Source organism: Passer montanus, unplaced genomic scaffold, assembly GCF_014805655.1.
Source record: "Passer montanus isolate IOZ18808 unplaced genomic scaffold, ASM1480565v1 scaffold21, whole genome shotgun sequence".
Lineage (NCBI taxonomy): Eukaryota > Metazoa > Chordata > Aves > Passeriformes > Passeridae > Passer > Passer montanus.
In genome coordinates, this window is record NW_024366703.1 from 8,038,796 (window position 1) to 8,166,692 (window position 127,897).

At 42.5% G+C, this 127,897-nt stretch overlaps 3 protein-coding genes across 7 annotated transcripts; 2 read left to right on the top strand and 1 right to left on the bottom strand.

Annotated features, from left to right (window-relative positions):
- The first annotated feature begins 2,469 nt into the window (after nucleotides 1-2,469).
- LOC120502146 (glutathione S-transferase omega-1-like) lies at nucleotides 2,470-8,589 on the top strand. Its single transcript, XM_039709272.1, has 6 exons — nucleotides 2,470-2,612; nucleotides 2,689-2,797; nucleotides 4,232-4,454; nucleotides 5,447-5,548; nucleotides 7,696-7,802; nucleotides 8,067-8,589. Exons 1-6 carry the CDS (start codon nucleotides 2,579-2,581, stop codon nucleotides 8,218-8,220), a joined length of 729 nt encoding a protein of 242 aa, XP_039565206.1. The 5' UTR covers nucleotides 2,470-2,578; the 3' UTR covers nucleotides 8,221-8,589.
- Nucleotides 8,590-15,855: 7,266 nt separating this feature from the next.
- LOC120501957 (inositol 1,4,5-trisphosphate receptor interacting protein) lies at nucleotides 15,856-39,853 on the bottom strand. Of its 5 annotated transcripts, none has more exons than XM_039708836.1 (3): nucleotides 39,339-39,847; nucleotides 34,188-34,294; nucleotides 15,856-22,011 (listed from the first exon to the last, which is right to left on the bottom strand). In XM_039708836.1, exon 3 carries the CDS (start codon nucleotides 21,996-21,998, stop codon nucleotides 20,349-20,351), a length of 1,650 nt encoding a protein of 549 aa, XP_039564770.1. In that variant the 5' UTR covers nucleotides 21,999-22,011; nucleotides 34,188-34,294; nucleotides 39,339-39,847; the 3' UTR covers nucleotides 15,856-20,348. The 5 variants fall into 5 exon arrangements, with proteins under 5 accessions (XP_039564770.1, XP_039564772.1, XP_039564771.1 ...); XM_039708838.1 differs by lacking the exon at nucleotides 39,339-39,847 and adding an exon at nucleotides 39,215-39,331; XM_039708837.1 differs by lacking the exon at nucleotides 39,339-39,847 and adding an exon at nucleotides 34,404-34,538.
- A 7,419-nt stretch (nucleotides 39,854-47,272) lies between these two features.
- On the top strand, nucleotides 47,273-104,730 carry CFAP58 (cilia and flagella associated protein 58). The gene is made up of 18 exons (XM_039709146.1): nucleotides 47,273-47,365; nucleotides 48,740-49,021; nucleotides 53,924-54,060; nucleotides 55,890-56,046; nucleotides 58,067-58,261; nucleotides 60,402-60,539; nucleotides 62,631-62,790; nucleotides 63,024-63,106; nucleotides 64,239-64,430; nucleotides 69,023-69,184; nucleotides 71,995-72,141; nucleotides 75,519-75,659; nucleotides 76,012-76,235; nucleotides 78,251-78,362; nucleotides 80,556-80,660; nucleotides 97,995-98,114; nucleotides 99,594-99,727; nucleotides 103,701-104,730. Exons 1-18 carry the CDS (start codon nucleotides 47,357-47,359, stop codon nucleotides 103,819-103,821), a joined length of 2,619 nt encoding a protein of 872 aa, XP_039565080.1. The 5' UTR covers nucleotides 47,273-47,356; the 3' UTR covers nucleotides 103,822-104,730.
- The last annotated feature ends 23,167 nt before the right edge of the window (nucleotides 104,731-127,897 follow it).

Below are 127,897 nucleotides of genomic sequence, written 5' to 3' on the forward strand. Positions count from 1 at the left end.
GCCCTTTCACCTGAGCAGTCATTGCTGCTGAGTCTAAGAAGCAGGTGCTGAATCAAGTGTAGGAGTGCATCAGCCTTGAGGGAGGGACTGTGGGTTCCATCTCCTGGTCACCCTGCATGTCCCTGCACCTGGGCCAGTGCCATCTTCCCGTCTCTTTGAAGGACAGCTGTACCTATTTTCCCATTGTGTCTTGGAGTCACCATTCCTAAAGGTGCTCAGGACGGATCTGGAGCTGGATGATAGGGTTTAGGGGTGACACTTGGACTTGATGAAAGATCATCAAGTCTTTTCCAACCTTGATGATCCCGTAATTTTACAAGGTACAAAAGTTCTTCTTGGATTGTGTACAATAAAGCTCCTGAAGCTTCAGAGTGAGCTGAGGAGAAGTTTTCCCCAGAAAAAAAGGAGAAAGTACACCTGCAGCCTTTCCCTCTGTACTTGAAGCTTTTAGCCTGGTGACACAGTAAGAACCTCCAAGTATTTAAAGAATAGATTTCCTTTCCTAAGGGAGGATTGTTATTTATCGTGAAGGTGCTCGGGACGTATCTGGAGCTGGGTGATAGGGTTTAGGGGTGACACTTGGACTTGATGAAAGATCATCAAGTCTTTTCCAACCTTGATGATCCTGTAATTTTACAAGGTACAAAATTTCTTCTTTGATTGTGTACAACAAAGTTCCTGAAGCTTCAGAGTGAGCTGAGGAGAAGTTTTCCCCAGAAAAAAAGGAGAAAGTACACCTGCAGCCTTTCCCTCTGTACTTGAAGCTTTTAGCCTGGTGACACAGTAAGAACCTCCAAGTATTTAAAGAATAGATTTCCTTTCCTAAGGGAGGATTGTTATTTATCGTGTCTTGCTGTAACTTCCCTGTACAGTGGCAGTGTGCAGTTGTGCAAGTCTGGTGTGCACTCACAGTGCTAGAGGGCAATGCATGGAGAGTGGCGATTCTATCCCGAGGCAGCAGGACAAGCCCATTCCTTACCTCCTGTCTCCGCAGGCACTCTGCATGCCACGCAACACCAGGAGAGAATGAGGAAGTGGAGTTATTTTCTTTGGTACTTCAGAGGCCCTATTGTAGCATGTGGGTCTTGTGATGCTGGTTTGAGTTCCTACATGCCTGTCTCCAGGCTGTGAGTTAGCAGACTGCCTGTGTATTTCATAATTGCTAGGAGAAGTTTCAAACTAATTTGCTCTATTTTCATCACACAACATTTTGCTGACTCTTTACTAAGGATAGGTACTTAGAGGAATAAGGACTATGTCCTTTAACACAGTTGGGATTTTTTTTATGGTAGGAGAAATTTTTTTGTTGGCAAAGAACACCTTATGTACAGGTTGTGTTTGCCTAGGGCATGGTAGACTTGTGCAATAAATTACCACTCCCTTTCTGTGCTGAGCTGCTTAATATGCACATAATCAAGAAGCAGTGACTCAACAAAAACCATGTTCCTCCATTGCAATGGATAATGGTGTCAAGGTCATGGTTATGTTACTTGTGACCACCTTGGTGTTTATCTGCAGGTGAGATCACCACAGAAAATATTGGTCCTTGTTATCTGGTGCCTGAGGCCCAACTCCAGTGACAAAAACCAAACCAAAACAGGTAGGACTTGTCCCCTGTGCAAGCATGGATCCACTGATGAGGCTGGAGAATGCTCTGTTACCCTTGGGGGTTTGACAGAGAAATATGCATTGCCAGGAAGGCCAGGATTTTCCCTCCCTTTGGCAAGAGCTGTGCCAGCCTACTGGTCCTTACAAATGTGCTGTTTCCTATTAATGTCCAGTGCCAAACTGAAGATTGGTGTGTGGAGCCACAGGAAGGAAATCACTTTACTTCTGTGGTCAGAAATCAACTTGGACACTGTGTGAATATATGAAAATCATTAAGAGGAAAGCAGCTCCATTTCCACTATTATACTTCAAGGAAAGCTGGTACAAGGAAGGCCCAGGTGCCCTAATATCAAGTGAAGAGGGAACAAAGGGATGGAGAAGACATCAATCTGTGCTTTGGTTCTTTCTTTTGCTCTATGCACACTCTGAGGCTCCCACAAAGATGTTTGCAGAAGCAAGCATGAATCCTTCTATAACTGCACTGTAGTAATTAAGTTAGATTTAACTTTTGCCGTGTTGCTGGGTTATTATCTCCTCTCGGGAGTTTTTATCATGAAGCAGAACAGCTGCAGTAGAGATAAACCCTTCATGTTACCCTCAGGGTGGGGTTTTGGAGGGTGGTGGGTGATGCAGGAGGAGGCACTGAGTGGAACCTGGTACTCCAGCAGCTGCTGGAGGCACTGAGTATAGACACACCTGGCCCGTGAGGTGCAGTGGGTGTCCTGTGTCGAGCAGCTGAACAGTGCCTGTCCCAGCCGGGTGGGGAGGGCGGCCAGCTCAGGGAGAGACCACGGGGCAGCTCAGAAGGGCAGCAGCGCTGTCCCGAGGCAAGGAGGCGGGAGGGAGGGAGTGAGGCGGGGCCGCACACCCGTCCCCCGGCGGGCGGTGCCGGCGGCCTGGGCCGGGCGCTGCGCAGGGCCCGTCTCACACCGCAGCCGTTCCAGACCGGAGCCCATCGCGTCGTGTCGGGATGTCGGGCGATCACTCGCGCAGCCTGGGCAAGGGTAAGCGCGGCGGGGCCGGCGCGGCTCACGGGCTGGGGCCGTGCCCGCGGTCTCAGCCGCTCTGCTCTCCCCGCAGGCAGCGCGGCGCCGGGCCCGGTGCCCGCGGGGCTGGTCCGGCTCTACAGCATGCGCTTCTGCCCCTACGCGCAGCGGACGCGCCTGGTTCTCCGCGCCAAGGGCATCAGGTGAGCTCCACCCGCACCCCCGGCCCGCACGGGGCCTGGCTTCCTCTGTTTCCTAAATTAAACATCCCCGAGCGAACTGGTTGGGAAGAGGCTTCTGTGCGTGATTTTCCTCTGAAGCTTGACTGTGTGTATGAAAGCAGCTGCAATAAAGGCCCAAAGTAAAAACCTCAAGCTGATTTTCTTTTGTAGTTTTTGCCCTGAGTAAATGTGAGTAGAGATATAGCATTCACTGTTTGTTTTTGATGAGAGTGGCCGTGAAAATTCTGGAAGCTACGGGTATTCAGTGCTTCTGTTGTGTCACTCCCATTAGTGAGTGAATGACGTTTTTAAAAGAGGAAATGTGCTGTGTTCCTATAACATTGTCTTGTTCTTCTGCTGTAATAGTTAATAAAATTCAGCGCTTGTGTTTTTTTCTTTTTCGAGATAGCCATTTCAGCATTCTTGAATGGGGTCTAATGTCTCCCTCAGGTACAAATTAAAATTAACAGTTTTTCCCATCTTTTTGTGGTTCTGCCAAGTCCAAGGCTTGCCAGTGGTTTGTTAACCAGCACAGGGCTGGGAGATCATGTTGGAATAGGGAATGCTAACAGGTCTCTTGAAAGTAAGATGGGAGTTGAGTTAGTTAATTTTGTTTTTTACATGGGTGTTTTTATTTTGGAAGAGTAGATGTAATAAAACTATTTCATGATTTTGGACTGACGTTAGAGCTGGAAGGTTTGTTGTAGCATAGTGATTTTTGGAGGGTTTTTTTGGATACTTAGATATGATAGTTGCCTTCTGGTAACTTCTTAGTTGTTTGAAGGCTCAGCTGTGTTTAGCAGACCTTTGGGCTTAATTGGAATTTTCTGGGGTCACACTTATAACCCAGCATATAACTTCTGGGTTTTTTTAACATAGACATATTTCCCATGCATTTTTTTTTCAATCAATATCTATTTGCCTTTACCCTAAACACTTGTTCTTTATGAGGCCATAGGTTGGGAAAATAAATAGGAAGGATGCTCTCCTGATTTGCTCTTTGGTGTAAGGGCAGGTTAAGGTTCAGGTGCATTTCTTAATTGAGGTGTAGCTCATTTGCAGTCAAGTGCTTCTTTCTTAGACTGCCCTTGAACTCACATGTGATAAGTGTGCTGAGTTCTAATCTTTGTTTTTAGCCTGGTAGCTGGGTGCTTGTTAAACTAATAAAAGATGTGCATGCAGTGTGCACACCACTCCTTGCAAGTCAGTGCATGCTTTCTCCAGCAAAGCGTGGCAGTACTTCTGTGTCAAAGGATTAGTCCTGCAAACAGCTTCAAAGGAAACAGGGGAGTACAGGGGCTTGAGGGTTGAGCCTCTCGAGTACTGAACTGTTGAGGTGGCTGCATTTCACCATGGTATGGGGTGGACTGGAGCAGAACTGAGCCTGTCTGGGTCTTGTTTCTTTTGCTGTTTTAGCCATGAAGTAATCAACATCAATCTGAAGAACAAACCTGACTGGTACTTTGAGAAGAATCCCTCTGGGCTGGTTCCTGTTCTGGAGACCAGCAAGGGCCAGCTGATCTGGGAGTCCCCAATCACCTGTGAGTACTTGGATGAAGCATTTCCAGGGAAGAAGCTGATGCCTTCAGACCCCTATGAGCGAGCTTGCCAGAAGATGCTCTTGGAGGACTTCTCAAAGGTACTGTGTGGTCAGAGTGGGACTGTTTCTGACTTCACCATTGCACTAAAAGCTGCAGCTCTGTTGCTGATGTTGCTTTCATCCTTGAAGGCAGGTTTTGTGTCTGGGGTGAGCATTTCAGTAAGCAGAGGGGATGTTTGGGGCCTTTTGCTGTGAGCACATACAATCCGCTGTGTCTCTGAATTGGTCCCAGGATTATGTGCAAGGATGGATGCAGGAAGGCATCCAAGGAAATGAAAGTTTGTGTGACTGAGGTAGGGTTTTGAGCATCCTACAGTAGAGCAAAGGTTAGCAGACCAAACCAGCCAAATATGTGAAACCTGGGAAGTGACAATTGCTGTATTTTATTCTGATCCTTTCTGTAGGAAGTACTGTGTGAATGCAGGATGTGGGAAGTGCCTGACTGAGAGAGCCTGGAACCATGGACAGGAGATGGCATGTGGCTGTAAACACGGGGCTTGTGTAGGGAGGCTGGTTTTGGCTCTTATTTGGGGTTGGAGCTGGCTGACTGGGATTAACCTCTCTGTACATTCAAAGCATGTGATTTGAGGAGTCTAGGAAGTGAAAGAAGTCACATGGATATGAGATAGGAGAGAAAGAAACAGAAGATGCAAAGGGATGTGGACAGAGAAGGGGAATAAAAGGGAGAGTGTATTTACAATAGGCTTTTGTAAATAGACTGAATGGAAAGAGGGAGTGTGTTGCAAGAAAGAAAATGTGCAGATAGGAAACACTTTTCACTATTCTCTTCTTATTACCAGACTAATGTTCATTACTGTTTGTATTAATTCTTCCTTTAGGCTTTTGCTTGCCTTTTATGAATTATAGAAGATTTTTATCAATGGACTTTATGTAGCTCTTTAACATCAAATATCTTAAGATTTAATTTGCATTTAATATCTTAACATCTAAGTTAACATTTTAAGTTTTGAGTGACTAACTTGTATTCTTGTAATAGGTGCATTAAAGACTTTGTACTTTCCTTTGTATAGATAACATCCTTGCTTTTCAAGCATGTTTTGGCAGTCAAAGATGGACAGGACACCGCTGCACTGAAAGCAGAGATTGCTGAAAAGTTTGGCAAACTTGAAGAGGTGAGAGTATTTCATGATAATGAGGAGATTGCCAGCCTTTAAATGTTCCCTTTTGTCCTGTCATGCTGTGGCATTTGGAGGTAGATCTCTTATTTAGTTGGTAGTTACAACAAGAAACAATGTCTCAATTTATTAGCCTCAGCCCAGAATGCACAACAGCTCCGTTGGAATAGATTTCAAGGACCAAAACTAGCTAAACTGAGCTTTATCTAATGATAAAGATTGTGTAGACTTCTAGAGATTTTTGAATTCTAGCAGACTGCTGCTGTCTTGGATATCTTTGTTCTGCTCTAAGTGAAGGAGATCTTGCAGCATGTACTAAGAGCAAGGGCTGAAGAGTCTGAGCTGCTGAAAAGCATCTGTGCTGAAACCAACCAGTGCAGATACCTTGGTGATGACATAAAATCTTTTTCATTCTAGAGGTTATCTTCGGGGCTGTGTGGAAGCAGAATGTAATGTGTGCTTTGTAGAAATCCAGCCCTGGACCATGTTCTGCTACTGGTGATGTAATGCAACTTCAGTGGAGCTCTAGAAGTGTCAGGTGGCTTTGATGCTCTGTTAGCCACTTGACAGTCTGTGTCAGTATTGGTTCTTGGCTAGTCTATACAGCTGTTGGACTTGTCTCTGTCATGAACCCATTCCTTCTGTCTTTAGCAGCCACATCCAGTGCTTGGGTGGATCAAAGAGGAAGAGTTCCTCCAGAGTATTTCTGTTCTGGTGCAAAGCTGACAATAACCTTTTAGTATTTTCCTAGTTCTCCTAGCAGTCCGGTGCATTCTGCTTTCCCATCCCCTTGGGCTGCCAAAACACAGTTGTTTCCAGGGTAGTCTTGTCCATCTGGTCAGACTGAGGCTGGGGTAGTGAAGATGACAAGTTCCTGGGGGAAGTTGTGTTTCACTTCCCTACAATACAGATGTATTAAACATTAAGGAAGGATTAACCTTCTTCCTGCTTGATTAATACCGTGAAATAACTTGCTGTTCCTTTGGTGTCTCTATTTTACTATACCCTGAATGATTTTACAGCAACAGCTGATGGTCAGCTGTGAACGAGAGGCTGAAACAGAGCCATGCAAACTTCCCTCAGTCTATTGTAAGAAATATTCCAGAGGGGAAGTACTTTGGATCACTTCTGTATTTCCATTTCTGCTGCCCGACAGAGGGGGCTGTGTTCCCATTGCTGCCCCTGTGCAGCTGCTGGTTGTGTTCTGCCAGACACCTGGGAGCTCAAACAGCTCCATGCTTCCTGAAGGGCTGCTTGAAGATTTCTGCTAGATCATGGGGGTTGTGGACAGGCAGTAAATGCCATGTGAGTTATAGGGGGTGTCTGTTCAAAAAGACCCAAGTTTTTTAAGGTCTTTTGAATTCCACCTTTAAAACAGCAAAGTGTCTGAAAATACAGCCATTAATGAATCTAGAGCCACTAATCTAATGAAAGAAGAGAACAAGCTCTGGAGGGTCCTTAAAGCGTATTAAACTTGGATGACCATGGCACTTAAAAATGCATCAGTGTCATAAATGTAACAGGAGAGCTTGCTGCAGGCTTTGTTGGCCCTGCTTTCTGTGTTGAGCTGTGAGAAGGATCTCTTTCTGGTATGAGTTACACTTGCTTCCTGTTGCCTTTGCACCTGGAATCAAATGCAGTTTGAGATGTAATCTTAGAAATGCTTCCCTGACACCATTTGGCCTCAACTGCCATGAGAAAAGAGTCCCTGCTAAACTGGTGCTCTAATTTAGCAGGATGATTAATTTAGCTGGATTTATTGCTCAAGAAATGCATGTTTTCTGCTGTGTTTGATTAGTCTATGCCATTTATGCTTTATGACAAGCAAGAAATCACAAACATTCTGAACTAAACTCCTCTTTGTTTGTGCACACGCTGCAGCTTGTTAATGGTTCATATTTCATGACAGATTTTGAACCTCTGGAGAAGAGCTGGGCTGAGTTTGTGAAATAGCAGCTGTAGTATTAATCTTAACTATACTGACTCTGCTAATACTGTGTGCACAGGATAAATGTACTGTATCTCCTTCATTTGCTCACTGATCCCTGTAGTGTGCCTGCCTTCCACTATGCATTGAGGTTTTTGTGTAGTGTTCTGCTGCACTTTTCCTTTGGGGGGCAGCTGACACCTCTCACCCTTCCCAGGTTCTGTCCAAACGCAACACGGTGTTTTACGGTGGGGATTCAGTCTCAATGGTTGACTACATGATCTGGCCATGGTTTGAACGTCTGGAACCATTCCAGCTGAAGGAGTGAGTACTTTGCCTGGCTTCTTGTGTGTTCTGAAGTGCCTCAGCATCAATATTCCTGGTGTACCCTGCAGCAATGGGGCAGTCTTGGGGGCTGCTGAAGAAAGCTTGTATTGTCTTGCAGTTTGGGGGAAGCATCCTGCTCTAAACTGGACATTGTACTGGGACAGAGAAAGTAGTAAAATAGAATTTTTCAAGCTGCTTTGTTTCCTTGATGCCCTCCAAATTTTCCATTTGCGTTACTCAATCTCTTCCTTTTTCCTGTAGCTCTTTGAATCACACCCCAAAGCTCCAACGCTGGATGGAGGCCATGAAGGAGGACCCTGCTGTCAAGGCTACAATAACTGATCCACAGATATACAAAAACTACCTCCAGCTGTACCTGAAGAACAGCCCTGAGGCATGTGATTATGGGCTCTGAGGTGCTAGTAGGCAGGTGCTGGCTGAAGTGTTAGTGCTGTTTTTCAGTGTGGGAAGTCAGTGTAATTTGGTGGGTTGCATTCATGATGGGGAATAAATCTGTGCTGAAAAGGCTGAGAAACCTTCTGTGAACTCCAGTCCTTCCTGTTGGGGGGAGGATGTGCTGGCTTCAAGCAGGAGATAGAAAGTCATTGTTGGCCATGAATATTACATAAAGGAAAATGTCTGCACTCAAGAGGTGATGGTCTGTAATCTCTGGGCGCTTTCTAGGCATTGCAGTGGGCAGTCCCTGAACTGATGCTGTTACCTGATTTAAAAATTGTGATACTTGTGTCTTGAAAATGAATAAAAAACAAGCAATGTCTTCAAACAGTTTTTCCTTCCTGTTTCTGGGCAGCTCTTAGTCACTGGACTGGTTCTAGTAAAGGGCTTCTAGTTTTTGTTAGATATGCTAGGGGAGTGTATGGTTATAATCCTTCTCTGCCCTTCTGAAGTACTGGTGTGTTTTTTCTCCTAAAGGCTGGAGAAATGAGTAAAGCCAACAAAAACAATATCCTGAGTAGAAGGGCATTTATTTTCTGTTCTCAGAATTTGAAGCATTGTTTTGCTTGTCAAGGTGTAGATAAAATTAGAGAGCAGAAATAAAAGGAGTTTAGTCAGAACATTATGCTGGTGATGTCTTGCTGCTGATGAAGGAAAGAGTGTTTTCTGTTTCATCAGGTAAGTGGCAGGATCAGAGCTTTTTAGTTGAACATCTTTGAAGCTATCTTGTACATTAATATAGCAGTGTGGGGACAAGATTATTTGAAGCACAAGTAGTCACAGGAAAAACTTCCTCTCCCATTTTTTCCATTTTTCCTGTTGACATCTATGACTCAGTCTTATGTTGCTCAGTTCTGTATGTCTGTCAGAGCACTAGCAACCCAAACTAGCCATAATACCAGGGGATAAGCACACAGAAATAAGGCAAAGCAGAGTGTCCAAGGGCAGGGCTGTGGTTCCTATGGGGATGAGGTGGTTGTGAGAGATCCAAGACTCTTCCTGTCTGCCTCCCATTGCAGTGAGGTATGAGGTAGCATAGCAGAATGTGGTGGTTAATGGATTTCATGGTAATTGAGACACTGGGAGTCTTTGAGCTTTTCTGGAGGAAAAGTAGACTGATCTTTTTCCCGTAACATGTCCTGCCCTGGCACAGTAACTCTGAGGTGGTGCATGCTTGTGTAACTTCAAGTAGGAAAGAGATTTGATGAGGAAAGAAGAATGAGCAGGAACTGGGTCTGTGGCTCTTGGAGGGGGTTGTTTATGCTCTTTACTAGCTTTAATTCAAACTATGCAGCTTTTCCCCTCCTGTTTATCTTTGTGGCTTTTAAACACATCTGGCACCACTTAGAAAAATAATAATTATGCTGCTGTTCCTTTTAGAATGCTGTAGTTTTTAAAAGAGTTTCCAGTTGGGAAGTGATGCTACACATGTTTTGTAGATTGTCAGAGGACCCAGAGGGAGCCAAGAGCTGTGAAGTGTTGTCAGGATGTGGATCTGGGCCCTTTTATTAGATGGGTTTGAGCAGGGTTTGAGCTTTATAAAGCCAATGTCTCTGAAGTAGTGTTGGTGGGATCTCCAATGGCAAACTTCCAGGAATTAACTGCAGAGCATTTTGGTTTTATTAGCAGCTCTGCTTTGTGTAGGGCTTGTTAAAAGCTGTTAGGATAGTGCTAGAAATGTGTTACAGTTTGCTCCAATGTGTTACTTGACTGTAGTGGGAGATGTGACATTAGGGAAATCCAGTAATAGGTTAAGAGCAGAGATCAGCATCCAAAAACTGAACTGGCTCCAGCCAGACCACGGTAACCCAGAGGCTGTGTTATCTGAACAGAAAGAAATGCTCTCCCCATCTTTATTTAGTGGCTGTAGTGTACCATTATAAATGTGCTACTTCAGCAAAAAGAAAAAAAAATAAAATTCTGCCTTATAATTTACTATTAAATATCTGTGTTCTAAATCTCCAAGCAGACAGCTCGGGTCTTGAACTCATTACAGCACAGCAAGAAATACAGGCCTCAGGCAAAGTGTTTTTAATGTGGTAATGAATATGCAATACTGGTCCAGTCTTGAAAGGAGAAGACAAGTTATGGAATGGACTGGCTCTCTCCTTTCAGGGTGAATGGGTGTAAAGGAGACATTTGCAATTTCAGCGTTGGTCAAAGAGAAAGATGGAAGTCTGTAAGGAAAGGATCAAGTAGGTGAACAGCTCTCCCCTTTGGTCAGAGCTCTCCTTAAAACCTTCTGTGGATCTGGTAGTACAGTAATAGGTCTTTATTTGCATTCTGCTCCAAGTTTTTCACTTAAAAATTGCTAGTGCTCTGGCTTTTGAAAAAAGAGGATGCTTGCTTGGTTTTTTACATTTTTTTTATTGTGGCACCAAATATAACTGCTACTAGCACAGGTTAAAAAAGAAATTCAGTGTCAAGCAAACAAGGACAGAGTCTGTCTTATAAAAATAGTGAGTTAAGTAACATGATGGATAATAGATACTTCAGATTAGCAAGGCATTGGGCTTTGTTTGGTCCTGCATTTGTAACGTGTCCCTGTGTCTTTACTGACATCCTTGAGGTGTTTGGTACCCCTATACAAGATGTGTTCCAGTGTTTGTTCATTATAATTTTAGGATCCCTTATATTGAAGCTAAGAGAAAGGTAGAGGGGAGCCAAGACAGGAGGAAGGAATGGGGATCCCAGGTTCCCAGATCTGGGAAGTTTTGCTGAGTTTTGAGTAAGTTGAGTGGGAACCTGGGTGAATGTGACTGCAGCTCTAACAGAAGGCACTTGCATGGGAAATTGTTGAGAAGTTTCTGTCTAGGGAGGTATTAAAAGGGCCAGTGTTTCTTGCACTGAAAGTGGTAGTAACTGGATATACTGGTTTGAAAAGTTTAAAAAATAATGTACTGCAGACACATAGAACACTTGTGTCAACTTCACACAGATGCCTGTGGATTTGTTGCTTTTGCTAGTCAGTCAAAAAGGAAGACAAAAGGAAATCTCAACTTTTTGCTGTGTCATTTAAACTCAGATTCTTGCCATGCTTCATTTAGCAGCTGTCTGTCCTGCTCACCCGGCAGGCCTGGCTGTGAGTGCACGTGTTAGGCATGAAGTGTTGGCACAGTGTTACATGTCTTGGGACTGCTCTCCCCAGTTTTCTACTGTCATGGCATCTCTAATGTTCCCCTGCATTGGCAGGGTTTGAGAACTGGCTGTTTGTTATCCTCTCTCCTGTCTTTACTAGTAGCCTGATTTCTCCACCGTTCCTCAGACATGGATTTCACTTGGGAATGGTTCATGAAAATGCAGTCCCTCTAAAGTCATGACGTCAGGGGCAATTTTACTAAATCACTCCCATTTTCTGTAAGATGGAAACAGTCTTTTCTACTGCTGGTCCAAAGCCAACAGGGATGGCAATTGCTGATTTATCTGAGTGAAGTAATGATGCCACATGATATCATTAGTATTTTTCCCCTTCTACAACACTTTGATTTACTAAAACAGGAGTTTCAAAACTTGTCAGTGAGATGCAACTGTGCTTGGGGTAGAGTGTGGCAGCTGTTTAGCAGTCTGCAATAATAGAGTCCAGGAGGGAGTGAGAATGCAGCTGGTATGAGGGGGCTGATGTGTGGAGCCTGTTCCGTGCCTCTCACGGCATCTTCTGGTGAGCAGGAAGCAGCTTGTGAGAGCTGCAGCACGTGCTGCAGGTTTGTGTCTTAGAACCACCACCCTTGGCAAAGCTGATGGAAAAAGCCATCTCTCCCCAGGGGAAAGGGAGCCAGGAATAGGGGCACCAAACAGCCACAAGCTGGGTAGGGAACAGAGAGTGTTTCCTGTAAGCTGCAAACCATTTGCATGAGTCACCTACGTGACTGCGCAGCAAAAGCATAGGAGGGCTGAGAAAAAAGGAGGAAAAAAGCTGTCAGCTTCAGACTGCCTGAAGAATAAATGGGGACCAATAGAGACATTATGAATTAATACTGTCCTTCCTGCAGCTCTCTGCAGCATTCCTGCTATCCCAAAGTATGCTTTTTTACCTTTCTTTCTGTCACTCAAACCATCCTCAGAAAGGAGCTCTTAACAAGAACATGCTTTGGGCCAATCCACAGGTTGGAGTGTGGGTGTTTTTTTTTCCCCTATACATTCATCACAGAGCTCTCTTCTGTGCCTGTTTAGGCTTGGAAGCAGAGTTTGTCTCCTCTTACATGTAGTAATTAAGGTGTGGCGATTAATCAGCTGTTTGTGGGAAGACAGCTCTGATATAACCTGTGCATTCAAGCCCACAGATTTTGTGCCTCAGTTCATCTCCATATGCCTTATGTGTCTTGGCTGCTCTCTGCTGGTCTATCTCTACTCTGGATCAAACCTTTCACTTCCAAAGCTTTGCCAGGTGTGGCTCTGGCAGGGGAGTCAGTGTGGGGCTCTGGGAGACAGCTGCATGTGGGCAAGCCTTGCTTTTCTCTAGTTTTGGATACAGGAGGTTTGTAACACTGACATGATGTGGTAGCCCTGAAGGTGAACTGGCAGGAGTATCCTGCTGAGAGTGCAGAACACCTCTGTTCTGTGGGAACATCCAGGTGATGGAAGCCAGGAGGGGCTGCTCTGGATCATTGTGCTTACAGGCACAGGAACCATCCAGGGCTGCCCTGCCCTGCCCTACCTGGTGTGAGCAGGCAGGGATGAGATCTGGAACATGTTCACAAGCTACATTCCATCTCCCTGAGGATTTGGGAAATCCCTCTGTGCTGTCTGATTCCCAGTAGAGGGCTAGAGAGCAAGACTGAAGGTTGGGAGGCAGAGAGTGGATTTCTTGGTGCATCTGGGGAGGTGAAGTGACTGATGAGTCAGGCTGTGCACTGTGGTTACTGATCCCAGACCTGCCTAGCTCTGCCCCAAGCTGTATTGCACTGTGTTGGATCCTGAATGTTGGATGGTTTGCACGAAGGTGCCTAATTGGACTTCCAATGGCATTATAAGTGTCATGGCTCTTCTGCCAAGTAGGACAATACAGACAGAAACTTAATCTTGTCTCCGTACATGATTAAATCTTTGAGTTGGGACTGTTAATGGCTGTGGGCCCTCCGGTGGATTTGAAGATGGTTTCACATCTAAAATAGACTAATTTTCCTGCTCAGTGCCTAAGACACCTTTAAGAACTTCATTGGTTTTATTTTTATTTTTGGGCATACTTTTTAACATAGTGCCACAGTCAGACATTTTACGGGCACTCAAATATCTGAACAGGCTGTATTTAAATGTTTCACCTCAGCACTTTCTGTGCTTTCCCCTCAGAACAGATCAATAAAGCTAATACCTTTCTTTTCTCCCTCCTCTAACATTCTGGATGAGCTCTGGTTTTAGCTAGACAGATTTATAATTACTTGTAAACTCAGAGCCTTTATTTGCAGAGGTGCTGCCTTTGAATAATGACTGAGAAGCTTTGTTCTCTGCCTCTGCAGCCGGAGATTTTTCTTCCAGCAGTTGAGGAGTTTCAGATGACACTCTTAAATGCAACATAACTGGAAAATGAAGTTTCTTTTGAAAAACATTGTAACATTAATTGATCCACAGCAGGGGCTTGCTCAGATTTCCATTTTGATACCAGACTAGTCTAATAGATATGATAGGAATAACTGCTTGCATCCATCTTCCCTTAAGGCTCTGCTGCAAAGTTGGGTGGATCATTTTGAGAGCAGCAGAAGCAGTAACACAACTTTGCATTTTCTCACAGCGTATTTCTTCAGGTCAAAGAAGACATGAGACTACCTTTTACTGCACTGGGAACATTTAAAATACCTCTTTTGTGCTTTTGAAGCATTATGAGAGTCTTTGTCTCCTATCCAATATGCCTGCTTGCTTAAAGATTGTCAGAGGTTTTTCTGAGTTCTCTCAAATTGAGTGAAAGTTGTTTGATGGATTCAGAAGCTACTTGGAAGGAGATGAAAGCATAGACCTTCTTTCCCCCTAGCCCAGATGTGTGAACACACAGACTGCTAAAAATAACCTAGTTTATGTAGCCATAAGAAATTTATTATTTCAGAAAAAGACAGGACTGCCTGGAATTTACTTGGAAGGGATGCAACAGTTCATGTGTTTGGTTGAACCCAATGACCCAACACCTTGAGCCATCCTTTTCCCAAACAAATAGAATTCAGTTAAATATAAGTTAAAATCTCACCCTGTGCCAGTGGCACTTGGGGACAGACCTGTGTTAGCTTTTAGTCCTGCAAGCAACAAACCATAATGCAGAGCTGAGCAGAGTGGATGGAACCTGCTCAGTATGTGGGCAAATCCTGAGCAGTATCCCATTCTGAGGCAAGTGTTACCAGTCTGATCCCTGCTGGTACCTCACTGAATTCATGTTAGCATGCTTGTGAGTTGCCATATCCTCTGAGGTTGCTTTGCTATTTTTTTTTTTTTATAGCACAGGTATTTCTGCCTGCTTGAAATAAAGGAAATTGTGTCTTTGCTTACAGCTACCCAATGAGTGATAAAAAGTCATTAGATAAATTTTTAAGCTAAAAACCAATCTCTAGTGGGTGGCTTTCTCTTTCTGCTCTGCTTACTCTATGACAGATAATACTGCAATAATGGTCATGGCATGGTTCAAAAATCTGCCAAATGCCCTTCTGAAGAAGGATTATTTTAGGGAAGTTACCCTTTATGTTCCACAGCAACACTGAAGCAGTAAATTGAGGCAAAGGAAAAAAGTGTTCTAGAAAATCAAGAGCTCAATGGAGAAAATGTTGCTGAGCTAGTCAGATAGCTTTGAAGCAAGATGGGTTTATTTTTGTTTGGTTTGGGTTTTTTGTTTTAACAAAGCCACACCAAACCAAGATTGCTGATGATCCTGGGCTACAGAATTCCCCTTCCAGCAGTGTGTGGTTGACCCTGGGAAATTCTAACTTCTGGCTAAGTAGATTTGGGCTGCAGCTCTCAAGCCAGCTGCTTCTCAGACCTAACAGTGGTGATTCAGCCCCAGTGAGCACTGGAAGGCAGAGTTATTAAAGGCATGCAGGGCATTCTGTGGGGCTGGAAGACATTTTGCTAAGGGAACAGTGGTGCTTTTATTATACAAATTAATATATTAATATATATTATAGCTCTGGGTGTGCTTCCAGAACCAGAGCATATTAGAATATAAACAAGAAGATGCCATTCCCTTAAACCAGGCAAAGGAGTTAAGCTGGATGTGGGTGGTTGCTGAACTTGGCTGTGGATACCCATAAAATAAGCAGGTAAAAGGATTCCTCTGGGTGAAATAGAAATTCAGATTTCTCGTTCAGCCCATAAGGGCAAAATCTATCAGCATTATTTAGGACTTGCCACAAAAGGGTGTTTTTGAGCAGACATATTCAGAATAATTACTTTGATTTCCTGTGGATTCATATCCTCAAGAAGAATGACATCCCTGGCATTATTCTGGAATAGCTGTCCCACTTTATGTTCATGTTGCAGTTTATTCTGGAATCATTTCTCCAGGGATTCTTGCTGCTGGGCTCACTGTGCTGGGATCACACTGGAAACACCCCCACTCCTTCCTTCTGCTCTCTTAGAAACATTTTGCAGGGAGCTGGAAACAAAAGAGACTTCATGCTCATTTAGATTTTGTACAAGACTTCCTTTATTATAAATAAAGCTGCATGAGAAGATCTATACAAATTCAACAGTGTCCTGCTATAGAAGCAGCGGTTTAAGTACAGAATTGTCCATCAAGGAAGACCTTAGTCTGGAGAGTTCTGATGTTACTGCCCATCTTGGCTGCATTGCCAAGATTCATCTCTGTACTAGTTTTGCTTCTGAGCTAACACGTTACACACAGACGCCCCCAATTCTAAAAAAAGACAAGTAATAAATAAAGCTGTTTACCAGGTAGGGTCCTATGAGAGACAACTCCTCCCTGAGCAGCAGCAAAGCTGTTACAGGTGCCTAAAGTCTCATTTCTTCACCACAGAGAAAACACTGCAAAGACATTGCATTAAAAATGGCTGGTGAACAAGCACACAATCCTGCTGCTTGAATACTGGATAAAATTTTAGATCATTTTGCTAAACTACATCTTTATACCCCTGTATATACCTGTATACAGATCAGCTTGGAAAGAGAGAAACTCTTTTCTGTGGCTGCTTAACAGTGAACACCCAACACCGCCCCTTAGAAGACATTCAGCTCCTGCACAGCAATAATAACCTTAGACCAAGACATTTTCTAAGGGCAAATGGCTCCTGAGGCTATGCTGTAGATCAGTGGTTGCTATCAACTCACCACCAATTCCATTGCTTTGACAGAGCCTGTAATAAAATATTAAAACCACAAGCTGAGGGCTCAGGGAGTGGTTGGAAACCAGTGGAAGGCACTTGGAGTTCATGTGTTGAATTCACCTGGTTAGCAAATGGCAAGAACTATATTGAGAGTCCAGGACAGGCTGTTTGCCTTTCCTTAGGATGTCTCACAGAGACACAGGCATTGCCAAAGAGATGTCTGTTACCCAGGTGCCATAAGCAGTTTGGTTTTAAAAGAACATTTTTCACTTTAAACCACAAAATCTCACTTCTACTCCCATCCTTAAAAGCTGCTTCCTATGATTACTCATCCAGATATCAATCAAGGCAGAACTGCCCATGGGCAACATTAAAACATTTTAGGACATTTTTACTGGCTGGCAGCTGATGGAACTGAATTGTCTTATAAACCTTATTTTGTGAAATGTGAGCATGGGCTTTTACTAATAGGCTAGTATTTGATGGGCAAAGATTTGATCCAGAAGAGACAAGGAAGTCCAAGGAATGATGTGCTTCACATCATGGCCTCCTTGTACCATGGCAAATGTGTGGTCCAAAGAAACACTGTGTACCAGCCTCTCCTCTGATGGGACATGTCTGTACCTTTGGTTTTCAAGGAAGATCTCCACTCTGAGGCTGACTGGAGCACAGCTTATAATCACAGATAATATTTCCCCCCAACAGGTATGAGTGAGTCCCCTCACAGCCTAAATGCACAGACCAGATCACTTCAAAAGTGCTCAGGGAAAAATGAGCATATTGCATGTAGGAAAACTAAGCCAAGCAATTTGCTTTCAGTGGAAACAAATCCATAAATTACTTGATTCGGCTCCAGCTTCTGTTCAACTAAACCCCATGGGAATACTTCAGGGTCAGTTTGGGCATAAGAGAGAACAGGCATACAAGGACAGAAAACAAAGAACAAAAGATTCAATCCACTTATCAGTTCAGGTTCCCTTTGAGTCTGAGCAGCAGTGCTTGGGGCTGTGTAAAGGCGAGTTTGGGCACGTTTACAAGCCCTTTGCAACTGGTTTGCAAAGCTTTGTTCTGACATTTCAATAGGGGAGTTACCTTACTCTGTTCAACAGCCTTTTCTTCTCATGGTCCTCCTGCTCAACCTTATATAAAAGTTTTTTTTTTCAACTCTGAATGTCATTTCCTGAGAGACCTGGGTCACAAATTTGTTTCTGTTCTTTGGATAGTCTAAATTTAGACTCCTGACAGGAAATGGCAGAGAAATTCTAATTTCTCTCTGGCTGGGCTGGGAGCACATTTAGAAGCAACTTCAACCACAACTGCTCCAGCGTGACCTGCCTGCCAGCAGTCCAAGTAAAGCTGGGTCTGCTACAGGCACTTTGCAGTAAACCTGGGCAGGTAAAAATGGCAAATCACCTGGGTTTGCACATGACTTACACAGCTTCTGAGGTAGCCTCCAGGCTCCAGTACTGACCCACCCTCCCTGTACCTCTGCTTGTCACTACCTGCTTGCCATGGCCCTTGAGATTGCTCCTGCTCTCTTTCCTCTTGGAGAAAGCATTCTTGGCTGTACTAAGGAAAGCCAGGGATTTACAGCACTCGTTAGCGTCAGCAATTAGTCCTGCTCTGTAGCTCTCCTGGCAGTCTCCCAGAAACTCATCACCAAGGATGCTGAAGCAAGCACTGATGATCCAAGACTTTTTCCTACTGTCACTACCCACCAGCCTCTTCTCCCTCACTCCTACCTACCCTTTCCTTTCTGTTCAGAGACCTTACTTAACTACCTGTGGTAATAAAAGCCAAGGGAGGCAGCACTTTGGGCATAGCTCTGTCACCATCTGTGCTTTCTTGCAAACCAGGTGTGGAGACAGGAGTTACAGCTTTCTCTGCCTCTGTGTGTGAAGTGTCCCTCAGTGGTGGCAGGACAGAGAACAGACACCAATGAGGTGGTGAAACGGTTTTTACCAGGAAAAGAGACAAGAGGACATGTCCATGTCCTTAATAAACTGGATAAGGCTGGATAACAAGCTTCATGCTGTGTGCTGTTCCCAGCAGTGATACAGGATTGAATCTTCTCTCTGATGTGATAGAGAGGATTGATAAAAAGGGACCTGTGGAGTGATGGTAGAAGCATCCCTGATGGGTCTTACCTCACAGAACAACCACCCTCCTGTAAACAGGATTAAGAGAAGCCCTAGTGTAAAACTTTGCAGGAAATCCTAGTGTGAGAAAATGGTAGGAAAGGCTCCCTAGCACTGGAGGCCAGGCTTCTGGGACTAGCATAAAGCAATTATGCACTGGGGTCCTGGTTTGGAACCCACACAGGAGAATGAGGATCTCCTGAGTCCTTTCCTTCAGCAAAGCCACCTTCTGGGGCTGGGCAGCCCACTGGCACAGCACTAACATGCTTCCTGTGGGATTTCAGGCATTTCCATTTCTGCAGTGTTTTGATTTTTGTTTTAGCACACACCTCAAGACTCTCCCCTGGCCTGAAAGCCTGCAGCAGCTCTCCTCCTTTGCACTCCCAGCTCAGCAAATTACAGTTTACTAGTGCAGGTCCTCAGAGCAGCAGTCTTTAAAAAGATTGAGGAGAATGTATAAAGTAGCTTTTGCCTGCATATGTGGAGCAGAAGGGATGCGACATGGATCATAAAGCAGCTGCAAGCAGCACTGCCCAGATCTACCACATGTGCATCTTTTTTATCCCTTCCTTCTCCCTCCTGCTGGCCTTGGCCTAATTAAAACCATGTGCAGAGAGTCACAATCTCATTTGGAGGGTGACTGTTCACTCCTGCTACCAGACTTCTGAGATTGGCTTCATTACAGGATAATTTTGGAGAACTGCTTCTTTTATGAAAGCAAAACTTACAGCAGTCATAGAATCAGAGCAGTTTAGACTGGAAGGGACCTTCAAAGCTGATATAGTTCAAGCCCTGCTTTTTCTTTCTCTCTAGGCTGTTCTCACACCTTAGTGCCCCAAGGAAGGAAAACAAACAACCCAAAATATCAGAACCCAGTAGTGGTGTTTCTTTTAGCTAAGATAATAAAGGTTCCTGTTCATCAGTCCATGCAAAATGGGCAGGAATATAAATCACTAGCCATGTTACCATGGAAGACTTGAATTAAATGGTCTGAAGATACAAACCCTGCTCTGCTACATCCTCCCATAGGAGAAAAAAATGTGCAGGGGTATTTTTGAAGGACAGGACAAGCCATTTAAGTTACTGCTGCAAGTCCAATCGAGAAGGCTTTTTTTTTTTCTTCTTCTTCTTTTTAACTACAGTTCCCTTTTGAAGCTATGCTTTAAGGATCTCCATCCAGTCCAGATCTTGTGTATGACCCTCCTCCTCTCCACACCAGCATGTAGACTTATGTTGCACTTCCCACTGGTGAAAGAGCTCCTGCTGTCTGCAAACAGACAGGCTCCTTTGATCCCAAAATCCTGTATTTGATTCCTCCACCCTGTTCTTATCTAACCCTTCTGAAGGAAATCAAGTATTTGGCCACCATCACACCCCCACCCCCATTTGCATTGCAGGCATCTGAATAAATTACTTATATTTGTTGCTCACCACTGCTGTAGCATGACTGAGGCACAATAGAAAAAATATATTCTTAGCTGCATAAAACCAAGCACAGCAGTGGAACAGAAACCTACTTCACCACCACATCTTCCAGTTTCTCCCTATTCTCCCCCCCAAGCTCTTCCTTTCAGCAGGAACCATGGCCCAGGACTGGTTCAGCTCCAGACAAGAAGCTCTATTGACAAAGTCAGTTGTCTCCAGAAGGCTTCAGAAAGTTGCCCTCTGGACTTGTGCTCAGAGTTTGGCTTTGGTTAAAGGGGCTCCTTACGGATCCCATTGGTGTGTGCAAGGGGAATGTGCACCGTGTACTCATTTATCAGTGCTGACATGTTCCTGAGCATCTCGTGGAACGTGTCCACCATCTTCCTGTAAATGTCCCTGCGGAGCACAAAGGGACGGAAAAGGTTGAGAGGCTCAGCCCTCTGAAATATGATGGGGAAACCCAGCTCTGCTGGTACCTTCCCATTGCCAATAAAGAAGTGATAAAGCTTTTTTTCATGCAAACATTTCTCTAGGAATTTCAGCATGTCCTGTAGGCGGGCCTCCAGCTTTTCTGGGGCCCAGTCCTGGCTGGGACGAGCCTGCAGGAGATGCAGCAGCACTGTCTTCAGGTGGTAGTTGGTGAGCCCGCTGGGACCTGTGAGGCTGCACTGCTTCCCATGGAGGAAGGAAAGGATCTGAAGGCAACTGACGTGGCAGGCATTGGCAGGCAGTGTTTTGGAGACCAGCTGGATGAACCTCCTCTCATAAACTGCAAAAGTGAGAAACCAGTGGGTGCTGGAGGGGACGTCTGCTGCCAGGCTGCTCCAAGGGAAGTGGGAGATGAAGTAAACGTCAGAGTTCTCATACTGCACCACAGGGGTGAGGTTGAAGGCAATCGATTTCCCCGATTTAAATTTTATCTTCAGGGCTCCTGGTGAGTCCAGGAGGCTGAACGAAAGGTCAAATTCATATTTGTGGGAGATTCTGTTCCAGGCCTTGGTGACAGCAATCTGGAACCACTTCATGACTTGGTCAGCATCCAGATATTGAGTATTTTTGAAGCACAGGAGGTCTTCCATCTCACTGGTGGGCCTGGTACTACTGACCTGGCTATGGAGGAGGCACAGCATATCTTCCCCTAGTTTAGTCTTGTCACAGATGCAACCTGTCTCATCCTCATCTGCCCTGCACACCTTGATAGTGCCATAACCTTGTTCATCTGGGGGAAAAGAGTCACCAGAGCACCAGGTCTGGCAGCGAAAGCAGTAAGGCTCTGGGGGAGCAAAAGGCACTATCAGATCACAGACAAAGGGTTTACGCACTCTCCAGTTCTCATACATGCTCCCCACGCCCATGCAATCTTCCACTTCCATGTCAGCATCCCGGTTACAAACGCTCCTCAAGGCCTCCAGCAGGTCATCTGCAAAGCCTTCCACCATCTCCCGCATCCTGGCCATGTCTCCAGTGGTACCCAGGATACGCTTCTCGTAGAAGCTGGCCAGGAGAGCCTTGTCGGGCAAGGCCACTCCTTTAAATGCTTTCCCCAGGACTGCCATGTCATCCTCTTCTCCTCCTATGTCCTGCCAATTCCCTTCCTGGAAATCCTGCCTCCAGAGCTCAATCAGCAGGAAGATGACCATGGAGAGGGCAGTCCACATATCCCATCGGACCGTCTCCTCTTTGCTTTCCTCCACTACCACTGCAGCCTTTTCCAGAGCCTTCTGTGTGGCTTCCTGGTCTGCGATTTCCTGCTCCAAGCGCAACTGCTCCAGCCGCAGGCTCTCCTCCCGCTCCTTCATCTTCTGGATGATTTCTTCTGTGTTCTCGGGGACGGTGCCATTCTCCTTAGGGAAGAAGAACGGGTGGTTGACAATAGCTGTAATCACCAGTAGGCACACCCGGAAGAGTCCCACGGGCATGGCAGTTCCTTCCCTGGAAGAGAAAGAAAGGTGAAATAACCCATGATTTCGAATATATTCCCTCAGGAGCAAAAATGAAAGAGACTCCCCACTGCAAAAAGAACTTTGACATCCTTTCCAGCCCAGGGAAAAAAGCTTGAATCTAAAAACCACTAAGTGCACACCCATTTCTGCAAGTTATCAACCAACTTCCCAAAGAGGCTTTATCAGCTGATGGTGAGGATGAAAGTGGCTCTTATCAAATGAACTTCGAAAAACAGAGCTCTGAAGGCACTTCCTGCTGTCAACCTGCTATCATGTTGTTGGACAGTATGGGAGGGCACGTCCTTCCTTTGCCTCTCCTTTAAAATTCCCTGGACAGAAAAGGAAAGAAATAAGCAGGCAGAACCTTCCCAGCCGTATAAAAGCAGGGCTGGAGATGAGCACTGCTTTTCCTCAAGATAAAGTTAATATTTCAGATGTGGCAGTGGCATAGGCAGGTCTGTCCTGGTTACGTTCCATGTTAAGCATGTCTGGGAACCCACACAGCCTGCTTGGATCGGGGCAACCTTTACTGCCCTGCTGGTGAGCTTCACCTGGGTGGGAACAAGCCTGCAGAGTTTTGTGCTTCTAAGCAGGCATTACAGGCAAAGCTCCTCCTGCCTTTCAGCACCATCAGGATGAGGCTGTGGAAAATCCTCCTAGCCCCCAGGATGCCTCATGATCACAGTTCCCAGAAAAAGGGCACAGACAGAGACTCTGCTAAAATGGAAAGTGTTTCCTTTAGCCCAGTGGTTCTAAAACCACCAGGCTCCTTATTTTTGGTGCTTACTAGACTACTGACCTTTGGAGGACATTAGTAAACACCATGGCTCTGATCTAAGCCATCTGGGGACATGGCCTCATTGCCAGGGTCTCTGCCTTGTGGTGACAAAGCCTCCTAGAAGCCTGGGCTCTCTCCTCCCAGCTGGCATTTCTGTTTCTGGAGGGCTGGCATCACTATCAAGAGCCCAAGTGCCTGCTCAGGGCAGTACAGTCTGAGGTTGTCACCTGTTGCTGTGATGTTGGAAGCTCACCAGTCCCCCTTTTCTAGCAAAATCACCTCTCAGTCCTAGCACAGGAAGATCAGAAGGACAAGATGGACAAGCAGGGACATTTCTTCCAGCTGGGAAATTTAGGACAGCTGCTTTAATGCCTCAAAAGTGCTTGAGAGAGATGGGTTTCTGTTACAGAAATAAAGTCTACCAATAACATACTTCATCAATCAGACCAGAAATAGCAATCTCATTCCTAAGTAACTCTGCTGTGGGAATGAAGCTGTTTCACAGAGAAGCAAGAGACGGTGAGGCACTCTGTGTGCTCCAGGGGCTTAGGGCTGTTATTCCCATCCTCTGGAATAGCTCCTTCCTGGCTTGAACCCAGCATGTTTTGGTGCCACAGCAATCCTGCTGTCCCAGCATCTGGGCAAGAAGGAAAATATCTCTGGCAATCTCATTTATACCTCCACAGGGCACACAATAAAGATAGATCCACCCCAGTGGACCTTGTTATTGTAACTACACAACAAACTGCTGGTTTTGATTGCAGGAATCTGGATTTCCTCAGTGTGAGCAGTTACTGTACATGGGAACGGTATCCTTCAGCACACAATTATCTTTGCTTATGAGAGGGCTGGGACTGGAATAACAAGGGAAGGGAACAGGATTGAGATGCATTGTTCAAGCAGCAAGAAAATTCACACGGTGCTCAGGATAATGCTCCATGCCCCTCCCTGTGTAACATTTACCAGCTACCTTTTTTTCAGATCCCATACACATGCATAGATGAATGTTCTTATGCAGACATTGCTCTGGAAATAGTTTGAGGCCCTATCTTGTCCTTTTTTACATTTACATTAACTCTTTAATTCATCATGCAATGAATTAAAGCTGAATTAATGCCCAAATCTGGGTGTACCAGTTATTCTGTGAACTCCATGCCTGGCCACATTTTAAAAATAAACTGGGGTCGCCCTGCATTGCAAAGGGCTTTATCAGTTTGCTGGGGCAGGGCAGGAAGTGCTGGTGAGTTCCTTTCCTTAGTGCTACCCTCTTGCAGATCACATGTGCCCTCCAAGCTTAAAAATAACATGGCCAGGGGCCAGGTGCCTCCTTCTTGCAGTCTTGACCAGGATGACATCACTGCTCTGTTCTGCTCTGCTAGACCACTGCCCCTGCAAATTAAATGTTTTACTGTTACCACTTTACTTCTGAGGTGTGTAAGGCTGAAAGAAGTCAGCTTCCTTAGGATCTTCTTTCTCATGCCCAGCTGCCCATGGGCACACTGCTGCCACAGGTTACCTGTCCCAAAGCTCTGCTAGCAGCAGGGGTTAGGGCAAACAGCCCCAGGTCCATCAGTGGCTGGCTCAGCTGAATTCACTCCGGGTCACACTGACATTCTAGGATAGCCCAGCTCATTTTGCAGCAACCTCTTCCCTCAGCAAGCGCTACAGGCATCAGCCTCTGGAAACTGGAAGTGACAAGATCTTCAGGTCACATTGATTGGCAAGAGGCATGTCTGTGTTAATCCCAGAGCAAGTTCTGCTGGTCAAAACTGCCCTTTTGCTACTGCAGCTACTCACTCCAGAAAATGAAGCCAAACATTAACCTCAATTAAGGCTTAAGGTCAATGCTGCTCAGTGGCCAAAGTCAGTGGAGCCTGCCCTTGGCAGCAGCCAGGGTGGAAGGGCAGAGCATTCCCACACCTCTCAGACACAGCTTTCCTGGCTAATATGAAGACTCAATAATACAGGTGAAACCAGTAGCACTGCCTGCTACAGCACTCCAGCATTCCCCATAACAAAGGCTGCTCTTTTCCCTTGCTTTTAACTTCAGCCCAAGCTATTTAAGTCTGATAAAAATATTTATGCCTGCTCAGGCTGAGACAGCTTTTGTGTGGGGAAGAGGGAGAGAGCCCAAAGCTTTCCAAGCTTGAAACGAAGAAAGAGAAATGGCAATTTTTCAATCTACGCATCAAATGTAGCAACATTTCAAATATGGGGAGGGGGTGCGGAATAAAAGGTATCTGTAAGCTTTAAAATAGCAACTTCTCAAAGCAATCTGCAACCTTTTCTGAATTTCTCACCCTGACAGTTTTTCCCATTTGGAGTATAAACAACATCTGGACTCGGTAACAGGCCACATCCTACCTACCTTCTGTAGACCCTCCTTGGCAGTGCTGGGGCTCCAAAGACCCTCTAGAGAGTGCTGTGGCCACAGGTAGGCCACTCCTGCCAGCAGCCAAAGCAGCCCTTGCTCTGCTCCCTGGGCCAGGTGAGAATGCAGAGACCCCTTGTTTCTCTCGTGGGCACAAAGCAGGGAAAGGTGCAGGAAGACCAAAGAAAGCTGCTTGGGAAATGAAGAAGGGCCAGGGTATGTGAAACCTCACTGTCTTGATGTGAAGCTGTCTCTGCTTACTGCCCAGCATGTGATGCTGCTTGTTCAAACCTGCCTCTGCCACTGGAATCTGTTTCCTTTTGGGCTTTTCTGTGGCACTCACTGCTGTAGTGACTAGGGGCTTCACCAAGTTTAAGGTTAATGACCACTCTGCACAACCCTGGGAAGTGAGGGGGCAGACACCATCCCACCCTCCAGCTGGGAGTGAGGTTTCAGAGAGATAAAAACAGCTGATCACTCTGTTGCCTGATTACAAACAATCAGCTGCATCCTGCAGCACGTGGTATGTTCAAAGGGTCCACCAAGAGCACCCACAGCCCTCCACCCTCAGCTCCCAGGCAGGCTGGGTCTCATCCTTTCAAACCTGAAGTTGCCTCCCCAGCTGGAGGATCCTGACCAGCTCCAGAGATGATGCAGGAAGGCCCAAGAGAGGAAGGGGAATGATAATGCTGCTGTCATGCAGTTCAGGATGGTGCCAGGAAGCCACAGGCAGGAGGAGGCCAGCTCTCACCCTAACTGACCTGAAAGCCCTTTGCTGCACAATTTACTGATGTTTGGCTTGCCTGGAGCACAGCTCCAGGTAGCACAGCATAAGGAAAGGGAAGCAGCACAGGAAGAAGCCTTCACAGAGCCAGGCAGCAGCAGCTCCACCTTCAGCTTCTCCTCCTCACCTGGGAGCATCACAGAGCTCATACAGAGTTTGTGTGGACCAGCCTGAAGCAGCTGCTGCCCTGTGGCAATGTGTATCCCTTCCCAAGCCACCCTGTCACAGGGGATTTCCCTGAGGGGCAGCAAAGTCCTTCATGGAGATGATGATGCTCAAAGTTATAACAATGTCCTGTCCATTCCAGCTACATGTGCTTAATTTCTGATGACCCTAAGCCTTCCTCACTCCTTTTCCACAGCAGCTTCAGAACCTTTTCTCTCCTGCTCAGCCTGCAAAGGAAAGAAAGTGATGGCAGCTTGCAGCTTGCCTCTGCAGGCTGCTCATGTGCTCTGAGCCCAGATAACCCTCCTTCTCTGAAGACAGGGGAAAGTATTTCCCTTTCATTAACAGTGAACTTTCTTTACTCAGGAATTCTTTATGCACCTTTATTTTTAAGCCATTTTATTCCTCTAATTTTTGAATCACAGTAAGCAAAACATGCTCTGGCTGATGTTCAGCAATAAACCAGGCAGGAGTGAGCTGAAGCTTTGATTCTTAAATTGGAAAAACCCAAGTCAAGCCACTGAGTGCAGTTCAGTATTACACTGGAAAACGCCAAGACATCACTTACAACACACTCGATTGCTTCCTGCAATCTGGCTGACACAAAAGGCAATGAATAGGTGGCTGCTACATTGTGTTTTGCCTTGGTAGGCTGCAAGAAAAGAGCATTTCAAGTAGATGATAGAAAATACAGCTGGTTGGGAGGCTTTTTTTCATTGAAAGCTGCCAAATTTTTGAAACCAGAACTTTCATGGGAACAAATATGATTTCTGACTCTTATTGGGAAGGTCCTTCAGGTTTGGAAAGGACTCTGCTACTTGTTTTGACTGCAGAGATTAACAAGTCAAACCAGGCACTAAATCTGCAATTGGGACTTTCCTGCTGGGAAGATGTGAACCTCAGTCTGAGGGGTTTCAGGCCCAGCCCAGCCGTGCTTCCTCATGGCTGAACTTCTGGGAGCTCTCTGATTCCTTCTCTTGCTGTACAACAGTGAACAAATTACCTTTTGGCCTTTGAGTGTTCAGTCTGAAAAAAGTTTCTGCTGCATATATGAAGGTCTGGTAAAGAAAAAAAGTTTGCTGAAAGCCCTTAGTAACGCACCACATCCTTCTCCAATTTGCAAGTATCATTGCCACCTCTGCAGGTATTCACAGATATGATCCAGCTGCCACTGAAAGAAATCATAGTTTCTCTCAGCGGGGACTGCAAGCTTTGATTTGTAAGAAACCTGCATAATGACAGAGAAGTGGGAATTACAGAGATGCATGTCAGTCAAAATCCTGGACAGATGCAGTTTCTTAGACAACCCCACATCCACAGAGCACCCAGGATAGGCTCTTGCTCTCCCATTTCCTGAGCACTGTCAGCTGCAGCACACACAGCCCAGACAGGAAAATAAGGGATAAAAATCTAATTCAGAGCCTGAGCAGCACCAACTTGTGCTGTTCTTTTCAGCCATTATGAATTAAGCTGTGTGCAGGACATCAGTGGGATGAGATGTCAACTGGGACAGAACAGTGCCAGCCACAGCAGCTCTTAACTCATGTTCTGACTTGTTTTTCAGCATTAAATTAGTGCTACAGACAAAAGTACTGAATTCCAGCTGCCAGCACCATCACAGTTGGTTCAGGACAGACAGGTGGGATTGGGCTCTGTCTTTGGCTCTCTACCAAAGCCTCAAGTGGGGAAGGACCAAATGCACCAACACATGAGGTATTGGTAGACTGGCATGTATTGGTACAATACATGCAGGGGCCTGGATGTTGAGACTGGTAACAGAACCACATTTAAAATCAGAACAAGCCACCTGGCCTGCACAGGACTACGGCAGTCAGATACGGCAGAACAACTGCCTTCCAAACCATGCCTGGAAGCCACACCCCAGCTTAGCTGCTTGGCCACAGCACAGCAGTTGGACAAGGCCACTTGCCTGACAGCTATTGTTCTGCTGTTTGACTGAGAACATGAGCCTTTCGTAATATCCGTGGACATCCTGTCCCGGGCCTGCTGCAGTGCCAACGGGGTCAGTCGCGCAGCCCGCGTCGGACATCCTGCCCAACAGCTCTGCTGTGCACCTTCGGAAACAATATTTTCCTCCTGGGGGTCACCAGATCAGGTATTTCCAAGGAAATGCTGATGCTCATCCTGTGTACAGGACTAGATAGCCCTCCCTTCCCACGGGCAGGCGGATTCGGGGGGAATAAGCACGTGAAGGGCACTGAGAGTGCTCTGGAAGTAGATACTGCTGTGCAGCCCCAGGTCCAAATGAGAGACTTTGTCAGCTTCTCTCCAAGAAGAGGAGAGCTTGGCTGGCCCTAGGAAAGACAGGCAGTCTCTCTCCTGTCTTCCAGTCATGTGCTGCCTTTGCCATCAGGAAGCTTTTTCTCAAGCCTCATCAAGTCTCCCTTGCTGCAGTTAGAACCCCCTAACATTCCAGTGCCCATTGTGGGTACAAGTAGGTTGGATTCTTTGTTTTCTTCTTACAGTAGCACTCAGGATGTTCAGAGGTACTCCCAGTCTGCCTCAGCTTTCACTGTACACAGGTGCATTTACAAGCTCTTGCCATAAAATCCCACAGTCCTCCTCACCCAGCCTGGACAGTACAAAGTATTTTTCCTGGCTCAAAGGGAGCTATTTTCCTTCTAGGGCCCTTTTCCAAAATCCAAAGAGATGTGGGCACATGTTAGATTTTCAGTTTTATCATCAAGTGGGGATTTATTGGGCCCATTTCTAAGTCATTGTTTCTCAGTGTATACAGGTATCATGCCACTAATCAAAACACTAATCAAAACATGATCCTCTTTCTGCCCCAGGAGCCAGAAGCCACTATTAAAGGAAGCTTTAATGACTAATGAATAACACAGGGACACGTCATGTCCCCAAAGCACTCACTGTTTACTCTGTGCAAGGCTGGACCCAAGAGAGGGTGCCCATGGAGACCGAGACAGCCAGCAGCACGAGGAGTGTGCTACTCAGCATCCTGCTCATTGCCTGAATGTGTTTTTATTGCTTTTTCACTATGCAAGCCAGCTCAGCTCCTGTCAGCAAGCAGGACATATGCAATCTGTGGAGTGCATCGCATTCCCTCTGATATGGCCAAGAAAGGGTTTTACAAATTGGAACATAGTGTTGGCTGCAGGAGGGGCAGGAGGGCAAAGGTAGGAAGTGTGTATGTGACTCCCACCCACGGATTGAGCTGTTGTAGTAGGACCACAGCCAGGAACAGCTTGTGTTTTTAAGCCATATAAATTTTGTTTGCTTTTGTCTGTTAATAGTGAGGAAAACAACTGGAGTAGACCAAACTTTTGTGGGTTTTGGGATCTTTTGGTTTTTTTTTTTTTTTTTTTTTTTTTTTTTTTTTTTTTTTTTTTGTTTTGGGATCTTATGGGGGTTTTTTGAGTTTTTTTTTTTTGTTTGTCACTGCACAGATCCTCTCTGACCTCCATCTGGTTCATGCTGGGCCCTGCACTGGCTGTCACCCCTTCAGCCACACAACAGCTCCTTGCCCGTGAGGCAGCCATGGCTCACGGATCCCACCTGGCAGTCCCTCAGGGAGAGGTGGTGAGTAGAGAAAGAGGTCAATTGTTTAAATCTGCCTTCCTTTTCTCCACTTAATTCTCAGCAAGGTGGAAAAACCCCACACTACTGTTAAATCAGGCAGTGGTTACTCTGGCTCTCCTCATCCTGTGGTAAGCATATGCATCCTTGTACATTCAACTTAATCGTGCACCCACTGGAGCAAATGCTTTGGTATTAAAATAATTGGTGGAAGCATTATTAGAAAGTTGATTTCCCAGCAGGGATACAGCACTCCAGCACATCTCACAAGAGCACGTCTGGATGTGGGCAGGGCTCAGACATGACTCGCAGAGCAGTGTGGCTCCTCCACATTTTACATGTGAAATTTCAGTCCCATTTCAGTCATGAACAATGAGCACTTACATATTACAGACAGTAGAAAGCACAGCAGTCACCAGACACTTCCACACTGAGACACTGAACAAAAACACAGCAAAAAGAAATTATCATCTTGGGTTAGGAATTTGGGTGATCTGAGATCTTCTACTCCATCACAGTCTGGACTCAGTTACAAAGCCACACTCATAGATCAGGAAAACTGCAGGCCCAAGTATCTGCTTAAACAGGACCCAAACCCACTGGATGGGATTGAAGGTTTGTGTGATATTGGACCATTGTTTTGCTAACTAGTCACTGCTGTTTGTATTCAAACAATAGGGAAAGAACTGTATTTAAAAGCTGACTACTGTTGCCAAAACGTCACCACACAAATCAAAAGCAATGCTTTATTCTGTTGCCTGAAATTCCAGCTCTTTTTTTTTTTTAAACACAATATCGTTCTTTAAATAAACTAAAAAACAAAACACAGCCCAACCGACTGTGAAAGCCCCTGCAGGGATGGGTAGAGGGTGTGGAAGGAAGAGAGAACAAGAGAACTTTTACTGCATTGCCCCATTTCCTTGCCCCTCACCAAAATGACTTCCTGATCTAAGCAGAGACACTGTGCATTGCACACAGCCTCTGAGGAAGAATCAAATCCTCTTTCTTCATTACCTAGTGACTCTAGAAAAGATCAGGAGAAACAACACAAATGCTTTGGGAAGCAGAAATCCCAATCTTGGCTCACTTGCCATAAACTTAAAAACTGCCAAGGCAGACGCATGCACAAAAATATGTTGGCTGCAGAGTACTTCTGGCTAATCCTGCTCTTCAAAATGAGTTTGAATAAATAAAAAGCAGCAGAAGAAAGCAAAGTCATACAAGAAAACAAACTGCCGCACTTCCATACAATATTTCCATGAAGCTCATCCTTTCAGCACCCATGGCCACCAATCCAGAGCCATTTTCACCCAAGGGAATGACTCAGAGACAGGCTATTGCTACATGCACTCATAGTTAATAATTTTCATGTGCTCTCTGCTCAGTCAGTCCCCTCTTTACCAAGAAAATGAAACATTTCTAAGCTCTTTGTTTTGCTGAAGAATTTGTAAACTGAATGCTGGGAAGAAAAACTCTAAAAAGACTCAAGGGGAAAGGAACGATGTAACTTGCAGTGCTGCAGCAGAAATATCAAACACACATATATATTATTGTTGTGAAGCCACGTGGTTTTCATTTGGGATGTGTGGGGTGAGCACATACGGTTGCTTGCTTTATACCCTAAGCACAACAAAGGCAGGCTTTGTTTGAAAGCCAAGGGACAGCCTCTCGGCTCACTCAAAGGCTAAGTTACATCGTAATGGGAACTGTGAGTCAGAGCTGTGGGGCCCCTGCTCACAGGCACAAAACCCCTCTGCTACAGCAGGCAAGGAGCTCAGCAAGGAGCAGAGCCTCCAGCTCCACATGGGAGACCCAAAGCGTCCAGGACTAGCAGCAAATGCAAGGCTGAGCTGAGAACACGTGTTGCGGATGACTTAGCACACAAACACATCCCTTTCAGCCAAAATTTCTGTCTGTAACTCTGTCAGAGTGAGATCATAACCCTGCACCTATTCCAAGAGCACGATGCAGCTATGAGTCAACAGGAAGGTGGGATAAACACAATCCAAGCACCTTCAGACCATCCTCTGATTTTGGCTGCAGAAGAGCATGGCCATGATTCTTAGACTGAGCATAGCTAAGTGGGAGCTGAGCAAAGTAGCTCACTAGGTGGGACCACACTAGAGCTCTGTCCTTAAGTCACCTGCTGTGCCAGATAATTTGTGTCATTGTGTGTTACAGGAGGGGAGGGTCAGTTGATGGATTCCAGCTACCCAAAATAAAGACATCCCTTCCATTCTTGCCCCAGCAAGACTGGAAGATAAGGGCAAGTTTTAATTATCATGAACGAGTTGCAATCTGCAGTGCAGAGGTGTCTGTGTGCTGCCGAAACTTCAAGTATTTTCCCTCACATTTCCAATAGTACCAACGTATTTGGTTGCTAAATCCCCAGAGGGCTTTAGAAATCAAATTCTCCTCTAAAACCAGTGGTAGTAAGTCACCTGAACATCCAGCAGGAAGCAGATTAGGATCGAAGCATTCTGGGTGCAGATACAGAACACCAAGCCCCTCTGAGAAGCATTATAGTGTGAATATCAAGTGTGACATTTTAAGCCTGAGAACATCTCCTTAGCTCTGCCTCTGGTACATGCTAACACTCTACAAGGGCTTAAAAAATAAGAGGAAAAAGAGGTCTGAAAAAGCAATAGAGTTATTCCCTCTGCCTACATGCATGGCTTACACTGTGCCTCGATGATTTCTGGCAAGTCTCTGTTTACTTTGTTCTGAAAAGCTTCCAGCAAATCTCTGCCTCCCAACGCAGTCTAGACTACTGCTTAGCTGCCCCTACCTGCAGGAAAGTCTCCTTATCACTGCATGTGCTTTCTCCAAAACAAGCAGTTTGGATCCCTGCAGGGATCCTGGCACAGGCAGGTGTTATCTTGTCTTAGGGAGCTACTCTACCTCCTTGTAAACAGCGTGGGAACCATTTGTTCCCATTCCTCCTCAGGTACTCACCACCAAACCCTCTGCAACTTGGAAGAGCTGAAAGCAAGGCATTCTCAAGCCAATTTACATTGGTTTTTCTGGGTCTTACCACAAACTCTACTTTTCAACTGAAAGCACCCACCATCCCCAGAGGCAACCCAGGGAAAGATGAGTTGGTTGTACAGGTGGCTCAGCTGACACCCTATAACTCATGTCCCTTTTCCTGCTCAGGCACAAGAACCTTCTCTACGTGCTCTTCCCCTGGTTTCAAAAGTGAAGGAACAGTAACAGTTTTCCTTTGCCAGGCAACAAGAATAACCCAGTGAGTTGGAGACTGTGCCTAGCAGGGCTTAAATGCTGCAACAGCTGGCTGCAATGGTCCTCATCCTTGCCAACACCATGCTTGGTTTTCTGAGCCGCATATATGGCAGTGGATGCATCAGATGTTTTCTGTATAACTGCTGAAAAAGCATCTCTGCCTTGAGGCAAATATTGCTGATACAAATAATGTGCTAGATCAGCCAGAAAAACCTGCCTCTGGAGGAGGGATAATAATGAAACATGGTGAATGGAAAGGAAAAAGAGAAAGAGCTTCATTTACACACAGGAGAATGGCAGTGGGCCAGCTCTCACAGCTTTGATCGGGGCTGGCTGGAGGAGCATGCCAGGGAACTCTCTGAGCTGAGCTTTGCTAGAGCAGAGCAGCTGTTTGAACTCTGTGATGGGAAAAAGGGGACAGACACCACCCAACACAGATCCAGAATAAATAAGTAAAAAAAAAAATCAAAAAAAAAATCACGTGGAGTGCATGAGCTAACAGGTACCCTGAGCTGTAGCAGGACGTTGTGGCAGCCAGGAGTGCTGCTCTGGCAGCTCCCTCTGTCATCAGCTCCAGTTCTTGCCCTCCCACCACGGCTACCCGTAGAGCCTCCTGTCACACACTTGCAGAGCAGCACTGCCAGACATCTTGGTTTCACCCAGTTCTCCTTTCAGTGTTTAGGGGTTTTCATACAAACATGAAAACTACATTTTGCTGGCTTGTCAAAGTACTATTTCCCTTTGTCTGTCTCTGCTGTCACCCTTGATCATCTGGAAGTTGTCCAGGCACTTCCAGCCATCTGCTCTCCCTCTAACACTTAGAAGAGGGGAATTCCAGTACTTTCCCAGTCTGGGTAAGGTACTCCTGGCAAGTTCTCCTCCGCAGCAGAAAATGCATCAGTAACTGATGTCAGCAAAGCTTTGGACCCTTTGGTTCCCCTCTGCCATCACTCTCTGACTAGATCCCAACTGTACCAAGCAGTCAGGTAAGACCAATTTTATATTTAAAGTCCAAAAGTGAGAGGCTTTTAACACTGATACTCCACACTGAAGCCATTTCCAAATTAAACCTTCACAACGTTGCTACTTTAGCTTTGCATGAAGCTGTCTGTACCTCACTGCTGGGAACATTTCTAAAATATGAGCCACACCAATTTCCTTTCAGCATTCTGCTGCAAGGCTCAAGATGTCCTAGTGAGAGCCCATCCAGAAGCTTTTTTAAATCACATCAAATCTGGAAGGAAGAATGACCCCTGGAGCACTTACCTGCTACACAGCTTTGCAGGTGCTCATTAAACTTCACATTACTACTATCACCGTGATGCAGAGAAGACTAAATTCAGTCACCCGCCACTGAAGCACAGCCAGGAAGTCTGCAAAGCACAAAGAGAATGAATGAGGAAGTGCAGGCAGAAGATGGGTATATAAGGCAGTTATCTAAATTACGGATTGATTAAAAGAGAGATTAACTCACCCCTGTACCTAATAAAATGATCATAAAAGCTCAAGAGACCAGGAATAATCCTTTGGAAGTGATCAGGGAAGAGTTAAAATGCTGCTTCTCCCATGGGTGTCGGCAAGCAAGGACTTCCCTCCTCTGACTCCATCCTCACCACCAGCACTCTCTTTTTAAAGAGGATTAGGGTCAAATGAGCAGCTGCATAAGTGCAAGGGCTGGGACAGTTTTGTCTGGGATTGGTTTGTCTAGAAAAGGCATCTAGCTTCTGTAAGCAGCTTGTAAGGTAGAAATACTTGCTCGGGGAGTTGGGTTTACAGAGCTAATGGGAGAAACAGAAAACAGAAGAGGCAGGAAGCAAGGGTAAGAGCACAGGAAGATGTGAAACGCAGAACCACAAAACACAAACTACAATATTTTAGGATAGAGAAGTGAAGAAATTTTATATGCAACAGGAAACAACCAGGAGGAGGAGAAGACCAAAGCTGGTTGCAGGCAGACAACAGAGACATTCCTCTTCCCCAGCTGCACACAAATGGGTTGGGGAGGAGGAATGCACCACCCACATTTCCAGCTACCACCACTTCCCACTGTCCTCGTCCAAAGCCTGATGAGACGATCAGTGTGGGCTGAGCTGAGCTTGAAGCCCATTTTAAGGGCTCAGCATTAGGTTGACGCATCCTTGCTCTCTTGAACTCTTTCAGTTTACTCCCTCCCACGTACCTGCTTTGACCAGACAGTGTGTACAGTTTCACTTCTCTGTTTCCATCTTCCACTGTGAGGCCAAATTGGGCAAATGGGCTCTGCCCAGCCCTCCCATCTTGCAGGGCTGCTGGTGCGTCTGCTCAGCTGGTATGCCACAACATCACCAGCAGCAGCACAGACTGCTGAACACAGGAGAAAGCCCCAAGCCCCAAAGGTCTGGATCTGCACTGTAATATCCCAGTGGATATTTGTAAACCCTCAGGGCCTGCAATGTCTGGTCTCCTGGTGGCTCAGGGCCAGTGAGGTAGAGCAGGTGTCTCTGCTTAGAGGAAAGGAGCTATTAAATGTTGGGCAGGAGCTGCTGCTATGGGACACACAATTCACTTGTTAAGAAAAATTTTACATCTCAAAAGAGAAACTTTAAGGTAGGGTCTCCCTCAACTTTGTTTATAGATGTTGGAGAGATCTTGACTAAGCCTTATGGGTTAGTCAAAGTCTGGAAGGCCAAAATGATGTCTCTCCAAAACCTGCAGGCTGAACAACTCTCTCAGCCTGTTTTGATAGGAGAGGTGCTGCAGCACTGTGATCATCTTTGTGGCCTCCTTTGTACCTGCTCCAAGAGTTCCATGTCCTTCCTGTTCTGAGAACCCCAGAGATGGATGCAGCACTGTGGGCAGAGTCTGAGCAGAGTGGAGTAGAGAGGCAGAACCCCCTCCCTCGACCTGCTGGCCATGCTGCTTCGGATGCAGCCTAGGACACGTTTGGCTTTCTGGGCTGTGGGCACACATTGCTGCATTGGTCCAGTTTTTCATTCAGAGAGACCCCAAGTCATTCTCCACAGGGCTGCTCTCAGTGAGTTCTCCCAGACTGTCCTCATATTTGGGGTTGCCCCAAACCAGGTGCAACATCTTACACTTGGCCGTGTTGAACTTCCTGACACTCCTGTGGGCCCACCTCTCAAGCCTGTCCAGGCCTCCCTGGATGCCATCCCTTCCCTCTGTTGTGCCAACAGCACCACTCAGGTGTGTGTCATCTGCAAAGCTGCTGAGGGGGCACTAAATCTCACTATGCCACTGATGCAGGTATTAAGGACACCAGTTCCTGAAGGACATGACTGGCTCTCATCTGGACAGAGAGCTTATCACCACAACTTTCTGGATGCATCCATCCAGCCAAATCCTTATCAAATGAACAGTCAACCCTCCCAATTCATTCTCTCCAATTTGGAGATGAGGATATCATATGAATCACATCAAAGGTCTTACAGAAGTCTAGGTATATTACATTAATCTGTCTTCTCTTGCCAAACATTGCAGTCACTCCATCACAGAAGGCCATCAGATTGGTAAGGTATGATTTGCCCTCAGTCAAGCAATGCTGGCTACCTCAAATCACCTCCTTTTCTTGCATAAGCCTTCTTAACACTGCTTCCATGAGGAAGTCTGAGCAGCCCAGCACAATGTTTGTTTTTAGCCAGCCCTATATGAGAGCCTCCTCTCCTTGACAGAAATGAAAGCTGTCCCTGCTCCAGTGAAGCTCAGCAGCGGATCTGGCCTTTGGGTCATGGCAGTAAAACCTGTTTGTTTTGCTGCTGGTCAAGGTGGCTCAGCCAGCTTGGCATGGCCCACGTGTGTGTGTGTAAGAATAAGCAAGCTAAAAAAAGAGTCCTGCTGCAGCTGCACCCCAAGCCAGCTCTCCATCCCTCAAGCTGATTGAAGGTTGGCCACCTGCCTCCCTGCCCGCCCCAAGGAGCGATCGGGCAGAAGGTTTTGCTTACACAGCTGAGCCCACATCCCTGCAAAACCTGGAATTCATGGTTGGGCACATGACAATGATGCCCAGTGCACACCCTGGCCACGTTCTCTCCCTCCAGCCTGGAAACCAGAGTCTCTACCTCTCTCCGCCGCCCAACAATTACAAGTGCCGATGGAAAATATGCTGCCTGGCAGCAAACCTGCTTTTCCCCCAGTATAAATGGATTGTAATAACACTTGGGAGAGAAAAAGCTGGCCCACCCAACAGTCCTTTTTAAAGGGGATCTAAAGGAACAACCCAGAAGCTTTTTTCAGCTTCCTTTTCCATTGCACCATTGCTATAGATTGCAATTGCAATTCCACAAAGCAGAGTGAGCAGGACAGGACAGCACAGGGCAGCAGGGAGACTCGTGCAGGCTCTTCTTGGAGCTCATATTCTGTGTTAATTCATTTGCAGGCAAGCCCAGGGTACTGAAACCACAGCCAACAGATAGACAGTTGTAAAAGCCAGACTAAAATTGTACTTTGGAAAACCATAGATTTTTACTTAAAAAACAAAGTCAGAAATTAGTGAGATCAGCTTGTGAAACACCAGTGTTAGGTTTCTGTGGATCAGGTTCCTTTCCCATGTTAGTCATTGCCATGCAAGAAGAATCACAAGCATTGGCATCCTTCTGAGACATCATGCAGAGACACCCAGGAGCCTTTATTGCCATGGATAGCACCAACAAAAAAACAAAACACGAGCAATACATGCAGCTTTTGGCTGCCCTAGTCATCAGATGGCCCAAAACAATTATCCAGGAAAACCAAATTCTTCAGTCCCTGACCAGGGCTATTTAATCTAACTTGAGGGGGAAAAATAAGTGTTAAAAAAAGGAAAGGAAAGGAGAGGAAAGGAAAGGAAAGGAAAGGAAAGGAAAGGAAAGGAAAGGAAAGGAAAGGAAAGGAAAGGAAAGGAAAGGAAAGGAAAGGAAAGGAAAGGAAAGGAAAGGAAAAAAAAAAGGGTTCTAAGTTTATAGTAATGTTCCAAGCAACAAAAAGAGGAAGACAGGTGAGGGGCCACCACCTGAGCTCTTGATAAATAAGTTAAGTGCCTTTGGTGTGTACAGGACGCTTCTTCCTTGCCAGCGCCACTGGAAACAGATAGATCACTGAGTCCTGTACACACAAGTCATGCAAGCAAAAAATAGTATGATCTACAGCTGGGAGCCAAGAAACCCTATGAATTGGTCCCAGTACTCTGGTTCTCTGAGTTTAGAAATCAATTCACCTTTCTCCACATCTGTGGCAATCATACTTAATATGTGCAGTTCCCATGTAAAAGCAGCATGAAGCATCTATTGTGCTGAAAACAAAGTTGAAGAGAAGGCTTGAAGCTTTTATTCCTAATTTGAATGCTCTACTTTTGTTTGAGGGCTGAGAGAACCCCTTTCACTTACACTAAGGAAAATCTGATTTTAAAAGCAGATGGCTATGAAGGTGGCCAGAATCACTTTAGCCAGAACTGCAGAAGAGCATTACCACCATCAGCAAACCATACAAAAAATCCTCACACAACATGATAGGCTGCACTACAGCGGCTCTCCTGTCCAAGTGCTGCTTTCATGGTAGCTCAGGTCCTTGCCTGGCAGCTCATGGCAGACACTTGAGCCTGAAGGGCATGCATGGGGTATGGGCGAGACCTACAGCCCTCATTAAAAGCGTATGAATAGTAATGCTCACTCAGAGACACTGCTCATCTTGCCTGATCACATAAAGAAGCCAACAGCAACATGTCCTATTTTCCTGAAGGATTTTAGCATGGCAGTTCCCAAGAGAACTGCTTCAGTGGGAAACTGCCAAGCTGAGGACGCAAAGGCCAGTAAGGCTCGCGTTCTGCACATCAGTTTTACAGCCCATTCCAGTACCACAGTCCTGGCTCACTCTGCTTTGAGCTACAAATACCTGCTGGCCACCTTCACAAACATGCCCACACACATGAAGAGCAGCTCTACTGAAAGTATCCCTCCAGGTCCACTGAAAGCTTCACTCCTTCTCTCTGTGCTCTTAAGTGAGATGCTGTGTATCTCAGAGGAAAGAAGTTTTAAACCCATGCCGCGTAACACTGAACACGCAGCGAGGCTCAGTGATGCATTTTCTACGGACTGTACATGTCCGAGGTCAGCGCTGGCCCCAGGACACCACGGGCTGTGTCACCGGCAAAGGGCGATGGCCGAGAGGTCTCCGTTCACTCCCGAGTCCCGAGGGGCTGCAGGGAGAGGGATGCCCAGAGCTCTGCAGGAACTTTGGTGGGCGCAGTACCCCCTCCCAGGGGCCCGACCCTGCCTGTGCCCGGCACCGACCGGGACGGAGAACCCGCACAAAACAAAAGTTACCCCGCCAGGAGAGCCCGGGGACAGCCACACCGACGCGACCCGCCGCGGGCAGCCCGCACGGCCGCTCCGTCCCGACCCGCATCCCCCGCAGCCCCCGGGTCCCCGCGGCCCCGGACAGACTCACCGGGCCGGGCCGGGCCGGGCCGGGTCGGCGGCCCCGCTCCGGGCGCTCCGCGCACACCGGCGCTGTCGGCTCGGCGCGGCCAGGGGCAGGAGCCGCCCCGCCCGGGCTGCCGCTGCTCTGCTGCGCTGCTTCCCTCCTCCTTCAGGCCACCCCCGCCAGCCCTAGGAGCCGAGCCGTGCCCCGGCGGGCGGCAGCGAGCTGTGTGATCTCCCCCTCGGCTCCCCCATTAGCTCCCCAGATGGTGTGGGACCGAGGGCACGGCGGACGGAGAGGAAATGCGCTCATCTTGCTTCTCGGATGTGTTCTGACCTCCTGGTGGTCGTGCCTGAAAGTCAGGAAAGCAGCTGAAACGTGGAACCTCGTGTACTGTTCTTATCAAGCAAAGGAGTAAATCTCCGAACTGCTGGCCCATTTTCGTGCTCCAAGCTGGCACAAGTAAAAAGCTGTGGGACTGCAAACATCCTTCCCCAGAAGTGGCCCAGAAGTGGTACTAGTTTCTCTAGAATCATTGTGTATCCTGAGTCGGAGGAGACCCACAGTCAACTCCTGGCCGTGCACATGACAGCCCCACCATGTGCCTGACAGCCCGTCCGAATGCTTTTAGGATTCTGACAGGCTTGGTCCTCGTAGGGATAAGGGAACTGAGGCACAGCAAGTGTTAGCTAATGATCGAGGCCACACTGAAGGATTTTTGAAAGTGTTTTTGAACACCATCCTCATTCTAGAGTTAAGGGCCATCTTGTATTTCTCACAAAAATGTTTTCTCAACAACTGTCAGTTTCACAGGAAGCTTAAGGGCAGGAGCATGGTAACATCTATGTGACTTAAACTATATCGTAGCCCTCCTCTTTCCACAGCATTGCAAGAACTGGTTTATATTACTACTGCTCTGCCATGCTGCATGTTCTCCACCACCACTGCTTTGATTTTTTTTTTTAAGCTCAGATGGCGGACATGTGCGGTGGTGGGTGACCACAGTCTGTGTTTTATGTTGCACTAAGACTGCGCTATCATGAAGGCACCAGGCAAATGTGGTGGCACAGATTTGTTCTGAAGCTGGCTAGCCCATGAGTAATAACTGGGACTGTTAAGTCATCCTGTTCTTTGTATTTCCTGAAGTGCTTATTGAATTAAGTAACAGTTTTAGTGCTGTTCCAAGGGTTTGTGTTTGTAATTGTGAGGCATTATTTCCTCAGTGTCCAAATCAAGTTTATTCAGTTTTATTAGCAACCTGGGTGTTATTAGTACATTCCTTCCTCATATGCCCTAATCTATGGAAATATCTCTAGCAAGAGCAGTACTGGAATCTCCCTGCTTCCCTGCTGCAGGACCCAGCCTGACTGATGCATTGTTTATTTCCCCTGGGAACTTCAGAGCACCAGGAGGACAGAAGGCAGCTCCTTTGCCTGCATCACAGCTATTCATCACCTAACCCAGAGGAAAACATCCATTAAATATCACCCACATAAAGCCCAATAAGGTAGAAATTACTGATTCTGAATGTGTATCTGTATGGATATATACACTGGACAATACAAATCACTATAGGTTACAGTGGCTATAATTTATATGTATCTGCAAAATTTCTCTGGGATACAGGGAAAAGACCTGGACATTTTTCACAAGAAGGCTCACATCTCAACAGATTATATTACATACCCACCATCCTAGATTCAGGATCTACTTTCTGTGCCACCTAAGATGGCATAAAATTATTATAACAACACAATACACATAAATGGAAAACTCAAACCAAGACACATTCATTTGATTTGTGTTAGGGGGCTTTTGATGCAGTTCAGCAGTCTGAAAGAGGGAAAGCTAGAAGCAACTGACAACTCTAGGACATGATTCATTGTTTGACTATTGCTGCACTGCAGAAGGCTTGAGATCATTATCTTGCTAAAGGTAGTAATTTATTTGATAATGAGCCAAGCTCTGCTAACCTTACTCACATGCTGGGCAGGACCTGAAGCTGCAAGCAGTGGAGTAACAGTACCACAGTTCTTCACACACTGGGACTTAACTGTGGCTCTGTGACGTGGCTACTACTGCAACAGAAATTAGATATAATAATATTATTTCTAAAATGGACTCTAAGATCCCATCAGCACATTCAGGACAAGAGCAGGATCTTGTCTCAGTCCAGTCTTGGGCTGAGACTCAAATTTTAGGTACCTTTCCCAGCTGCTTTCAGATATGTTACATGATTGAGAACTTATTCTTTCCACTAGTATTTTTAATTCATTACAAAATCATCAATAGTTCCTTAAACTATTAGAAACAGTAAATAAAAAAATCAAAGAATACTGGAGACAACTTCAATCCTGGAGTACACAGGAGGATTACATTAACACTTCACACAGAGAAAGCAGGAGTGATAATCTTGCACTTGTCAGGCCTTGCTGGGGCTCACCCTTGTGTAAGCCTGAAGGAGACTGCAACAGGACAGTACTTTATCAGGCATGACAGGAGCAGATTGAGGGGAGAAGGGTGTGGGGGACTCCCACCCATGGACATTTCACACCTCCTGCATATCATGCAAGGACATGTGCAGAGAGATGGGATCACCTCCTCACAGCTCACCATACGGTGTCCTCATCTACCACCTCCACCTGACCTTATAAACATCTTAAATCTCTGTGATTTCTCCACCCGCCTCTGGGTATTAAATTTTTTCTAATAGCTTCTTCCTTCCAGAAGAGTCAGATGTCAAATAGTGAAAGATGCCTAACAAATTTTTCATCTAGGGAAGATTTGGTGGCTGAGAATTAAAAGGCTGAAGAATAAAATGTGAGTGGAACAGGAATATGGTATTAGGGCCTGGATTCTGCTGCTGGAACCAAAAAGGCTGTTGGAAAGCTAGTGAGCATACAATGACTCTATACATATTTGAAACTCATTTTTAAATAGACCCAAATGTTCCTGATTGGGAAGACAGCCATGGTTCAGAACTGGTAAGCAGGTAATGGAAATCATTGATTGAAGAAACCTAAGAGCTCTGCAGGGCAAAGTGTATTTAAAAGCCTTGTATGCTTTCCTTTATAGCCTCTCCAGTGATTAATGATACTGGGCAGCAGGATGGAAGGGGATACTTCTACCAGACCATTCCTTCATATATAGGAAGAAAAGTTCCCCCATCTCACTGTCTAAAGCTGAAGGCCAGACTCATAGCATAAACCATAACACTGGTGATGGTAGGAGCCCAGAGTGAGCACTGATGGTCATGGGGATCTGCAGAGCATTGCTTTCTTCCAGCAGTCTTGGAGAATTCCTGTGTTTAGCTTGGAGGAATTTTCTAACATGCCATAGTAATCCCGGTTTCAGAACTGGCAGGAAAAACTGGGATGGAAAACTGTTCTGCAGTTTCAAATCATACTGAGGAATAGCAAGTTCAACTTAGTTTCAGGATTATTCTATTAATTTTATTCTCATCTCTTTTATTTTTTATGTAGAACATGTAATTGTACATTATACACAGACCACTTGTCAGCTTTAGCTTCTCAAAACTAGCCAAGGTCTTTATTTGGGTGTTTCTATTAATTGAAACATTGCCATGATTTAACTTCATATGAAAATGGTAATGTTTCCTCTCTTGAGACCATTAGCTCAACTCTAGTGCCAAACATGATCAAAGGTTACTGGTATTTGAGATCTGTTGCATTATCTTTATGAACAAAGTAGAAAGTCTCAATCCAATTTAAACTGAACAACCGTTCTTGTTATAAAACTATCATTAAGTTTGAAAATAACAGGTGGAGAGGACATTGAAAAAGAATATAGTAAAAATATCCGTTAGATAATTAAGTAATTGAGAACTATATAGCATTTCCTTGTCACTGGAGAAAAAGGAGCATTTTCAGTAAGCTTTTGTTCCTTTTAATGCTGCAAGGCTGATGTAACTCTGAAAAGGCAATCTGGTTTGTAGGGTACGTCCCAGGATGTCAGCCCACTGACAGTGCCTGAAGCATCTCTGCTCTTTGGGGCCATGAGGGTCTGCTGGATTTTCGTCCTGCTGGGGAAATTACAAGACTTGAAGTTAGATTAAGTAATATTTATGTAACATATTTGTACTGAACGTCAAACAGTAACTCAATATTAGCAAATCGGTAGATAAATTTTGCTTTCCTTAATGGTAATTTTCCATTGATGACGTTTATCTGAGTAAAACCGAACTGAGATGCAGAGCCTCACGTGCTCACCCCGCCTTCCATCCCCGGCATTTCGGGATGTTTGTACCCGGTGTGGGGTGGGGAGCGCGGAGCGGTGCTGCCGCCTCCCGACAGCAGCGGGGCTGGGAGCAGCCACCGCAGCCCCGCGCTTCCCATCACCGCTTCGTCCTCTCCTTACAAGGCTCCTTTTGCGCTTTCCACAAGACACGTACTGTCATGGTCCCTGCCCCAAATGGCTTACATACTCCTGGGTCATCTTATGATGAGATTTTACTCTATTATTTGTATCTCTGCAGCAGCCCATAAATCCTTACATTCAGGAAGTAATGGCTTATCATTTTCATGCTACTACAGTTTAAAACGTGACTTAAATTAACTGCACAAGGGTTGTGACCTCAAATAAATCAGTGAGCAAACATTTTTTCTCTAGTAACCCTTTCTGCATACACACTAACACACCCCACTGATGCAAAACTCTCTTTTATGCAGCTGGTGAGACAAGTGATTCTTCTTATTTACCATAAAGTGCATGTGCCTCTTGAACAAAGATATTCAGGGAAATAAATAACAATTTTTTCAATGAACTGAAACTTTCTAGGTCTGGCTTGTCCTTGCTATTAATGGAGATTTATTTGTTTTTATTTAAGGTGGTTTTTTTTTCTTCTGTAGCCATTGGAGTTTTTTGCTCTTATTAGCAGAAAGGTTTTTGCAGAGGGGGACATATGCTCATCTTAAAAGGGAGAGTTAAAACATGATCCCACTTGAAGAGCTCCACCTTGTCCAGAGGTTCTCTCTATGACATGAGTGCATAATTTATAGCCATGACAGTCATAGCACCATTGCAGGAGGGCAGATGTGGTTATTTATACTTCACTGATGAATCTCAAACACAGAGAACTTTAGGTGGCTGGTCCTGAGCTAAAGTAAATTCTTGCTAAGGTCAGAAACCCAGTCCTCTTGAGTGTCAGTGGAGCTCCATGTTTATGAAGCTGTTGAGGCATTCTCTTGTTGTTAATATATCCGGGTGTCCTCTTGAGTGTCAGTAGAGCTCCATGTTTATGAAGCTGTTGAGGCATTCTCTTGTTGTTAATATAATTTGTTGCAGAATTAATTAAGTGTGAATATTTGGGTCTTCACAGTCACACAGATTTGTGTCCTGGTTGCATTTATGTGCTATGAGTTGGGATGTTTTAAGGCGTTAAATAAAATGGGGTTTTGCATGAGTTACCATGGTCTCCTAACACTCACCCCACTATGCCTGCACTGCAGTTAGAGATGTGGCTGCCACGAGGGTGAACTTGCAGAATTTGGGTGAATTTAGCTCAAATGGAAGTTATCATGAAGACCAGTCTACACAATCACACTTACACAGGCTCAGAGGACACAGATCATGAGGGGTTTGAAAAACATAAGAGTAAAATCATAGAATAGTTTGGGTTGAGAGGGGGCTTTCAAGGTCTTCTAGTCCAAGCCCGTGCAGTGAACAGGGACATTTTCAGCCAGTCCAGGAAGCTCATGGAAATGTCTTAATAAATGGGTATAATTTTTAAACACATTAATGCTGTTTCCTTCAAGCACAAACATGAACCTGAAGCCCAAGGCTGACTATCTCCTCCACTCTTGATTTGTTCTTAAAGAAATAAGAAACAGTATTAAAAATATCAAAGTTATATATTTGAGATGTAAATTGGAGGGCCTTTTTTTGTTCATCATATAATATTATTTTTTAAAATTCTGAGCATGTCCCCTTCCTCCAGCAGTATTTTGCTCACAAAATTAAAATTGTATCATTTGATATTTCATTAAATGTGCAGTTGTTTTATGTTAAAGGTTTAGAAATTTGGTCCTCTTGAGAACTGAAATCCTAGAATCAAGGAATTTATCATAATCATCTTCCTTGTAATCTTGTTATGTAAGAAACATCAGTACAAAAGAAAATGAGAAAAAAGGAGAGCACAAAACCTAGAAAAGGAACTTTATTGATTTTTTGGATTAGAAGTGTGCATTGAAATGATTGAATGTTTCAGTGTATAGGGTATTTTGTAAATTAAGTCAGACATAAAAAGAATACATTATAAAATGTGTATTATTCTCCAGTTCTAATGGTAAAATCAGGCCATTTGAAAGCATCCATTTGAAACTGCCTATTTTGCCACGTAATCAGTAAAATAAAGTGTTACAATTCAGGCTTCATTAAACCAGCAAGAGAAAAAGTTTTCTGTCATCAGTATTTGTTTCAAGTGGTACTTTAAGGTCCTAACCAACATGCATGCTGCTAGAGAGTGTATACAGGGTACAGTGCATTCCCTGCCCTAAAAAGCTATCAGATGGAAAAATTTGTGTGCTTAGGGAGATAAACCCCACCATTTCAAGGGTTAGCTGTGAGTGGAGAGAACAGTATGAGCTGATCCTGGAGCTGCTGTCCTGCCTCCCCTTTTCCTGCATCATGGATTGTGCCAAAGCATCCACATGCACAGACAGGCTACTGTGAATAGCTGGGTACAATGACATTCTGCCAGCCTGGCAGAAGTCAGGCTCCAAATGCCATTTGGCACGTAGTGACAGGACAAGGGGAAATGGCCTTAAGCTGAAGGAGAGTATGTTTAGATCAGATTTTAGGAAGAAATTCTTTACTGTGAGGGTGATGAGGTTGTGGATGCCCCATCCCTGGAAGTGTTCCATCGCAGGCTGGATGGAGCTCTGAGCAACCTGGGATAGTGGAAGGTGTGTCAATCCCTATGGCAATGGGGCTGAAACGAGATGATTTTTAAGGTCCCTTCCTACCCAATGTATTCTGTGGTTCTATGATTTGTACTCCCAGACTGCACAAATCCCTGTTTGTGCAGCCTGGGAGTACAAAGGCCTTCCACAAGATCTGCCTTGAGTGGACTCAGTACAAGAAAGACAAGGAGCTGCTGGAAAGGGTCCAGTCGAGGCCATGAAGATGATGATGGGTGTGGAGCATCTTTTCAGACTGCACAAATCCCTGTTTATTGCCTTCCACAGGATCTGCCTTGAGTGGACTCAGTACAAGAAAGACAAGGAGCTGCTGGAAAGGGTCCAGTCGAGGCCATGAAGATGATGATGGGTGTGGAGCATCTTTTGAATGATGAGAGACTGCAGGAGCAGGGCCCGTTCAATCTGACAGAACAGAGAAGACTGAGAGGGGATCTCATCAATGCATGTAAATGTCTCAAAGGCAGGTGCCAAGGGCATGGTGCCAGGCTCTTTTCAGTGGTGCCCAGCAACAGGACAAAGAGCAATGACCATAGACTAAACCACAAGACGTTCCACTTCATGAGGAAGAAATTCTTTACATTGAGAGTGGCAAAGCACTGGAACAGGCTGCCTAGGGAGGTCGTGAGACCTCGGTGGAATCATTCAAAACCCACCTGTCTGGGTGGGACCCTGCCTTGGCAGGGCGGCTGGACTGGACGATACCGGAGGTCCGTCCAACCCTAAAAACTCTGTGATTGAGCTGGCCCACCCTGCCGGCCGCGCTCGGCTGCTCTGCTCCGGGAGCCTTTTGGGCCAGAGGGGAAACATTCCTGGGTGCCCTTGGTTAAAATCCCCGACGGCCGAACTTCAGCAGCAAGACGAACACACAGTTGTTGGAGGACAAGCAGGCAGCGGGGCCATGCCCGTAGGCGGCCGCCGCCGGCCCGTGGCTGAGGGTGGCTCCGGGCCCAGCGCGGCGCCGCCCGCAGCCGCCGTTGCTACGAAACCAGAGCGGCGCTGGCTGCCAGCAGCGGCCTCGGCACCCAGCCCCGGCACCGCCACCCCTGCCGGCACCGGCGCTGACACCGACCCGCTGCGCCGCGCCCGCCACCTCCACCCGCCGGCAGCATGGCTGAGGTAACCTGCAACCTGCCCCTCCCTTCCCTTCCTGGCCCCTGGACAGGACGAAGGCTGCACCTCAGGATAAGCCCGACAACATCACCCGTGTGTCATATGTAGCCGTATTCCATGTTTCTGTGTCTCTGTGTGAGCAGAGCTCAGTTAGGTCCTGTGCTGAAAGTAGGAGCAATCAGCTACTTGTACCTAGGCAGCAGTAACTCTTAAATTTTAGGAACAGCTCCTACATATAAGATCGTGGGGGTGATTTCTGCCCTGCCTCCCCCTCATTACTGCTCGTCTTTTAACTCTACAATCACAAACATGAACAAGACTGAAGTACCTGAAGGGAGCCTACATGAGATCTGGAGAGGGACTTTTCACAAGAGCATGTATGGGGACAGGGCAGGACAGAGGGGAGCAGATTCAAACTGAGAGTAGGTTTAGATTAGATATTAGGAGACAATTCTTTACTGTGAGTGTGGTGAGAAACTGGCACAGGTTGCCCAGAGAAGTTGCCCATCCCTGGAAGTGTCAAAGGCCAGGTAGGATGGAGCTCTGAGCAACATGGTCTAGTGGAAGGTACATGGCAGGGAGTTGGAATAAGATGATCTTTAAGGTCCTTTCCAACCCAAACCATTTTGTGATTCTGTGGCTAGGAGAGGAGGATGAAATGAGAAGGAAGCTGTGAGTGCCAGAGCAGGTTTGAAGGAGGGATGCACTAAGTTTCAGCTCACAGCTCAGATTGTTCTTTGATGCTGGCCGGAGCATGGGCTCAGCGTTAAAGGTGTCCTTGAGGTTTTCCTGCTGACAGGAGAGCTCCTTCCCTATCTAGTGAGACCACCTCAGAGGTGCATTTGCAAGGATTTGGCATCAGAACTGGGCTAGCTGAAAAATGTCTTCTGTGTAAGGCTTAACAGTAGCATTTCCCACAGAGGAAGGGCTGAATTGTGTTGGCATTACTGGAGCTTTGAGATGTGTTTGTCTGCATGTCTCTGGCACTATCTGGATAGAAATCATAAACTAATCAGACTTTAGAGAGTAGAGAACTTGGCAGAATTAGGGGTAAAATACTGGGTTTCCTCGGTGGTTGATGCATTATTCAAACACTATCACAATGATGGTATTTTATAGACTTGTCTTTAAAGCAGTTGTGGGACTCAATTGTAAGAACTCTGGCTGGTAAAGCACAAGTTATTTCAGTAAAATTGGGGGAGATGTGTTTGAAAAATAGCTTACAACATACATATTATATGCTAGGAAAAGAACTGTTATTACAGAAAATTTTGTCATGATTTCTTAGTAGCTGTGATACACTCAGTATATTACTTTTTTGTATTCTGGGGTCATAAGTGAGATGTTGAATTCTTCCTGTTTGTTGATTATTTCACTCAGGAAGAGTCTGACAAACCATATCTAGAAGAAAGTGCCTTTGAAGCACTTGAAAAGGACTCCCAAGAATTCATCAGTATCCTGAGTAGAGATGAAGCTCTGGAAAAATTCCGTGTCGAATATGAGAAGCTTCTTGCTATTATGAAGAAGTCTCGTGAAAATGAAAAGCACCTCATGGAGAAATGCAGGAAGCTGAGTGCTGAGCTTGTGGAGAAGTCATCCAAAGTAGCTGTGCTCACCAAACTCACTCATGATGATGGGGAAACTATATCATCATTGAAGTCGGTAAAGTTTTGAATAGAATGAAGTATGATCTGGAATTGTTAATGAAAAACATAGTAATAAAAAAAGCACCTGCAAGAACACTTGATTTTATGTAGAGAACTAGCTGGAGGATTAAGCATAGAGCTGGCATCTCCTGTTGTTTAACCTCTGCTTTGCTTTGTTTGCTCAGCCTGGTATATTTACAGGTTTCAGTCAATTTCTGTGTTTATTTGCATTAAACCAACTCCGCCAGCTTTCAAGTACTTATTAATAATTTTTGTTTAAGCATTCCCTCTGTGAAATGGCACATTTTCAACTTAATGTACTGTTTTTGATTCATTATATCTTTTGAAGGATTGCTTGGATGTTAACTATTGCCAGAACATAAAAAAAAATCTTTTTTTTTTTTTAAGTATGGATTTTAGGTTATGGAACTGACAACTTATATAAATAAATGTTTCACAGTGCTTTTGAAAAGGAATCCTATATAGCATTTCAGTTTGATTTCACCAATTTACTCTGATGTGTTGTTTGTTATTATTGATTTAAACTCTGTCAAATCAAAGTGCTTGACTCACTAAAAACAGTTGATGTTTTTAGGCTTACAGTGAATTTTCACTGTCAGAAGCCTAAAGCTGCATGTGGAACTTCTTCATTCTGATGGTTTAAAAACTTAGCTTTGTGATACCTAGATAGGCTTTAATTTAGCACTTATTTGGGAAACTTCCATGCCTTACAATAAAGTGGTTTGTTCCAGTAAAGTAAAATCAGTGTAGCAATCCAGAGTGATTTTTGAGCACTACAGAAATAGAAGTTCTTTGAAATGGAGTTTTTTGTCCTTAGAATTATGAAGAAAATACATTCAAAGTAAATATAAATAGCAGCACTGTCATCCTATGGCCACAGTTTGCAAACCCGTGGTACTGCCCAAAGCCTCTTCAAGGAGGAGGAAAGGTGTGGAAAATCTCGTTAATTTTCACTGCTGCTAATCAAAACCTGGTAGATGAGCATCAGGAACCACGATGAGTCTTACAATTTCCTTTTTGCTATCACATGGCAATACTCTGTGTGTGAACATTAGGAGAAGTGATGCTTCAAGACGTTCCTAAACTGAGGAGACATCTTGGTAACATCATAAAACTAAGGAGTGGAAATGTTGGGAAAATAAGAGCCTTTCCAATTTCAGCAGCTAATTTGAAGCTCAAGCAGGGTATGACTGAACCATACTGCCTACTATTGAACCCATTAAGTGATTTTCTAATGAAAAAGCTGCTTTACAATATGATCCTGCAAGAAATGATGTGCAATGCACAACATGGGACATTTCATTTCTAGTGCTGTGTTGTCAGTCAAGTATGCAGCTGATTCTTTTTCAGTTTGGTTATGAGAATTAGTCCTCTTAAAGGTTTAGGAATTATTTTGATATTGTTTAAAATGTTCATGTCTTGTTTGAGGTTTTGTTTGTTAAACCCTTTATGTTCCATATTATTCTTCTTTCTGAAGGAAAGCTCTATAAGAGTTGTAGTATTTCACTACAATTTTGTTATCATTCAAACAATATGTTTCCCATGTATCCAAGCTAAGTGTTGAAGGAAGTTCAAGTGCTAAAGTAGCCAAGATGATATTCTTCAGTGCTAAATTAAACAAACAACCTGTCCCACAATTTAGTTATTTATAAACCATAAAAGAATCCTGATGGGGCTGTTCTTGTAAAAATTGAACAGTTGCTGTAAAAATGGAATAGTTGCTCCAAATTAAAGCTCTACATCTTGGTGACTTGATGGGTCATTAGGGTAAGAAATAAAAGTTGCAGAAGAAAAAATTTTCTCCATGTGAAGCCTGTTTGCAGTCAGTAGGGTTTGTTTAGGGCAGGGGTTAAACACACAGATCAGTGGCTGGTAGGAGGTGGGTCAGTGATAAGCAATAGCTGTTAACTGTCAGGTGGCAGTTAAAGGATCTGGTTTGTAGTTTTAATAAACTGGACATAGCAATCTGCTGTTTACAGAAATATCAAAGGAGCAAAGGGCCAAGCTAATCATGAAGGGAACACAATTCTGTTTTTCATGGCTAGGGACACTGGTCCATGAGTCTGCACTGGAAGAATGCTAGAAGAGGAATTTATAGGAGCTGGTACTGCTCTTCTTGAAATTACCAGATTTTCAATTTCCAGGCGTATCAATCCAATATAATAAGAAAACATTTCATTCATTCTCAGTTTCTGAGCAATGAAACGGATGTGATCTTTTGGGGTATTTAATGAAAGCAAAGTAAAGCAGTCACACTTTATAAGTCCTGCTTCACAAGTTCCAGTGTTCAGTACTTCAAAGATTTTTAAATTATTCTAACAGCAAACATCCAGGGTACTGCCTTTAACTGTGCAGCAGACTGCCATGCATTACCTACCTGTCTTGTACTGCATTTACCCTGTGTTGCTGATACACTGCAATCTTTCACACTGAATAACAACGTGAATATTTATTCTATGAAGACTTCCATCATAAAAATTTTGCTCTTTTTTATTGCTGAAAATAACAGATCTATTGATCTGCTCTTACAACAGAAGACACAACCAAGGAGCAACTACAATGAAGCTCATTTTTGCTGATGCTGAAGTCTGTAGAAAATTCTTATTTAGATTTTGCTTATTAGTGCGGCCATCACCCGTGTCTTCTTTATTGATAAAAATTGGTATTATCAATACAAATTCAATACAGTAGTTTTTACAGGCCAAAGATAAAGTTCAAAAAGCACAGCTTAGAGTGACCTTAAATCAGTGCTTATCTGAATGGCCTCACTGACTTCAGTAGATCACTTTTGCAAATATTCATCAGAAAAAAAGACACTCTGAAGCCACTAAAACCTTTCAGAGGCTAATTGATTTTATTCCCCAGTTCTATTCCCCAAAACTCCAATTGTAATGATGTAATTCACCAATTTTAATCAGAGTCTAATCAGCCAGCAGGCAGCTCTGATGTAAGTAATCAGCTTTAATCTTATTTTCAATTTACATTTTTCTAGAGAAAGGGTGGTTGACTCTTACTGGTTGACAAATCTGAAACATGTTTATTTACAGCTGTATTTTATGCTTTTCTGCTAGTCAATATGATACACTGTGTCTTCGTGCCATTATTTCAGCCCAACATGCACTTATTTAAATTTCAGAATTTAGCATTGTAAGATATTAATGAATGAAAACGTATAATTTATTAGATAATAATTAATGCTTTATGTATGATCATTGCTGCATTGAATGGAAATTAGAACTCAAAAGGTATGACATAAAAATTTATTTTATATATAAAACTGTTTAGAAATGCTTGATACATAAGTGAAAAAGCACATTTTCAGGCTAAGTAATTTATTAAGTAATGAAAATACTGTTTGTAGGTAGTGAGTTTAATTGACTGTAATTTCAGAATTTCTGAGCAAGGAAAGCCCATTGTTTACCTCTTTATTAGTATGTGTGGAAAAAAAGGAAGAGGAAAGATTCCTCATCTTTATGTTCCAGATGGTTTCTCAAATTTGGATATGCTGAGCTAGTTGAATAAATAAGATGGAAATGTATTCCCTCTGCAGTTTGAAGAGGCTACAGATGTTATACTTTGTGTTATTTTTCAGCAAAATCCTGTAGACTGTTACTTCTGCTAGTTCTATAGTTTGAGTTTTAAATTTAGGCAGTAAGCAGCTAAATATTACATATATTTGATTTTTAAGGGTTCCATAAGTATATTAACAATATTACATAACATAGGTGTCATAATTTAGAGTTTAACATTAAATAGGGTTTTTCTTTTAGAAACAGAGATGTCAATTACAATAAAGAATTTCTGTAAACAATGTGATATAAATGAAATGATTTAATTTTCTTCCTTGTGGAGATGGTTTCTAAAGTATTTTTTCAAAGTATTTTTCTCCTGCCCCAGTTTCATATGATGCAAGTAGGAGCTGAAAGGGCTGTTATGGCCTGATATAATGATGCTTCTATTTGGCTTTCCTTGGGGAGACCCTAGAGCTGATGTAAAACTGCACAGCCACACTTGGGGTCTAAATCTGTACAAGATTATGAAGTCCAGAACTCTGCTAGGAGCCAGCTGAGGAAAGAGCATCATGCTGTGATTTGAAGCTCAGGGATGTCTAGTGTAAAAGTAGTACCTTCATGATTTACTGAGACTTCAGGAACTTTCCTTCCCATCCAGTCACTTGCTGAATTTCTGTATTTCTTTTAGCACAGGATTCCAGAGATGGTAGGAGCTTCATTTGAACCTGGCAAGGAATAAGCTGCTTTTTTTTTTTTTTTTTTTGCGCTGGCAAGGAATAAGCTTTTTTTTTTTTTTTTTTTTTTTTTTTAAATAAGGATCTGATTCAAGGGAGAGCGATGCAGAGGAAGTCATACAATGAAATGAATCCTCCTCTCCTATCCTCTTTGTGGGTATCAAACCCTAAGCTTGTGAGAAGCACACAAATCTGTCATTTAAGTAACTCCATGTGTTAAAATTTGGCATAAGAAAAGTGCCTTGTCTAAAAAATGAGTTAAAATCAAATTACACTAAGTCCTCACAGATGAAAATGAACAAAGAGGAAGAAAAGCTGAATAATATCTTTTTCTCATCTAAATCAAATTGGATGCTTATTGTCCTAATAGGAATTTACAGACATAAGTTATTTAAGTAGATAATAGTTTTGTGGGCACTGAATTGTCAGTAAGTTTTTACTGATATTGGTGGTACTCACGTGATCAAAGCCTCACAGAGTCCATGCCCTCAGCCAAAACAAAAGATATCAAGTGAAGGGGACTGTTGTGAACCTAATCATGAAAAGGCCCAAAAATCTATTTTCTCAACTAAGTAAAGTGCAAGGCAATTAATTTGTGGTTATTTTTAAACACAATTTAATTTATGTAATTATTTTCCATTTCATTCCTAGGAGCTTGAAAAGGCCTGGAAAATGGTGGATAAAGTCTATGAAAGGGAACAGAAAACGAAGGAAACAATTGATTCACTGCAAAAGGAAATTTCACGCCTAAATAATTTAATGAAGGAAAGAGCTGGACAGGATTACAAGTAAGTTTTCCTCAGGGAGAGGGAAAGCCTGATCTGATTTTCTATCATTCTATACCTCGTTTAGCCATGTAGACACAGTGGAAAACATAGATCTTTTCTGTTTTTTACTTTTCTCATGAATACACATTTATTTGTGTGTTTATGCAGTGAGCAAGTACAGAATCAGGCTCTGACTGAGTTCATTCAGTATTGGATTAAGCTGAAAGATCAAATAAAATGAATACTATGCACTTTCTCAGCATGTGTCATATTGTTTTATCTGACAAACTCTTCAGCATACTTTGAGAATAGGATCCTGTCAACATTTTTACATTTCACAGCAGCGAGGTCAAGTGGATAAATCAGGAAGTCAGGACACTTGATTTCTCTTCTGTTCTTAGCTTTGTTATAAGGCTCTAACACTGTCTGTGTTCTTGTTTGTGTTTTATACACTTCCAAGATTATGTTTCAGGTTTTTTAACCAAACACACATTGAGGGACCTAGTCTGAGATGGAGCCTCTAAGCCACTGCATTGTGCACATAGTAATCATCCTCTGGAGCTGCTCAGAAGCTCTGCAGAGCCCACTGTTTGTAGTATCAGGTCCTCAGAGACTGCTTATGCTGTAACATGAAGTTAAACTCAAAGATAAGATTACGTGTATTGATCCTATGGCCTGGGCACTTTCTACTGAAATTGCTGGGGGTTGGCCTGCCTGATTATGGCTTGAAATTTTCACACTGTTTAAGGTATTTATTTATAATATGCATGCAGGATATGTATGGAACATGCTTGTCTCTGCACTCTCTGTGTATCCAGGCTGCAACAACAGGAGGCCTTAAGTGTGTTCAGGCACTTCCCCCTCCAAGGAATGTGCCAGCACTAAGGTATTTATTTATAATATGTGGAACATGCTTGTTTCTGCACTCTGTGTATCCAGGCTGCAAAAACAGGAGGCCTTAAGTGTGTTCAGGCACTTCCCCCTCCAAGGAATGTGCCAGCACATAAACCACCTGGGTCCATGACAAATCTACTCCTTCACTTTTTGTCTCTGACATCTTCTGGATCTGTTTAATGGCTTTCCTTGAATCTAAAACCTTGGTCATTCAACCTCCCCCTAGTATAAATCTCCTTAAAGTCTTCTCTCTTTAGCTGCTTTTTGCATTTTCCAGCAAGAGCCAGGAGCTGTGACTTTGCTGACACCTCACTCCTGTTTCCAGCTCTGCCCAGGCTGCTGCCAGCTTACAATTTCTTCTTGAAGTTCCCTCTGTATTGCCCTCCAGTTCTGTGCTTAAATACCCTGTCCAATGACAAGGCCATTAGATAAAGTAACTCCTTTGCAGATTTCATCTTTGAAAACCCAATAATCTTTTAGAACAATTAGACTGCTTTTTAAGACTGAAACTGACCTTGAACCCACAGCTTCCTTTCATATTGGAAATGTGTGAAAACAGAGTCAGTTTTTATTTTTACATTGTGTGACTGTAAGGCATATCCAAGTTAGGTGTCCAGCCAGGTGAGGTGCACAGAGACAGGTTACAACAGTATAACATTTTCGGTTCCTGACTAATTTTGCAGTGGGAATAGAAGACAATTTTTTCCCCTTTACCTTTCTGGGGAATGGAAGGTTTATTCAGACTTATGAGGATGTGATACAACAAGAAAGAGTTTTGACTTGGCTGATGGTGACTCTGCTCACAGTAGATAAAGCATATAATCAGTCTTCATACAGAGGTGTTTAAAATTAAAAAAAAAATTAAACTCCTCTTTCTTACAAGAGTCTTTGTCTGGCATAGGAGAAGAACAGAAATGGCCTGTGACACTGCTTTACTATTATTTCCTTGCTTCCAGTGTTGAGGATTTGCTAAGACTTCAAGAAGAGGTAACAGAAGAGCGAGACCAACTGTTGTCAGAAGTTGTGAAGTTACGTCAAAGTCTCACTGAGATCACAGAGCAGCAGCAGGAAGCAGAAAAGGCAAAAAATGAAGCAGAGCAATCAGTTCTGCAGGTTTGTACTGATCACCAGATGGTGATTTTAGGCTTTGTCCTGAGCCTTTCTCCACCCTTGCAATTGATCTCCAGTGACTGGGACACTACCACCTGTTCTTTCACATCTTGAACATTTTCAGGAGTGCTCTGAGTGGACTTTGCTGTGAATGACTTTTATATTTTTCTGTAGTTTTAGCCTATGTACTTTTCAAAGTGTATTGTCATGTATCAGCTGCTTCCACAGCTTCCCAATATCCCAATGAGGCCAAGGTTTTTTTTGTGAATTGTGATAATCTTTAATGATGAAGAAATGGAATGTTTTCTTATTTTAAATCCTTATGCCTCAAAGAGACACTTAGAACATAGACCTGGAATGGAGATTCTTGGTCCCTTGCTGTTGGCAGTGGTTGCCATATTATGAGATACCATCATTCTTAAGAATGTATCAAAATCTGTATTAAAAATAATGAAGTTATTTTCTCTCCTTTATGGGAAGCTTTTTCCAGATTTTTTCTTTTTTCATAATTAGGTACCTCCTACTTTCTCCTTTACTCTGATTCTGTATTGCTGGTTTTCCACTTAAAATTTTCACAACACAATTGTGTGTAGAGAGCAGTCATACTCCATCTCAGCTTTACATGAAGTTAGGCTTTCTATTTTTCCGACCATCTGAGTAGACAGTTGTTCTTTGTTATCAATATGTATGGATTTCTTGAAATGTATAGAGCAGCTAGAGATAAGAAGGCTGAGGATCAGTGGAATAGCCACTGAATAGAAGGTAGAAAAAGATGGAAGATGGCATACAGGACTCTGATATATCAAATATATAAGCAAAATAATGAAAAATTAAAGAATTAAGGCAGAATATAGATAGGGGCTGGAGCAAGACACCTGGAGAAAGGAAGAGTAGAAAATCACACTTAAACAAAGAACAGAGAAAACATAGAAGGAGTATTTGGTTTTCAATTTTTTATAAATCACAAATAGGAAAGTAATGATCAGTCTAGGTTTCATGCACAGAAATCGTTTCTATTTATAAAGCAGATATGGTAATGTACAAGAAGAGAATATAAAATCTTTGTTTTTCTGACAGCATTGTGGGCATGAGAGAAAAGAGTAAAAACTTGTTGAATCTCAGCAGCCTTAATCTTCTGATTCTCACTTCATCAACCCTTAAATTTAGAATTGTTACAGCATTTGTAATCACCTCCCATTCTTCCAGTATGGAATTATTCTCCACTTCAGACTGCTTAAATGGCAATGTCTCTTTGAAGATCCTGTTGAAGAACCTGTTAGTTCTGGCAACTTTTCATCTGTGGACTCAGAGGGGGAGGAATCCTTAAGCAAAGAACATCTTTCAATTGCTGGTCCCTGGCTGAACCGAATATTTCCATATGGATCAGCCCCCTGTGTCTCCTCTCTGCTGATTCTGCTCCATCAAATTTTTGTGGAGGGAGAGAGCAGGAGTCACAAGACAGTCTATTAAATATGAGAAAAATTTCGTCTTTCAGATTTCCCACATAGGAACTTTGAGAGTAGAAAGATTGAGAACAGTTGGGAAAATGAGCACTGGTCTGACATTTCTCTCTTTCCTTTATTATCAATGTAATAAGTGTTTCTGCTAGTCAGAGAGGATAATAAAAAGAAAAATCCTTGCAATACAGCATCAAGCCCCAATTAATTTTGATGCTGCATTCAGAAAGTACCACTTTGCAAGTAACTTATAACAGTAAAGACATTTATGCCACTGCTTCTCCAGAGGAATGCTTTTATGTTTGGACTGTATCAGACCCTTCTGTCTGGGTGAACTGACTGGTGTTTAACAAATTTTTGTCATTAATAATAGGGCCCTCATCCAGAATTTTTTGTTCAACTATTAGAAAACAATTACTTCTGAGAAGATCTGGCATACAATGATGGTTGCAGTAATATAGAAGCTCTTGTTTTTAAAGTCAAGCAGAATCAGAGAGGTGAGAGGCGTTGTTTTCCTGAGTAAAAGGCAGCAGAATTTAAAATTGGTTTCTTCTCTATTATTATAGCTTCAGCAAGACATCCAGCTGCGTCAAAGCGAGGAATTACGAGAGGCACGAAAGAAGGAAAAAATGGAGACTGAGCTGAAAAATCTTCTAGCTGAAATGGATAAGAAGCAAGCTGAGGTCCAGAAGTTACAGCAACAAATAGAGAATGGCAAAGAGGAACAACTGAAAATAGAAAATAATCTTAAAGAGCAGAAGGTGGGGTACATGGCACACTGTATTTATCAGGTCTAAGATTTGAGTAAGATCTGTAATTAAGAAGAAAAGGGATTTTTCTGAAAGGAAAGGGAGGGAGAGAAACTGATTAAATTTTAATAAACATTAATTTTATATAACTATTAATTTACTAATAAATAAGTATGTAAAGCTTGCTGACAGATTTCAGATAGATTTATCACAGAAGTTGGTAGTGGATCACAATGATATTGTTCATCTTGAAAAATCACAGCAAATGAGACACAGTCTGTGAAGAACATGGATGATCTATAGGAGCAGGAGACTGCCAGGTTGGACTTCTGACTATATTGCCAGCTTTGCTATTGATTGTGTCTAGTGGCACTGATAAAATAATTCTACCTCCATCCCCTTCTTTCTTCTTTTTCACAATAATTTTTGTCTGTCTCTCAAGCCTGTGAAAGGGCAGGGAACTGTCTTCATAAACCTTTGTGATTGATTTTCCTCATTCTGTTTCTAAAAACTTTATCTGTACATGTCCTAACATAGTGTTCTGCAAGTGTGTGAATTTTCAGGTTTTCAGTCCATTTCCCCTGACTTTGAGAAACTCTCAGAGAAGCAATTTCAGTAAATGGCAGGGGAGATCTCATCACTGTAAACCAGTCCTACCTCAAGGGAAACTTCCTTGTGAGTTGTGTGTATCTTGTAAATTTATAACTTTTATGGCTTTTTCTTCCCTTCTGGTCCCTGAATTTGAGAAGGTAGAGGACAGTGCCAATTTTTAGTCAACAAAAAGTCTTACTAAAATACTCAAAAAAGAGATACAGAGAGAACTTGATTAATTTTCTGAATATCACTAATTTGATGCAGCTTTTGAGGGTAGCTCCATCATCTGCTATGGCAATCACATTGTATATACTGGTTCTGTTCCATTCTTCCTCCTTTTTATAGTATTTTTGAGCCTTTCAAAGTGTAGATTTTAGGAACAATTATCCAAACTGTCCTGAAAACCAAGAGTTCACATAAAGTGCTGTGTGTGGGCTAATTAACCAGACTTCTGCATTGTCTTCCTTGCCTGTGCTGGCTTGAAGGTGTCTGTGAATGCCCTAAATGGTCTTTTGCATGAAGTCTGTCCAAAACACAGGCTGTTCAACTCTGCAAGGGTCAGGGTAGAAATCTTCAAAAGAAGGTAAGACAGCTGTTGCAATTTCATCAGGTTATTGTCTCAGTTGAATTGCAGTTGTTGTGATGCCTGGTATTCTTTTATTCTTATTCTTATTTTATAAGAAATTTCTAATAAAAGGCCCTTTCTTGTATGATATTGAAAATGGTTTGATACAGCTGCTATAAGCTTTATCCCACCCCTGTCCAAGACTCAATAAAGGGTTACCTGAAACAGTGTTATACTGACATTTGCAATATAAAAAGGAGTATTCCTTGTTTTTACACTAGGTTCTACTATTCTTCCTTTAATGTTTTTTAAAGGTGCAATGTATATTGACTTCATCAAGAGTGAAAAATATGATGGTTGTTCTTTCCTCATTTATATATGTAATATCTGCAAGGAAATTTCCATCAAGCAGAAGATAAATCTGGTAGCTCTCGTACTGAAATATATATTCTGTATAGAAACCACAAAACCACTGTTCCATATGTTTAACTGAAGGAAAATTAAAGAGCAGAATGCTTTGTCCTGGTCTCAGCAAACCATGTACCCAGAGAAATGTTATCAGCACATTAATGTAGGATGCTTGCTCATAAAACAGATCTTCCCTGCCCTCTGCTGATTGAAGTGATTTGAATCTCATACTCATTTTCAGTAATTGTGTGTAGCAAGCTGTATTATGTGATGGTTGCCAGATGCCTAACAAGAAGTAAAATATCTATTTACCACCTGCAATAAACACCTGCTAAGCTTCCAGAAAAAAAAAAATACACTGGATCTGTTGTTCATTAGAAATTATGATTTCTCCATGTCATTATGACCATGTATCATATTTAGTAATATTAGTAATTTCATGAACAGTGGAGGCTGGTTTTTAAGCAGACAACAATCTGCAGCAGCCTTTGTCTCCTGAGTAGCAGGAAAGTTTGGTCTTCAGGTGTATTTAGGTATTGTAATGAGATTTAGAAGAATTAATAGGATTGTTCTTTAATCTAACAGACCTTGAATGAAAAAGCTGGTAAGGAACTTGAGCAATTGAAGATGAAATATCAAAAGCTCACACAAGAGAGTGAGCAGCAGAGTGCAATGCTTGATGATGTGATGAAGGACATTGGTCAGAAGACGGCACAACTGAAAGTAAGTTCCAGAAGGTGCATCCTACCAGCTGTATCATTCCAATGAAATCTTACCACCTGGGACAGGGATGACTTCAGTTCTTGTCCTGATAGTTCCTCACAGGTAGTTTTGGAGGAAACATGAGTAGTGTTTAGGAATAATCTGTCTGATGCTGGATGTCATTCTTTCTATGGCAGCTAGTCTCCAACCCTCTCATCTGACATTGTAGCACCTGTTCTCCTGGAGGAGTTGTTTCATAAAACACATGAACCAAAATGTTCAACACTGTTCATAAGGGATGGGTGGTCACAAACATGAAGTCTCTTTTGAATCCTGATATCTTCAAATAAGAGGAATAATTTTCTTACAATGATTAACATAATTTGAATTTTACCAAAATCCATCGAAAAATGGTTATAAATGATAATAATGGTGTCCTGGATAGTTTCCACTGAAGGGAATTACTTTCAACACTAAAATTTCTTTCCCGCCCAGTATCGAATGAGAAAGTTAAATATAAATAACCAAGATGGTGTTTACTTTCAGATATAAATGGGTTTATTGCCTGACTTCACATTACTTAACAGTCATTTCATACAACTCAGAAGCAGATGAGTCTATGTTGAGGAGGAATTAAAGGATTCCTGCATATTCTTATTAGAGTATTTTGAGAGCACTTGACAAAGGGTAATGTATAGATGTTGGATGCTATTATGCTATTTACCATATCTTGCATTTTGTGTCACCAGTGGGGTTAAAACACTAAACACTAGAAAATTCTGGTAGAAAATAATTATCTTCTTATGTTTTATTGAGTATAACTCAAGTAGTATAATTCACCTAAATAAAAAGCTTGTGTGCTTGTTAGTCTGATAGAAACTAACCTCTGACTGGTTAAAAGCTCAGTTCACAACTAAGATGACATAAATAATTCTGATTTGGATCCTTAATGGAAGATGATAGGAGCTTTGTTTCTGTTGTATTTTATTAGTTAAACTGAAGACTGTTTTTCTTACTTATTTGAAAAACAAATTACTGTCTTGTCCAGGTTATCCAGTTTTATCATTAACAATGCCATCTTTATTTAAAACTTTACAAATATGACTTGCATCTGGGACTTTAGAGTGTCAGAGGATTTTGATTCTATGATCTGATCCTGATATCAGGAAAAGTTGATGGAACTTTCAGAGTCATGCTCAAGGACTTCTGTGAACAAAAAAATATAAGATACTGCCCAGTTAGCAGTTAAGCCAGCTGCTAAAGGTTAAGAGCCCTAGTCATGATCTGGGGTGCAGTTTTTGTAGGGATTGTGCCTGCAATACCATCCTGCAGTGTGCTGGGCAATGTGAATTGTCAAACTACTCTTAAACCTCTTGAAGCTTATTGTCAGTAAGAACTAAGGAGATTCCCATTCTCCCAGAGGATGCTTCATAGCAGGATTCCCCTTCTCACAGAATCAGTATCTGAGGCTCTAAGTGGAACACAGTAGTCTGTGATGGCTGTAAAACCTAGCAATGGAACTGAATTGCACAAAGTTATACTTACTTTTTAAAAGGAAAAAGACTGATTGCTGTTGTGATTATTGGTTGTGTTTCCCAGTAACCAGTTATGCAGTACTTTGATTATTTTTTCCTCTATTGTATAGCAAATGGGACAGACTCTGGATTTTGCTTTTTCTTTAAAGCCATAGGTTATGAAGGAGATGGGGTTAATACATACCTGCTATTTAGGGACATGCAATCAAGACTACACTATGGATATCTTTCTCATCACAATCACTGTGCCTAGTACTTCAAATGAAAATAGATCTGCCTGTTTTTAATTAACTGGACTAATTGGGTAGTGCTGTGTGAGGTTTGCAGCTCGAGGTTTTTTGTTGATCATCTTCAGCCCTAAAGTATAAGATTTGATTATAATTTTAATTTCCCAAGCTGGCTTTGTTTGAATTATTTTAAATATTTTTCAATTAGCTAATTATCTTTCTGCAACTGACCCACAGCACTTACATGTTTTCTTCCTGAGTTTCATGGAGTAAGTGTACACCAAATAAAAAAGCATTTTCTTCCTTTCTGTGGATGCTTTCTCTCCCCTTTTCTTGTTGCTGTTCTGTAGGAGACAGAGGATGAAGCAGCTCATATGAGCCTTGAAATATCAAAGCTGAGCAAAATGAGAGATGTTCTCCAGAATAAGCTGCGCACTGCGGAGGAACAAAAAGTTGATGCAGAACATGAAAAAAGCATGCTAAAAAATCAAATAATCAGACTGGAGAAAGGTAGGTGCCTAAGAGAAATGTGGATCTGTTTTCTGAGTTGCAAGTTTTTCTAGGTACCCAGATAAGCATAAGCATCAGCTAATACCTAGGGTTGTAAAACCTGTTCAAAACTACTTGAATTGGTTATGTAATGTCAAGGCTTAAAAAAAAGTCCACTAAATTGTGGACTTCTGCATTTTTAACAGCTGTACAGTTTGAACACGGAATTCACTGTCTTTCCTCTTTTTCTCTAGAGTTGGAGACAGGCAAAAAACAGGCAGAGACTGACAAGAGAGCCATAGATGGGCTTGTGAGGGAGAGGGATATGCTAAACCAGGTGAGTTTGCATTGGTCATATTCATAAGCCTCACAGCTTGAGAATGAAATGCTTGTAGCTTCAACATTCACAGCCACACAGAAATGTAGAATACATAATATTAAGTTAAAGCCTTCAGATTTCCTTAAGCAGATGTACAAACTACTTCTTTTGCACTGAAATAGTATCCATAAACACACAGAAGATTTCCAAGTTTTAATGTATAAACCATCAGGGAGTTCAAACTGCAAACCCGTTATTTGATATCTATAGAGTTTGCTATATCTGTGTTTTTACACAGATCTTTTACTCTGTATCTTATGAAGTTTGGTACTAATCTAGCCAAACTGTTTGCTAATAGAAGAAAAACCAGAGTGTGGATACACTGTGTAGCAGCTTGGCAGGTTGAGTAGTAATCCTTGCTTTTAGATCTGTTTTTCATACTGAATGTTTCCCATCAGCCCAAGGTTCTTATACTGCAGTATAGCATCTCATGTTTGTGGGCAGTCCTGAAGTGTTATCTACTAAATTCAATGCTAAAATATGATTTCTGACATGCTTTATTTGGTGTAGATTCACTGTCCTATGTCTTGAATCTAGCAGAGGCTCTGATTTGACAGGTAACAAATATTTGTTTTGTATAGGGAAGGAAATTTTGAAGTGGGACGAGGAGGCTGATTTTGTGAAGATATGTTGATGTTTTCTGTTTAATCTTTATGCAAAATTTTAAAGTAAGCTTGGTTAATTTCAAGCTTGAACTTTCTATTGAAGACATAAGAAATAAGTGCATTTGGCTTTATTATTAATGTTACTGGCTATTGGCAAGCTTTACAATCAAAATGCCTTAAAGCTGGTAAGGATTTTCCAGTCATTAGTTATATCCACTTGTAAACAATCCTGTCAATTTTATTTTTTTTTTATGCAGACACTAGTGTTTTAACTTGAAATCAGTAAAAGCTCTATTTGGCAGCTGTGCTAGAGATTTTTGTTTTTTAAATCAGATTTAAGGTTCAAGTATTTCAACTGAACAAATTAGATAAGGAATAATAACATTGCAAAGTCCATAATCCGCTTTGACAATGGCATGCTTTTGTCATAGTGGTGACAGTGTTGCATTTTCAGCTCAAGACTCATTATTTTTTGTTCCCTTTAGAACTTGATCAAGGCTACAAATGCTACTCAGAAGCAGATAGATTTGGTGAAGCTCCATGAACAGTCAAAACAGAACTTGGAGACAGAAATCCAAAATTATAAGACAGAAGCTCAGAAACAAAGGAAAATTATTTACCAATTGGAGAAGGAGAGAGATAGTTTCATCAAGGAACTGAGTGAGCTTAAAGAGAAGGTAGGAACAGCTCTTTGTGCAAGAGGTTCTTTCCTGTCTTTCTCTCAGAACTGTGAAGATGATACATTAATTTTTCTAACATGCTAGTGGGAGAAACCTTGGACTGATGGTCTTCATACCCTATAGAAATATTTTTTGCTGTCAATGCATGTTGCTTGCTACTGCTTCAGCTCTCTCTAGGGAAACCTTATCAATGGGAGAGAGACTTGTTAATTCTGTAAGAGACTTGGAGTCCAGCCATGTATTGTTCTTATTCAGCAACCAGTTGTGAAATGGAGCTAGGGCTGGAGTTCAAACCAAGGCCTCTTGACTTCTTATACACGAGTCCCACAGTTGAAACTCTCATGTGCAGTTGGAAGTTACACTTTGATTGTCCTGTCTTATCTGCAAAGGACCTTATCTTGCATACAACCACTGTCCTAAAATCGAGGCCAGTGAGACCTAACAGTGCTCAACATCTTTGGAAGGTACTTAACATTTTGAAGGCTTACTTCAGTATGTGAAAACATCTCAGATGTTCAAAATAGATTGCAAAACAAGTTTTCCAGGAGCAGCTGCAGAGAAATACTGCATAAAATTTGTGTTGTCTGCTGCCTGTTATTATGTATAACTTTATTCGTGATGAAGTAAAATCAGGAACATGTTTTTAATATTTTCCATTAATTGCTGAATATCACATTGGAGAGCCCTCCAAAGAGCTCATCGATTTACTGGGATTAGCTTCCAAGCAGTTTCAACTCAAAAGTTATTTGCTATCTTTTCACAGTAAAATTATTCCAACTTCATTTGACCAGGGGTTTTTAAATCATTTTAGAATGGTGTATGCTCTATTGCCTGGAATACCTCTTGTCATTTCCTTATAAATAATATTCCACAAAAGTGAGATTTGTCTTTGTTGCAAAGTCATATTTTGCTTCTTTCTCTCATAGTGCATTTCTAACAGTGTAGATATGAGTTAAGAACATTGTAAACTAGGGACAGAGAGTAATTCATAACACTCAGAACTACAAGGCTCTTTCTTTTAATTCTATTTGGGGTTGCCCATAATATTTTGAGGGTAAGAATGACAAATGTTTGTTTGCTCACTTTTTCTTTTTTCCCCTGCCAGTCTGGGTGTAAATTTTCTATCATTTCTTATAAGGGAGAGGCTCAGTAAATGGCTTATGACACTTGAGATGTTTATATAATCATGCCTGCATTGTGACTGCAGCTTTCCAAAGGACTGGCAGGCTTCCTTGGCTCACCAAAGGGGCAATTCCTGGCTCTGCTTATGGGTGAAGAGCAGCAAGAACAGTTTTGAGCACTGGAGTATGTGCGACAGCAGTCTTGTCCTTCAAGTCCAAATGCAGGGTCGGAGGACATAGGATCAGGATTATTATGTAAATAGGTAATATCTAGGTTCACTGTGTGACTTATTCAGACTTGAGAAGCTGTGTCAAAACTACAGGAGTCATTTCACAGCTGGTGGGGAATGAGCTACTGATGGCAGTAAGGCCATGGCCAGTCAGTGTTCTTCTGTCACCTTTTGCCACAACCTGTTTTTTCAGGAGGTTGCACCCCACCTTTGGAATTGTATAAGAGTTAGAAAAGAGCCAAACCCTTCTAAGCCCAGAGATGTAGCTATTCTGGCTCTGAAATCTGTTTGGCTATTTATAGCAGCACATACTATAGAGAGCTGCAGAATTCATCTTTCAAAATCATTTGTAGGCACACAGTTTGTGGTGATTGGAGTGGGGCTGGCCCAGCCTCATCCCCAGTGGGCACAGCTGTGAGCAGCACTGACAGCAATGAGCCATGGAGTGCCCAGGGGCACTGACCAACACCAAAGGGAGCAGAGGGCACACAGGGGCAGGGCATCAACATGAGGGGATAAAGGGTTGGGCTGTAGAACAAGAGAAGCAGTCTTCTGAAGTGATATGGTGTTGTTCTGTATGGGCAGATGCCTAAAGCCTTCTGGTGTGGTATGGTGTTACTCTGTTTGGGCAAATGTTTAAGGCTTTCTGAAATTGCATGGTGATGCTCTGTGTATTGTGGCAACAATCATTTGCTATTAACTGATGAACAGAGTCAACAAAGTTATGTACACGACAGTAAAATATTTTTAGAATGAGAGTTCATGCATGAGTTCCTCTTCTAACTATTGCCTTGGCTGACTGCTTATTTTCAAGTTACTGCCACTTGTTGAAAAGTCTTACTTCTAGATTAGCAAGCACAAATGTTCTGTGCTCTTTGTTATGTATCCTGTATTACTGTGTACAACTTTTAGCAGATTTTTTTTTCCTTTTTGAATTGAAATTCTTAAGTTATGAAATGTTGGTTTCTCTGTATAAGGTTTAGGCTGCTGAAAAGGAGGCAGTGAAGTATTTGAGTTCCTTTGAGTTCCATCTGAACTGTTTCCTGGCTGTGTTTTCTGAGTCGCAAAACCAGTCCTTAATATATTGGCTTTTTTCAAAGAAACCCTTTTAAAATGTTGAGTTTGCAGTTAACAACCTATCCAAGAAAATGAAAATATACATTTCCTTTTTTGAATTCACATAATCCTTTGGAAAACCTGTTTTTCAATAGGCATATCGCTAAGGCCATGGCAGCACTTCCTAGAGTGGGCAAAAATGGATGAACAAATAAGGACAGCTCCATTACTGACCTATTGAGTAGGTTTATAGAACTAAACAGGTAACCAGCAGTAGATGATACTGGAGTGTACAAATAAAAGAGCTACGAGGATAGAGGAAAAACGATGAATACCAAATCCTTTTTGCTTAGCTTTGGGCCCTCATTTCCAAATCTGAGAGGTGTAGTGTGCCTATTGACTAAACAGGAATTGAGCATGCTCAGCCTCCCACGGGGCTGTGTTGTGAAACACTGCATGTCTCTGTAAGAGGGAATTATTTGTGTTTAATCATTCCTGAAAAAGCAAAATCAGCATCTAACCTGTGAGCACAACTCAGAAAACTTTGTCCACAATCTTACTGCAGTTCTCTTATATCAGAAACAAGCAAGACACTTAGAAATGCAGTGACCTACTTTCAAAACTTGCCCCAGCCTATGATCACCATAGTGCAGATAGAAAACATGTCTTATTGATTTCTTCTCTGTGCTATTACTATTGGCAGATTGTTTAAACAGCAAAGGAAAAGGCAGGAGTAGGTTATAAACTGGGATTGTGTTTTTGTATTGCATTGTAAGCAGTTCCTGGGATCACCTGAAGTCAGCTACAATGTGCTGGAATTGTATTCCTGCTTCTGTAATAAAATTTTTGATATTTAGATCTCCCCTATCTTCAAAGTTGGTTGGAATATTTAATTATTTAAGCTCCTGTCCCATAGTTAGGCCTCCCCAAGGCTTTATTACTGAGGAAGGAGCAATGCTGTAAATTGCAAACTTTGCAGTTATTGACTATTTGATGTAAGCATTTGTTTTATTCTTCTGCTTTGACATACAAGCATGTATTGAAGTCCAAAACTCTACTTTCAAAAGTGGAGTCAGGAGAACGGGATATGAACTGCATTTGGACATTGACTTCTCTCCTGGATTTTGTCGGTGTGATTCCTCAGCTTTTTTTTTAATGCCTAATTTTTTTCCCTAGCTTTATGGATGACATTATTTTCTCCTCCTGGGTAGTGAGCCTGATAAACTGTGTTTTTGATGTGTGTGCTCCTTAGCATTGTTTTTGTTTCTTTTTAATTTTTTTGTAATGCTGAATTCTGTATGAATGCTGCTTCCTTGAGCTCCTCAGTTTTCAGATTTGTATAGCAGGAGAAAAAAAAATTAAAACCAAAATTTGAATCTCCTCATAATGATTAGCAACTATTCGTGTTTTTGCTCCTGTAACATAGCAATTATTATGTGTTTTTATGACAGTAACTGCTTAATAAATGTGTCTGTAAAATTTTGTGGTTTTCCTTATTGATACTGCATGTAATCATCTTCTTAATATAGTCTACAATACTTCATTCTCCTTAGGTAATCTTCACATAATTATTTCTAATCTTTCGTACAAGCAACTAATGGTGATTACCTACTTATTTAGACCAAGTGTAAGTTACATTAACTGTCGTTCTTATTATAGTAATTATATCTGAACAGTTTGTAATCATCAACTCTGTGGTCACATGTTCATTAAAAAAATTGGGTTGTTAGAATGTAAGAGTGCATGTAGGGCTTCTGGAAAAACATATTGTTAATTCATCTTATCATACAGCTGACGTCCCAAACAACATCCAAAATCTAAATATGCTTTATAAATAAACAGTTTCCATTCTTGAGGGAAACTGTTTATGTTGATTTTATTGCACCCACTCTACGGCAATATTTTCTTTCAGTAGCTTGTTGTTAAATTAAATGTGTGCACCTCTAAGTTTTAGTCTTGAGTGAAACCTAGGTATCAGATTAAAATACAATTTTGTCCAACATTAGCAAGTCAGAAAGGTTAAACTTTTATTTGGACTGGAGCAATTTTCAACTGTAGTTAAATCTGCTTATCACAGGGATTTGAACTTGTCATTTTCAAATCACAAACTTTGTCCCATCCTTCTAATCTTGTGATGATGGTTTTTAATCATGTTAATTTCTTTCCTTTCCTTTTGCTCCAGGTTCTCAGTCACATGAAAGATCTTGAAATGCATCAGATTCAGATCTGCAATTATGAGAAGGAAATAGAAGTACAAGGGGTTAAATTAAAACAGCAAAAGAATCTTTGTGAAACTCTGAGAACAGAGAGGACTCTGTACAGTAAAAATCTGATTGAAGCTAAGGTAGAAGGATACATTTTTCCTCGTGCTTCTTTCTCTGCTCTTGGGTTTTTTTTTCATTATTTAATTTTAATTTGTTAAAGGCAAGCTCAGTGGATCAATGGCAGAAGTGATTTCTTCATTCCTGTGGGTTTTGGGGAAATGAATGTTTTAGGTCCCTGAAGTTTTATCTACACCATTTGTATTTAGACTGGAAATAGGAGTCCTCAGTCATCATGTGGAAGTATCCCTGCTGCAAACCATGTGTAAAATCATGGTACACTGGAGCCACAAACTAATAAAGCCATCCAGCCTCCAGTCTGTTTTATCCCTTTAGGAGTTGTATGCATGTATGTGAAATAGGGTATAAGGGGAATAAGATTGCCTCCTTAGTCCTGAATGAGTATGAACATTACTGTGAATAATGATTTAGGAAGCAGAGAAACACTTTCCCAGCTGAATTGGAATTTTCTGATGAGAACCAAAAGCTTCCACTTTGCTTGTTTCTTTCAGAGAGTGTCATTTTCCTCAGGAGATGATTCTTTCCATTCATATCTCCTCCTTGGGGATCTCACTAACAATACTAGGAGAGCAGAGGAGAACTAAAGGATATATTGTTATTCTGATGTAAAGATGTAAAATACTACACAAATCCTATTGTAATTGGCAGATATTGGGACCCTGGATAGCTGTCATTTTAAGCCTTGGGTTATTTCCAAATAAGTATTTATGACATGTATAGTAAATTACGAATTTATACTTGGGTTTGAATAGGTAGGTGTTTTATTTGAGAAGCACATGGGAATGAACTCCCAAAGTTCCTAACAAGCTGTGTGCTGAATTTTATGAGGAATGCACCATTTTGCAATTTATGTAGAATGCTTTACTTGACCTTAGTCAGCCTCTCATCTGGCAGATTCAGATTTTTGCTGCTCCCAAAAAATCTGTCAGGAGAAATAAGGTTGAAAAATCACAATTTATTTTTCCCTAGTTATTTTTATTTTAAAACACACTAAATAAATTTGGTTATTTATAAAGAGCAGGAATCTATGTGCTCAGTTAGAAAATGGAGCAGCCTTTTGGTCTTTGGGTTTTGAATGTTACATGGTGGTAACACTATGCTGTTCACAGTTCCAGTTGTTAGAGGCCAATATTTAGACTTTAATAGCTTACTTGTCATACTACTAAACTCTTTTAGCAAGTCCTGTGTGAGAAAATAGCTGGCCCTGAAAGATCTTTTGGCCAAGGCAGTGTTATGTTTAGCAATGAGAAAAATAGCTATTCAATGTTCAGTGACAGGTCATCCAGTCATGAAAGAAAAAAAAAAAACCATAAAAGATTTTTGTTTTAAACATTATGGCAAATTCTTTCTCATTTTGGGAAGTAAAATTTGCACAAGCCTATTTAGATAAAGCTGGATGCAAATATTTTTTCATTGCTTAATGTGAAATAATCTTATGCCCACCTTGCCAGTGGTCTCCAGAGTACCATAATATTCAAGCCATTAAAATGGAGAAGGCATCCTGGCAGGCTGTTATTATGATATAAATAGCTGATGCTTTCATCCTGGGGCTTTCTTTTGGTGTTAGGAGTTCATTTATTTAAGCAAGTTGATTAGGAGACCAGTTTGCAAAATTGTGTATTCTTAATGTTTTGCATTAAATAAAGAACTAAGAATGTATTTGGGTGGGTTTGGGCTCTATGTGCTGAATCTCTGTCATCTTTAACAACACCAAAGAGATTTATAGGCTGCGCACCAAAGACAGCGTTTAATAACTTTTGCTTTCATGGAAGTGGTTGTATGTGCAAACAGCTGAGACTAGTGACCTATTACTACAAATCAGTGCTCTCTCTGTGCTGCTTGGGTGAAGATTGCCATGGCTCAAGATCTTGCTTAGCTACATTAGCACTTTGTGCAGGTAAAAATCCCTCATTTGGTGAGTAAATCCACACCTATGGTGGATAGTGCTTGAAGGAGCTTTAAGCTACCCTGGTTTGGCACTGGAAGAGGGTGTATCACCTGAGAGATTATGATGTCTTTTCTTTGAGGTGGTAGGCTCTGGCAGAGGAGTAATAGCCTCTAAAGCTGCTTTCATTACATCCAGAAGAACATATCTGTCTAATCATTGACTCTGTTAGCTTCCATTTCATGGCATAATGTGCTGTCACTGTGCTGAGCTGAAATGCTAATTTCGTACAGACAGGCACCTTTGTGCTGTGAGTAGAAGTGTTCCTACTGACCTGATCTCTCTTCAGTGCTATCAGCCTTTTTGCTCTGTGTTCAAGCTTCAAGTACATGCTAAATATTTTCACAGAGCCTTCTCAAAAACTGAGCCCTCTTTTGAACTTTGCACATCTGTGCCAACTAGCATATATTGTTATCTTACTGAGGACTATATTTGTTTGCACAAAATGATCTTCTCTCCAAAGATTTGTGCCCAACTATGCATGACCTTATTGAAAAAGCATGTTATTAGAAGCATGAAAACAGATGGATATGATCAGAATCTTAGTGATTTGGATTTACTGCTAGTTCTTATAGTGTGTCCAGCACTTTAAATTAAATGTTTTATTAAACTCATGATTGGTCATTATTTTTGTCAGTGTATATTTAAAAGCATTTTTTTTATTGCAGTGTCATGCTGGCTTAAACAAAAAGCTATTGTTTAATAAAACTGTTTTCTGTTGGATTAAGAAGTGATGTCTTACAGTAGGTACAACAGATATACTTTCATGCACCATGGCTACATTTTCCAACATCTAAATAGCCTGAACCCAGCATCAAAACCAATTTGCTTTAACCCTCTCTGTGATCACACTTCTTATTCTATTAGGATGAGATAGCAGAAATGATGATGAAACTGAGAAATTCCACACGTCAGGTGGATCAGCTGAAAGAGGAGATCAAAGAAAAGGATATAGCCCTTGAGAAAGTACAAGTGGAATTCCAGCAGTCAGAGGCTGAGAAAGAGTCGATGAAAGTAAGACCCTTGACACAGATATTTTCTTTCAAAGGGTGGACTTTGTGATTTCCCAGACTGCATTGTGTTCTGACCTGTGGTAGTTGTTTTACTGTATTTTAATAAACTATTCTGTATTTGAAGCACAAGATCTCAACACCCTTTAGAGGTACTAGTTGCAGAAATCTGTGTATCTGACAAATTTAATCTCTGCCTATAATTATAATAAAATAGTCTGGAATTGTCAATTGGAAGCTTTAAATCTCTTGGTGAAAACATTTTTTACTAAAATGTTCCATTTTGCTTGCAGAGATGTTGATTTTGTGGATAAACTGGTTCTAGCAAACTTTTTAATGCAGACCCTTATAACTCAACTTTTTATTTTTTAAGAACTTTTTCTCTCTACTGTTTTTGAGTGCAAATCCCATTATATTGCACAATGTTGTATTTCTATATAACTAGCAAGCATTAGCCTTTTGGGAGTTAGGCAGTGCTTTTTAGTAGGTCCCTCTGCAGAGAAAGTTATTTTAATATTGTGGTATAAAGCAGCAAGATTCTGTCTTAAATCAAAGGAAATCTAAGCTTGATGCTCAGGTTCTTCTCAGTGCTGCTGCAGCCCATCCTTAGATAAGCTATTAGATTTGTGGTGGTATCTCAACCCAATTTGCTGTATTCTGAAAAGATTTATGGAGTTGTGTTCACAGGAGTTTATTTTTAATCTTCACTAAGCACTAGGAAAAAAAAATACCAGGAAAAAATGCAAACAATACCCCCAAAAAACAAAAGTTCCCTGTCGCTTTTCAAAATGTTTTCTTTTGTCAGGTTATTGCTTTGCTGCTATGACTCTTTGAATTTTCAGCCTCTCTCAGCACATAGAGTTATGACAAGATGTCAATAGGGCTTTGTAAAAGGGTGATGAATTTGTATTCTTGTACCTGATCTGTCTCAGAGATGTTCTATCAGTGATGGAGAAGTGAAACAGCACCTCATTCCCTGTGTGCAGCTTTCTGCCTTAACTAGTCCCCAATTCTGTCTCATCACCTCAGAACTGTCTGCCATTTACTTGACAAACATATGATTGCTGCATGGTTTACCCACTCAATTATTCACCAGCAGGTTTGTCCATACACTGACATGACATTACTGACTTGCTTCAGGGCATTGTGGTCTTCTACCTGAGTGTCACTGCTGAGTGCTAAACTAGAAGAAAATTCAGAGGCAGCTGATTGTCACAGGCACAAAAGAACCCAATTATTTGTGTTGCAAGCCAGCATCAATTTGTCCCGTTTGCACTGATGTGAAGGAACTAAGAAACCTGTTCCTGGGAAATAAGTTTAAAGAATGTGCTAAATCACAGAGGACTGGGATTCATAGGAATGAGGTTATACAGACGTGCTCACCTCAGATGGCATAAAAGCCTTAAAAATATGCAATCATGGTAAATTCAAGCTCTGTTAAAGCTGTGGCTTCAGTTAGCCTTCATGCAAGGCTGCAGGTTAGAGTTAGACAACGGATCTGAATATTGGAAAAAAAAAATCTATCTGTGGCCCTCGAGATTGGAGCTGCTGGCAAGTCAAGTGATTTGTATTATTTTGTAGATGTTTATGCATATTTTTTCTGGAAATCTGAATATGAAATCTGACTTTTTATTTCAGCATTCTGTGTTTAGTCCCAGTTATAACTTGCGTAGAACTCCTGCTTTCCTCCCACCTCTAGTGTAGCATACCAATAAAAGTATCACTTGCACTAATATTTCAGAATGTAAACAAGAATTTAGTTTGAGTTTGGTTTGAGATATTGGTGTAGGTCCCATGTATGTTATTTTTTCTTGCTGACTGTTCTTCAGTTCTTACAAATTCTCTGAACTGACTTCAGGTGAGCTGTGCTGATTTACAGCAGTTTCAGACGTGACCATTTTTCTGCTTGCACAGTGACTGTGTTTATTAATTTCCTCTTCTCTTACCTGATGTATACAGACCCTCATGCTGTGGTTCTGGGCATATTTAATCTAACTGAAAATCCTTGTGTGGCTTTAAGTATTTATGTTCCTTGCTATACAAGGCAGCTCAGATTTATTTCAACTGAGTGCGTTCCAGTGAGATTTGTTTATATGAATGTTTGCTGACCACATTTAATGCCACTTCTTGTTTACAATTCATATTTTTCTGACATAAGGAGACCATAGAATTGTGATCTATTAAAAAAAATATTATCAGCAATGCTGAACACAAGAGCAGTTTTACATTTGTGGGCAGCTTTTGTACAGTGTTTATTGAATTTCAGGATGAAGTGACTTGCATTTTTATTCAGCTGATGAATATCTGACACTGACTAAGAGAGCTATGTCTTACACATATAGCAAAATGAGAATTTTATTAAAGAAAATAAGAATGGAACAAGCTATTTTATTATTATGATGGAACTGCTTGTCTTAAATCAATGTTTTTGCAGGTGCACCCTTCAACACAGCCTCAGTCTTTCAGCATTAGATGATGCTTATTTTGAACATCATTCTTTATAAGGGTCAGAGTTGTGGTGAAGTCTTTGAGTTGAGGCTTGAAAGTTTTGATAGCTATGAAAATGAGCTGTAGTCAGCTAGTTCCACCTTGCCTCTGACTGCCTAGCAGTGATAAAAACTTCTAATAATCCAGGATGACCCTATTATTTTTTATCTACATACATGCCTTAAATTGCAGATTTTGTGACAGTGGGATAGAATGACTGGGCAGATTCCAGCATTCATTTGTGTTGGTGCTGGGCAGTTGATGTATCAGTGCATTGCTCCTCCTTGCTTTGGGACAGCCTCTCTTTTCACAGTCTTCCTCATTTATACATCCACTAAACAAAGTGCTGCGGCCCTTAAATCTTGCTGTTCCCTTCCTGGTTGCCACCAATTCTTTTACTCCAGTCTGAAGCCTTTCTTGAGTTGATGCTGCTTTGTACTATACAGCAGAGATTGTTGCCCTTTTCAGCAGGGTGAACTGTTCTTTCTCACATCCCAGACTGACTATGAATAATAACTCCATTGAAAAGCTTTCTAAATATGTGCTGTGTAATTTAAAAAAATATGAAATAAGGTATCTCTGAATTACAAATTGAACCATTGTCATGGATAAAAATACTTTCACATTTCTATTGAACCATTGTCATGGATAAAAATACTTTCACATTTCTATTGTGTATAAGACAATTACATTAAAATAGTATTTATAGTATTTCTTAATGGGTCTTCATGCTTGCTTATCTTGGTGATTAGTTTTCAAAAACTAACAAAATGTGTACCTCTCAGGAAGGTAAAATAATGTATGAAATATTTGTAAGTAACTCTTAATTGTAGGTTTCTGTAATGGGATGTTATTAATTAACAGTTGCTCACCTATATTCTTTATCTCCATCAGGCTGAGCTGCTTAAGATGACAAAACAGGCTCATGAAGCCAAAGTCTATATTGACAATCAGGAGGCAGAAGAGAAGAGACTCTTAAAAATCATTTCTGAAGCTGATGCAGAGAGACTGAAGCAGAAGAAGGAATTTGACAAGGTTGGAATCCCTAATCTGAGTTTTCAAATACTCTGCATTCCATTCCCTCATTTGCCCACTGTATTTTTAAGATGAAGATTCTTAGCTACTGTGAATGTAAGAGTACTGAAGCTTTGTAATGCCATTAAAACAAAAATGTTAAGATACTGAAGTGAACAAAATCTGTAGTTTGTACTATTCAGGTGATTGAACCCTTATAGGGGAAATTATTAGGTTCTTGCCGTATTTCTTTAATTAATAAGAATGAAACCTCTTAACGTCCATGATTTTAACTGATACAAGCATAGTCAGGATACTCTGGGATTGTGTGAAGGAAGTGTAACTGAGTTCATGGCTTTGCCCGTGCCCACAGGTGCTCTGTGAGAGACGTGCCCTGGGGACGCAGCTCATTCACCGCAACGATGAGGTGGAGCTGCTCTACGAGAAGATCAAAATCCAGCAGGCCATCTTGAACCGGGGCGAGAGCGAATACCGGCAGAGGGTGGAAGACATGAGGATTCTCAAGCTGGAGATCAAAAAACTCCGGCGTGAGAAGGGAATACTTGGCAAGAGCGTGGCTAACGTGCAGGAGCTCAGGTAGGAAACCCAGGTGAATGCATTTCTATAGTGACTGCAGCCATAGTTTTGTGTTTGAGACAGAAAATGTAGTTTATACATGGTAAAGACTTGTATCAACCTTGGAGAAGGGCTTTTTTTTTTGTTTGACCTCAAACACAGACTGGATTAAATTCATTAAGCAATTTACCAACAATTACGAAATTTGAAATATTGTAATAAGGAAGGAAAAAATCTTGGCTGAAGTTGAAATAATTTCCGTATTTCCCTTTGTACTCTGAGTTACTGCCTACAGAATAAACCTGACAGCAGCAGAAAAGGTGTTCACAGTCCAGTGAGCTCCTAACTGGTACAGTGGTACAAGGCCTAGATTAGTGGAACTCCTTTTGGTTAAGCAATCCACAGAGTATGGGAGACACTTGACATATTCAGAACAAAATCTTGTTTTTCAGAGCTCTCTTCTTGTAGATTTAGATGCAGATCTTGTGATCTATGAGAAAGTTTTAGTTAAATTTTCATTGAAGGCTTTGTTGCTTTAAAACAGCAATTTAATAGCCCAAACCTGACTTATCTCTTCCTTCTCCTTAATGCTTCCTTTCTTGCTTACCCCTCATGTATTTGAAATATATTCTTTCCTGATGGGAAACTGGATGTTTTCTAAGAATCAGTCTTGATTTGTAAGAAGAAGAAGTTATGTTTTTAGCAGATAACCATTGCAGCAATTTGCTGTAGCTATCACAGTTTTGGGTGAGATCTTTACTTTATCAGTGTGATTCTGTGGCTTTCAGCAGAACAAATTAACTTCAGTCCATGGTCAGTCCCATTGACTCCAGTGGAATTATGCCAGTTTGATTTGGTGAAACAGAAAGGAGAACTGGGCACACAGCATTAGCAATTGCAGTTGTCATCGACTGACTGCAGATAGGAATGGAATTTGAACTTGCTGCCCAAATGCATTCAGCTGAAAGTCTGTTACTGTATTGAAACTCAGTGATGGTATTGAAGTGTAGTGTGCTGCATGCCATGATGGGTGGATCAATTCTTGCTAACTGCAGCAGCAATCTCATACTTTAATGAAGTCCAAAACCATCATGAAAACTGCCTGTCGAAAAGATTCCATTTATCACTTGTGCTGCTAATTAGCTTTCCCGATTTGCCAATTGGAAATGTGAGGTTTTTTTCCCTTCTCCATAACCTTGTCCAACCTCACAGTTAATAAAAGACCTTTTTCTCTCTAGTCAGCTAAAGGCAATTCTGAGCTCAGCAGGAAAAGATTCAGTGGTGGAGGAGGCACATCTCAATCCTTCACCCCCTTTTGACATTGGAGAATTGAGAGGATCCCATCACTAAGGTGATAAGTGTCAGATAATTACAAAATGCGCCTTTTTTCCTGCTCTTAAACCCCCTATCCCCACCATAAAAGCCTAGTTTTTAAAGAATCTTGGTAGTGCTCAATTAATTTTAAATTCAGCAACAAGTCACCTCTGAAATTCCTTGAGGAGGTGTTACAAAAGAAATCAAAGTTCAGTCCTCTTAGGAACGGTGTCCATCATACTTAGGTCCTAGAGTGTGCTTTATTTGATGGATTGTGTGAGCCATGTAGATTAAAAACCTTTCAAACACAACTTGTTAGATTCAACACGGGAGTAACTGGATATGACCCATGACTGATTTGTAGGTTTATGAACTAACTGTCCTTCTGGCCTTAATGTACATGGGAAGATGTGAAGAGTGAGCTCCAGCAGTTTGTGGAGTAGATTCCCTGGGAGCCTCTTTTCTGAGCTATTCTTAATGAAGCAAGTAAAGAGGTCCAAGTGTGTTATTTTATGGTTCCACCTGTTTAGTGGTATTGTGTTGATACATTTTGCCACCACAGTATTGCTGCAGTGGCCAAGTGCCTCTTTGTGCTTTCCATGTAGTGCTTCCCGAGCACCATAGTGCATGGGAGACTCATTTGTTAATGTCCACATTAGTGCCTTGGTCACGTTGAAGTATTTTTGGTGTGTTTTTTCTTTTCATTTTATGCTGGTCTTCAGATGGGAGTTTAATCACATGCAGAAGGAACTGTTAAAGGAACAGACTCGGTGCAAAATTTTGGAAGAAGAACTGCAGAAGCCCTTGCAAGTTCACAGATGGAGAAAATTAGAGGTGATGTGTGAGGATTTTGTGTTTCCAAAGCCTCTATTATCACATCAGTGACCCAGCAAAAGCCTATTTCATTTACTGTTATGCAAATGATGTGGAGGGACTGGGCAGACTGAAATTTCCATAGTACTGATGGAATCCTTACCTGCTGAATGCTTTCCTTGCACAATGCAATCAGTGTTATTTTTGTGGCACTTTCTCAATGAAAAATTGCAGGGGGATTTGTAAAGAGACAGTGAAGTGCTAAAGGGAATAAGAATGCATTAGGTGAATTTAGAAGGGGGTAATTCCTTAACATGGATGGTGAGAAATAGATAGGGGAAAAGATGCAATTTTTCCCTCACTGAGCAGAGAGATGTATATGGGAATGTATATGTGAAGAAAGCCAGTAATTGAAAGGCTAATAGAATAGGTAGATTGGAGATTGGACAGATATGAAGTCAGAAGGTAAATTGCATCTGAGAATAAAACAGAGAGTCCTCCACATAAACAGTGGTGGACTCACAAATACAGTAATTCCAGGTAATGTGAGTTCAACTGCTTTACATAAACAGCAAATTTAAGTTTTCACATGATTTGAACCTGCTAAGTGAAGGGTAAAAATAAAAAATCCATCAAGCATAGATGAAATATATGAACATCAGTTGGCATCACTGGATATTTTTGATGTAAGTCAGTGCCATCTGAGATTCCTCTGTTGCATGGATCTCTGATCTGATGCCAGCCTGGGTTGCTTAGCTTGTCTGATATTGAGTGATAATGTGCTCTGTCCCTGCAGAAGCAGAGCTGAATATTTTGACTGTGCTTACTAGCATGATAGTGAATTTCTGATCTTTCCATGCTGAGCTTAAAGTTGGATGGTGTGATTAGCTTTTGTCATGGAGGGGAGATATAATGCAGGATGCTGAACTAGGTTAAACACATCTAGGTACAAACTCTAGCAGCACTTTATAACAAAGGAAAATCACGCCAGTCAAAACATCCAGTGATGGGAAAATGAATGTATGAAGAGCCTGGTAATGGGAAATCATGTCTTTCCATTCTAGGTAACTGGTTTGTATTTGGAACACAGAAAGGCCAGCAGATGGCAAGATCCATATGAAATAATCCTGATGGGGTTTTGGTTCAATTCCTAATGAACAAACACTCTCATATCACTACAGTAGTAGCAAATTGGCACCGTGCTTGGGCAGTGCTATACAAAAAATCAAGGACTGAGTGGATCATGAGAACTGGTCTACTTTTTAGCCTGGTTTCTCAGGAGATATGTTGTGTTGTGAGCACTGCATGTGTATCTGTGTCAGTGTCCTAGTTATGCTTGAATTGATTAGTCAATTTAGATAAAATCAGACAAAAGATTAAGAACAATGAGATACTGAGTTCCTTATAAGCTCAAGCAAATATAAGAGAGCTGGACTTTATTGGAGCCTTTACTGCAGTGTGAGTTTAATCCTTATGAGACACCCCACAAGAGAGGAAAAGCCAGATGGAAGGGAGCTGTTAAGAGTCCCTGAGTGAGGAAAAGTTGCAGTCAGAGTTTGCCCTTCAATGCAAGATCCAACAAGAAGATACAAAGTACTGAGAAAGTAAGCTGGGCTGGCTCCTCCTTACAGAATTATTTCTTTGCTCCAGCTTCAATCTGTGCCAAAAGAATGAAAAGGAAGGGATGGAGAGACAGACATCTGCTAACTCCTGTTCTTACGGGCTGTGTAGGTAGAGGGCAATAGTACAGTGCAAACCTTCTGTCACCATTTTAAGCATTTAATTCCATTGAAGAATGGGATTTCACATGTATGGACACTTTAGAACCCCATAATAATTCATCAGTGTACCCCCAAATTTGTTCCTCTTAAATTCTCTACCTGTTTAAAGACTAAATTGCAGTTAGTTTTTCTTTTTTTTTAATAGAAAAATAATCTCCTTAAAAACTAAATTGGCACTGTTTGAAATTCTTGAACAGCGGGAAGTACTTGCACTGCTCTTAATTTGTCAGTGGACAGTTCCAGTTGCCAGATATTAAGTTCCAGGACTGCTTGGGTACATGCAGTTTTTAAAATAAATACCTGAATGTGTCCTCTCCTAGCCCCCCTTTTATACTTGTTACTTTTGAACACTGAGATATGGTATTGATTTGGAAAAAAGAAACAGTAACTTGTTATAGTGTATAATTTTTGAGACTCCTTTGCTCTTTCCTAGGCCAGTGATCCCACTACCTATGAGCTGATTCTGAAAGTTCAGAGGCTACAGAAGCGACTTATCAGCAAGACAGGTGAAGTGATAGAGAAAGAATTTCTCCTTCAGGTACTGCAGCATCATTATTTTTTTGCATCTCATTAATATATTTGACTTACTCTGCCTTCTCTTTCTACTGACATGTCCTTCCTGAATGTTATTTAGATGCAGACTTTGGATTTCTTTTGCATGCCCTTTAGGTAGCTTTAGATGGCAGCACTGACTCACTGGAAGAGAACAAAAAGCCAGATTAGTTGATTTTTATATTCTGGTTACCTATACCTGGTCAGCTCTGGAAAATACACTTAAATGTTGGCCTTAGTTTATTCATGTTATAGATTAGTCTTCAGGTCAGTCTTAGACTATTTGAAAGGTTTTTCTGTGTCATTTTAAACAAGTATGCTATGACCAGAACATGAAGGAAAATTCCTGATTGATTCCATTTGTGCTTAGCTTGGCTTTTGGCAGGAGGAATCCTAAAGAGTTTGTGTGATTTAGATATGCTGCTTGGTGGGCATGTTTGATTTCAAGGTTTTTGTGCTGAACTTTGCAAAAAAATTTTCTTTGTGATAGCTTATCTTTTTTTAAACTGTATCAGATGTTCCTTAACCCCAGTGATAACAGTAAGATTTATGCTGCAGAATGAAGGAGAGAACTGTATTCCTATAGTGCAAATGTTGCTATGAAATATAACAAAGGAGGACTCCGGAGGCTTCTGGCTTTAACCAGAGGTGTTAATCTGGTCTCTCTGGTGACTGTAGAGCTAGCTACAGATTACCAGCCATAGGTGTGATTTTAACATCTTAAATACCCAAATAGTCCTGATGCCTGTGTTGGTTATCACTCACTGGAGAGTAAAATGTGACCCGAATCTCCCTCTGTCTTGAGAAGAAGCTCAACAGATCTTATCAAAACAGGGTTTGTCTCTATTGTTTCATGGGCAAACATTGATCTGAAATTTCATTCGAGTGTAATTTTTGGTGTATTATTCCTCTGCTTGGAAAAATGTGATCTTTATTTCACTGACAGCATTTTAGTGCTATGCAACAGTTAGCGTAAAATGTAGCAAAAATAGCTCCCAATTTACTGTGCTTTGCACATGCACAAAACAAATTCTGTTAGATTTTAGATATTCTCTATTGCATATCTGGCCTTATCCTTAGTATGCTCCCATTTTGCTATTATTTTCAGCTGAAGAACTGAGATATAGAGGTATTAAGTTGCCTGCACAAGAAAATCTTTGAAATAGTAGGTATTTGAGCTTACATTACTGTACTAGCCACTGGTATGATCTTTCTGTCTCTGCAATGGTCCTTCTATGGCAACTCTGTGATGTTTTTATTATTTTTCTAGATTTAAGACAGGGTTTGGCTATATAAAATCTAATCATTATTGCTAAAATTGCTAATGAGTTCCTTTGTGTTCTTAATTCAGGCACCAATTTCCTGTGTAACAGTGCTGAAATGAAGATTTCCCATGGAGAAATAATAGTGAAGGCCAAAAATACTATGCTCCACATTGTGTTCAGGGATTTAACATCAATGTTTCTGAGCTCTTTTCTATTTTTCCACAGTGTTTTGAGTCCTCCACCATGACTGAAAAAGGGCTCTTACTAGCAGGATGTGGGTATGAGGAGGTAACCAGAGATGGAGAACAACCCCCAGTTATTCCCTTGAAGGGCTCTTAGTGCTTCTGATTAGCTCACTGGCACAATTATCACAAATTAAGGGTACTAGCAGAGCTGCTTCTGCTGAGTTCTGGATAACTTGGTACAAGGCATTTCATTATTCTTTGGACTGGTTTTCCTTGGTATGATGGTAGCATCTTCATAGCAGGATGTGGGTATCAGGAGGTAACCAGAGATGGAGGACAACCCCCAGCTTGTTCCCTTGGAGGGCTCTTAGTGCTACTGATTAGCTCACTGGCACAATTATCACAAATTAAGGGTACTAGCAGAGCTGCTTCTGCTGAGTTCTGGATAACCTGGTACAAGGCATTTCATTATTCTTTGGACTGGTTTTCCTTGGTATGATGGTAGCATCTCTTTTCTAAAATCATACCCTAATACTCACCAAAACAAACCCCTCACTAATAACTTACTAAACTGATGTTACCAAATTCTAAACTGCTGTGGTGAAGGAGCAAGCCCAAGGAACACTTCCAGCAGTAGGAAACAAACAGAACAATAACATCAGCTTTCTGGAGAGAGCTGAGTTTCACACACCAGGAGGGTGGCTTCACTAGACCACCTTCTGGGCAGTTTGAAAGATTTGAAGTGTATTTGAAGTGAAGTATTTGAAAGGTAGTGTAGGATTTGATCCTGACTGAAATTTAGAATTATGGGAAACAGCAGTAATTTAGCTCCAATTTCAGGAATTTTAAATTTTGTTCCCTCAATATAATTTGTAAGTTGAGAGTGCTCTTCTCTCTTTTCTCCTTAAAAAAAAAAATAATTCTGGTAAGCCCTTCATGCTTAAAGGCATTCAGCATCTTTTTAATATGGGTCTCTCCTGAAGTCAGCTCAGCTCAGTTCAGTCACTGCTCATTTGCAGGAGTGGGGGAATTGCTGATGACTGGCCTGTGCCTACTTGGCAGAACATCCCCCATACTCAGAGTTGGAGCCTGCAGACTGAAGGATACAAACTTATTAGGTCAGAGAACCACTGCTATCCCTGTGTTATGTTTGCTTGCATAAGTCACACTTCCTCATGCCCAGTCATCTTCATTCACATCTTGCCCTGTAACAAGGGCATAGCCATTGGGTGTATCAGCTTTAAAATTATCTGCATCTCTTGCCATACATAATCTTTTCTTTGTGTGTGTGTGGCCATCATTTTAGCAAATAGGATATTTGTTTAAGGTGAAGCTTGTGTCTAATGTGCATATTATGTAGCCTGAATTCCCTCACAACAAAGTGTATTAATGAAAGAGTACAAAACCCCTTGTCTGCTGAACACTGTGTATTAAAAACACTTTGGCGTTTAGAAATAACCCATGTGAGGAAATGGTTGAGCCCAGTGTCAGCAACCTGCAGTTTGATTTGTAGGGTGTTCACCCTGCTGCATACTCATGCAGAGCAGTAATGTTTTTATAAGGGAAAAATAATTCCATTTGTATTGTGTGCACTGTAGCTCTGTCTTCCTTTTTTACTTTTTGGTAAATGGTCTTTTAAATAAAAGTGCAGGAAACAAGGTTTCAGCTGGATATATAAATGGAAATTTTCGCTAAGTAAGGATCACAGTATATAGATTCATGTAGAAAAGCATCTGCTTACTTTACCTGCTCCTGATGTGCATTTGATCATATCCTTTTTATTAGCTTTTTCATTGTTTCTAACCTGTAATTTCTTTAAAACTGAGGCAGATGTAGAAGCAATCTACAATCCATGCTATGTGATTAAAAGAATGATTTGCTGTGTTTGAGTCAGAAAATTTAGATTGCTGACAATATGGGAAAAACCCAGATTGATTCTAAAATCTCATGCAAAAATTCACCTTAATCTCTCTTAACCGGTCATCAGGGCACATTTTTTGGATCAGACATTTGCTGAGAGATAGTGAATATGCAGCATGCTGAATGTTGGTTTTCGCTAGAACAGCTTTTCAGAGTTGAACATTTTAATAAAAATGTAAAAAGGTTTCCTCTGTTAGAGAAATTACTGAAGTATTTTCTTGTTTCTGATTTATCTGTGCCCTGTCACCACAGCATCTTGGGTTATAAGGTATCAGCTCTCATATACCAAATAAATATGGTCATCCTGGGATGCTACTTTGAAGACTAGCTGCAAAGCAGGTGGTCATACTTTCTCTTTTAATTCAGGCATTCTCACAGTTGTGAGCTGCTGTGCTGATGAAAAATGCTGTCTTAAAATCAGATCCAAACCCAAGGTCTTGAATACTTATGGTCAATAAAAATCCAATAGCATTTTTTTCCCAAACATAGGAAATGTTATTTCAGGGATAGCCAGTTTTCCCGAGTTGCTACCTTCCTTCTGAATTTGTGCAGATGATAGAGCATGTTTTTGGTTCTTTTCTAAACTGTTGAGTAATATTGCAGGGCTTTGTAGAGCAATACGTTGTGCATTGTCCAGGAGATCTCATGGATGGGTGAAGGTCTTTGTGAACACATGGGGGATGAATGATATGTTGTAAGGCCACAAAGAATAATTATTAATAAATAGGAGTGCTCTGCCATTCCTGACTGCAAAAATACAGTTGCTCACTTTGCATGTGGGGCAAATCCCTCATGTAACTGAAGCTCTGTTCTGCTGTGTACTGAGCAGTGATGTGGTAAACTCGCAGTGGAAAGTATTACCTTGTTAGGATTATGATTAGTGTGGTTTTAGGAACTTATCCCATTAAAAGTGAATTATGCACTGTTTTATTTGTTTCAAATTTAGTTCTTTCTCTTCAGAGCGAACTCCTCTAATTCGATTTTATGTCTGACTGAGCAGAATTTTATTCAGCTGCATGTCTTGGAATGGATAACAGCATAAAGATTCACATTATATGTCAGTTACCTCTTTTGTCAGTCATCTCAGAAGATTGTTCATAAATGTAAAATGTAAATGTAAAAGAAAGTGCAATCTAGATGATTTGTTCAGGAAGGCAAAGGCAAATGTCTTGCGTGTAGTAGTGAAAGCATTGTTTTTCTGCACATAGGTATTGTTTGAAGTTGTCAGCAGTGAAAGCCCAGGACTGGGCAGTCAGGATGCAATGCTGTGCTGCCTGTCTTGAGCTCATAGTTCAAAGAGTGCAAGGGCAAAAGGCATGATTAGCTCATGTATCTGACTCAGAGATTACAGCCAGATAGCACCCACATGTCCTTGCATTGAGCCAAGTTTTGAGCTAAGTTTCAATCCCTGCAGAGAACTGACTGTCCCAGTGACAGAGAGTAGGAGGAATTGAAGGGATGCTGCTTTCTCCAGCCCTGTTCCATTTCAGGTGTTGTGAGATACAGGGAGGGGAGACTGAGAGACTTTCTCTGTGACCTTGGCAGACTACTTAGCTTTTGCATGCCTCCCATCAAGTAAAAAGGGAATAAAATAATTTCCATTCTTGTTCTGGTGTGTGAATGAATATATTAGAGACATGACTCAATTCAGTAGCGAAACACTCAAAATAGGCAGATGTTTTATTTTATTTGTGCTAAGTTGGTAGTAGAGCTGTTCTATCCAGTTTGAGGTGCTTGTTGCTATAGTGTCTGAACATATACATAGCCATCTTTATTTCTCAAAGCTGGTACTATAGTTTCATAAAGAAATCTGCTTTAGAACAATGTGTTACCGTGTGGGTTTATGCAGGTTGGCAGCTATTGAAATCAAAGTTTTCTCCCAAGAAATGAAGAAGCTTGGAGATTTGCTTCCCTGTATTTGTTATGCCTTTCCCTCCCATTCCTTATATAATTTTTTTTTTTTTAAATCCTGTGGGGTTTTTTTTCATCCCACTTTATGGGAGCCTAGTCCTTCTGAAAATCATTTTTCCCTAGCTTGGGAATTTCATGAGGCATGCTTCTGCTAGTTCTTCACTCCTCTCAGTGCTCAAGTGGCTTCCACATAAGAGATGTGTGTGCTTAAATGCTGACTAAGAGATTTTCTTATCAGACAACCTGATAGGAAAAATAAGAGAATTCTCTCCTATCCCGTACCTTTGTTTTGGTATTAATAAGACCCAGATGAGTTTTATCTTAGGTGTTAGCTTTGCTTGTTCAAAATGGCAGAGATTTATTTTACCCTCTCAAATTTGGCATGCATTTGTTTTTAGTGCTCAGTGTAGATTCTACTTGGATTTGAGAGCATAAACTACTTGCATGTTACAGGTAGGGTACAGAGTCTGAGCTGAGGATTTTTTGGCAGAATTGTCTGTTTTCATAAAAAATAACTGCAATTCACTTCAGGGAACTAATGACTGTAGAATCCCTAAAAGTTTCTTTTGACCTGCCCATTATTGTTCCTCTGTCATCTTGTCTTTAGAGAGATTTCAGCAGAGGTACCTTGGGATAGTGCTTTTTATGCACTGAAACTTACAGGTGAACTGCAAAATCCACTGCCAAAATGCAATCCTTTCTTTACTGCTCCTTTTTCATTTATATATGAAGTCAGCCTTTTGAAGGGATTTTCCATCCAAAAACGAAAAAGGAAATTTTCTTTTTAGCTTTTTATAGTATAGTAGGACTTGGTGCTTTTCTATCTCTGTTTCCTGGAGGATTTGAGTTCCTCTGGAAGCACTGGATTAATACCCTATCTTGCAGCTCAAGCTAGCAGTTCTCTCAGCCCTCAATTAAAAGGGTGAGTATATTGAGCTCTAGGCCTTTTCTGTGCTTAAAAGCCCCATTTCTACCAGCAAAAAAGTCACTTTTCTGATTTAGCTTATAGCAGCTCTTGAATGGCAGAAGAATTTCCTGCCAGTAAAATTGCATCTAATTGCATAGGCAGTAGCTGGCATAAACAGATCAGCACAAAGGAATTGCACCACTAACTGAACTGAAATTGGCCAGACTTGTAAAAAACCACAAAAAAGAGTTCTTCAGGTATGTAAACAACAAGCAAAACCAGACAGAAAATATTGGCCCACTGTTAGATAGGAGAAGTGAAATAGCAACAATGCTTTAAAAGAGTGAAATTCAGCAAGGACAAGTGTAAGGTCTTACAGCTGGGAAATTCAGTGCAGGAATGCAGGACAGCCTGGGGTCCACCTGGCTGGGGAGCAGCTCTCTGGAAAGGGACCTGGGCATCCTGGTGGACAACAAGCTCAATATGGGTGAGCATTCTGCTGCTGCAGCAAAGAAGGGCAGCAGGGTGCTGGGTTATGTCAAAAAGGGCATCATGGCAGAGGTTATTCCACTCTATTCAGCACTTGTCAGGCCACACATGTGTTCAGTTTTGGTCCCTTCTCTATAGAAAAGATGGACAGGCTGGAGTGGATCCAAAAGAGGCCACAAAGATAATCAAAGAATTGGGAAGCTTGCCATAGGAGGAAAGTCTGAAACTACTGGATTTGTTTGGCTTTGAAAAACAAGGCTGAGGGGAAACCTTACAACCGTGTTCCAGTATTTAAAGTGTGGTTAAAAAGAAGGTGGAGATTTTCTTTTTACAAGGAATCACATGGCAAAGATGGGGATAATAGGTACAGGTTACTCCTGTGGAATTCTGATTGGACACAAGAGGAAAGTTGGTAACAATGAGAACATTTGGAAGGCATGGCAATAATCACCCTAGGGAAGTGGTGCAGTTCCTAATGCTGGACATTTCTAAGATTCATCTGGACAGTGCACTGGGCCATCTTGTATAGATGGTGGTTTTGCTGAGAAAGGCTGGACCAGATGATCCTTGAGGTCCCCTTACAACCTTTTATTATATGATTCAGAGATTTAAAAAGTGTCAATTTAAGATCTAATCCTAAAGCCCTTGCAGGAGTGGTCTTATTAAAGGGACAGCAAATTTACTGTTTGCTCTCATAGATGGTCAGCAATATAAGCAAATGGGAATGAAAGAAAGGTTGGACCATATGAATCTTGAGGTTTACTTCCAACACAGTATTCTATGATTCTGACGGAGAAACCTAAGCTGCCAAAACTTCTAGCCATTGATCAGATGGTTCTGGGGGAATGGGTAGGGGAGGAGAAAGGCAGAAAAATGCTCTCCTTTCCTTATAAAAAACTGGTGTTGCTATGTACCTTAAGGGAACAAGAGAGAGAAAACAGTACTGGGTGGAGTGTGAGGTTTGAGGTTATGACTCCAGTTCTAAGTTGGTGACTGGAATTTCAAGGGATTTGTATTGAAATATAGAAATGGGAAATACCATAAGGACTCAGGCCTAACATTTACTTTTTGGCTTTCAGCTGGATATGAATCATAAAGAAAAAGTTTACTTCCCCAGTGTCATGCAGAATTAGGCGGATGTGTCAAAGGCACACAGTAAGAATAGCCTTGATTTAGACTCCAAAGACAAGCTCTGTTCTTTTTTCAAATGAAAAAATAATGTGTGCCCATGAACTCTGGCTGCAACCCAGTTCTAACTTGTGATGGATAAAAAATATCTCTTTACCAGCTCAATATTATGATGCAAAAACAGTCTACTGAATTAGTGCCATCAAAATAATTTGTCCAATACCTTGAAACTTTTCTGAACTGGAATCTCCAGTGCAGTATGAAGTGACATATAGATCAAGTCACCCTTTAGGACTACTCTTAGATTCTTTCCTTCTTGTGCAATTATTTTTCTTTTGTTGTGTTTGAAAGTTCATTGGTCAAGTAGGACTTTGAGTGAGGATTTTAGCTTTGACTCCAAGTGGAGATGTTTTGTATTTAATACTGGTTTTAAATTGAAGGATTAATGACTTTCAGTGGTTCTATGTCTGGCATGATGATTTTTCCATGCAATTAGAATATCTCTAACGTCTTTCGTACTAACGCTGATATTTTTTTCTCAATTAATTTAATTATTCTTAAAAATTTGATTGTGTAGCCAGCAGGGTTCTTTGAGTTGGGCAGAACCTCTCGCACTAAGCCAATTGTAGGATAATTGTGTTAAATCTTGGGGCAACTTTCCAGGGCTCATATGCAATCCTGTGATGATGTAGTAAGGAATCACATCTCAAAAACATGAAAGGATGAGTCACCTGTGTGAAGGTCTCTTGAGGGTCTACATACCTACCTGAAAGTTTTGTGTAAGCTTTAATAATTTACTAGATATCTGAGGAATGTCCACTTCTTGCCCTGGCTCTCCTCAGAAAGGAGTTGATTTAGTATTAATGCATATTTCCAATACACTTCTTGGTGCATTAGTTTATTTTAGACCTTCTAATCTCAGTCCATCTAGAATTAGAAGATGTTCTATGCTATAGAAATTTACAGCATGATAAACTGCTCTTAAAAACACACTGACATTTAGATTCTTTCCCTCCTCCCACATATGTTGCAATTCAAGTGGAAGAGAATAAAGTCTTCCCAGAAAAATAGCTTTTTTTTTTGGTATGTTTGTTTAAACAGGGATTTGAAAAAAAGGGTAGGAAGTATGCTGATCACTTTAATGTCACCAGGTGGAGATAATTGGCTGCTCTTTAGGGTGAGAAAATAATTTTCCAATAAAAGTAGTGCAAATATTTCTGGCACTGAGAAATGGGAAGCAAAGCAGATTACCTAGTGAGCAAACAAAATACTTTTGGTGAACAATTTTCTTAGTGGAAGAGAGAATTTTTACTGACTCTTTGTGAAACTACCCAGCTCTCATAAACAAAACAGATTTCCCATGACAAATGGTTTTGGACAGAAGCAAGGTGCAAGTTTATTTGAGAAAATAATTTCTGGGGATCTGCACCATTTTTAGCTCATCTAATGATGTTTTGGTGAGAAATATTCAGATGTTATTTACAAAGCCGAGAAAGTTGCAGGCAGAGTAAAAATCCCTTAGGGTTTATAGGTGGCAAGCATACATGAATGCTGAATCTGTCTTACAAGTTTTTTAAAATAATTGATATATTTACTTGAGTTTGAGCTTGAAAGAGAACTCTAGTGAGTCATCAGATGTCATCCCTCCTCATCATGCAAGATTGTTTTAATTACCCAAATACTATCCTTCATAGATGAGTGTCGAGCATAGTTTTGTGTCCTGCATTCTAATACCTGTACTCTGAAGGCCACAGTGTAGCATGCCTGAAGAGGTTGCTGTCTTCAAGTACACTGTGGCTTATTCTGAGTTTTCTCTCACATTTGTAACCTCCTGTGTAGTCCAGGCCTGTTATTTCTGAAAATCAAGAAGCAGGAATATTGACACAGCCACCAGCATGGGGATACTGGGAGACGGAATTTCATTCCTGTGTGTCTTCAAGGAGTTTTAGTGAACTTTGACAATTCATGTAATAACTCCTCGTGTCCAGAATTCTTGTAGAATGAGAAGAGGATCACTGCCCTGCCTGGAAGCACTTCTTCAGCATGTGTACAATAGATTTAACACCATTCAGGTACTGAAACTAAGATGCCATGTAAGAACCTAAGACATAGCACTGTCATCTGTAATCTGCATCAGCAAAACAGAAACAGTGATCACCAAAGTGTTTTATTCAAATACGTTATGTTTGGTTTGAACTCAGAATTCTGAGCATGGATACCTTGTATCATTGGACTAAAAGTATTTTGTAAAATGACCCAATCCTAAAGTTCTTAGTCAGGATTGCCCTTAACTTCAACATTAGTTTGCTAGAAACAAAGCTTGTATAAAAAGTTCAGGAATTGCTCCGGCAAATAACTGAAAACAACCTTGTTTACTCCTCATTCCTGTGTTCAGCATGTATCTGAGAAGGAAATAAATCTGCTGTGCACCCCAGGGTAAAGTATATTAATCAACCAGTTATCTTGTTAAGGGAAAATAAATGACTCGCTGTGCTGATTGAATACATTGCAGCACACAGACTTTGCAGTGCTGTAGCAATCCGATACTGACTGTCAGCCATCCAGAATCTGCTAGAGGAGCTGAAATATTGCAGGAGTGCAGCAGCAATGTAGCAAAACATCCACAAGCCCATATTCTATAGGGTGGCCCAGAGCTCGAGGTACATCTTTAGTATTCACCCTTTGGCAGGTGTTCTTGTGTTGAGATAAGGGGTGTTCTGCTCTTCCCTCAGCAGCAAGATATGGACAATCAACAGCATCACAGTCAGTGATGGATTGTTATCCTGTATGACAGTTAACAGTTTGCTGTAACAACAGCAAAACTCCACAAAGAAAAGAAATTCCACAGGGACAGACTAATTTTGTTCTATTCCAGTTCTCTTATTTTCATTTTTACTGTGATTGGTGCTGTTGTTGAGGGAACACATGCAGAAAGATGCTGCAGCTATGGCTGTTTTGCAGCTGTTAGAGGAAGGCAGAGTCACTGGGGCTGGTTGGGTTTTTTTGGAAGGCTGGCTTAAAATGGTACACAATCAGGTATAGAAAAAACCCAATTTCTCCACTCTTCTTTTAAGACATCCAGAAATGTGCTGCTGAGTGGACAGGAGCCATGAACCTCAGTAGGGAGAGTCTCTGCCAAGTGGGGTGCATCAGTCAGCCAAGTGCTGCACCTCTTGGAGGCTCAGAGCTCAAGGCTTCCCATGCCTGTCTAAGCAGATACAGCTGTAATCTTAAACAGGGGATGGAACACTTGAGAATAGCAATTGCCTTTACATGGACATTAGGATCCACTGTCTTTCCCCTTCCTTTAGTCCTGTTTCTGTTTCTTTGAATTTTAAGAAGCAGGCAAGGGGAGCTGAAACAGAACTCCTCGAAGAATAGCAGAGGCTCAGCTCTAATTACAGTGAGCCTGAAGGAAGCCATGCATTAAAACATTCATGATTTCAGAACTGCTGTGTGTGTTTCTTAGATGTACTATTATTTCTTAATAGGTTCCAAAGTGTAGCAGGAGACTAGTCTTTCTTCCCTGAGGTACTTGACATATGCAGGGGAACTTTGCTGTCCTGTCAAAAAGATGTATGTAGGCTTTACTGCCTTGTTAGATAGGTATTGTAGATTTAAGTGGTGGCTTGACTTTGAGACAGCTGTTCAGAGGTAACAATTCCAGAACACCAAAGGACTTGAAGCAAAGTGCTCTCATCTTTCAGGGAAATCTAAAGATCTAAGTCAAGCAGGTGACTAAAGAGATGTAGGTGCCTAAGTTAAAAATAGGTGTTTCTTGAAGGAGCTCTGCAATCCCTCTGACCCTTCAAGGTCATCTGTCAGATCAGTCTGAAGTGAGAACAGAAGCTGGGTCTACTGGGAATCCTCATCCCAAGCTGTCACCTGCAGGAGCAGCTTATCAACATCAACAGAGCTATGATAATTCTTCTTTGATTCATCTAAAATCTAAATGGCTATTGAATAGCTGAAATACATGTTGTTACACTGACATTAAGAAACAGAGATTAAGTCAAATAGTCTAGATCTGAAGAAGAGACTTAATTTGTTTTTTTTTCTTAGAGCCCTGCATAAAGTAATTATTATACAGTAAAAGGATCCTCATCATTTGCTTGTACTTATTCACTTAGAATATTTAGAAACCTTGTTGATAAGATTTGTATCAACCTCTGATCTCCTCCAAGTCACTTCAAGACAAACTGCTACTAGAATGCAAAACAAAGGTTTGTTTAGAGCTCTCTTCAACCCAGCTGTCAAGCTGCAGGCACTGTGAAAATAGTTGGAATATTTACATCAATCCATATCATGTCAGGGGTAATTCTCACCTTCAAGGAACAGCTTGCTTTCATGTGTGTGTGTATTTCTGCTCACACATATAGAATAGGAAATAATTAATTGATAATCTTCTGCAATGTAAAGTAGAAACACTGTGATTAAATGAGCTACTCTGAGTAATGATTTTGTAAACTCTTGTGTAATGTCAATAGTAAGAAGGGTACTGTAGCTGTTGTTTCAGCAGGACACATCCATGCCATTTTCCTTGGATAGATTCTTAACCTTGTGTGCTCAGAGTTCAGAAGTTGAAAGGAGTATATGTATTTATTTGTTCATTGGAAAAAATATTGCTTTCCTACACCCTTATGAGGGAAGATCTGATAGTAACAGTTCATAGCAATAATAATAATACTAATAAGTTGCAGCTGCACTCCAGGTGGAAAAGTTCATACTTTGTTGTTCCTGGAAGATGGTGATATTGCAGCATTCAGCTCTTGCTGTTGCAAAAAGCAGCCAAGGGTGAAGACCTTACGAGGGGCTCCAAGGTTTCTTTCCTCTCTCATTAAGCTGTTTTGAAAAGGCCAGTCAATTTGGTACAGTTTGTGCCAAATGAAATAGAATTCTCTTGAGAAGCATTATTATCATCTGGAGAAATAAGTTATAAGACCAATTTGAGTGATGCAGATTTCACCAAAGATGAGACTATCCCAGCCTTCAAGCTGGTGGTTTTCACAAGAAAACCCAAAACATGTAGCACAGTGTTAGTGTTGCCTCATTATGAAAGGGCCTCAGTGTCCTCTTTAAACTTAATTAATACATCCAATAAAAAACCCTCACACTGGTGAGATTAAGAAGTGTCTAGGTGATAATGAAAACAGGAGCTGTTCTAGGGAACTGCATCCTTGCAAGGGTGTTTGCTGATGGATGTGGAATAGACAGGAAAGAGCAGGAGCTTTTGAAAAGTGTTTACAGAGAAAGTTTATACTGCACATTTCTCACAGTGCTGGAGGCAACATTCTTCTGTTATTATAAAATTTCTGAAGGTTACCATATGCTAATTTTTTTTCTTTACCTCATAAAGCTTTCAAAGATAGACGTCCTGAGCCAACAACTACTGCTAGGTATACACAACAACAAATAAATGTAGGGCTTATACAGCAAAAATGACTGACTACATATGTGTGTCTGTGTATGTATTTAATCCAGATTTCCGTGTCCTGTTTAACACTTATGAAGAGGAGTCACTACCCCTAAGGATGCTCTGCTCCATGGCATCATAAACAAAATGCCTCTGGAGTTCTGCACAGCCCTGACATTTTGGTTATAGTGCCAATAAACAAGAAACCCCCGTGGCACGTTGGCTGAGTTGTTATCCCCACCAAAGCCATGAAGAACTATGGAGTGCTTGCATGGTTACTATATTGCCTTCTCAACATTACTGATTTTAGAATTAGAGTTTTTATTTAGGTTGAATGTTTTAGGGACTGCTGCCATACACTACATCGCACACTTTTGCATCTTTATCTCTTGGAGTTTTTTCTTTAGCTCAGTTGCTGGAGTCAGGAACTGGGATAAGTTAAATTTACTGTGATGCAAAGTCTTTTGGACTTTTTTTGTGTGGTGTTTTCTTTTTCAGTAATTCACGTGATAGAAAGCTTTTGGTACATTATAGGATTTGTGTGGGTCTTGTTGAGAAGGCTCTTGGGGTACTGCTTTGCCAGGTAAATTTGTTGAATTATCTATTGGGAAAGAACTGATAAAAATGAGGAAGCTGGGACTGCAGGGCCTATTTCTGCTGTGAAATCATCTTCATTAAATGTATGAACCTCTGGTTCAGAATAAAACCCTGGGCTAACTAACAAGATGTGCCACTTCCTGGTGTCATGGTGGGGGACAGGATGACACAAAATGGGGTCACATCTTTAGAGCTCTGTTCCAGCCTGGGACCAGTGAATGCTTCCCATTCCCTGTCAATGGCTGTCAATGCCTTGCTGCCACTTTGGGAATGTTTCTGATGGTACTGATGGTCCTTCTCACATGGAAAAGCAAATGGTGCTGTGCTGGTCGGCAGCAGCAGCTTCTTTTGAAGTTGGGTTTTGCTGCCAAAAGTGATTCTTCTTGCTGAAGATGGAGGCAACTCGTGACCACCTGATCCTGGACAATCAACTGAAGTTTGCCAAATGCTAGCCAGTCTTCTACAGAAGAAAATATTTATTTTCTCAATTTGCTGTAGAGCAAGCAGGCCAGGAGAACTACAGAATATGGCTGAGACAGCACCTAGTTAAATTTAGGGGAAATTACTATTTAATTCCCTACCCTCTGTCTCCAAATTAATAGGTGAGAGACTTAGGGATGGAGAAAATTACTGTCATGGCTGGGCCTACAGACAGATCTGTGAACTCCTCAGAGATCCCCTGGGAAACAAATCTAAGACAAGAAGGGCTATTCTAAAAATAATGTGCCATTTTATTTGCAGAATTTTTACAGCAAGTATTCACTGAGGTCTTGAAATTCTCTTTGGAATGCCTGAAATTTAGCTGTAATCCTCAGCCTGAGTGTCCCAGCATGTCCTACATACACAAAATGAATGTCCCATCATCTCTCCACCATCATCTTGGCTTAGTTTGTGTCACAAACCAGTGAAGCTTGTTGATGTTATAGACCCAGTCCTACAGTCAAACATCTGCTGAATTCCATGGGAGTTTCATGGTGGAAGGATCCCATAAAAAGATTTGTTACTGGCCTAGACCTGATCTGAACACAGGTACATTACTCTTACCAGTGGAGGCTTTACAGCATGAGTTTACAGAGATTTGATGGATCTTCCTTCACCTGAAGAAGAAGAGTTGTGCCTCACAGTGTATTTTTTCCTTGATCTCAAAACCTCACAACCATGGTAAGGTGTGTGCTGTGATGGCAGCCTGGTGTGAGGATGGAGGGAAATGTGAGGGGAGGCAGTTTGGGATGAGCCGAAGAAACCCAGTCATAATGGATTGACTTAATCTATTACAGAAGACAAATTTTTTCTTTATGAATTTGTGCTTTTATTTTTTCCTGGTCATTTCTGCTTTCTTATGTGTAGAGATGGAAGCACCTGCAAATGCACCTTGTGACTCACATAGATTTACTCTTGTGGTTGGTGTTTTTAAATTAATTGTAATTAATTTATTTCTTTTTAATTTATTTTTTGGATCCTGAGGTAAAATTTCAGAAATTTAAAAAGTGCCAACCTGTGAATACAAGCTTCTGCTGAGAAGGAAAGACGTATCCAGGGTTTTCTTTTAATGTTTGCTGACATATGGTGCTTCTAACCCAGTGACAAATTAATTGACTGGATGTAAAAGAGATGGACAGTGCTCAGCAAGGAAGGACAAGATATGCATTATAAGACATCTGGTTCTGCCTCTGTTGGATTATGGATACAATGTAGATTGGACACCTAACGAGTCTCTGCTGCATAAAATAGATTCTCCTTACAATAGAATTGCATGCTTTGTCTCTAGATGAGGTTATTATACACACCATTGCACAGTGTTTGAAGAGCTTGGTTGGCTCTTGTAGAGGGTAGGGAGAGAAAAAGTTGGAAAACGATCACACTTAAGACCTTCAATCTAACAATTGCCCCATGTTTATCCAAATTACCATTACACTACTTCTACAAAATACAAATATATGATACATTCAGGGTTGAAGTGTTAATATTGACTGGCCAGATTTTGACAAGGTGGATTATTCTTTTGCAGTTATTTTTACCTTGAAGTAAAATCTTACTTCTTCATAAAGAAAAGCTGGTAGTTGGAATACCACTATGAAGTGGAATAATAACTCTTCACTCAAACTGAATTCTCTGTTTAGTATTTGCTGCTATTCAAACCTCAGTCTGAGACAACTCAGGAAGTTTTGATTTTTCCAGAGATAAACTGTGAACAGTTTCATTTATAAGGAACTCTTCCTCAGTAATCTGCAGAGTTTGAGAACAATGCTTGCAAAAGTAAGGCATGATTTGAAGTTGTGACCATTGTAGTGTACAGTTTTAGAAAATTATGAGGTCTAAAAGTTCCACACTCCTTATGTTCTTGAAGACTGGACACCTAAAATTTTATGTATTCAAAATAGCAAACTACTTCTAAAAACCCTGGCTCAACCACTGAGAAATGTAGCAATTTTAGATGGTGTGATGGCATCATTTCCCACATCAACAGATGAACTCCATGGTAAGAGTTGTAGAGAGACCTTATAAAAAAGACAGTTAAAAGGGGCTTTGCCAAATCCAGTGTAAATAATCACCTATCCTGCCTTCTTCTTGGGATTTTTGTCTTCCTCAGTTAAATCTTTTGTCTGCTAGTCTCCTTTTTAATTCTAGTTTTCAATGTACCAGAAAAGAATGTGATCTTACTAAATAATACTGTTTAATGATCCTAGTTTTCCAGGGTAGATAGTAAAACTATTGTAATGTGCAAAACTATGAAGGTGGCTTTTTTCAGAGCTTTATTCCTCAGACTAAAAACAAGCACACTCTCAAAACACAGCTGAAAGCAGCAGTTCAGTACAGAAAGCTGTAAGTGGGTCCATGGTTGGTTTCTTTTCAGGCATGGCAATATCCAACTCCCACAAGTATTACTGTTCTAACATAAAGGACGAGGAGACACATGATAAAAATTACTTGGTAATTGTGCTAGTCATAATTGTTGCTGTTTATAATTTCTTTCCCAGAGCCCCTGCAGTTAAACTGAAAGGTTATATATATATATAATTATCTGTGTGTGTGTACATGTGCTTTGCAGGATTTTCTTTGTAAGTAACTCTTTTGTACAGTCCTTTGCTGACATTTCTATAGCCAGCTCACATCCTGTTGGGTGAAGCTGTGATCCTTAATGTAAGGCAATGTGACTCATAAGAAGAAAGATTGCAATAAGCACAGTTTCTAGTGATTAATTTCCCAGCCCTGGATACTCTTCCAGTAAGTGCTGCGGTAGAGACTGCTTGCTGGTGATGGTGTTTAAGAGCATTTCATTCATGGTTTGAAGTAGCTGGATGTTTATCTTAATGAGCTCTCCCATTGCTATCATAACAACTTTAAATACCTTATGGCTAGTGAGGAAAGCCTGACACACAGGCAGATTTGTTTCTCCAAATACCTTCCTGACTGAGTTGCAGTTTTCAGCGAGGTTGATTTCCTCTCAGGCTGTGCTGCTGCTGTAGCGGTTTACTAAGAGCTCCTCCTCTTGTCCCTTCCTTAGGAAAAGGAGAAGCTGTACATGGAGCTGAGGCACGTGCTGGCCCGGCAGCCTGGGCCCGAGGCCACGGAGCAGCTGCAGCAGTACCGGAACATCCTCCGGGAGAAGGTGAAGCAGATCAAAGTAAGAGGTGCCCGCTGTCCCTGGGGAGGGGCTGCAGGGAGATCCTCAGGGAACCGTGTGCCTGTCCCAGTGCACGAGACCAGGAAAGCAGGGATCACTGCATCTCCTCAAGGGACAGCACAGAGCAGCAAATGAACTTATAGTGCACATTGCTCTACTTTGTTTAATTAAAATAGAGGAAAAGTCTTATTACAATATGAGTTAGCAGCACAAGGCTGTAAATGTATTTTTTACATGGGCATTTTAGGTTACTGCCAGCTTTTTATTCAGCTTATTCTTCTTCCCTTTATCCTAAACTATTAATATCTTTAAGAAGCAAATCAAGGCCATTTTGTTTTCTTTTTAACAAACTAGTGGGAATATACTGAGAATCCAGTCTTAAGTTACTATTATTTCTTTTACCATGTGTACATGTATATTTAGATTTGCAGATTTTGTGGAGATGACAGGAGGAACCTGTTCTAACCCCTTGTCAGTTGGAGGGAGGAGTTCCTGCTTCCAAAAGAATCTTGTAGAAAATTTTAAAAGCATAATATTAAAAAGTGATTCTTTGATGGAATTCTATGATATTCTATGAATAAGCTGATCCTCTCCTATTCTTGCCTGCATGAGAGATCAGTCTCCCCAGGAGTTCATCTACTTCTGCAGCTCCTCTCTCTGTTGAAGTCATCATCTCCTCTTCACTGCATCATAATCACGTCTATACTAACCACGAGGAAAAAAATGCAGGAGCAGATGGGCCCTTAGGAAACAAAGAGGCTGTTATGCAAATCTTAGCTTTCCATGGAGAAGAAAAACAATGTAGAAAATGTAAAATAGAATCCAAAGTTTAGCTAAACTGAACGTGATTTGAAGTTTTCCATACGGTCCTTATTTGTCCTTAATGCAGTCAATTGCTGCTTTGTATTTCAGGCACAGCATGCTGTAGCATGATGGCATGCATGCCATTTTGGGGTGCCAGGTCAAACTATTACCCTTTTGAAAGAAAGAAGGTGCACTATGCATGCTCCTCTTTTTTTAAATTTTACTGATTCACATGTAATTGGCTTTGTATTCATATTTGAAGTGCCTGGTACTACTTTGCCTGCGTGGATTGAATTACTCCATTTAGCAGTGCATCCCTATGAATAAACCCCATTATTATAAAATAATTCCCTGATTTATTAACTTTGGTTTTTTGCCCAGCTTTATGTCCCAGAAATTAAGAGCTAATGTAGCTATTAATGCCATTCCCGTAAAGCTTGGAGTGTATTTTACATGTTGTATTATGGTTAAATGGCATAACCTTTATTTTCTAAGATGTTTTTAGGTGAACAGAGGTGAGATCAAATGAAACATCAAGTGGGAAAAAGAATTGTGTAGAAAATGATCATGTCTTACATCATCAAATATAAAAAGAGAAAGTACTTGTAAAAGTACTCACTTATGTGTAAGTGAAACAACATCTCCTGTTTCTGCTGTTTGTGTTTTGTTTATTAGGTTTTGTCCTCAGAACTGAGTATGTGTGAAACACAGAGCAAAGAATACAAACATGAAATTGAAAGACTTAACAATGAGCTTCTGGAAGTGAAAAAGAAATACCTGTCTCAGAAACGCAAGGAGCAACAGAAGAAGTATGGGGAAACAACAGTTTTGTCTACACAACTTTCTACATAAGCTAGATTTTTGTTTTAGACCCTTTGGATCAGAATGTGGCCAAATTTGACTGAGGTGATACAGTTTTGTTGCCTAATTTTCCTGAATGTTATCCTCCATGTTCCTTCAGTCTGGTCTGGATTTACCACGATCTATGGCCAGGACAAGAACATCCATCAGAGATGTTGCTGAACACATTCTGCAGTCCAGTTAAATTATTGATACCAATGAGATGGTGCCCAGAGAACACAGATTAGTGTCTTGTCTCTGACATCAAAGCATAGAATTATAGAACAGTTTGGGTTGGAAGGAACATTTAAAGGCCATCTAGTCCAACCCCACTGCAATGAGCAGGGACATCTCCATCCAGATGAGGTGCTCAGAGCCCCAGCCTGACCTTGAATGTTTCTGGGATGGGGCATCTACCCCCTCTCTGGGCAACTTGGGCCAGTCTTTCACCAGTCCCAATAGAAAATTTTCTTCTTATATCTAGTCTAAATCTACCCTCCTTTAGTTAAAAACCCTTATCCCTTGTCCTCTTGCAGCAGGATTTCTGGGCTGTGAGTGCACATGGCTGGCTCATGTCCAGCCTCTCACCCACAGCACCCTCCAGTCCTTCTGGGCAGGGCTGCTCTCCATCTGTTCATGGCCCAGCCTGGACTGATGCCAGGGCTTGCCCTGACTCAGGTGCAGCACCCCACACTTGGTCTTGTAGAACCTCAAGAGATTCCCATGGGCCCATTCTTGAGCTTATCCAGGTCCCTCTGGATGGCATCCCATCCCTCAGGTGAGTCAACTGCCCCATTCAGCTCGTCATCTGAAAACTTGCTGAGGGTGGGCTTTTAATGAGACATTTCTTAGATTTCGGCAGTCAGATGATGTAATCTGTTACCAAGTTTTTCTGTATGCACAGAAAGCCTTTTGTCTTACAGCTGGTGCCTTCCTCACACACTACAACCAATGGTTCTCTACCACTGCTGAATATAATTCAAAGCTGCCTTTATTAATTCTTCCTTAATTTCAGACAACAAATGATTTGATGACTAAATTAGTGAAATAATCAGTGATAAACAGTGACTTTTGTCCACCTGCAAATTGCATAATATTACCTTAATGTTTGGAATTAGCAACAATTGTGCAGTGCTAATGGCCTTTCTGGAGCTTTAGGATCAATATGTGAGGCTACCATAATGTCTGATAATCCATTTCCAGCAGCTAAATGTCTCCTTCACAGTAGATTTGATGTTTCCATTTCAGACTCTGGCATCATGTCTCTTTGTGTTTGTAAAATGAGGAGACGTTTACCCACATTTTGTTGTTATATCTCACCTAGAATTAATTCCTGTCATAAAAAACTCCACTTGTTAAGGACATAATTGCTTTAAAATAAAAAATACTGTGTGAGTTGATGGTAGCTGAATGGGGGCATGCTCTACAGTGAAAGAAATTTCATATTGAAAGTCATTTAGTGCTGGATACAATGTTTATAGGTTCAGGATAGATACCTGCTAATGGGGCAGCTTGTCAGTTTGTTCTTTTGGGCAATCATGCCTGTAGTCTGATGAGCATTGGTGTCTCTGTGACATCAGTGTTTTTGAAGCACATTCAGGTACTGTTAGTGGTGCTTCTGCAGGCTGCCATCATCTTGTGGCCACCCCCAGAGCCTCAGAAGGCACCAGCCTGTGCTGCCAGCCCTGCCTTTGTGTTGGCAAGGGAAACAACCTTGTGCAGCCCTCCTTCTCCAGCCTGCCAGGTGTGCAAGACACATTGCTGGCCTTCTGCAGCAGGGAGAACCTGTTGTGCAGTCAGGTTCTTCCCCAAGGAGTCCTCTTCCCTGCCATCCAGCCATCCCACAGCCCTGCTGCCTTGGCAGGGCTGGACAGGCAGTGCCTGCTGTGTGGATGCTGGCCAAAGAGCCAGGGCCATTTGATTCATACAATCTCAGATATCTCTAAATCCCAGCTGACAGAAAACCACGGACTTGATTCTCTATCTTGCTGGCTAATGTTAACATCATGTCTGAAATAAATGTAACTGGGTTTGGTAATAAAAAGAGGATCCTGTCAGGACAATAGCATTAACAACATTATTGACTACCCTGGTATGAAAGAGAATTAATACTCTCAGATAACCTTACACAAAGTTATCATCTAAAGCTTTTATTGATTTGCACAAGATAGCTTTGAGTTGTGATTTAACATCGTGGTACTGAAAAAATGTAGCTTTGTATGTGATGCTCAAGGAATATAGTGACAGTGGGAATTTAGCTTTGTTTTGTGTTAAAAATGAAAATTCAGCGTTTAAGATTTTGGTTGTGAATTTGAAATCCTCTTTTTCAGCTCTCTGATTCTGAATGTTGCTTTTCCCATTTGTCTTAGCTGTACTTGCTCTAGCTCTTCCTATTTTTAACTTCAGCTACTTGAACCCTTTCTGCATCGCTATATTCCTTGTTGCTTCTAGCACCCAGATCCCATTTTGATCTTGATAAAGATTTGTGAGAAAATATGAAGCTTAAATCCGCACCAGAGACCTAATCCAGCAGTCCTATATATGTAAATAACTGCACTGAGGGATGTCAGTAGTGACTGGGAGCTTTTGCACGTGGCTGGTTGCACATTAATTCTGCATAATATGTTATAGTATTCAGTTGCATAGAATTTTCCATACTGATGAGCACATCTGTTTGTTGTCTTCGTGAGGAGCACGAGGAAAAAATGAGCATGGATTCTGGATAATTTCTCTCCCCAGACTTGGAAGCTCAATAGTAAGATGGGATAAGCCATCAAAATACAGAATGTTAGTGCTGTCAGCTGGCATATCCATTATGGCTACATTAATACAATTAAAACCAGTTATAAATGGTTTTCATTGTTAAGTTCATCTGTGCCATCTTTTGGCTATTCTCCTACCTCTGTATGGGTCAAGTTTGGAAAAGAATGTATAACTAGACATCTGACATGCTTTCTCTGAACTTCTTCCCATCCTGACAGTTTTTTAGGGGCAAACAGAAAAGGAATAATTACAGAGGTGTTTTCTTTTCGCTTAGTGGGGACTAAGCAAAGATACTCATGTGAGAAGGCTAGATTTTGGAGAAGTGTGGTCACACTCACATTTGGTTTTCAATCTCAGTGACTGTGAAATAAAGTAATGGTACTGACCTTCTTTGTAAATCCTTGGGACTCCTGCTGCTACGATAAAGTAGAAGTTCATAAAGCTCCACTTGGTTAATCTTAAGTATCTTCGGACCTCTCTCTGAAGCATCCAGGTATATCACAGTGAGGTTGGGATATTGCTCTTCATCTTTGTAGTGCTCTGCTTACCTCCCCAACTTTGTGAGGGTGGAACCAGCTAACCCTTATTCCCTCCTCTTGAGGCCATCAAAGTCAAGGCCTCCTGGATTCTCAGATGGAGCAGCTCCCTGGGGCTGTCACTGCACCTACAGCACACTGCCAGTTTTCTGCAAGTGCCACAGACAGGGCAATTATCACTGGAACTTTGTTAAAATGTAAAGACAGATAGTACTATATATTCATTAAAATTCAACAAAGGACAAAAACCTCCCCATTGTGCCTTTGATGAATGTAACTGTTTGTTTGAAAACAGGCATATTCCAGCTAGAACAGGATGGTGATTAGAAATCTGAAGTCATGGAGCTCATGTATGTACTTGCTCTAATGAGGTGCTTTGACCATTTTGGGGAGTAGCACAAAGAAAGCTCATTTATTTCTAATTTTTAATAATTCCAAACCCCATCGGTGGTTTTGTAATTACATCCAAACAGACACCTAGTCTTGGAGGTTTAGCCTAACAGGCTTTAATCAACACTTTTAAAATGATCTCTTGATACGTGGTTGCATCAAAGGAACTCTGGAGGACACAGATTTCCTTTTTAAACTTCTCTGCACTGCAGAATGAAATATGAATTTTCTGTTTCTTTGTTTCTATTTAAAGGGAGAAGGAGCGATCCAGCATTGATATGAGGACAAAATTACCACCCCTCAAGACTGATGTACCTCACTTCAACATAGGGGGCTTTCCTTCAAGCAAACCCATTCCCAAAATTGCAGTCTAGGAATGCACTCATCTAGTTGCACTCCTGTTCCCAGTTTCTTGTTTGAGAAACTGTAATTTTAAAAGAGATTCAGAATCTACTGAAATCACTGTATCACCTTCAGGAAAAAATGGTATACTGCACGTAATAAAACACATTTTTACACTGGAATTACATTTTATATTGCATTTATATATTTTACATTTTATATTGGAATTAACATAGTTCTTTTTACACTCTGTGTACCAAATCTGCCCATTTGATGCCAGCAGATGCCTGTATGGATGTAAATGGATAGTGGAGATATTTCTTCTTCAATATTGTGTCTCTATTTAGCACTGTAATGCCACAAAATACCTTAATATGTAGTTATTTCTCTTTTATCTACCTCAGTTGTAAGCACTCATTCCATTTATCTTCTGACTCAAAGCACCTGAAAGAAATGAGAATACAGAAAAGAAGAAAAATTAATAGGCTGATGTTTCAAGCCCTGCTGAGCAAATGCAAAATTAACAAGTCTTTACTTAGATGTACATATGTAGCAGTTCTCTGTGTAGGTAGTGTATAATAGGGTTTATGCAGTGTTTGCTACAGTTGTTAGGAAGATCAAGGAAGTTTGTGGCCACAATGTACATTATTAAGAGCACGATTTTGTTTACTCTGGTAGATACAAAGTGACATAATTATGTCTGTTCAATATGGGGGGACTGTGCACACTCACTGGGACGTGCTGTTCTCCCACACAAATCCTTCCGAGCGATTAAAACTTGCACTCAAAACATGGCAAACTTTATGCTTTAATTTCTAGACACTTGGGCATTTTTGTAACTTTCAGAAATTGTTTTTGTAATACAGCAGGAGCCCTCCAACCTTTTCAGCCAAAAGAGATTTAATTACCATTCATTAACAAGTGAAATAACAAAGTCACGGCATGAGGTGCTGAAGTATAGAAAACTTTCAAGCTGTACAATAAAATGTTTTGAAACCGATTTGAACGTGGAAGTTTTTTTTTTCCCTGCCTGGGGGATAAAAATACTTGTCCAAAGAGATATGCTGATAAATATTTCACATCCAGGAAAAAAAAAGCCCAAAAAAACCCTTTGCAAAGATTTTGTTCTGTTCTTTGGTGGAATACATAATTAAATATTAAAGCTACTGTGGGAAACTTTAATGGAAGTGTTTAATTCAAAAGAATCAAGTTAAATACGACAGGGATCTACTTTGCTTTTACATTGGGGACCAGAACACTTAGTCATCAGATCCATTGTATTTTTCTTTTGTCCCCAAAATAGCTATTATTGCTTTTCTTATTGTTAAGTGCATTATGCTAAAGTTATCATTTTAGGGCAGTCATGCTGTCAGAATAGTGTCTTTTGTGTATCTGATGTGTCCTTATGGATGGAATAATTGACAGCAACTGACATGGACACTTGTGTCTGATGGAATCCCAAGTAGGTTGTACTGAAGCTTTTAGAAGTTGGTATTTGCTAAGGTCCCAAGTATCCTGCCTGGAGCTGGATTCTGCTGTGCTTACACTGGCAAGTAATTTGTATTGAAATAAATCATCAAAGACACATTTATTAATTCACATGGACTAGAGGCACAGTTGGACTCCAAGAGCCCCATCACTCTGTAGAGAAAGAAGCTGCTGATGGATTACACTCCAAAATGAACAGTGTGCCCTTAACTCATCCAGAGATAATCCGAGTCTGTGCACATCTCCCACTGAACTACAGAATCATTCAGGTTGGAAAAAACCTCTGAGATCATCCAGTCCCACCTTTGGCTGAGCACCAGCTTGGCAACTAAACCAGGGCACTAAGTGTAACGTCAAGTGGTTTCTTGAGCAACTCTTGAGCAGATGGTGGCTCCACCATCTCCCTGGGGAGCCTGTTCCAATGCTTAACCACCCTTTCCATGAAGAAATTCTTCCTGGTGTCCAACCTGAGCCTCCCGTGGCACAGCCTGAGGCCATGTCTTCTTTTCCTGTCACTCGTTACCTGGGAGAAGAGGCCAAGCCCCAGCTTCTGTCAACTCCTTTAAGGTAGTTGTAGAATGATAAGGTCACTCCTGAGCCTTCTTTTCTCCAGGCTGAGCCCCCCCAGCTCCTTCAGCAACTCATTATAGGACTCTCTAGACCTTCCCCAGCTCCTTCACCCTTCTCTGAACACACTCCAGCCCCTCAGTGTTTTTCTTGGGTTGAGGGACCCAGAAATGGACACAGCATTTGAGGAGTGGCCTCACCAGTGTGGTCTCACTTTCTCTCTGCTTGTTACCAGGGTTTAGGAGACAAATTGTCTCAGCGGTCAGGGGAAAGGAGGGGAAGCCAAGCAGATGGAATTTGTTCCCTACTTTCATATATTTTTATGAGTGCAGTAGTAAAACAGATGCTTTTCTGTCTTTGGTTGTACTTAATAGTAGCTTGTACAGCACGAGTAAAAAGCTTTTCTGTAAATTATTCTTGACCTAAGTTTTTCCTGTCTTTAAAATGGTTGGGATGGTATTTCTCTAAAGACTTGTAAAGGTAAATTCACTTACATTGAAAAGGTGGCTAATCTTCAGTCTTCTAGATTAAAAAAAAAAGTAGGGGAGTGCAAAATAATGTGATTTTCTTGTACAGCATGTTCTTCTAACCAAAAGAGCTGGGAATTGAATACAGTAAATTTCACCTACAAGGTAAAGAAGCTTTAACTTGTTCATCCACAATTTCAGGCATCAAGATGTGAATGTGCTGGCTACTATCTTCAGTTTTATTGCATTATTTGCTTACTATCACAGAAACTGAATTCACAGGTTAATTTGGAAAAGAAGAGAAAAAAGGACAAGAAAATATAGTCATCAAATTATTGCCAGTAACTTTCAGCATAATCAGGAATAGAATAACTGCAGCCAGTTTAATTTATGGTGCTAGAGAGTGAAAACCATTTCTGAGTTCATATAATAGAACGGATTAAAGCACACCAAATCCCTTCCCCCCTGGTCTATAAAAGTCAGGGAGCTTGAAAAATTGCTCTGGATGTCTGTGAACCCAGCTGATGCTGAGGTGCTTTTAGTGTTCAAGGATTTGGCTTGCGCAGCAGGGAAAGGCAGAGCGCTAATGAGAATATCATTTGTTCACTTGCTTCTGCATTGTGAACAGCAGCTCTGAAGTGCTTCTCTAAGTTTTGTTGCAGAAAAATGTTAATTGAATTCCAGTCTGTGCAAGATGTAGCAAGTATATCTTTAACTTCTTGTTCCTGTAAAGATATGTGAAAAGATGGAGGTGAATGGCTATGATCCATGGCACTTAAGTTAAAGGAAATCTTTCTTCACTTTAATTGCTTTGGATTGGAGCTTGCACAGTAAATCCATCCTGGAGCCTTTTTTAGTGAGCAAAGTATGTAATATTGTTCACTTTCAGAGCTCTTGCAGTATGTAGATAATATTTTAAGTAATTTCACATCAAACTTAAGCTCTGTCTGGTCTTGTTTGGCAGGTCAGTGTTCAGTGTATTGCATGAGCAGGACACAAAAAAGACACCATACACTGAATTATCAAGTTCAAACGTGGGACCATGACCATTCTGGGATCACCTGCCAGCTGTGACAGACAGAGCACAAGAATCCAGTCCTTAATTTACCCTTGCTTAGTGAATCTGGAGCAGCAGATTCACACACACAATAACATGTCCTGCTGCTGTAAATCTGGGAACCCTTTGAGTCAACAGCAGTGAAAACCAGGACACAACCCAGATCCTAGGCCTGCCATCACTGAAATGTTAATGACTCTTCCTGAAAATGGAAGATAGTTGGCCCACCCCAACTATCTTCACCCAAATTAGAGTCTCTAAATCATGTATATTTGTATTTAGGCACTTTAGCAATTGAGTATTATTTTCCTAGCTGGTGGTTTAGCTGTTGTGCCATCTCCTCTAGCAGAGTGTATTTTTAGTGTGCTTAGTGCATTTATAAAAGCAGACACTTGATTTTGATGCTCCTTCTCTTCCCTACTTGGGTGCTTTGTAAGCAGCCTCACACAGATCAATAACTTGTGCTGTTCAGCTTGCAGAAAGATGTCAGGATCTCATCCCCTGGGCTTGTCTGAGAGCCCTGCTTTCCAAAGGGGAGCTGAAAGCATGCCGGTAGCATCTGAGGGTGTGAGGGAGCAGGGCAGGCCCTGTAGGACATGCTGCAAGTGGCTGAGGTCAGAGCAGCTGCCTGCCCCTCTAGGCCTTACCCTTCAGCTTGCTTTCTCCCTGAAGTGGAGCAGCTGTGAAGGTTTGCTGAAATTTTTGGTCCCTCTGTGGACCTCAGTAGGTTTAAAAACTTATAAACCTCATCATAGGTGTATAGAATTACTTATATAAGTTGGCTTCTTCATGGTGGTGGTGTTTTTGTTTTTCTTTTGTTGTTTTTGTGTTGTGGGGGTTTTGTTGTTAGTTGTGTATTGGCTTTTTTGGGGGGTTTTTTTGTGTTTTTTTTGGTGAGATCTTCAGCTTACCCAAGACCCGTGAAGAAAAAAAAAACATCCTTCAAAAGTGTTTTGAAGGATGTTATATTTGCAAAATGGATCTCAACAGATCTGAGTTTCCTTCCACGGTGGCCAGGAGCCTCTCTTTCTGGTGGTGGGCACTTTAATATGCCCAGGTGTGAAGTGGATAGAAAAACTACGATTTCAGCCAGTCTAAACTGATTTAAACTTCACAGTGCTTCACAGCAAGAGCCATTTCTCAGGGCTCTTTCTTGGCAGAAGACTAAGCAGTAATTTAAAGCCATTTTAATCTGAAATGAGAATCTCTACATGGGGTTTGAATGCACTTCAAGTGAAGTATGTATTTGCAACTTTTGTTGATCCCTCTTAATTTTCCAAGTGTCCCTGTAGAAACAAAGCATGTTTGTGTAGTAGCAAAATGCAGTGATAGCTCAGACTTATTGAGAGCCATAAGATGATAAAAGCAAAAGTACTAAGGGAGTGGTATATTTGGCATCACCCTGGGATGTTGCTGATTAACCATTCTTTCCTACAAAACATATAGATACTGATCAACATGATCTCTCCATGAACAGCCTGAAATTCTATCCTAAGAACAGAGTGTTTCTGGAGGAAGATGGGTATTTTGTTGGAAGAATAATAAAAAAAAAACAAAAAACAAAAAACAAAAAACTTAGAATGCTGTGCCCAGCAGCTGGGAAAAGCACATTTTTCTAGGATTGCTTTGACATTCATGTGATCACGCCGAAAGCTATTCTGTGGCAGCTGAGCTGCAGGAGCTGACCACAGGTACTTAGCTGTCCCCAGTTACAGAGTAAAATGTGTTTGCTTAAACCATCTTTCTCACTTCAATGAAAAGGTGCCCAAAGCAGCAGTTTAAGTGAGCTTGTTTTACTTTGCAGTCAGGTCAGGCTATGAGCAAAACTGTGAGGGGTGTTGCCCTAAGGGTGGTAACTCACACATTTGGTAAAATCCTCAGAAGGGTTTGGTTTTGCTCTGTAAAGACTGTGCCTCTCTGCAGCCCCCTTTGATGAAGGATGTTCAGAACCTCACGATGTTTTTGAATGACAGGGCAAACTCTGGGAGTTACCTGGGAAATAAATATTCTTGCTTCTGAGCCCCCAGTGGAGCTACCTCCTCCCATGCAATTTCAGTGCTATTGTTCAGAGGTATTCCCTCTTGGCCAGTTAGCAAAACTCATCATTGGAGTTTTGTTTTAACTGAGTGTACACAAGTCTTCAGAAATTGCCAAGTCCCTTGCTGATTCAGGTGCTGTAGAGGAAAAAGACAAGCAGACCTGAAATGTCTTGGACTGGACTTTTTTAACAGCCCTGCATTGATTTATTTGCTCAGTGGTGAGCTATTTGCTAACTCCTGGTGCTTGCAGCACTCCTGAATTTGCAGCAGCTTTGCTAATCAGCTTCTCTTGCCAAAGTTACCATCAAAATTCCTTAGAGCAACTCTGTTGTGTCTTGGTTTTAGAGTGGATTCTGTTGTCGTTGTTGCAGAAAAGCTGTTTCAATTGGTATGCAGCACAGAAGAGGAGTGATGTGCATTAACTGGAAGAAGTGAGCAATTAAGTGAACTTTGGTTACAGAACTCCACAGATTTGTGCCTGGTTATATGAGTGAGGGTTTAGGGTATTCCATTTGCATCTAAACAAATCCAATTTCTACTTTGCTTCTAAAATGGTGTGGGCTTAGTGAATCCAAGTCTCACCTTGTTCGTTTTCTGAATTTCACCATTGATATTGAATGTTGATGGCATGCAAACCATTCCCAGGCCAGAGAGACCCTGACAAATCAGAGAGATGGGAAATCATCAACTGTATGATTTTAGCAAGGGCAAGTGCCAGATTTTGCACTTGGGATGGGGTTGTGTGTATGGACTGGGGAATGAAAATCTGGAGAGCAGCCCTGTGGACAGGGACCTGGGGGTCCTGATTGATGCCAAGTTGAACATGAGTCAGCAGTGCCCTGGCAGCCAGGAGGCCAAGTGGGTCCTGGGGGCATCAGGGACAGCCAGGCAAGGGAGGGGATTGTCCTGCTCTGCTCTCAAGGCATGTGGTGTGACTCTTGAGGTGTCCTTGCAGGGCCTGGTTCTGGCATCGATGATCCTGATGGGTCCCTTCCAGCTCAATGAATTCTATGAATAACTGCCCCTTGGTCAGTAACTCAGGACAAGCAGCCTGGATGGATACACTGAGAGGCATCCTCAGCAATGAGGTGTTTCTGTCTTACAGGACTCTGGGGGTGGTGGTGTTTCTGGTGGGTTTTGCTGTTGGTAGACCCCGTGGTTGATCCTGCTGTGGGGAGGTGTGAAGGGAGAATGAATGTCCAAAAGACTACTTTGTACTGGTTGGTGTTGGAATATATTCTCCCCTCTGCTTCTGCAGCTCCCACCCAGCTCTCAAGGGTAGGTGGATATCTCATATGGATAGCTGTCAGAAGAATGGGATCCATAACCCTGGGAGATCTTATCCTTTCTGTGGCTAACTTTAAATTTTGCACAATATGAGGCAAACGCCCATGTTCAGAAGGCACCAACAGACCCCACATGCCCAACTCTGATGGTGTGCACAAGGGCTGGCTGGAGCAAAGGATGAGCTCTGTCCTCCTTCCCCAGATGTGCCACCCTTCCCTGCAGCTCCAGCCAGCAGCAGAGCTGCCATGGGGATGCTGGTGCCCAGGGCTGTGTGCTCTGCTCCTGCACGGGAACAGATGCCTGCAGATTCCAGAGCTGTCAGTCATGCACCTTTCATAAGCACTAAAATTCAAATCAGCTGATATCAAGGGGAATTACATGCCAGCATCGCTTGTCTGATCAAGAGCTTCACCTTGTGCTCTTGAGGGATGTGTCTTGTAATTTACTTCAGGCTGAGGGATAACTGATTTTTTTTTCTTTCCTATCTTCTTTAGTGCAAGCTGGCAGCCAACTCCAGAGCCCTCTGTCCCCCACTGTCTCTCCCCTGCCTGTTCCCTCACTGGCAGCCTGCAGATTTCTGCTGGGCTTTGATCAAGTTTTGCAGCTGGGACCTTCCTTTCTTCACTTCCTTTTATTCCCTGTGCTGCCAGTTCTGGTTTCCTCAGCACCATCCTGTGTCCCTGGGCTGCACCCACTTTGCCCCTGGCTGCCTCTAGTCCCTGAGCTGATGCATCCAAACAGCCCCAGGTCTGCCTGGGGAGAGAGGGATGGTGTTCACTGCTGTACCCCAGGACTGGATCTGCCTTTATCCAGGCATCTGCCCTGCCTGGGTTGGAGATGAATTTTAGTGAAGAAGCAAAGCATGATGCAGTGACCAATTTTGGTGCTCTGTAAGCACCATGGGCAAGACAGGTCACTTTTTTTTCTTTTTTCTTCTTTTTTCCCCCCTTTTTTTCTGGAGTTGAGGATGGGAACTTGAGACTTTTTGTGTCATATATTCACCTGAGCACAGTGCAAAGGAGCATTGGGGTCTGGGATACACTCCTGCCTCCTGATATCAGATAAAACAGCTTCTCCTGTAACCTGCCCAATTCCCTCCTGTCACCTTTGCCCCCAGCCTGGGGCATGCATGGACAAACTCCCCCAGGTGAAGAACTGGGCAGAACTGCTGGGGCCCTTTGCAGAGTGCCCCTCTCCTGCCCTCTTGCCCAGCTCACCAGGACAGGGCAGCTGTTCTGAGAAGCCAGTGGAGTTCACTGAAGCCCACCATGAAGTGGAACGTGGGGTAAGTCTTCCCTAGGGCTGGGAGAGTGCAGGGCAGCCTTGGGAAGCTGCCTTTGGGAGATGCCTGATGGGACAGCCAGCAGTCAGCAATCCTGGGAGGACAAAAAAATCAACCCTTTGGTGGCTTTTATTTGGGTCTAGGAAAAGCAGTAAGGCTGGGATTGCTGTGCAATGCTTCCATGAGGAAATGCCTACATTTAAAGCACAGTCCATACAGTGGTGTGCTGCAGGCAGAATGTTGCTCAGGGAGCTGACAAGCTTTGGGAGCAGAGATCCTCAGGGTGGATGAGAGGCTGAAGTGTTGTCTCCAACTTGACTGTGTGGTACCTTCATCCCTCTTCTCTCTGAGCACCTGCAAGGAAGAGAAAGGCAACAAAGCTTTCACACCATGGCTCACATCTTCCCTGTTTTTGTGTTGGACTCAAGCTGAGGGAGAAGGGAATTTGGAACAAAGATGTTGTGTTAATTGCCTGCTGGGAGGAAGGCTCTTGCCTAGGATCAGACGTGGTGATCTGTAACAGTATTTCACCTCTCTCTAGCACAGTCCAGATGAAGACTACAAGGAGAGGGGCCAACACCAGCCACATCAAAACAACCCTGCTCAGACACTGCATCACATCTTGGACAGGCAGCTGGAAGCAGAGTCCCTCAGAGAAGTGTTTCAGGTGTGCAGGATCCAATCATCATCCCAATTATCTCCCAGCTTCTGGCCCAGCAGTGATGAGGACAGGCCCCCCAGCCCTGCTGCACAGACAGGGCAGTGCAGTGAAGCTGGGGAGGGCAGCTGGGAGATGCTTTGCAGGCAGAACCTGAGCCAGGTCCCCCATACCAAGCATCCTGGCTCTGGGCATTTTTTTCTCTTTGATTTGTCAAGAAAAGAACCCAGTTTCAATGCCAAGCCTTGGGCAATCCCTTGCTGGTTCAGAATATTACAAGCATAGCTGCAAATCTACCAAGAAGTTTTTCAAGTCTCTGCTTTCCCTCTGGAGTCAGCCCAGCACAAGCCACGTCTAGGTGAGAAGCTTCATCCCTTCTTTGAATTTTTTTCATCTAATACCCTTGTCAAATACTTGCAGGCAGCTGCAGCTCAAATCATCCTGTGCTTTTCTTGTGATTGCTTTGCCTGATATCATGGTGAGCATTCATATCAAGTGAGTGCATGATAGATGGTTAGATTTATGCTTTATGTTGTGATCTGGGGGTATAAATGTATTTAAGTGACTTATTCAGCTTAAAACCCAGCACAGTTTGCTGCTCTCTCATCAGCATTACAGGCAGAGAGAGATAAAATAGCAGTGGTAATTGTGGCAATGGAGTGTCACTGACAAACAATATGAGCACAAACCCCACTTTTAGAGACAGATGGATACAACTCCTCTGTAATTTCTCTAGAATTATTTTTAGAGTGGGAGAGACTGAAATCCCCTTGGGGAGAAGGGCATTATGGAAGGTGAGAAGGGCTGGTGTCATAAGAAAACATCAGGACTTGGATAAGTTTATTGCTTATTTAAAGAAAAAAAAAGGGGGAGAGAGAGAGAGAAGAAACAAAAAAGTAAAAGACCTGGCAATCCTAGAAACATGAGCCATTTTCCAGGGAAACTGCTCCCAGAACTAGAGCAGAGTTTAGTGGGTGCAGTGGTGATTAATGGAGCTGTCTGGATCACGGGATTGTAACCACAGCTCAGGGCTGTGCATCAATCACTGGGGTGCATTTATGGCCCTTTCACGCCACCCCCCTCCTTTAAACCTAATTTACTGTGCAGATCAGTTGCCAAAGCCCCTTTGGTCCCACCTTGCTTTGCTTGCAGAGTTTAGGGGTGGCAGAGGCTGCCTCTCCTCTGCAAGGATTTGCTCCCAGGCTGGTGTGTCTGCCAGAGGGGTCTGGGCTGTCTCATGGCTGCCTTTAGCAGCTCTGCTGCTCCTTCCTTGCAGCTGGTGCTTCCTCCAGGGCCAAGGGAGCTCTGCTGCCTGGGAATATTGGGGAAGGGTGTCCCTTGCTGCAATGGGTGTGAGGCTGCCCTGCTCCCGTGTGATGGAAGCTCTCTGGGGTGGGTGGGTGCCTGTTGGTCACATCTTGCTCCAAAGAAGCATTAAAACCACACCACATGGGTTTGTGCTGACCCAGGGCCAGACCTCTGTACTGAAGGGTTTGAATTGTTTCTTGGTGGGTTTAGGATGTTGTTCTCCAAGCCATGCCTGTTTCCTTGGATGGTGAGCACCAGGTGGGAGAAGTTTCTAGGGTTAGGTGGGGAGTTTTTCTGAAGGCCCAGCGTGTTTCCAGGTGCTGAGAAGTGGAGGGAATGCAAGGACCCAGGCTGTGCAGAAGCACCAATCCCCCCTCCAAATGGTGTCAGCTGAGGAAATGAAAATAAGGAATGAGAAGGAAAGGGGCAGTGAGTCTTTCTGGCACAGAGACTGAGCATGAGGGAGCAAACACTTTTGCACTGTATATGAGTTAGCTTTTGACAACTGGATGACATTTTGGCTTGCTTGGTGAGCAGGGGATAGAGAGATACTAATGAAGAACTGGAATAATTTGGGATGCAAAGCTGGAGACTCCTGGGAGACACAAGAGGAACATATGCATAATTTTAACATCTTTTTTTTTTTTTGTCCCATATCCCCAAATCTCCTTTCTGGGAACTTCACAAACTCTTCCTCTGAATGCTGCTGTAACAACACCCTCCTCTCCCCTCCCCTCTTCGTGCTTCCCTAGTGCAGCAGCTTTGGGTTTTTGTAAGGGACTCTGCTGCTCTGCTTCCTGACTGCTTGGCCAGGTCTGCTGGAGAGGAGGCAGCACTGTGCCTGTGACACAGCCTGGTGCCTGTTGTTTATCCAGCTCTGTGTGTGTGTGAGCTGTGTGGAGCCAGGGTCAGCTCTGCCTTGCTCTGTGGGGTCTGCTGGGGTGCTCTTGGCTGCTCCTGCTCCTTTCCAGAGCCACTCGTGGTGGTGCTGGAAGGGTTTTGCCTGTGCTGTTTGCCCTGGTCACCATTCCAGCAGGTCCTGAGCAGCTCAGCTGGAACCACGAGGGCTGACCTTGGCTCCTGGTGGCTATTGCCATTGCTGGGTGGGCACCTGGTGCAGAATGATTGCTCCTGATTAATCCCTGAGTTTATGTAAAGCTTTGCTTGGTAAAGCCAGCCTTACCTAGGGAGAGCTATGTGCCTGTGCCTGTGCAGCAGCTGGATTTGATGGCAGTGCTGGCAGCAGGCTGTTACAGGGACAGGTGGGGGCAGGTGGAGCACTGGAATGCTCACATGTCTTGGGCTGATGCCTGCGAGCACAGAGCCTGCAGCCCTGCTCAGGCACTGCCAGAGTCTCCCCATCTCTGCTGAGCCCACTCTGCTCTTTTGTCAGAGCTTTTATGGGGCTTTTAATAAAGGTTTGGTGCAAGATGCCACTGCCTGACAATTTGGTGAGGAGTGTTTCCGGTACAAAACTGTGTTCCTTATTTATGGTGCAATGTGAGAGTGTAATGATTGCATTCCACGTGGAAAAATTAAGCAGGGATCTTTGCTGGGAGAGAAGGAGAAGGGGTAATGAGGTGCACAGCAGGTTTAGTGCAGTGTGGAGCATTGGAGCATCTTTCTTTTGGGCTGGGCTGCAAAGTCTTATCCCATGTATGAGATACTGGCCAAATGTAGAGCTAAGAGCAGCCTGACTTGCAAGGACCTCATAGTCCCAAAGATTTAAAAGGATGCTCAGGAGAGCATGCACTATGGAGAGTGAACAAAGGATCATGGGCAGGGATTGAGCCACCACGACAGACTTTCCCTGGGCTCAAGCAAGTCTGAAGTACCCAGATGAGCTCTAAAAACTCTGCTTTTAGAGTTGGATGAGAAGAGGATCTTTGTCCTGCCCTGTGAGAGCAGCAGGTGCTGGTGAGGGCTCTGGCTCACAGGATTTCTGTGCACAGCACCTCCACCCCATGGCCTCTGTGCCAGGGCCTCTGCAAAGGAGCTGTGTGGGTGATGGGACTTTGAATTCTGGAGCATCCTCCTGGAGCTGCTCTGTCACCTTGGGGAAGATTCTCTCCTTTGGAGGCCTCTGCAGGCAGGATGGAGTTTGCTTTTTTGCACCACTTGTCTCTATGACTGTCACACAAATGCTGTGATCCTCTCCTAGAGCGTCCTCTCTCCATCCTTCACTGAAAGTGGCACCACACCTGCCAGATATTGGGGTATGGGGAGATGGCAGAGGGGCTGATTCTTGAAGTGAGCAGCATCACTGTTTTATCATTAGAGAAAGGACATTAGTGAGCCCTAAACTCTCTCACATGAGAGCTGCTATGCCAGGGCAGGCTCTTCCCTGGCTCTGGAGTGCACATTGCCCTGATTCTTGCCTGGGGATCAGTGATGACAACAGGAGACTCCAAGGCACCCAGAGCCACATTACTCTTGGGTGAGAAATGACTGCACCATGTTGCTGCTGACAGGATTTCTCCTCCCTGACTGCTCAGGCAGGGGCACAACACGCTTTTATTCTGAATGTCACTTTTCTTAATTTAAAGTGTGTTGAGAACTCAAGGAAAACAGCACAGCTATGCCAACATGCTGCTCCTCAGCACTGCTGTGTGTTTAGGATGGGAAAGCTCTGATTTACAGAGCTGACGATGTATTTTCCCATCCTCTGCCTAATTTTTATTTTATTTTGTTGCCTTTTTGCAATTATCCCTGCTGGGGATATTATTTTTCTTTAATATCTAAATCATTTTTAAAGGCAAAGTCATCACTGTTTTGGAACGATGAGTAGTTTTTATATTTATTATTTTATTTAATACAGCAGTCATAAGCAATTTTAAAGCACTGCTTTTCTGTATAAAATGATCTTCCCTTATGGTTTGATGTTGATGCTGCAGTCTGATTTATTGAGGAGGGCTGTAGCAAATGACATAAATACTCAGAAGATAATTGTGTTGGTGATGAAGCCATGCCCAGCACATATTTAAAAGACAGGATGCCTCACACTGTGTGCTGCCAAGGTTCCCTGGAGCATCCAGCACACAGGGGTAACTGCATCAGCCTGCAGGGCTTGTGACCTTCTAGCCTGGATGTGGGTGCCTGGCACAAGCTCAGCCTGGTACAAGCTCAGCCTGGCACCAGCTTTAAAGCAGATGGCAGAAGTGTTTGGATCCTGTCTGCTGAGGCAGACCCCAGTGGGCTGTGTGGGTTCTGTAGAGGGGGCTCAGGCCCAGATGTGGAGGGTTTCGTGAGAGAGGGGAAGGGAGAGCTGTGGGAGCCTGGAGGAGCAGCAATAGAGTGCCAGGGCCTGCAGCAGGAGCCAGGGCAGCAGGACCAGCTTTGCATGTAAAGAGGGGCCCTGGGCTTGGCCCCCACCTCCTCCTCTTTGCCTTCTGCTGCCTCCCGTGCAGACACCACCCCAACCAATGTTTTGGTGGGCTGAGCTGCTGCATCATCATTAACATCTGATTTGTGGGGAGACAAATGTGGCTGGCAGCAGTTTTCATCTGTGCTGAAAGTAAACACAGATTTTTATCCAATAATGTAATTGTTGTACTTCCATGCAGTGTGAGTTTTTGTGGAAGCCCTGCTGCCAGGGGCTGCGTGCACCCCTCTGCTCTCACTGTAAGGGTAGGGAGGCTGGTTTTGTTTTTTCCTTTTGCAGCAGGACTCACACCCTTGTCTTCTGGCTCTTTTATCCTTAACATATACCAAAAAATATTGTGTGGAAGCTGCAGGTTTGAGGGGAAGAGAGAAAACAAGATGGTGTGAGGTGGGGGAGGAGAGAGCAGGGAGGAGCAGCAGGGAAAGAGATGTTATGAAGAGGGGAAAAAGTTGTGATGAAGAGGTATTTGAGCAGTAGGAAGGTGCCTTTGTGCCTTTCTGGTGTGACTGGAGAGACTGTGGTGTGACTGTAGTGTGGCTGCAGAGACTGCTGGAAGGGGCTGAATTTCACTGGCCCTTGCAAGGTAGAGCTGTCTCAGCCCTGTGGCTGGGGCTGGCTGCTCTTAAGGATTTCCTTGTGTCAGGTGCCCCTGGCCAGGCATGGGCTTGGGGGTCCATCCCTACTGCAGCTGTTTCTTGTGAAGCTTCTGGAAGCCTCTCTCAAGTTGAAAGTTATTTTATTAAATTTTTTCCCCCTTCTGGTGGATGAAATGCAGACTGCTGGTGGATGTGGTGGTGATGTGTTTGTTTGAAGTTTGCATTAAACCTCTTTGGTCTGGAAATCAAAACTGCAGGCTCTTCTCTGGCCTCTTTCCCCTTCCAAGCTCAACAGCTCAGAGTAGGACAAACTGAACTGAGGTAAATTAGAAAAGTTTGAGTGGCTGCATTCAGCTTAGCATCTCCAGTCTCAGATTCCTGCTGCTCCAGCATCCCCAGAGAGCCCCAGTACAGGGAAGGAGCTGATCTCTCCCAAGAACTGCGATCCTGCAGCTTTGCTGGCTCTCCCCTCTCATAACCAAGATGAACACCCAGGCACTGCACTGAATATCCGTGGAGCTTTGTCTCATCCTGTCTCCTTCAGCTTCTCTGGTGTGATGAATTTAGCAGAGTTAACCTCCCCTGCCTCTGCCCCAACCCTGTGCATTCCTTGAATGGAATATCTGTGCAGGGAACTGGACATGCTGCTGACATAACCCTGGGAAAAATCTGTTTTATAGCTAAAGGTCACATTAAAAAAAAGAAAATTATGAGTATATTGAGGGCTTCTCAATTGGAAACAGTGAATTTTCATAGGGAAGTAATGGATACTTTTACTGTCTTTGTAGAGGATTTTTGTTGTAATTTTTCAGACTCCTACACTATGACAAGGGGCAGGACTATTAAAACAGAAGGATGAATTCTTGGCTGTCTCCCTGTGAGGTACTTCAGGTTCAGTACAAAGTGTCTAAGTAATGGGATACCTCACACAGCTGCTTCATTTTCCTGACTCCCAATGAGTTGAGACAGCAAATACCTCACCAGCCGTGGAGCTGTGGCAGTCTCATGCAACACATCTAAGGGTGATTAATCCTGAGAAATAGCTTGGTCATTTATCTAGCTCAGGTTCCAGCTGCTGTATTGGCTTGTCTGGGCTGTGCAAAATGTAGAGCAAAGGAACTGCAGGCAGGGCAGGATGCTGGTGCTGGTGTCAGCTCCTCTCTGCACTGGTGTGACCTCCAGAGCAGAAGGGTGCTGGCCAAAGAGCAGGGAATGAGGGTGTTGCAGTGTAAGGGGTGGCATCCTGCCCAGTGTCCTGCCTGAGACAGAACATGTCCAGGAGCAGGGGCAGGGGGTGGGGAGCAGCCTTGTACCACCCATGGGGGAGCTCTTCCCCATCCATCCTCTGACACACAGTGGCAAGGTGGGTCAGCACATCACTGTTCAGCTCCTCCAAATGTCTGATTCAGCTCAAGGGGATTATTTAGCCCCTATCAAACTAAAGTAAAACCTGTAGTGCTCTGTTCTGCTCCCTTTTCTTCTTCTCCTGATTTGGTGCAGCTGAGCTGTCCCTTCTCATGTCCTGCCCTGCATGTCCGCTTGGAAGCATGATTTGGAGAGAGGTGGTGGATTTTGCTTTCTAAACAAAGCCCCCTGAGCCCAGGAAGATCATGAGCTTTATCCTGAGGCTGTTGTGCACAGGATGGGTGAACTGGTTACTGCAGCCATGGCAGGACCCTTTGCCCAGCGTGTTAAAAAGGTTGCAACACAGGAGATGCTCAGTCCCTTGCTGAGGCTGCTGTGGAGATGGCACACCCTGAGAATGGCTCATGGAAGGTTACAGGAGCACCCTGAAACCCAGGGCTGCAGCAGGAGTGAGAGACACTCAGGCAAAACTTGTGCTGTCTCCAGATGCTCCAGGCTTTTCTCCCCTCTGGTTGCACCGTGCACAAGCAGAGGGGACTGATACCACGGCAGATCTGCCTTTCTCCACACTCAGGGCAGGTGCTGATCCCTCTGCTCCAGCAGGGTCAGTGCCTGTGCTGCTCCTTTTGGGGTTAAAGATGAGGCAGGGCTCACCCGGGGAGCCCGAGGCTGGGGCAGGGCTGCGAGAGAAAATCCCAGCTGCTCTTCCCTGGCTGTCTGGGTCAGGGCTGCTCCCCGTGTGGTGCTCTCAGTCCTTGCCCTGTGCCCAGCCCCAGGTGCACAGAGGATATGACCCCTGTGTGCCCTGCTGGGAGGAGAGGGACCCAGCTCTTGTGGCTTTATTCTCTTACACGCCTTGGAGGGAGCTGTTGACGGATTAAGACTGAGCTGCTAAAGCAAACACTTCTCCAGGAAGCAAATAATACTTCTCCAGGACCTTGCCCTTTACTTTGGTTTGCTCCATCTGAAAAATCTGTCTGGGTATAGGCTACTCAGGCTCCTGTTTTGATCTCTTGTGCCAATTCCTCTGCTGATAATTGCTGTTTCTGTGGTATGAGTACAGAGAGAAAGTAGAACCACTCCTCTGCTTGCCTCTGCAACCAACTGAAAGCTGCAAAATACCTCCATTTAATTGCTAGAGGTTGGTTTATTCTGGGTGCTTGTGGGAGGCTTGTAAGCTTCTGAAGAGCCCCACAAATATTTGTGTGCTCTTAGAGACCAGGAAAGCTTAAAGGGGAATAAGAGCCAGGGAAAACAAGGCATGAAACAGAGCAACCTCAGAGGGGGGAAAATTCTGGACACAAGGCTCTGCCACTGGCTATGTGCTGGAGTATGAAGGAGGACAAAGTGACTTTCTCCACAGACTGACATTGTTGCTCCATCACTGCCTTAGCCTGAAGACCCCACAGAAATAATTTGGGTGTTGACAGGAACTAATTGTGCTCTTTTTCTCAGCAGTCCACCTAATCTTCTCCATTGACGTTTCTGCAGCCTTTCCCCTTCTCTTTTAAAATTAAGGGTATTGTTTTTCCTGTTGGGGAGCTGCCACTAAAGGAAGCAATGTTGGAGACATAGAAACTTTTCTCAGTCACTTTCTAACTTAAAAATACTGACAGTCTTTATGAATGAAAAAGAAAATTCAAAGAAATTTTGAATGCTATCACAGCTGGTTGGGAGTTTTCTAACTAAATGCATTTTGGCAGAATGTGTCAGCTTCTTGAAATTGAAACTCCTCAAGTGCTTATTTTAACAAAACTTGCAACAGCGAGGTGCTCTCAGTTCCATGACAAAATTTCTGGCTAGAAGTGGGGAAAAGGAGTAGGAGCAGCTAATGCCTTGGTGCTGGAGTGTTTGCTTCTGATGGGGGAGGTCCTGGCCAGACCAAGCTTTGGGACACTGGGTGCCTTGAGGAGCTGGCTTGGTGGTGGGAAGGGAATGTCCCCTCCAGCTGCCAGTGAGCCCCAGTGCTCTCATGACTTGTCTCTTCCCTACAGTGTCTGCAGCTTTGTACTGTGGTGTAATGCTGCAGTGGGATACACAAATCCTGGAGTCCCCGTGGATCTTGTGGGGGCAGCAATCTGTGTGTCACATGAAGCTGTTGGAGAACATGCCAGATCTGTGAAAGAAAGATTTTGTAATTTTTTTTTTTTAAGGCCAAACTACTTTCCCTCATGAAAGAGAAATGAAAAGGAGGCAGGGGGCAGCTACGGAGAGAATGCACTGGAAAGGCTGTTCTTTTATTTGAGGTTAAAAGCAGATTTCTGTGCATTTCAGGCTATAAGCCCTGGTAAGTGCAGCTCTAGGCAGTCTGGAGCTCTGTGACAAGCACTAATTTTGAGAGATTGTTCCTCGCTGATGGACAATTACACACCAATCACAGCAGGAATCTGAGCATGGCTAATGTAAATGGCCTGGCATTTTGCTATTTGGGAAGTAATGCTTTTTGATTTGTTAATGTTATATAGCTTTTACCCAGTACAATAGAAGTTCAAATGTTTTCCACATGTTTCATTATTTCTCAGATTTACTCAGTAAAGACAGGAATGAAATACATAGGCACCAACATTGTTTACAGTTACAGAAAATTGCCATTTTACTGCAGGTAACCACTCCTGTGCATGCCACCTGTAGGGCTTGGAAGAAGGTAGACTCTTGTCTGGGGCTTGTTCCTGATGGGTCTTGAATTGTTAAATCCTTGTGCTACTGAGTCCCACAAACCAACAGGGCCAGCCCAAGGGACCTGAATCTCAAACATGAAGCACTTTGTGAACATGGTGTCCTTGGGCCTGTGAATGTGTCATCATCAGATGGAAGCTGTAAGGTAGTCGGTAAAAAGACAAAATAATAAGTCTGAGACACATTTTTTCCCCTGCTAATGTACTGTAGCAATGAGAGGTTCTGGACAAAGGTTGAACTGAGCTGTTTGGTGTCTGTCTGTCAGAGTTGAGAACAGTTTTGACATTCAGATGTTGCTCTGAGTGTGCATAGTGCCACTTCTCTCTCAGCAGCACTGCCCAAAGGTCAGTGCCATCTGCCACAAGTGCAAAACCTCACACAGCTTATGATGCCATGGCTCGGTGCTGTGAATTCCGCTGAAAAGATCTTACTGGTACTTGGGAGGCATTGAACTTGGAAATCTGCCTGGAAATCGGCCCCCCCTTCTCTCCCTCTCTCAGGGATTTTGTATTTGGATCAAATATCTGAAAGTTTGGTGTGAGAGCTCCAGGGTCTGCTCAAGGAAATGATGATACTCAGAGGTGTCTCACTCAGAACTGTGTCTCAGACACCCCTGATGACAAGTGCAGCAGAAATTCTGAGGGTGCCTGGGGGTGGCTGCTGTTGCACCATGCAATGAACTGGGATCCAGCATCATCAATGAACTGGGATCCTGCATCCCCATGCATGATTAAGTGGGCTGGTCAATAAATTCTTGACTAGTATGAAGCATCAAACTTCAAGGGAATTTCACTTCCTTGTGCCAAAGAATCCACTCATGAGCATCCAAATTCATCTCAGAGCAGCTTGTTAGTAGCACCTAGATACTACAGTAATTGGTGAGCTATAAATACCAAAGGCAGACATAATATTAAACAGGCTGTGTCATCAATTAGCTAATGACAGAAGCATAGAAACATTGGATAAAAATAACCTGTAGCAGCACAATACTTTCTTCTCACCCTCCTCCTACTCTCCCTCCTCCAGAAATTAGCAGCTCTGGGACACCTCATTTTTTAATATTAATAATTTAGGAGCTGTAACGTTCTGCGATGAGCAGTGTCTGATCTGAAAAACATTCACTTTTTCAGATTGCTTTGCACTTCCAATCATTTTCAAGAAGTAAAGCTGGTAAAAGCAGTGGGATTTGATGCATGGGATTCTTTCAGGTCATGTAGTGGAGCCTGTGGCACAGCTTCTGCATGGAATTTGTTTAGATCAGTGGCACTTACGTGATGGCAACAGCTGCCCATTGTTTCTCAGTGTGACACAACAAAGAGCACACACAGACACAAGGTATGGAGGGGCACCCCAAAAACTTAACTCTGGGCTTGGATTTGCAGCTGTCAACCAGTGCATCTCAGATCAATAAAACCTGGGCTTACCTTGATGGGGACAGTGTGGTGTCAGATTCTGTGTCTGCTTTCACTGCTTTCAGCAGAGCCCTGATCCTACCTGGTGCTACAAGTGGGTAAATGCTGTCATGCATGGGGAATTCTGGCTCCCTGTGGAGCACTGGCAGTAGCTCCTGTGTTTCTCCTTGTTTTCCCCTGGGCAGAGCACAGGGCTGTGTTCCCCACATCAGCCTTGAGCAGCCTCGTGGCATTTTCCTGGCCCATAGAAATGCAGAGGGATGGAGAGGACTGACCTGCCCATCCCTAAGGAGCAAAGCCCCTTTCCCTCTGGATGTGTGTGTTGTAGATGAGCACAAGCTTTGTGAGGCAGGGATCTCTGCAGCCACAGCTGCATTGCTCTGGTAAGGGCAGAGAGCAGATTTCTTTCACCACTTTTTTTCAAAAGTGCTAAGCTTAAGAGGTTGTGGAGGAGGATGCAAACAAGGTGGGGTGCAGACAGACTGGCTACAGTGTGAACTTGTAGACCCTGTCCTTGAAGTTTATCAGCCCAAGAGAACCCCTTAGCAAATTTCCAGGAAATAAAACAGAAGCACAGAAAGCTCTCCTGAGTCCCAGCTATTAATACCCTTATCAAGCTTCTTGCTTTTGGCAAGGAGATGTTCTGGATGTGTGAGGCTGTTCTGAGAGCTGGAGTCTGGGAGCATTTTTCTCCCTTCTAAGTTTGTCTCCATGATTTAATAATTGCTCAACATCCTTTTTATAAAGCAGCAAGGCAAGTGATCCATGACTTTGTGTGGATTTTTAGGTGGGTGCAGAGCTGACTGGAAGGCTGTGGCATCCCTCCCTGCCTCTGGAAGCCTCAGTGCTGCTGCATGCCTGGATCATGGCTGAGCTTGTCCTTGAGCTTCAAATGGAGCCCTGAGCTCAGCCTGGTGCCCAGGCAGGGATCACAGGTGGCTTTCAGGGCTGAATTTTGATGATATTCTGTCTGGGTTGGTGTGTAGCACAAGCAAAAGTGGTTCCTGCTACTCTGCTATGCCCCAGCTATTTTTGTTCTGTTTGCTTGATGTCAGTGACAGTTTAAGATTTGGGCTTGGGCCATGTGGGTTAAGCCCTGCAGCAGACTTTGTGAGACACTGGGGATGAGGATTCACAGAGGAAAACTTGCTGCTGATCTTTCCAGTTCCTTTTGTAGTCAGAGAGCAGCCCTCTCCCCTGCAGGGTGATTCAGAGAGGCTAAATTCAGCTCTTTCTGTGAATCAGCCTCTGGGGCAGCTCACCCTGCAGCTGCCATCTGCACAGCAGGGGCAGGGCCAGGGTCTGCAGCACTCCTGGGAGGAGCAGGGCTCGTGGTGCTCTCGCCCCACGGAGCTGGAACGGGGCCATCGTGGTGCCACGTGCTGTGTTGTGGCAGGGAACCCCTGAGCAGGGGTGATGTGCACTGACTCCATGACTGCAGAAGGCTGAACAAATGCTTCTTTAAGCTGTGCTATATTTCCCTAGACTACTCTACTATTCTGTACACTAGATTACTAAAAAACCCCATTGCCCTTGCCAGGCAGTCCGATACCCACACGTGGATCCAACTGGTCAATGAATCCAAACACCTTCACCAGAGCCCAGTTAAGAAATCCCCTGTGGTAAACAATCTCCATAACACATTCCACATGTGCACAACAACAGGAGCAGCAAATAGAGATAAGAATTATTTATCATTCCCTTCTCTGAGCTTTCTCACAGCATTCCCCAGGAAAATGCCTGGGAAAGTTGTGCCTGCTGCTCTCTTTGAAGAGAGCTGTGGCCGCATGCTGGTGATTTGGAGAGTCTGGGATTCCCCAGCAGAACTGTGATTTGGGGAACCTCCTGACAATCCTGCTTCGTATCAGGGAGTCAAATCAGGAGAGCTCTGCACAGCCAGCTGCTCTGTCTGCATAGCCCTGAGCTGGGGGACTCAAGGGCCAAAGATGGCAAGAAGGAGAAATGCTGAACCTGAGCTGAAGCAGAGGAGAGAAACAGCCATGATGCAGCTTTTGTATCCACTGAGATTTCCTACTGTCTTTTAACAAAGTTAAATCTAGTTTGTTTCTATGAAAAAAAAAAAAGCATTGTAGAACTTGAAATTCAAACATTTTGACTTTTACAGCTTTTTCAGGTTAATTTCCTGTCTTTTTCCTCACCTCATTTTCTCTCTTGCTGTGGAGATTAGGATAGGGTTTAATGGGGATATCTTGAAATACCTGAGTGTTTGAAAATGGAAAGGAAATCAGTTTATTTTTGTTTGCTTGCTTCTTTGGGAACCTCTTTCAGAAAAAAACCAAACAGCCAACTCAAAACAACTTTCAAATATTGCACACCAAATACTCTGTTTCTTCTTTCCCCCTGGCTAAAACACCTACCTGTGTGCAAGAAGCAATGTCATTGTCTCATTGTGGGCAGCCTGAGCCTCACTGATGGGCAGGCTGGAAAAGCTCCTAAAGGAAGGCTCTGGCTACCTTGTGCTGCTGGGATACCCAGGCTCACAGCAAATCAAACCAGGACAGGGGAAACCGTGGTGGACAGGTTGAGAAAAGAGCAGTGGTGGACACAGAGAGTGAGGGTGAAGGGATGGAGCCGGGCTGGAGGGAGGACTGGAAAGGGAAGGAGGGAGGGTGCCAGGTCCTGCCAGGACTGCTCAGAGCAGTGGGAGCTGCAGCCCGTTCCCAGGAGAGCAGGCAGGGACTCCTCTCACTGATCCTTCTTCCCACTTCTGGCTTTTGTGAAGCTCTGGAAATTGCAAGCGGGGGTGATTTAGCATGTCACTGCTGAACACGGGAGCCTTTGTGGTAATTAGCTTACTGCTAATTAGGAATATCTTTTGGTATTTCTTTGCAGGAAAGCACTGATCCATTTATAACAAGTCATCACTTGTGAAGCAATTATCTGAAATACGTTTTCCCCTTTTTTATATAAAGAATAATCTTCCTTTTTTTCTTTATTTTTTTATATCAAAACATGTTGAATATGCCTGTCAAGGAAGATAGGTCTTTGTAATTTAAATGTTGCGAACATATCTTGTGAAATGTCTCAATAAGTAATTTTATTAGTTAAAAAAAAAAAAAACAAAAAAAGCTAAAACCATAAACCCAGGAAAAACCCACAACATAAAAGCAAGCATGACTAACTCAGAGCAGAAAAGGGACAAGGGACATTTACATTTTTAGAATTGTGAGAAACTTTTGAAATTCAAAGACCACTGTGTGCACACCTTTCTATGTAAAATGCATGGCTGGCTGCGTGTACAGGTGATGGAGGTGACACTGGTCTCTTTCCTGCTTGTGTATGAGCAGTTGCTCTGGAGAGAAACCTGTGACCTTTGGGTGCCCATTCATGCTGTGAATGTTGTCCTGTTAAACTGCAAATGTTTTATACGTAGCTGAAAGATAGAAATCGAACAGGTCTCAGAGATATTTCACATAGAGTGAGTAAAAAATAAGTGAACTCTTATAGTGAGGCAAAAAAGCAATGGTTGAACCAGAACAGATTTCAAGCAACAGATTCATGGTAGTGCAGAGAACAGATCTGAGGTGTGTGAAGAGTGCTTGAGTCTTATTTATTCCCAGACACATGAGTTACAGGGCTGATGTACCACAGTACATGAGTTACAGGGCTGGTGTCCTACTCTCAGAGCTCTCTGCTCTGTGGGGCAGCGTGGTGTGCAGGCACTGCTGCCTCCCTGCCCCGGGTGCTTCTCCAGCCCCACTGCTTGTTCCAGCAGGTTCCTCTTTATCTGTTTGCCTGTGGGCTGCAGAGCACAGCTCCCACCCTCTGCAGGCTGTGTGAGCAGGGCAGTGGGGTTTTCTGGGCTCACTGGGGTGCCTCACTCCAGCTCTGCACTGGAAGCTGCTTGCTGTGACTTGAAGGGAGGAAGATAAATGCCACCTTGTTCTCCAAACCTTTACAACAGGTGATGATGGCAAGCTTGGCTGAATAAATTAAAAGATGTAAGAGCTCAAAGGGGAGGAAATATTGTGTTTATTTTCAAAAATACGTGCCACTTGTTACAATGTTTTCATGTCTCATTAAGTTATCTTAAATTTTCTTCCTAGAAACTGCATGATGTGCTACTCACTGCTCAAACTCAAAATGGGATTTTTATCATTGGTGCTATCTGTTTAAAACATGTTTGTCAGTAAATTCCTCTTAGTTCCCCTTTTCTACCCACCCCTGGGTTTAAATAGCTCATAAACAACAATGGAATCAACAAAAATTGTTTTGTTATTCAAATGAGACTTCTTTTTTCTATTGCAAATTCCTTTCTCCCCACAAACTGTGTTTTTTAACAATAACAATTGCCTAAAGCTCTCTGATTTTTCTTCATAGGCAATCATTCTGGTCAAAAACAAACAAAATAAGGAGCCTATTAAGCTAGAGCCTCTTTTACATACACCTGCAATAATTATTGAGTTATGCATATCAAAATGAATAAGCTGTTGCACAACATAATTGGTTAATTTTAATTAGGCAGGAGCTCATCTTGCTGCTTTGATACAGCAAGCTCTTTCT

Bases quoted from the DNA above. Each gene is read 5' to 3' on its own strand.
- LOC120501957 (XM_039708841.1), bottom strand. From the start codon at position 21,998: ATGCCCGTGGGACTCTTCCGGGTGTGCCTACTGGTGATTACAGCTATT.
- CFAP58 (XM_039709146.1), top strand. The intron at 63,107-64,238 runs GTGAGTTTGCAT...TGTTCCCTTTAG, and splicing joins AGAGGGATATGCTAAACCAG to AACTTGATCAAGGCTACAAA. The intron at 64,431-69,022 runs GTAGGAACAGCT...CTTTTGCTCCAG, and splicing joins TGAGTGAGCTTAAAGAGAAG to GTTCTCAGTCACATGAAAGA.
- LOC120502146 (XM_039709272.1), top strand. From the start codon at position 2,579: ATGTCGGGCGATCACTCGCGCAGCCTGGGCAAGG. The intron at 2,613-2,688 runs GTAAGCGCGGCG...CTCTCCCCGCAG, and splicing joins CTCGCGCAGCCTGGGCAAGG to GCAGCGCGGCGCCGGGCCCG. The intron at 2,798-4,231 runs GTGAGCTCCACC...TTGCTGTTTTAG, and splicing joins CTCCGCGCCAAGGGCATCAG to CCATGAAGTAATCAACATCA.